Source organism: Nothobranchius furzeri, chromosome 6 (genome assembly GCF_043380555.1).
Source record: "Nothobranchius furzeri strain GRZ-AD chromosome 6, NfurGRZ-RIMD1, whole genome shotgun sequence".
In the NCBI taxonomy this organism is placed as follows: domain Eukaryota; kingdom Metazoa; phylum Chordata; class Actinopteri; order Cyprinodontiformes; family Nothobranchiidae; genus Nothobranchius; species Nothobranchius furzeri.
In genome coordinates this window covers 72,179,250-72,295,153 of record NC_091746.1, presented here as the reverse complement: position 1 = coordinate 72,295,153, position 115,904 = coordinate 72,179,250, and the positions used below count along the sequence as shown (strand labels likewise).

Below are 115,904 nucleotides of genomic sequence, written 5' to 3'. Positions count from 1 at the left end.
TCTCTCACCTGGCTGGGGAACATCTTGGGACTCCCTGGAGGAGCTGGCCCAAACCATGTTAAGGCGAGCTGTGCTCAGTGGGGACAATGGAGTTGAAGCTTAAATTGTCAATGTGAGTGTATGACTGTGTCCCTGTGATGGACCAGAGGCCAGTCCAGGGTGTACCCCGACTCCAGGGGTGTACTGGGACAATTTTTCAGGCTGGAAATTTGTTACCTAGACTATGAAGTTGCTTCGGTAGTAAATGTAAAATCAAGAATTTTATTGAGTTTATGTCTTAAATAATTTTTAGTTTAGTGCCAAGCAGAGACTCGCTGCCAACGGGAGACACGGATACGTAGGGGCAGTACCAAACTCCATAGTCCAAACGTGGATCCTGATGCCTTCCTGTAGATTCAGAGGAAAGGAGCACAGTCCCATCTGTAACTCTTCTTACTGCTCTCAGATCAGCCAGTGTTTGCTTTGTAGCCAATAAAGTCCTTACCTGAATCTATAAACATACTTCCTGTTTAGCTTCGACGTCCAGGTGTGTTCAGCAGATTCATGAGTTTATAAGACGTTATTGACTCCACCAGACAACCGTGCTTCAGTATGTTGAACTTGGCCCTCAGGTGTTCTGAATGCTTTAGATGAATTTTCACACCTGGTTCAGTCTGGTAAGCGTTACCAGGTTCCTGTAGAACGTTACGAATCAGACGTTCGGCTCAGGTGTGTTGGAGCTGGGAAATAACGACAACATGTAAGATCAATGATGGATGAGTCCCCCGTAAGTTTTTATTTCCATGTTTATCTCGGTTCTGAGCAGAGAGTCCTGAACGGTCTCAACTGCATGTTTTTCTCCTGGAAAGTTATGAGTCGTCCCATCACACAAAAATAAATCCGTATTTAATTCCTGGTGTAGTTTTCTGATTATGGAACAGATTCTGTTTTTTGTTTCCTCAAACTTATTTTCTCTGAAAATGACATTTTTGACAAGAAGAATCCACATATATGATGGAAAACTGAAAATTCACACAACACCTGAAGTTACTGTGGGAAAAGGCACCTGGGTCTTAATGTCCACCTGTTTCATCCTCGCCCACCCTACCTGTTCAACAGGTGGAAACACGCAATCTTTCTTCTGATTCTTTATCAAAGAAAAAAAGAATAAATGACAAAAGCCAGTTTTTCTCAACGAGGTGCTTTCAAAACAGCCATCGACCAGAGTGCTGACCGCACAGGCAGAAAATGATTAAACAGGATAAAAAATAAAACCATTAAAGGAGATAAAACATAAAATCATTAGATAAAACAAAACCATAAATGATGTTACAAAACATAATAAAACTAAGTTACCAAGGAGGGCCGTATCCCCTCTGGGGTTGAGTCGAGACCTCAGCAGGTCCAGGACCAGCGAGTCACATGACCTGAGGTAGGGGGGGGCGAGACAGCTAATAATTTTAAAATATTATTAAAAATGTTCTGTAGTGCAGCTCAAGGCCTGTATTTCACCAACATGACCGGAGGTTCATTTCCTTCGTAAAGGGCAGGCCAGTCTGACGCCGATATGAGAATCTATGAACTTGAACTGAATCTTTAACTTATCCACAAGATATCAAGACACCTGTGGAGACACAAGACTCGTTGTCAATTCTTTTTAATAAAGTTATCTTTTTCTGGCTCATAAAATGACTTTCCTAACCTTACAAGTTGTCACAGTCATAACCTACAATATGCTGTTAAATCTAAAGTGTTTAATAATGAGAATGCTCTACAGTAATGAATGATTGGTTACCAGGAATGTTTAATCCTATAATGATTGCTAAACAATAGTTAATAAAAGCTAGTTCACTTCCTGAACATTTCAGGTCTAGCCAGCTACCTGGTTCGGCCGACTGGGTAAGTCTAGCTTCCTGGGGGTCGACCAAGATGGCGCTCTGAGTGGACGTGCTTCGCTGAGCTCCGCAAACCGAACTGTTCTCTATATAGTTAGTGAACAAACTGAACTTTCGCCTTTAGTTATCTGCCGCGTCTGTTTGGCTGCACTATGGCTACGTCTGCTGGTAAGCTGAAACCTCAGGAGAAGAGGAAGAGCGATGTAAAAAAGGTGCTGATCAGCACGTGCTCTACCAACAAGGCTGCTATGCTAGCTCCCGCTGAGCTGCCGGAGACCAACAACATGATAATTGACAATATGCACGACTATCTCGAGTCAGATGCGGATCCACCGAAGGTCTCGTTACTGGAAGCTAGTTTTCCGCCTCTCCCTGTCACCCCGGTCAACTCACCTGCACCTAAATGGAGACGAATGGAAGACTTGACAGCTGATGCAATCCTCTCCCAGCTTTCCTCCCTCGCACAGCTGATAAACAACAGGTCAGATGCATTGGAAAAGTTGGTGAGTGACAACTCTGCAGTGATTGCAGAGGTGAAGCTGGCAGTCACAGAAAACACCAAGCAAATTGTGGATGTTAAAGAATCCTTTAATGCTGTTTGTGTTGAAGTAAAAGAAGTAAAAGGGAGAGTTGACCGCTGCGAAACTCTGTTTAAAGATTGCAAAGTTAATTCTGATAAGACAGAGCAGCGTGTCTCTCAGCTCGAGGCTTACTCCCGACGCTGGAATCTCAAGCTCCATGGCTTAGAAGAGAAGGATCAGCAGGATCTACGACGAGAGATTATTCACATATGCCAGGGTCTGCTCCCTAAGGCCAAAACCAAGCTTCCGGATGCCATCGATGTCGTTCACCGCCTTGGCCCTAGGAAGCCCGGTGCTAATCAACCAAGAGGAGTCGTCATACGTTTTATCTCCAGGTACTGCCGTGATGCTGTGTGGCGCTCCGCCAAAAACTCCACTTTCCTGAAGAACAAGAGCTTGAAACTGGCGGAGGACTTGTCAGAAGAGGACAGAGAGAAAAGGAGGAAGCTGTGGCCCCTTGTTGACCAGGCGCGGAAAGATGGCAAGCTGGCTTTCTATGTTGGTGGTCGCACCTTTGTGGGCGGAAAGGAAGTTCTTCCTCCCTGAGACGCTGAATAGACTTTCCTAGCTAAGCGACATTTTTGTAATGTTTACAGCCTGTTTGAATTTGGTAGCACATGTTCACAATCTTTTATAAGGTTTGCTGTTCTCAGACCCATGTTGGTGCTTTGTTGAGACCTTTATCTATTTTCGCATACGTGCTAGTTTTTCTGGTCTTGTTATTGTACTTTGTTTATTTTCCTTATGTCTTTGTCTATTATCTCTTTAAACACAAGAGGTTTGAGAAACCATCTAAAACGAAAAGCTATATTCTTATACTGCAAACAACTTAATACTGACTTTTGTTTTGTACAGGAAACACATTCAATTGAACAGGACACCAACTTCTGGAAATCACAGTGGGGGGGCGACCTGTGGCTGTCTCATGGGTCAGAGCGTTCAGCCGGTGTTTGTATTTTGAAAAATTGCTTCAGTGGAAAAGTTTTAAATTCTGAATGTGACGAAACCGGTCGTTACATATTGCTAGTCCTAGAGGTTGCCGGTGTACGTTATATTATAGTTAATGCTTATGGCTTCAATTCTCAAGCAGAGAACATTGTTGTTGTTTTTTTGTTGTTGTTTTTTTTTGATAATTTGGAAGAATGTCTCCTTTACTGGTTACCTAAATACCCAAAAGCTTCTATGGTTTTAGGCGAGGATTTTAATTCTGTACTAAGTAATCGCCTGGATAGGCTGCCTTCAAGGAATGAAGACTCCTATAATATGTATGTGAAGACGTTCTTACAATGCTTTAACTGATACATGGAGAGATACTCACCCGCTACAGAAGTCATATACATGGAGCAACAAAACTTTATCAAAGCAGTCTCGCATTGATCTCTGGCTTATATCCAAGGATTTGAAAAATGTGATTACAAATATTTTACCAGCACCCCTATCTGATCATAAGACTATTCAAATTATCATTCCTTCTCTTTCTCCTGGTCCTCCTAAAACCTCTTATTGAAAATTAAACAGTACAGTCCTTAAACACAAGGAAGTGACCTCTAAGATTGAGAGTTTCATTCGACTATATTGGGACAAAGCTCAAAATGAAAATCTCTTTAGCACTAACTGGGAGTTATTGAAGTACGAAATTGCGAAATTTCTTAGAAAATATAGTAGTGATTTAGCTAAAAAAAAGGAGATTAGAGGAAAATGACACTATACTTAAAATTGCATTCCTAACTTCTAAGTCATTAGATGCACTCACTGAGTCACAACAGTTGGAGCTTACCCATCAGCAGCTCAAGTTAGATGAGATATATAAACGAAAAGCGCAAGGTGCCTTTGTTAGATCTCGCCGCAAATAGCTCGAAGAGGGCGAGCAGAACTCTACATAGTTCTTTAGCCTAGAAAAGCAGCAATCTAGAATTAACTCCATTCAGCAATTAAGAATTGATGGAACAATCATTGATGACCCAAAGAAAATTTCTCAGTATTGCGCCAAGTTTTATAGTGATCTTTACAGCTCAAGATATTGCTCTCAGGAAGCTTCTACCTTTTTTAATTCTATCCCTAATATTAATCAGATTTCTGAAGCTGACTCCGACTTGTGTGATGCCTCTATTTCACTGAAGGAAATTACTAATGCTATTAACCAGCTAAAAACAAACAAATCACCTGGAACGGATGGCTTTACTGCAGAATTTTACAAGCAATTTTCTCAGAGCCTAGCTCCGTTTTTAAAGGAAGTTTTTGTTGAGAGTGTTTTCAAAGGCTCCTTACCTCCTGCATCAACTCAAGGATGAATTGCTCTCATTCCTAAACCAAAGAAAGACTGCCTCCTACTGGACAACTGGCGACCTATTTCTTTACTGAACAATGACTATAAGATCTTTGCAACGATACTTGCTAAGACGCTGAAATCAGTGCTTGACTATTATTGATGAAAGTCAGTCTGGGTTTATGCGTAATAGACATACGTATTTCAAATAATGTTAGATTGATATTAGATTTATTAGATTATTCTGAGTTAGTTCATGATGATAGCTTTGTCCTTTTCTTGGACTTCTATAAGGCCTTTGACTCCCTGGAGCATGATTTTATAATGGAAGCCCTAAAAAAGTTTGGTTTTGGTCAGTTCTTTTGTAAATCTGTCCAAACTTTGTACAATAATGGAAATAGTTCTATCAAATTAAGCAATGGCACATCCCCAATGTTTGATTTAAAGCGGGGAGTACGGCAAGGGTGCCCCCTCTCTGTTTATCTGTTTCTTCTTGCTGCCCAACTCCTTAATCTGCACATTAAAAACAGTAACATTAAAGGCATTAGTATCTCTAATAATCATATTTTAATTAGTCAGTTGGCGGATGACACAGCTCTGTTTCTGGCAGATGCCTCACAGGTTTCAGTTGCACTTAACCTTATTTGTTGTTTTTCCAAAGCTTCTGGCCTCATCCTTAATCTGAACAAATGTGAACTGCTGCCAGTGCATAATTGCTCTGCTCCTGTAATCTGTAATATTCCTGTAAAAGTCTCAGTCATTTATCTCGGCTTTCATATCACTAAAGATAGAGAAGCCAGAGGGAAGTTAAACTTTCTTCCCCTCATTGAAAAAACTCAGAAGGTTTTCGACCGGCCGGTGGACGCAAAGAGATCTTTCTCTAAAAGGCAGAGTTCTGATCACCAAAGCGGACGGCATTTCTCTTTAACTTATGCTGCTCAATCATTACACGTAGATAACTCCTTCTGTAAATCTTTTGACAAGATGTTATTTAATTTTCTCTGGAAAAAAAAACTCATTACATCCGTAAGTCTGTAGTTTTAAATTCATATAACAAAGGAGGCTTAAATTTTATAGACTTTAGCTCCCTCAATAATACATTTAAAATAAATTGGATCAAGCAATATCTCAAAAACCCTACTTCTATATGGAATTTCATCCCTCATCATGTCTTTTCACAATTAGGTGGCCTAAAATTTATTCTGCTCTGTAATTACAAAATACAGAAAATTCCAATTAAACTCTCCAACTTTCACCAACAGGTTTTTTTTAGCGTGGGCATTGCTTTACAAGCACAACTTCTCTCCACAGAGATGTTGTATCTGGAACAACTATAATATTGTCTATAAGAACAAGTCTCTTTTTTATGAAAAATGGTTAAACAAAGGTATTATACTAGTCAGTCAGCTCTTTAATGAGAATGGACTGCTATACAGTTATTCAGAATTTTTTGCCAAATATAAAATTCCAAAAAGCCCAAAATAATTTTCTATAATATTTGATGCTGTGCCCTCAGGTCTTCGTATGTTATTTAAGACGGCTCGTCTCTGTCCTCCGTTATCAGCATCACCTTCGGATCTAACTCTGCTTCCACTAGGCAAAGTCTGTTTTTCTACCTATAAAACATCGAACTCCAAAATTAGATCTTTATTTCAGGTTGACTTGGTCTCTATTTCATCTGCAACTGTCTATTGGGACAAGTTTGGACATAACGTAGACTGGGGAAAAGTCTGGTCCCTACCACAGAAGTTTCTTTTAACCAATCAAATTAAAGAAATCTCTTTTAAGATTCTACACAGGTTTTACCCCACGAAGGTATGTTTGAGTAGGTTTAAGAAGGATATTGATGTAAAGTGTTCATTTTGCAACTTACACCCTGAAACTACTTCACATTTATTCTGGACGTGCGAATTTACTTACAAGTTTTGGAAAGACATCAATTCATTCTTAACTCACAACATTCTTCCTGATTTCTCCCTGTACTATAAAAACTTCATTTTTGGTTGTTTTGGAGGCAGTGGTAAAGATAATGATGCACTCTTTCTGATAAACTTGATTTTATTTGTTGCTAAGTTCCATATCCATAAATCTAAATTCTGTAATAAAAAACCCTTTTTTCCTGTGCTAAGAGCAGAACTGGAACAGTATATATCCACCATTTCTTGTGTACAGAACAAAAAAAGCAGTTAAAACTCTGAATACTTGTAAGCTGTTTAATGTACTTGTTTAATTACTCTTGTGTTTACTTCATTTCTGTTTATTTATTTTCTTTTTACTCTCTTGAGTATGTATTACATCTTTTTTTATTTTATTTTCCATATTTGTATGTCTTTGACTGTTTGAATAATAGATTTAAATAAATAAAAAAAGTCTAGCTTCCTCTCTTTTCCAGTCCACATCTCCACCTCTCTAGCTTTACCTCTGCTGATCCTTGATGTAGTCCCACCACCTCCACCCTCTGAACAGAAATGTTTCAGTGCAGGAAGCTGATTGGAGCATTTCAGCGGGTCTCTGTAATCACTAGACAATAATCAAACATGCATTTATGAGATAAAATGAAAAGTAAAAATATATTTTCAAACACAAAAGTTTATAGAACATGTAAACAAAAGAAAATGACCGTTTTCAGGCAAACATGACTTCCGGGGCCGCAGTGGACACACAGACCAGCAGGGGGCGGCGGTGCTACACCTCCGCTTAGAACCACAGAAGAAGCAGGAGGAACACGGAAGTGAAGCTGTGTTGTTTGTTTCCGTCTTCTCCGGAGTCAGAACTTGATCTCGGGTCGGAACCATGGCCGTGAGCGCAGTCCACCTGGAGTCCGACGCCTTCCTGGTGTGCATGAACCACGCGCTGAGCACGGAGAAGGAGGAGGTGATGGGGTTGTGCATCGGGGAGGTGGAGGTGTCCCGGATCGTCCACATCTACTCCGTCATCATCCTCCGCCGCTCGGACAAGAGGAAGGACCGGGTGGAGATCTCCCCGGAGCAGCTGTCCGCCGCCTCCACCGAGGCGGAGCGGCTGGCGGACACCACCGGAAAGCCGATGCGGGTGGTTGGCTGGTACCACTCCCACCCGCACATCACCGTGTGGCCGTCCCACGTGGACGTGCGGACCCAGGCCATGTACCAGATGCTGGACCAGTGCTTCGTGGGCCTCATCTTCTCCTGCTTCATCGAGGACAAGAACACCAAGACGGGTCGGGTTCTGTACACCTGCTTCCAGTCCGCGCAGGCGCAGAAGGGCTCCGAGTACGAGCGGGTGGAGATCCCGGTGCACGTCGTTCCTCGGGACGCCATCGGGAAGGTGTGCCTGGAGTCCGCCGTGGAGCTGCCGCGGATCCTGTGTCAGGAGGAGCAGGACACGTACCGCAAGATCCACAGCCTGTCCCACCTGGACCCGGTCACCAAGATCCACAACGGCTCGGTGTTCACCAAGAACCTGTGCAGCCAGATGTCTGCGGTGAGCGGCCCGCTGCTGCAGTGGCTGGAGGACCGGCTGGACCAGAACCGGCAGAGCGTGGAGGAGCTGCAGAGAGAGAAGGAGCGGCTGCTGCTGGAGCTGGCTGCTCTCTGAGCCGGTTCTGGTCCTGGTCTTACTCCTCACACACAGCTGGACCTCAGAGCTAAACCCCAGACCCCGGCCTCTTCTCTTCCTGTAGTCCTTTATCTGGTTCTGGATTATCGGGTCTCCAGAACCCTTTTCTGTGTGGTTTTGGACCTTTTTGGTCCTGGTTCTAAAACATTTAAGCTCTTGAACATTTCTGACATGGAGAAAGGCCTCTAACTCAAGGGATGAGCCAGATTTGTCCACAGCCCTGTTCATGGTTCTGAACTGATCCGGACCTTTATAGGAGTTTTGCTGCTGGAGTGAAGGCGGTTCTGAGTGGACCCAGACAGCTCCTACATCAGTGAGCAGTTCTTTTGAAGACGTACTGGATACAGAGTTGTTTTATTCTGGTTCCGGTCCAGGTCGGTCTTTAGAATACGGGTGCTTCAGCCGGGTACCTGCGGTGTGTGAAACAGAAAAACTGGATTCATGAACACTGGTGCCAAAGGAAAGTCTGGTCTTGTGTTCTCAGATGTTCTCGTCCCACGCAGCAGAACCAGAACCTTTGAAACCTTTTGAGCTGCTGAGGTTTTTCTAACCAAACCTAAGTTTATGTTTTTGTCTTTTCCCATTAAAGGTTTCCACTCTGATGGACACTGGTCTTCATTTTATGTAAATAAAATGTTTAGATAAACAGATAAAATCTTGTTTGTTTTGAAATGTGAAATGAAAGCTGCTCGTTTACATTAAAGCTCTTCTCATGCAGCGTATTTGTCGGTCTCCCAGTCGTCTCCACCCGCCGAGGCAGCTGAGATCCTTGAGGAGGAACGGCTCTTCTCCTTCACCTGGTGGATCAACCGGAAGCTAAGCAGACCAGACAGGAGGACCAGCTCTGTCCTCTGATGTCCCACAAGCAGGTTGGAGAAGATGTAGTCCATCCATCACGGACAGCCCCTCCCACCTCCTGCATGAGACGGGGCAGCCCTGCAGGACATGACCAGTTTGACCTGGTGGAGCTCATTACAACTGTGGAAAGGAGCGCTGAAGTCTGTCAGATCCAAATGCCAGGAGATCAAACCAACACCATGTTGGAATATTTAATCGTCACTCAGAAGCACAAAAAACTGCTCAGTTGCACAATTTTTAAACGTTTGCCACAAAATTCTGATGATTTTAGGCTCATTTAGTGGTTTGACTCATGAGTTAAATGATGGGTCAAAATATCTCCACCGGATGAACATGTAGGAGTCCAACTCGTCATTTTTACAGATACTGAGCTCAGACTTCCTGTTTTACACCAAAAAGAACATTTGACCAAAAGGACAAAACTCCTAGATTTAATATTATAAATGTCTCATTCACATATTTCTTTACTAAATCTGCTGCAGTCTCTGTGAATGAGCATATCCGGGTTTTTGGCGGTGTTTACAAGGACCTGCGGAACCGGGTTATTGTGAATATTCGGGTTTTAAAAGGGTTACTGGCTGCATGTAAACGCACTGAATGAGTCGTTTTCTCAGCAGTAATAGTTCTGGTGTGTGTGTGTGTGCCTTATTTATATTCATGAGATGCAAACGCCTCACCTCTGATTGGCTATGAGATTCATGACTCCTCTGCTGCCTTCTTCCACAAAACTCAGAATGATGTTTAGGTCAGCGTGTCTTTAACAGTCTCGTTTATTGATTCCGAGTCAGAGGATCCACTTCCTGGTTGTTAGTCCATGAGCGCTTCAGATCGGTGACATCAGCATCCTGCAGGCTTCAGATCGGTGACATCAGCATCCTGCAGGCTTCAGATCGGTGACATCAGCATCCTGTTGGTTTCAGATCGGTGACATCAGCATCCTGTAGGTTTCAGATCGGTGACATCAGCATCCTGTAGGCTTCAGATCGGTGACATCAGCATCCTGTAGGCTTCAGATCGGTGACATCAGCATCCTGTAGGTTTCAGATCGGTGACATCAGCATCCTGTAGGCTTCAGATCGGTGACATCAGCATCCTGTAGGCTTCAGATCGGTGACATCAGCATCCTGTAGGTTTCAGATCGGTGACATCAGCATCCTGTAGGCTTCAGATCGGTGACATCAGCATCCTGTAGGCTTCAGATCGGTGACATCAGCATCCATCAGGCTTCAGATCGGTGACATCAGCATCCATCAGGCTTCAGATCGGTGACATCAGCATCCTGTAGGTTTCAGATCGGTGACATCAGCATCCTGCAGGTTTCAGATCGGTGACATCAGCATCCTGCAGGTTTCAGATCGGTGACATCAGCATCCTGTAGGCTTCGGATCGGTGACATCAGCATCCTGCAGGTTTCGGATCGGTGACATCAGCATCCTGTAGGTTTCAGATCGGTGACATCAGCAACCTGCAGGCTTCAGATCGGTGACATCAGCATCCTGTAGGCTTCAGATCGGTGACATCAGCATCCTGTAGGCTTCAGATCGGTGACATCAGCATCCTGCAGGCTTCAGATCGGTGACATCAGCATCCTGTCTTCAGATCAGTGACATCAGCATCCTGTAGGTTTCAGATCTGTGACATCAGCATCCTGTAGGCTTCAGATCGGTGACATCAGCATCCTGTAGGCTTCAGATCGGTGACATCAGCATCCTGCAGGCTTCAGATCGGTGACATCAGCATCCTGTAGGTTTCAGATCGGTGACATCAGCATCCTGCAGGTTTCAGATCGGTGACATCAGCATCCTGCAGGTTTCAGATCGGTGACATCAGCATCCTGCAGGTTTCAGATCGGTGACATCAGCATCCTGTAGGCTTCAGATCTGTGACATCAGCATCCTGCAGGTTTCAGATCGGTAACATCAGCATCCTGCAGGTTTCAGATCGGTGACATCAGCATCCTGCAGGCTTCAGATCGGTGACATCAGCATCCTGTAGGCTTCAGATCGGTGACATCAGCATCCTGTAGGCTCCGGATCGGTGACATCAGCATCCTGCAGGTTTTGGATCGGTGACATCAGCATCCTGTAGGTTTCAGATCGGTGACATCAGCAACCTGCAGGCTTCAGATCGGTGACATCAGCATCCTGTAGGCTTCAGATCGGTGACATCAGCATCCTGTAGGCTTCAGATCGGTGACATCAGCATCCTGTAGGCTTCAGATCGGTGACATCAGCATCCTGCAGGCTTCAGATCGGTGACATCAGCATCCTGTAGGTTTCGGATCGGTGACATCAGCATCCTGTAGGTTTCGGATCGGTGACATCAGCATCCTGCAGGTTTCGGATCGGTGAAATCAGCATCTTGTAGGCTTCGGATCGGTGACATCAGCATCCTGTAGGCTTCAGATCGGTGACATCAGCATCCTGCAGGTTTCAGATCGGTGACATCAGCATCCTGTAGGCTTCAGATCGGTGACATCAGCGTCCTGCAGGCTTCAGATCGGTGACATCAGCATCCTGTAGGCTTCAGATTGGTGACATCAGCGTTCTGCAGGTTTCAGATCGGTGACATCAGCATCCTGTAGGCTTCAGATCGGTGACATCAGCATCCCGTAGGCTTCAGATCGGTGACATCAGCATTCCGTAGGCTTCAGATCGGTGACATCAGCATCCCGTAGGCTTCAGATCGGTGACATCAGCATCCCGTAGGCTTCAGATCGGTGACATCAGCATCCCGCAGGCTTCAGATCGGTGACATCAGCATCCCGCAGGCTTCAGATCGGTGACATCAGCATTCCGTAGGCTTCAGATCGGTGGCATCAGCATCCCGTAGGCTTCAGATCGGTGACATCAGCATCCTGTAGGTTTCAGATCGGTGACATCAGCGTCCTGCAGGCTTCAGATCGGTGACATCAGCATCCTGTAAGCTAACATTGTCTCCCAAAGCACCAGAACCTTAGTGGAGATCTTCATGATTCTTGGCTTTGCAATAACCTGCTAATGGTTAGCTTCTACTAGCTGAGGTGCACTCTGCCGTCTCCTTACTGTGGGACGTCCCAAGTCAAGGTGGGCAGGGTCATTAATGGGGTCCTGTCTGAAGCTAAAGCAGGAGATGGGGGTGGAGAGCGTTCTCATGTTCAGCATGCACGAGTCACATGGTTACTATGGGAACCAGGGGCCTCATTTATAAAGCTTGCTTACGCACAAAACAGGGTCGGAAAACTGCGTAAGCAACTTTCCACGCAAACTTTGGGATTTATGAAAGAAAACTTAGAGAAAAATGTGCGCAACTTTAAGTTGACTAAGGACCTGGCTTACGCACATGTTGGACATGGAGAGCACCTGCAGTGCTGCTGCTGAGAAGATACAATTATGAAATCCTGCAGCATTATCACTTGTACCACTTCGTTTTCACACAGAACAAGACCTGGCTACTTGGCCAAGGCAGATCTCTGGGTGACTGGTTAGCGTGTGTGATTTTCACCTGGGGGTCTGGGGATCGAATCCTGATCAGACATTTTTTTACATCCGCCACAGATCTCTCTGAAGAACTCAGCATTGACGGCTTCAGCAACGCTGTGCCACTCCGTGGATTTTCTCTTATTTGTTTTGCAAAAGCACTTCCTTTCATTTCTCCACCTCACCCACAGGTACCTCAACTTCTGCTTGTGTGAAGTAGCGCTTCCTTGATCTGCCTTGATCTACGGTCGCCATGTCATTGGCTGAGCACTGCAACAGCCGGCTTATGTATATGCATGAGATCCACAAGGCACTTTGCATTGACCATTTATGGCAGTAAGTGGGCGTGGTGAGGGCGGGATGTGACTAAAAAGCAGCTGAGAAACATTCTCGTTAGTCTCCGATTTATGAAGCGGAGATTGTGTGGAGCTGTGCATCCTCCATGTTTGATAGATCACAAACCTGCTTGGCGTTAGTACCTTTTTTTTGCTGAGCTGAAGTACAGTTTTAGTAAGGATTCTATGCCATGTTTGATAAATGAGACCCCGGAGCTTTAAGCGTTAGGCTCTAGAACTGTGTTCTATTCCAGGACACAGAACATGGCCGTAGACTCCGAGCAGAGGGAGTGATGGACTCTGAGCCCAGCGTGTAGCGGCTAAGTGAATGTGGTCTGGACTCTGTGGAGTAGACTCATGATGCTGTAGAAGGACAGGAACCCTGCTCTGTGATCCAGGTACACTCCTACTCTTTTGGACCGGAGCCCAGAGATGGACGTTCTGGTGCTGTTGTGTCTGAATCCACACTGACTGTCTGAACACAGCAACGCCCAGGATTCCTTATTGTTGCCAAACTCACTACTTTCTCCTGCTCGGGGAACACGTTTGTAAGCGACTGCTAGGTGGGCTCCCAACCCCACCCACTCCACCTCCCAGTAGTGCTGACCTGTCAGAGCTTCTCTACTCAGGACCTGAGACCTGCCGAACCTCTCCGAGTGGCTCGGGTACGCCTGTTTGACACTTCTGTAGGTAGCTTTTCTGTTGCCGTGGGACAAAACCAGTTGCATGTTTACGGTGTTTGGATCCAGTGTGACTTGCTGGTGGTGACGTAGGAATTCTGCTCTGGTTTGGGGTTCTGGTTGTGGCAGAAGCACATCCACTCTAGTTACTGTGGTGGAGACTTTGGGCCAGTCGTCAGAAAGAACCTTCTCTAGTTTCTTCTCAACTGCTGCCGCCGTCACGCCACTAAAGTACTGCAGACGGCGCGGTTCGGTGCAGGCTGGTTCTGAGGTTCTGCTGAGTTCTGAAACCAAAGGGCACATGTGTAGAAACTCAGCAGGATTCTTTGTTTGAGAAGGCCGGTCCAGGTCAGCATCCTTACTAGAGAGCTCACTGATCTTGCTGCAGGTTCTGGATCAGCTCGTTGACCCGATTCACCTCCTTTTTCTGCTGATCAGTTTGTTAAGAGAAGAACGTTTCTTTTCCGCCAGCAGAACCAGCTCAGTAAAGATCTTCCCCGCGTCCACCACAGCTTCATCAGGGGAGCATTCGATGGCCTCCACCTCCTTCTGAAGCACCTTCACCTCTTTCTCTCTCTCTCCTGGAGTTTCTGCTGAATTTTCTGGCGACTCGGTACGAGCTGTTTCTCCCCCTCGCGCCTTTCTGTTTCCGCTGAAACTGTTTCGTGGCTTTTATGTTCAGAGCAGATGCACCTCTGACCAGCATGACAGAAAATCTTCTTCACTTCGCCGTGCTGGGAGCAGATGTTCTCCTTGAGATTCTTTGATGGGTTGACCAGTGTGTGCTTCCCAAAGGCAGGAGACTGGTAGTGTGGCTGGAGGTGTTGCTGGCAGAAGGAGACCAGACGCTGCAGACAGGACTGGACAGCTCTCAGCTTCCTGTCTGTGCAGGAGTCACAGGCCACATCCTCGGGTTCGGCCACAACACACTGGTGTTCTGCCATCTTCAGTTCATCCAGCAGCTCTGCTAGCACGGTGTTCCTCCCCAGGACGGGCCTTGGGCTGAGCGTTTGTCTGCACTGAGGACAGCTGTAAGACGTGCTGGCATCCTCCACATTCCAGTGGTTTTCAATACAGCTCTTGCAGTAGCTGTTAGTGATGTGTCGGTCGCGAACGAACCGGCTCTAAGAGCCGGCTCTTTGAAGTGAACGACAGGAGCCGGCTCGTCATTGGGAGCCGTCCCCTCCCCTCCCCCTCCCCCCCTACCTTGGTGAAAGCTACAGGCGATTGGTCAACATGTGTAACTGCGTGTCCAGATTGTCCACACACAGAGCAGTAGGGGCGGGGAAGAGGGAGGATCGGACTCAGACACACAGCAGAGCACCTGCGGGCGGAGGGAGACGAGAGGGAATGAGGAGGAGGAAAAAGGCGAGAGAGCGAGAGAGAGAAGAGTTCGACGAAGACGGTGAGAAAATGAGCGCCAGCAGTAGGGAAGTGGAGATTTCTTAAAGTGTTCAGTTATTAAATCCATAGAAATGATAAATATTTGATATATTGCTTTTTTTTACATTAGTAAATCATTTTACATATAGTTTAGCATTATTTTGGTTATAAATGTACCCTACGCAACAGAAAATCTGAGGAGCCACTTGGGAGCCAAAAGAACCGGCTCTCTAAAAAGAGCCGGAATTCCCATCGCTAATAGCTGTGTCCGCAGGGAATGGTCAGCGGATATTCCATAGGACGCAAACAGATGGAGCAGAGGACTTTTTCCGAGTCAAACCTAAATCCAGCTGGAGCCATTTTACACACAACACCTTGGTGAATGATCAGCTTCACAAGGGGGGGGGGGGGTTAGACTCCACCCGAGTAAGGTCACTTCCTGTTTCTTTGTTTAGAGCAGGCATGGGGAACCCTGGTCCTCGAGGGCCGGTGTCCTGCACGTCTTTGCTCCAACACTTCTGATTCAGTAGTTGATTCACCTGTTCTGCAGCTCATCAGGCTCTACAGAAGCCCGTTAATCACCTGCTGATTGAAATCAGGTGTGATGATGCAGGGTTGAAACTAAAATATGCTGGATGGCAGCCCTCGATGGACCAGGGTTCCCCACCCCTGGTTTAGAGCAAGAGAAGCGTGGTCTGGTAGGAGATGAGCGTATCGAGTCCTTGTTGATACGCAGTCCCCAAACCAAAAGGATCAAGAAGAACAAGGCTAACTAGCTTCCTGTCACTTCCAGTCTGAGGACATTTCTTTCCTTTTAAAGAAGCTGCTAAACCAGTTCCACCGCAGAAGGAACAGCTTGTTTACGTTGAATTAAAACTTCCCATAAAGACCCAAAGCTGGAATCATTCTTTCTCTTTTCTAACTGATGTATAAAATCATCCAGAGGACGGTGGTGAAAGACTCCAGCTGTGGGACACAGTGGTGGACTCTTCAGGGGTGTGAATGGAGTCAAAAAAGGGGTAGATTCATGTTTTATGTTTAGAACATCAAAGATTAAAGTGTGTGGTGAAAACTGTCCTCCACATCCGACCCATCCCTGTAGGGAGCGGAGAGCTGCAGACATGGCACTCTCCCTCCTGTGTTGTACGGCCTTAGCTAATGCTCGTTGCTCCATCTTAATGCGTTTTGTATCGTGTGATCGCAGACTGGAGCTGCATATGCTGTTAGTGTCAAACTGCACCCAGGTACATCAGATCTCGGCCCGTGTGTGTGTGTGGCAGCCGTGTTCAGGCTGATCTGACTCAGCCTCGCTACGACCGTAAGTCTTTGCCTCTGATTGGGGAGGGTCGTACTGATCCAGGGGGACCATGCCACTCTGTTTGTTTGCAGTGTGGCTGCCTGTCTGGTGTGCCCGAGAGCCGCTATTCCATCCGACTTTGCCCGCAGTGGTGCCACATAGAGTGGCACTAATAGAGTGGCACTAATTCACTAATAGAGTGGCACTAATTCACTAATATTAAACCAGCAGAACCAGCCTTAATCCTCTGACGAACTTTTGTTTAACAGAAACGTGTGAAGAAAGAAAGAACATCAACATTTAAACTGTATTCTCTTCTTTTTCATCTTTGCAGAGTAAACCAACTGTCTCAAAGGTGACCTTTGACCCTTAAGGAGTTTGTTTACTTGTATTTTCCCTTATGGCGTGGGCAGAGGGTATGGGTGAGTTAGGTGTTTTAAGGGGGGGTAAGACCGGACCTCCTGCAGAAGACAGGAGGCAGATCTCCTGCTTGAGAGCGTCCACCTGCTGCCGTTGTCTCTTTACCAGCACCTGGAGCTCCTGGATCCTCTCTTGGTTCTGACGCCTCCTGTGGTCCAGGTACGGCTGTTTGTCCTGGAGAAGAAGAAGACGAAGAAGAAAATATCATTTCTATAGCGCCTCTGAAGATAAAAATCACGAGGTACTTTACAAAAACAAAAAAAATGTTAAAATATAAAAAAGCATTTAGAAAATGTTTAAAAATATATTCAAAATGAGCAAAAATAGGCAATTGGGATTTAAAAGAAAAAATGTTAAGAAAGAGAGAGAGTGAACAGGAAAGAGGGAAATCAGTGGATCCTGAGGAAGGTGGAATAGGTGGGGAGAGCAGAATAAAGAGAGAGAGGTGAAGAAGGTCATACAAAAGCCAGCTTGAACAAGTGAGTCTTCAGCTGCTTTTTAAAGGAGACCACTGAGTCCACTGATCTCATACACAATTGCAATTACAGGGTGGAGAAATGACAGGAACACCTGGAATCCAGTTTAAACGAGTAGGACCTGGCTGCAGGCATCAGCTGGCGTGTCACCGGAAGAACTTTGTAGCGAGAACAAGATGGCGTGTCATTACTTTTACCGGAAGATCGACGAGCGAAAGACCTCGGCAGGAAGTTGGTCCTTTTTGGCGGCCGCTTCTGTTTCAACCATACTCGGCGGGTTTCAAAGAGGAAAGGTGAGGATGAAATGAACTAATTGTTGCAACCGTTCTTAAATGTGGGCACTAAAGCATTTAAAGCTTTACCAGAGAATTATTGCAAAGGCACCGTGCTTCATAGCTAACCGTATCATCATTAACATGCAGTCTTAAAACTAATGCAGGGAGTTCACAAGCTAACACAAAAGCTACATCAATAAAGCAATCAGCGATTGTAGCTTAGCTTTAACTTAGCTATTTGATTTTTCTGGTCTCCCTGTTTGTTAAACAGTTAAAGTAATAATGTTAACTTTATATATCATTTAGATATGATATAAAGACCACGATTCTAATACTGACTTGACTGAAACGTTATTAATACCCTTTTTTAATCAAAAAGCGTAGATTTTCAGAAATTTGTAACACTAGTTTTCATACGAGTGTGACAGTGTGAGCGTCCTGTCACAATGTCCCGATTGATCATGCGCCCTGGCTACTTGGCCAAGGGGATGTCCCTTTGGCTGACTGGTTAGAGCGTATGACTCTCACCCGGGAGTCTGGGGATCAAATCCCGCCCGGGCCCTCGTTTATCCACCTTGCCACACGAGGCTAAAGTTAGCTTCTGATTCGGGAAATGGCTAAAGGGCTAATACACCCAATTTTTCTCTACTCTGACCATTTTTAATCTGCTCTAGCTCAAACACTACAACACATACACTCTTTAAACCAGTTCTAGAATATTCTAGGCTCGTAGCAGAATGCATAAAACATAGTTTGTGATTTGTGAACTTCTCTAATTTTTGAAACTTCAAACAAAGACAGATTTATGCATTTATTTTTCAGCAGCTGGTCCACACTGAAACTGGTCCTGTGCACCCTAAAATAGATTTTTTTTTCTGGACAAGCTTGGCTTTCAATATCTCTAAATATTTTTAAGTTAATGTGTTTAAATGACTGAAAAAAGTACATAATAACAAATAAAAACTAAAAAACTTGTTCTTATCACAGATGCACATTTCCGTGATTGATGTGGGCAAGGAGCTGACTGCATGTGCCGTTGGCACACATTTTGGTTGTCCGTTGTGTCCTAAAGTAAAGACAACATCTCTGAAGAAGATAAAGTTGCACTTTGAAGGGCATATAAACACTGCATTGCATTTTGGAGGTACATTTCTGATTATGATAATTGTGTTTTGTAGTTAAGAGTTTTTACATATGCCTCACAAATGTGGGCATCTATAAAAAAATGTCTTTGCATGTTGTAAAATAGAGGTATTGAAATACATTTGCAATTTTAATCTGTTTTCATTTACACCAGCTCAGTGGTCTAGTGGTAGAGTGCCTGCCCTGGGACTGGGAAATCGGGATTCAATTCCTGGTCGGGTCATACCAACGACCTAAAAATGGGACCCAATGTCTCCCTGCTTGACACTCAGCTTTAAGGGGTTGGATTGGGGGGGTTATGGCGCGTACACATTAGCGTCGGTACGGCTCCTTAAGGAACTGTAAGGTACCGGAGTTTGGTTTCCGACACAGGTCCAATATACGTTCCGAGGCGACTAATTTTTTTTTCAGACCTCGTCCCCAGTGTTCAGACTGGGACCGAGGTGATACTACGGACTGATTGGCCAGCTGAAATTATGCCTATCGCCTCCGATTAGCGAGTAGAATCAGCCAGTGGGGGTTCCCGCATGCGCCGTTCATTTTCATGCTGGATTCTGTTGAGTAAACCTTTCTGTTTGTGGCACGGAGCTGCCGCTCAGTGGGGACAGGAGGAGAGGGAGAGCTGTGTGTGTGTGTGTGTGTGTGTGTGTGTGTGTGTGTGTGTGTGTGTGTGTGTGTGTGTGTGTGTGTGGCCCGCGTCAGTGACGGAAGAGAGGACACACAGCAAATAAATAAAATAACGTTGTTCAGAGTCTCCAAAAGCAACACAGCTCAAGCCCGCCTCTGTTTATCTTATTAAGGACACTTCGGACTTTCCCGTGCGTATTAAACACCACCCACCAGCTCAGGGATTTCCGCATTCCTGAGAAGTCCTTCGGATTTATATGTGAACACTACACCGCCCGTTCATGCCATTCAGCCCCACCAAGCCCCGGCTGTGCCGACGCTAATGTGTAGGCGGCTTTAAACTACCAAATAGTTCCCGAGCGTGGCCACAGCTGCAGCTCACTGCTCCCCTCCATGGGGATTTTCGCTACTGTGTGATGATGATGACTTTCTTTCTTTTTCTTTCTTTCTTTCTTTCTCTTTCTTTTTCTCTTTCATTCTTTTTCTTTCTTTCTTTCTCTTTCTTTTTCTTTCTTTCTTTCTTTCTTTCTTTGTTTTTCTCTTTCTTTCTTTCTTTCTTTCTTGTTTTTCTCTTTCTTTCTTTCTTTTTCTCTCTTTCATTCTTTTTCTTTCTTTCTTTCTTTCTTTCTTTCTTTCTTTCTTTCTTTCTCTTTTTCTCTCTTTCATTCTTTTTTTCTTTCTTTCTTTCTTCCTTTCTTTGTTTTTCTCTTTCTTTCTCTCTTTCCTTCTTGTTTTTCTCTTTCTTTCTTTCTTTTTCTCGCTTTCATTCTTTTTCTCTCTATCTTTCTCTCTTTCTTTCTCTCTTTCTCTCTTTCTTTCTTTCTTTCTTTCTTTCTTTCTTTCTTTCTTTCTTTCTTTCTTTTTCCCACCAGGTGGATGGTCTGTTGTGTTATGTCCACATGGCATTGTGTACAGTTTAAAATGTAATCTGAGAGCTGAAAGCCCCAGAGACTCTGCAGATATCCTTCTCTCATGGAAGCATTTCCCAATTGTGTGTCTGTATGACTTTGCACATGGCCTGGCATCACACACCTGAAAACCCTCGCTTTCATCCAAATGGGGTAAACTAGCTGACCCAACAAAGGAAAACTTGACTGATGTAGCGAGAGAGAAACTGGAGGTGTGCCTGCCATGGTTGACTGAAAAATCAAGGAACCCAGACAAACAAGGACAACCCATAACTGGATCGAACCATCACTATGCACTTTATGACAAGTTCCTTGAGGCTAATTCTAAAGATCCACATGACATCTTAAGAAAGATCGGCCTTGTGCCTGAGTTGCAGGGTTCTGTGAACAGCCAGGTTGCAGAGCAGCTATTTGCTGAGATGAGGAAAAACAATTATTTCCTCAACAGAATGGCACCATCAACACACATCTTGTTGATGAGAAACTTGATTGAACACAGAAACAATGAATGCAACAGTAAGCTATTACTTCGTCAACTGATGCGCGGTCACCAACTTCAAAATCTTGAGCATTTCAGAGTCACAGACCAGGGCCAAGCTGTCATAGGAGACCCAGGTGAGTCCATTGTCTTTTTGAACTTTGAAATAAGTTTCATACATACATTATGTACGTAACAGCTCCTAATGACTTACTTTCATGTTAAGTAAGTAGTCGTAATGTCTGAAATTGCACCGATATTACGCCTCCCTGTCATATAACTTTTTAGATAACGTGGCAAAGACAGATTGCCTAACAGTCCTGGTTAATAGTGATGATTAGAAGAGGAAGCATGAAGATGTGTGTGGAACCCAAGAGGAACATACACAACCAATGCAGTGAGGGAGTCACTGTGAACACCTGACAAAAGCCACGTTTGTCCATCCAAATCGTGGATGCTGGGCATTTCCAATCCATCCTTCTCAAAAGGAAGTGGTAAGATAAGTTGTACTTTTACTGTTTTTGTTTGTTTAATTAACATTTATGTTTAGGGCTTGCAGTGTTTTTACGTCTTTTTATTTATTATTTCAGCTTCAGTATGTCCTTGACCACAACACACCAGGGGAGGAGCTGTTTGTTCGTACCCCAAAGGCATGTCTGACTCGCATTAATTTTTTAGGCTTGGGCTTGCAAAGGGACATGGAAGCCACTGTGAGTTACTTTTAAATTGCCTTGTGTCTGTTCATATGAAGATTGTGTGTGTGCATGCGTGCGTGTGTGTGTGTGTGCACGCACTTTCTCAATTTCAAACCCCCTGCATGTGTTTCTTTGACCTGCCCAGATTGGAAATGGCTGTTAATGGCTAATTGAAGAAGTGGCAAAATACAAGGTAAAGCTCTTTAGACATTCAGCATTATGTTTGATGTGGTTGTGCTTTTAGCATGGTTTTGTCTGCTTTATAGGGTCAGAACATCTTTATCTGTGATCTGTATGTTACTCCAACGTGGTTGTCACCAGATATGGATCCCATGACAAGTCTACCTGTAAGTATTCATATGTCACCTCTACAAATGTTATAGACCATGGAGTTGATGTTTATTTTGTGGTCATCTAAAAGATGCAGTGTTTATCCCACTATGGACAGCTGGTCATTTTCTGTTGTGTGTGAGTATCTTATTATTCTTTATGTAAAAATCATATTCTTACTTTAATTGTTTAACTAATTAAACAATACACTCACTAAACATGATTTTAGTTTCCATTATACATTTTTTTCAGATGTCAATTTATGTGCTGAAATTGAAGTATGTGTGTGTTTTCTATAGGTGATAAAGCCGTTGCAAAGAGAAATTCTCTTTCTGGACTCTTATATATATATATATATATATATATATATATATATATATATATATATATATATATATATATATATATATAGAGAGAGAGAGAGAGAGAGAGAGAGAGAGAGAGAGAGAGATAATCCTCAGTCTCAGGCTTTTCCACAAGCCCTATGCAGAACTGAATGAACGCTTTCATTTCTGGGACAGTTACATCGTACCAGTCATATCTGGAGCTAGATTTCAGTTCCTCCCTCTCTAAATACTGGTGAGCACATCGGTTAGTTTCAGTTGTGATGAGGGTCCAGAATTCCTCGTCCAAAAAAACGGACAGAAAATCAATGTGTTCTGAATTTGACAGATCCCTGTCTCCACAGTATCCAGCTGGCTCATCAAAATGCCTGATCCACTTGGAATACTGTTCCTCTTCTCCCAAACTAACCCAGCCATCATCATTATTATTGTCACTGAGGCTGTGTTGGGCCACCCCCCTGCTAGCAGTGATTTTTTTCCCCGCGGTTCCTCCCCCTCCTGCTCCATTTCCCGCGGTTTCCACCCCCGGGGCTGAATCGATCACCAGCGGAGTTTTCACCGGCCCGATCACCGCCACCACATCCCTTTTAAATAATAAAATGTTTAGAAATTTTCACACAAAAAAGATGTGTTTAATAAAACCTTCATAGGTAAGCCAACAAGCACTGTTGTTGTTGTTAATATCATGGTTAGGTGTTTGCAGGAAGGACATTTGATGATCTGATCATACCTACAACAGCTGTTACCTTTGTCTTCTCCCTGGAGCTGATTTTAGCCTTCAGATCTTTAGTCTGCTCTAGCAGGTCGATCGTGGTGTGGAGAAGGTTGCTGTTTCTCCTCGTCTCCTTCATCAAAGCCGTCTGCGCCTCATCTACCTGTGTCTGATTGTACAACTCAACATGAATACATTAATGATGGGTCTCCCTAATTTCACAAGCATATAAACAAAACAGCTCAAACTTCCAGAGGAGCCAATAAACAAACCTCCAAGTGTTTCATCTTGTCAGAATGAGCTGCAAGGAGGCGGATCTTTTCCTGCTCCAGCTCCTCCAACCTGGTGCTGTCCGGCATCGTCAGCAGAGCCTCTAGATCCACTTTCCTCCCAAACCTTCTCATCATCAACTCATCGCACCGATTCTCTAGCTCTGCAGCAACAGATCCATAAAACTGACTGGATCTGACAGCTGTGACACTTTAATTTACCCAGTAATGATAGTTAAACATGTACACTTAACCTGTTTTGCCCTGAACCATGACTGTATTACCCTGAACCTTGACTGTTTATTACCCTGAACCTTGACTGTTTTGTCCTGAACCTAGCCTGGCAAGCCAGACTAAATAAATGTATTATTTAGTCTGGCCACGCTCCATTGATGGCTCTCGGTTGTGGGGCGGGTTCTACCGTTGTCTTTCAAATGATCTCTGCATTCCACTGGACAATGAATGTGACATACTCTTGTTTCACTCTGTTGCATCATCCCACCCACCAGGCATATAGAGTGCCCTGATTGGCCCACAAAGTGGATAAAGCTCTGTGATTTGTTCACTAAGCAGATAGAGCACTATGATTGGCCCACCATTATGGACCAATCACAGCTCTTTGTGTGTTTGAAACCCCTCTAGAGAGCTGTGATTGGCTAGCCAGAGTCCTGGTAGGAGCTGTGGAGGTTCCAATGGAGCATGCCTAGACCAAACTTTGCAAAGCAAGAATTTGGTCTAGTTCACTAGGCTACCCTGAACCTTGACTGTTTTGCCCTGAACCTTGACTGTTTTGCCCTGACCCTTGACTGTTTTGCCCTGAACCTTGACTGTTTTGCCCTGAACATTGACTGTTTTGCCCTGACCCTTGACTGTTTTGCCCTGAACCTTGACTGTTTTGCCCTGACCCTTGACTGTTTTACCCTGACCCTTGACTGTTTTGCCCTGAACCTTGACTGTTTTGCCCTGAACCTTGACTGTTTTGACCTGAACCTTGACTGTTTTGCCCTGACCCTTGACTGTTTTGCCCTGAACCTTGACTGTTTTGCCCTGACCCTTGACTGTTTTGCCCTGACCCTTGACTGTTTTGCCCTGAACCTTGACTGTTTTGCCCTGAACCTTGACTGTTTTGCCCTGAACCTTGACTGTTTTGCCCTGACCCTTGACTGTTTTGCCCTGACCCTTGACTGTTTTGCCCTGAACATTGACTGTTTTGCCCTGACCCTTGACTGTTTTACCCTGACCCTTGACTGTTTTGCCCTGAACCTTGACTGTTTTGCCCTGAACCTTGACTGTTTTGACCTGAACCTTGACTGTTTTGCCCTGAACCTTGACTGTTTTGCCCTGAACCTTGACTGTTTTGCCCTGACCCTTGACTGTTTTGCCCTGACCCTTGACTGTTTTGCCCTGAACCTTGACTGTTTTGCCCTGACCCTTGACTGTTTTACCCTGACCCTTGACTGTTTTGCCCTGACCCTTGACTGTTTTACCCTGAAACTTGACTGTTTTGCCCTGACCCTTGACTGTTTTACCCTGACCCTTGACTGTTTTACCCTGACCCTTGACTGTTTTGCCCTGAACCTTGACTGTTTTGCCCTGAACCTTGACTGTTTTGCCCTGAACCTTGACTGTTTTGCCCTGAACCTTGACTGTTTTGCCCTGACCCTTGACTGTTTTACCCTGAACCTTGACTGTTTTGCCCTGAACCTTGACTGTTTTGCCCTGAACCTTGACTGTTTTACCCTGAACCTTGACTGTTTTGCCCTGACCCTTGACTGTTTTACCCTGAACCTTGACTGTTTTGCCCTGAACCTTGACTGTTTTGCCCTGAACCTTGACTGTTTTGCCCTGAACCTTGACTGTTTTGCCCTGAACCTTGACTGTTTTACCCTGAAACTTGACTGTTTTGCCCTGACCCTTGACTGTTTTACCCTGACCCTTGACTGTTTTGCCCTGAACCTTGACTGTTTTGCCCTGAACCTTGACTGTTTTGCCCTGAACCTTGACTGTTTTGCCATGACCCTTGACTGTTTTGCCCTGACCCTTGACTGTTTTACCCTGACCCTTGACTGTTTTGCCCTGAACCTTGACTGTTTTGCCCTGAACCTTGACTGTTTTGACCTGAACCTTGACTGTTTTGCCCTGAACCTTGACTGTTTTGCCCTGAACCTTGACTGTTTTGCCCTGAACCTTGACTGTTTTGCCCTGAACCTTGACTGTTTTGCCCTGACCCTTGACTGTTTTGCCCTGAACCTTGACTGTTTTGCCCTGAACCTTGACTGTTTTGCCCTGACCCTTGACTGTTTTACCCTGACCCTTGACTGTTTTGCCCTGACCCTTGACTGTTTTACCCTGAAACTTGACTGTTTTGCCCTGACCCTTGACTGTTTTACCCTGACCCTTGACTGTTTTACCCTGACCCTTGACTGTTTTGCCCTGAACCTTGACTGTTTTGCCCTGAACCTTGACTGTTTTGCCCTGAACCTTGACTGTTTTGCCCTGAACCTTGACTGTTTTGCCCTGACCCTTGACTGTTTTACCCTGAACCTTGACTGTTTTGCCCTGAACCTTGACTGTTTTGCCCTGAACCTTGACTGTTTTACCCTGAAACTTGACTGTTTTGCCCTGACCCTTGACTGTTTTACCCTGAACCTTGACTGTTTTGCCCTGAACCTTGACTGTTTTGCCCTGAACCTTGACTGTTTTGCCCTGAACCTTGACTGTTTTGCCATGACCCTTGACTGTTTTGCCCTGACCCTTGACTGTTTTGCTCTGAACCTTGACTGTTTTGCTCTGAACCTTGACTGTTTTGCCCTGAACCTTGACTGTTTTGCCCTGAACCTTGACTGTTTTGCCCTGAACCTTGACTGTTTTACCCTGAACCTTGACTGTTTTGCCCTGAACCTTGACTGTTTTGCCCTGAACCTTGACTGTTTTACCCTGACCCTTGACTGTTTTGCCATGACCCTTGACTGTTTTGCCATGACCCTTGACTGTTTTGCCATGACCCTTGACTGTTTTGCCCTGAACCTTGACTGTTTTGCCATGACCCTTGACTGTTTTGCCCTGACCCTTGACTGTTTTGCCCTGACCCTTGACTGTTTTGCCCTGACCCTTGACTGTTTTACCCTGACCCTTGACTGTTTTGCCCTGACCCTTGACTGTTTTGCCCTGACCCTTGACTGTTTTGCCCTGACCCTTGACTGTTTTGCCCTGACCCTTGACTGTTTTACCCTGAAACTTGACTGTTTTACCCTGAACCTTGACTGTTTTGCCCTGACCCTTGACTGTTTTACCCTGAAACTTGACTGTTTTACCCTGAACCTTGACTGTTTTGCCCTGAACCTTGACTGTTTTGGCCTGAACCTTGACTGTTTTGCCCTGACCCTTGACTGTTTTGCCCTGACCCTTGACTGTTTTACCCTGACCCTTGACTGTTTTGCCCTGACCCTTGACTGTTTTACCCTGAAACTTGACTGTTTTACCCTGAACCTTGACTGTTTTACCCTGAACCTTGACTGTTTTACCCTGAAACTTGACTGTTTTACCCTGATCCTTGACTGTTTTACCCTGAAACTTGACTGTTTTGCCCTGAACCTTGACTGTTTTACCCTGAACCTTGACTGTTTTGGCCTGAACCTTGACTGTTTTACCCTAATCCTTGGCTATATTAAAACATAAATCCTGGGTGTTTTACCGTGAACCTTTATGGACTTTTCTTTCTTTTCCCGAATGAGTCTCTCACGCTTTTTCAGATCTCGATGGAACTGGTCATTCAGCTTCTTATTATCTGCTTGTAGCTGTTGGATTTGCTCATCCATCCTGAACAGCTCCATCTTGTCCAATAACAGGAATTCACTCAGATCTGACGGCACCGGCCCCTTGCTGGCCAACTGAATCTGGTAGAAATATGAAGATGGAGGAAGATGAAGCCAAGCCACTGACTGCTGTAATGAATTTGGGACTTTATTAAAGGGGTGCTAGATTGCTATTTATCTTTGAGCTTTTATAAAGCATATAAAATTGTGTTGGAGCTTAAAATGCCCAAGCCCTGATAGATGGCTAAATAAAACACGTATAAGGCACATAAAAAAACACCTCTTTTCCCCACCCACTCCACCAATGTGTGTGTGTGTGTGTGTGTGTGTGTGTGTGTGTGTGTGTGTGTGTGTGTGTGTGTGTGTGTGTGTGTTGGAGGATGTTTCAGCCAAGAGGAAAAGGGTTTGAGGAGACACGTGAAAGCAGAAACTGAAACTACGGTCAGGGTTTCTCAGTATGTCCCCACTCAAGCCTTAAATAAAACTTTTTAATGGATCCCTTAATAAAAATGCTTAAAAAACAATTAATATTTGCACTAGATACAAATGATTTGAATTTATTTGATGTTTTTGCACCCTGGCACATGTTCTGTGTTAATTTTTTACACAAGTATACAAAAAATATTAAATATGTAATGGGAACGCGGCTGTTTTCCGCTTGGTCCTAGTGCTCAACCAGTGTCTATTTAATATAGCGTAATACATTTGGAAGTGCAGGAGACAAAAAATGACTTTGGAAAAAGTGTGTGTGTGTGTGTGTGGGGGGGGGGGGATGCCATGCCTTTTTCCACTTTTTAATTGACATAAAAATAGGTCGTACATGGCCTTGACTTTTTGGTATGCTGCATTTGATGACTCAAGCTGTCTTTATTCAACAAGGAAAATGTTGGTTTAGATTCTAGGTCCTCTTTAAAATAAAACTAATATTATTATTATGACTATTGTTGTTTTAAGAGCTAATATCTCACGTATTTCTGAAGTGTAAAACAGACTAGTGTTACGTTTTTTTTAGCCTCTCAGCAGTAAAGGCTCTGATTGGTGGAAAGCTGCTGTTTACCTAAAGGAAAATAAATCTGTTGTGTGACTGAAGTTGATTTGTCTTCAGCGTTTGTTTACCTGGTTGAGTTTGAGGGGAATTATCACTTCCAGTTTGTTCATTTCCTGTTGTTTCTCCTGGTTCATCAACTCGATGTCAGCTTCCACCGCCTGCCGCTGGCTCTTCACTAACTTCTCCTGGAAATCCCGACAGAAAACGCAGAGCAGGCTGTGAAAGAAGAGCGCCGTTTCACAGACAACAGTGGAGGGGACAGAGGCTGACCTTCTCCTGGAACGAGGTGATGTCCTCCTTCAGAGCCTCAACCACCTTCCTCTCCTTCACCAGCAGCTCCTCCAGCTCCACTCGATCGTGACGGAGCTGCAGAGTGTTTTTAAACAGCTCCGGCTTGCAGCCTGAGACACAAACACACAACCCTGCTGAGATGGACTCAATCCAAACTAAATCTTGTACTGAGAATCAGAGCAGTTGTTTCTCTGTTTATGAACTTGATTTATTTAGTTGGACCATGATCGTTTTTTCTGAGGAATCAAACACCGCAGCACCAGATTCAGTCAGCTGACCTTTAGGGCGGACATTCAGAGAAGCTTCTCGTTCCTTCTTGCTGCTGTAATCATCACCGTCCAAGTCATCATCTGAGTCTTCTTCACTGTCTTCTGTTTCCAAACACAAATTCAGGTGATAAAGAAGACAGGAAGGGAATGATGACCCATGCTGACCTTCCAGCACCTTCATGTAGAGGTGATTTTTCCATCTGCACTCGTTTGATTGTCTGTGTGAAGACTTTGGTCAGAAACTCTTCAAAATGGCAGTTTTCTCCCAGCGAAGCCTGAAAGGCGTCAGTCAGAGCTCTCACTCTCTTCTTCAGATCGATCATCTCTGCTCCCTTCAGCTCCAGCTGCTGGTTGCACTCCTCCAGCTTCAGCTGTCCACACAAGGAAGAGACAGACCATTTCAAACCAGTAAACCAAAGTGAAACCAGAGCGACTGGTTTGCATTTCAGTAACACTTTAGGCGTTTTAGATCTAGTGGTGATGTTACGCATCATAAAAACTTCAAACAGAAATGTTGTCAGATCAGAACTTGGAGTGTGTTGAGAACAACTCTCGGCTAAAACATTAGGTTAGGATATTTAGGTTTTTGGATTTGGAGCTAGCGATGCATGAAGTTACGTTATTGTTTTTTTTTTTTTTACCGCGTCCTGTCTGGCTGTGAAGCAAACAGAACTGATGTCTGAATGCTGGTAACTCTGCACTGCATTTGAATTTAAATCTGCCGTCGCTATTGGCTAAGAGGTACCCTAGAACGTTAGCTGGCACCATTTGATGTCACAATGTCGTTGTGAGTCTGTGTGTGTGTGTGTGTGTGTGTGTGTGTGTATTTGTTAGCGGCTCTGCCCTCTCTGTCTGCTAGGCAACAGCATTTGTTGCATTTTTCTAACAGGAAGTGGAAGTTGAGCAATACTCTGGTAGGGGGTGACTTGCTCTTTAAAAACAGCTTAAGACTCACCTGTACAAAGCTGCCTATGTTTAAATTTTTGCTCGTTTATACCGTTTGTTGATGTATTTGATCCTTTTCTTGATCTGACTATGTTATATTTCTTAAATGTTCTTTTATGTGACGTGCTTTGTGCCTTTTACCTTGACAGGCACTACACAAATAAAGTTTTTTTCTTACTTACTATAAAAAACACCATGCAAGGTCCCCCCTCACACTAGGGAGCAGCCCTACTTGGGCAGTCTGCTTTGTGGTTTTAATGAAGCTGGAGTGTGATGTCATCTCATGATTAATGGCGGTGATTATGTTCTGATCAGAAGGGCCTGAACTCCACCAGCGACCGTTCTTGGTTTTATTTCCACTGAAGTATTTTTATTTTTTACCAGAACTTGGTTCTCCTCCTGGAGGCACTTGGACAGCTTCTCCTGCAGCTTCTCCTCCCTCGTCTCAAAGCGTTTGAGCACCAGCACCTCCTGCTGGACCTTCAGCATCTGCAGCTCCATCAGCTTCAGCTGAATGTTCAGATGTAGTTTTTGTTCATACAGTTGATGGAGCTCAGCATCAAACTGAGTCACAGAAGAGCTTTCCAGCTGAAGATTACAGAAGAGGTCCTTGTTAGTCAAAGCTCCTACTCAATCAGCGATGAACTATTAACGCATGATGATGACCTGCTCCACCAGACAGCTCTGTTTATGACACAGTCGGATCTCCTCCTCCTTCTGCAGTTCCTTCTCCATCTTGTCCCACACCTCCTGCCCCTTCGTCCTGTTGCTTTCCCACGTTACAGCTGAAGACGACACGGTTGAGGTTTCTGCTCCTTTATCCTTTTGTTTTCCTTTCCGTTCTTCAGCCTCCATTCCTTTCTCCAAGAGCTCCAGAAAACTCACAGCCCCGCCCTGCTGCTGTGCACCCATCAGCCTGTTTGAGAAGGAAACAGGAAATAGCGAAGGTCGGTTTAAATTTGGACCCGTTTGTCAGGAAGTGGACTGGGATGACTTCAGAAATATAAGAAATAAAATTTAAAAACCAGAATTTAAAGTAAACTAATTAATTTACCACCGACACAAGTTTTACCTGCAGAGTAATTATGAATACTCCACCTAGGCTCCTCCCCTTTCTCACTTTTGGCTCCTCCATGGCCCCCCCCTCCCTTCCCTTGGCTCCCCTCCCTATCCCCCACCCCTGACACCTCTCTAGGCCCCTCCCCATCCCTCACCCATGACTCCTCCCATTGCTCACGACTCCTGAGCCCTTTTCAGACAGACATTCTGGAACATTTGCGGACAATTCAATCCGGTTTTTAACCGGAACTGTGTTTTCAGACCACTTTTGTACCAGAACTTGTCCTTTCGGCTGCCTTCACACAGCAGGGAAAAGTTCCAGATGTCTGACGGCGGCGGCGGGGGGGGGGGGGGGGGGTAGTAGAATCGTACTTATGTTAAGAAGAAGAAAATATCATTTCTATAGCGCCTCTCAAGATAAAAATCACGAGGCGCTTAAGCGTAATTCTGCGCACACGAAGACGCTTAAGAGACCTGGATGATGAAGCTCAATGGTTAAAGGAATCACTGAAGCGGTGTGAAGCGCTCCGTCGCGTGTCTAGGCGGTACCGTAGGAGGTGCGCTGCCATGGTTCGCCGCATTCTACAGCAGCGGGCTATCTAGGTGCGCACAGCGTCCCCCGGTCCCCTCCTCCTCCCCCTCCTCCTTGTCCGGAAATCTACCTCACCAGTCTGAAGCAGCCACCCTGTCCGTAACAAGTCCGGACCTGTTACTAGGGGCTTCGTCCGGTTAAATTCCGGAACACGTTATCCGGATGTTTGTATTCAGACAGAAAGGTCTTACGGACAGATTCCGGAACATTTCCATTTTTCATGGCCTGTCTGAAGGGGGCTAAATATAGGTCCCTCTTCTATCCCCACCCATGACTCCTCCCTAGGCCCCTCCCCTAGCCCCACCCTGATCCCTTCCCTGGATCCTCCCCTGCTACACACCTTTGCTCCCTCAGTTTCATGTATTTCTCCACAGCGATGCGGCCGCACTGCAGCTTCCTCTCCGGGGTTTCCGTGGGTAACAGGGTGGGAGGGGTAGGTAGCGGGAGGCAGAGATGAGGTGGTAGATGCTGCTGGATTTTCTGCAGCTGCTGGATCTGAGCATCAAACCGAGACACCAGCTGGACCTTGGAATCCCTCAAAGCTACAATCTTTCTGTTCATCTCAGTTTGCTTTGTGCGGATCTGTAAGGATGAAGGTAAACGTTACATTAGCCGTCAGCCTTTTTTTACATAATAAAAAGTGAGTCTGGTTTGTTTTTATTGTAAAGTGACCTTTGGTGTTTATAAATGAACTGTATTAGAATTAAACCACCTGATCAAAGCCACTTCAGATTATCAACAGAGAGCTGATGTGTGAGTTTATACTTTGACTTCTAAGGAAATCAGCTCTTCCTTCTTCTCCTTCAGGGTCATCACTGAGGTTTTCACTCCATCGATAGTCTCTCTGGCCTGAAGGATGCCCTGGACCAGTTCTGGATCCTCATAGTTCTTGCCCGGCTTCTCTGCATATCTGAGACACAAACATCATCCCAAAGGTTACGGCTGATCTTACTGCCCACACAGGCTGAAGCTTGTGTTTCTGCTTTAGCGGGTAGGTTGGCTCTAGACTCACAGTTGGGCCCATTCCTGCCTCCTTGCTGCAAATTTAGCTTGAGCCACTTCTGCCCTTTCTGCAGCCTTTCGACGGTTCTCTTCCTGACGATCTCCCAGCTGAAGCCTGGCTTTATGGAGCGACTTCTCCTTCTTGGATGGAGGGGAGGCTGAAGGCCCTGGTGCAGGCTCAGAGGAGTCACTGACCGCTGTTCGGGGGCAGTCTTCCTCAGCTTCTGCTGGGGATTGGTGGAGATTGTGTGTAGCTTCAGTTCCTCCATCAGGAAGGTCAGATCCGCTCTCAGCTGAGACCTGGGGTGAAGCCTCTGAGAGCGACGGCAGACGGTACGTAGAAACACAGCGGCTGCTGCCAATCGCACAAACTGTCACAACATCTCCCCCCACAAAGTCTGTGAACCTGAGAGAAGACAAGTTAGAACCAGTACCGCCCTGACCCAGTCTAACCAGTACCGCCCTGACCCAGTCTAACCAGTACCACCCTGACCCAGTCTAACCAGTACCGCCCTGACCCAGTCTAACCAGTACCGCCCTGACCCAGTCTAACCAGTACAGCCCTGACCCGGTCTAACCAGTACCGCCCTGACCCGATCTAACCAGTACCACCCTGACCCGGTCTAACCAGTACCACCCTGACCCAGTCTAACCAGTACCGCCCTGACCCAGTCTAACCAGTACCACCCTGACCCAGTCTAACCAGTACCGCCCTGACCCAGTCTAACCAGTACCGCCCTGACCCGGTCTAACCAGTACTGCCCTGACCCGATCTAACCAGTACCACCCTGACCCAGTCTAACCAGTACCACCCTGACCCAGTCTAACCAGTACCGCCCTGACCCGGTCTAACCAGTACCGCCCTGACCCGGTCTAACCAGTACCACCCTGACCCAATCTAACCAGTACCGCCCAGACCCGGTCTATCTAACCAGTACCGCCCAGACCCGGTCTATCTAACCAGTACCGCCCTGACCCGGTCTTACCAGTACCGCCCTGACCCGGTCTAACGGTACCGTCCTGACCCAGTCTAACCAGTACCACCCTGACCCAGTCTAACCAGTACCGCCCTGACCCAGTCTAACCAGTACCGCCCTGACCCGGTCTAACCAGTACCGCCCTGACCCGATCTAACCAGTACCACCCTGACCCAGTCTAACCAGTACCGCCCTGACCCAGTCTAACCAGTACCGCCCTGACCCGGTCTAACCAGTACCACCCTGACCCGGTCTAACCAGTACCACCCTGACCCAATCTAACCAGTACCACCCTGACCCGGTCTAACCAGTACCACCCTGACCCAGTCTAACCAGTACCGCCCTGACCCAGTCTAACCAGTACCGCCCTGACCCGGTCTAACCAGTACCACCCTGACCCAATCTATACCGCCCAGACCCGGTCTATCTAACCAGTACCGCCCTGACCCGGTCTAACCAGTACCGCCCTGACACGGTCTTACCAGTACCGCCCTGACCCGGTCTAACGGTACCGTCCTGACCCGGTCTAACCAGTACCACCCTGACCCGGTCTAACCAGTACTGCCCTGACCCGATCTGACCAGTACCGCCCTGACCCGGTCTAACCAGTACCGCCCTGACCCGGTCTAACCAGTACCGCCCTGACCCGATCTGACCAGTACCGCCCTGACCCGTTCTAACCAGTACCGCCCTGACCCGATCTGACCAGTACCACCCTGACCCGGTCTAACCAGTACCGCCCTGACCCGATCTGACCAGTACCGCCCTGACCCGGTCTAACCAGTACCACCCTGACCCAATCTGACCAGTACCGCCCTGACCCGGTCTAACCAGTACCACCCTGACCCGGTCTAACCAGTACCGCCCTGACCCAATCTGACCAGTACCGCCCTGACCCGGTCTAACCAGTACCACCCTGACCCGGTCTAACCAGTACCGCCCTGACCCGATCTGACCAGTACCGCCCTGACCCGGTCTAACCAGTACCGCCCTGACCCGATCTGACCAATACCGCCCTGACCCGGTCTAACCAGTACCGCCCTGACCCGATCTGACCAGTACCGCCTTTAATGTCCTATCTAATGTTGAATCTGTCCCTCACAACCTAAAACCAAAGAGACGTATCATTAATCAGTCAGCAGTGGTCGGATTTTCTAGATTATTTGACAGCAGCTCAGTTCAGGGTGAAGATCCAAGCTTGTTCATCCAGTCATTGGATAGAGCTATGCTGCATAAAGTGGCTCCTGTTAAGCAGATCGTTTTATCTAACATAAAGGAAAGTCCTTGGATTTATTAGAACATTTACAGTCTCAGACGGACACGCCGCAGAGCCAAGAGACGTCGGAAATCAACGATTAGAAAGTAACAGGCTGCACGTTAAAGAACTTTAAAGGGCCACTTTGCTCAGCTGACTGCTGTAAACAAAAAATAACTGTAAAGTCCTGTTTGACACCATAAACCAGATTGTTTCACCTCACGTCCCTCTTATGCCAGTTTACTCAAGGTCTGACTGTAACGACTTTCTAGCATTCTTTCAGAATAAAATAAGACATATCACCCCCATCTACTTCCCACCCCCCATCCAACCACCTTCCTCCCAATCATGGTCTGTCTTTACTCCCGGAGATTTCCAGGATATTTGCCTCATTCAGAAACACAAGAAACCAACCTCATGCCCAGCTGATTTCATTCCTGCTACCTTGTTAATCAGGATGTTTGACCAAACTGGCCCATGCATTGCAGATTTGATTAATTTATCTCTACAATCTGGCTCTGTACCATCTGTTATCAATCATGCAGTTATTGAACCTATCCTTAAAAAACCCATTTTGGACTCATCTCAGCCTAAAAATTACAGACCCATTTCTAAATGACCCTTTATCACTAGAATTTTGGAAAAGGTTGTGGCAGATCAGCTGATTACTTTTCTGGAACTACACAACAGTTTTGATAAATTCCAGTCTAGTTTTGGTAAAAAGCATTCAACAGAAACAGCTTTGCTTAAAGTTTCCAGTGACATCATGATGGCTGCAGACAACGGGGAGTTCACAGCGTTCTGCAGCTTCTGACACTGTTGATCACAGCACCTTAATTAACAGACTTGGTGACTCGGTGGGGATCTCTGGAACAGTTCTAGACTGGTTTAGATCATTCCTTTCTAACAGAAGGTACAGTGTCTGTGGAAACCAAATCATGTTAGGTTCTACCGATCTGTTCTGTGGGGTACCTCAAGGCTCTGTTTTGGGTCCACTGTTGTTTCTGCTGTACATACACCCTCTTGGACAGATACTTGATTCTTTTCATAATGTCTCTTATCACCTATATGCAGATGATATTCAGCTGTACTGCTCCTTTAAGGATTCTGAGTTCTACAAACTGTCTGAATTACTAGAGTGTCTTTCAGCGATCACCAGCTGGCTAGAAGATAACTTCCTCCAGTTAAACTCTGAAAAGACCGAATGTCTCATCATTGCCCCTGAGAGCATGGTTCCCCTGATTAATCTAAAACTTGGTCATTTATCTTCTGCCGTCAAGACAAACTTAAGGAATTTGGGTGTTATTTTTGACCAATCAATGTCTCTTGAAGGCCACTCAAAAACATTGGTCCAAAACTGTTTTTATCACTTAAAGAGCAGGTCACCCCCTACCAGAGTCTAAAGCCTGGGGCACACCAGAGGTTGGTGCGCTGCGGCCATGCTGCACCTGCACCAATATTTTGAATAGAAGTCAGTATAGTTACAACATACATTACGATGCAGAACGGCTTTACGGCACAAACCCAGCCGCAGTTTTATTAACTTTAAAGTACTATTGATCTTAAAATATTCCAATAGTGTACTTACCCATTTTTAACTCATTCACTGCCAGCCGTTTAGTGATCAGAAAAGCCCTTCACTGCCAGCATTTTCACAGTTTTTTTAAGAGTCACAGAATGTTGCATTCTATGATGTCGAAGCCAGAACTACCAAAACAAAGCGGAGACTCACTTCTTACATCAGGAAGAATCCGCGTGTTTCAAGCTTTATCCGTTCTTTCATAATCCGTTGTTGAATTGTGATCGGCAGAAGCTTTTCCGGTTTGCGCCTCACTTTTTTTACAGCAGCGGCCCAAAACGATCTCCTAACACATGGATGTTCTGCTTTCTGATCACGTGACGTATGCAGATGAAGATTGGCTTTAGAGCTGAGATGTTTGTTCTCACAATGCGGGGGCTCGTCCGACGCCCACACAGTAAAAAAAGGCAAACTTTTTAGTTGGATTTAAAATGATGACTTTTGTCGTCAATGGCAGTTAATGACTTCTTCCGGCTCTTGGAGAGTACAGATGCTTTTTTCCTCCTCTCCTCCCTATCTTATCCCAAGGCTCTTTGTCTGTCTTTGGGTGTATGACGCTTCTGCATTTTTTCTGGAAAACTTGAAACTGAAATTACTAAAATGGACCTGGTGAGCTGGTCTCTCAACGCGATTGACAAAATTTTTTCAACGATGAGAACGGGAGAAGGGGCTCCCGGTTGCCCCTCTGGGACAGAGCCAGCTGGGTATATCATGGACTCCTGGAAACAGTGGAACCTGATCTGCCTCTCTCAACTGTCTGTAGAGAATTCTGAAGACGTCTAGATATTCGTGGAGTTGGTGTCAGGTTTCGTACTGGTTGGCCTGAGCGGTTACCTGGCTTACCGGAAAATTAATGACTTGTCGAGTAATATTGGCTCAATCCTGGAGCTCAGGGATGGATTACACCGCGCTGTGAACGCACAGACTCATATAATTGTTGAGATGAGTCGTAAGCTTGGAACTTTGGCTGAGATTCAGACTCTGGCACAGAAGGTGGATACCATCAAGGAGCGAGTTGACGGATCAGTACGGATTGGGATAGATTAATTACGCCATTATTGGATTTAGAGGGGTTGGAGATCAACAGAACTTTAAGACAGAGAGGAAATTATCTCTGTCTGTTCCCAAAACAAGTTCTTATCTGAATCTGGTGCCCTTGAGCCTGTGAGGCTGAAGAGATTACTCCCCCTCAGAAGAAATGTGGAATGCTGCTGCCGCCATGGTAACTCTGTCTCCCTATCCCCGCCTGGGCGGGACTGCAACCGGTGAAGGCCGTTGGATCATTTCCAGGAGTCACTGTGCTCTCTAACGCAATTACCTCCCTCCCCTCTCCAAACGGAGGTGACGGGCGCTGCTTATCATGGCTGCATGCACTGATGTGAGGAGAGTCCCCAACCCTACCTCCCCACCTAGTGGACACTTATGTTGTGTGATGTCTGAAGTCTGTTGCATTTCTGTCTGAGGTGTTTTTTGCATAGCAAAGCTGCCCTCCCTGTTGGGGGTAACTGTTGAGGGTAAGTGCCTTTTTTTTCCTCCACCTGACCCAATCCTCATGTAACCCTCTGATCTCTATTGAGGTAGCGCGACTCGGGTTGCGAATGACCACAGTCACCAATTCTCGTCATGTGTCTTTGCCTGTATGTATGTCTGATCTTAGAATTGTGTGTACTGAAACTCTAATTTCCCTCTGGGATTAATAAAGTATCTTTGAATTAGAATTAGAATTTGAACTTCCCGCTTTCTGTTCTCAAGTCCCGCGTGATGTTGTGAGTATCGCGCAACTTTCCAAGAAGCGCTCAGCGGCGCCTCCTGTGTGACCTCTTGACTCCTCAAAATGTGCCCCAGGCTTAACTCCACTCCCACTTCCTGATTGAAAAATGCAACAAATGCTGTTGCCTAGCAGACCGAGAGGGCAGAGCAGCTAAAAAAATATACACACACAGGCTCACAACGACATTGTGACATCATAATGTACCAACTAATGTCATAGTGTACCTCTTAGCCAATAGCAATGGCAGATTAAAATTCAAATGCAGTGCAGAGTTTTTACCTGAAGAGGGCGCAACACTGACAGTTTTAGTTAGAAAATTTTAATTTAAACTAAGATGCACTAAAGTGCCAAATTATTAACCACACGTGTCTACAGCACGGTTTATATAGTTTATCAGCAAACAAAAGTTGATTCGGGGGTGACTTGCTCTTTAAGAAATATTTCCAAACTGTGAAGGCTGGTGTCAAAACATGAACTTGAAATGGTTATCCAGGCCTTTATCTATTCCCGTCCAGATTACTGTATCAAACTTTTCACGTTTTTTTTTTTTGTCAAATTTACTTACTTACTTACCCTGATCCAGTCAAACCAGTATCACCCTGATCCGGTCTAACCAGTACCACCCTGACCCTTACCGCCCTGATCCAGTCTAACCAGTACCACCCTGATCCGGTCTAACCAGTACCACCCTGACCCTTACCGCCCTGATCCAGTCTAACCAGTGCCATGAGCTGGTCTAACCAGTATCACCCTGACCCTTACTGCCCTGATCCGGTCTAACCAGTACCACCCTGACCCTTACCGCCCTGATCCGGTCTAACCAGTACCACCCTGACCCTTACCACCCTGATCCAGTCTAACCAGTATCACCCTGACCCTTACCGCCCTGAGCTGGTCTAACCAGTATCACCCTGACCCTTACCGCCCTGATCCGGTCTAACCAGTACCACCCTGATCCGGTCTAACCAGTACCACCCTGACCCTTACCGCCCTGATCCAGTCTAACCAGTGCCATGAGCTGGTCTAACCAGTATCACCCTGACCCTTACTGCCCTGATCCGGTCTAACCAGTACCACCCTGACCCTTACCACCCTGATCCGGTCTAACCAGTATCACCCTGACCCTTACCGCCCTGAGCTGGTCTAACCAGTATCACCCTGACCCTTACCGCCCTGATCCGGTCTAACCAGTAGCACCCTGACCCAGGTTAGGGTTAGTACCATCTCTGGACCTTCCTCAGAACGATGCTGCGACATTCCTGCTCCCAGGCCAGCTGCTTCCGGACCTCCATCGTCTTCTGCTCCTTCAGCTTCTCCAGCTGCTGATAAAACGAGTCGACCCGCAGCTCCTGAACACAAACTCAAAATCTAAAAGGTTCCTTTAACTAAAGCAGCTGAAGTCAGGAAGCTGTTTGTGTCTTAAGGGTTTAACATCTTTACCCGCAGGATTTGTAACTTCTTAGGTAAATGTTTTGGAGTTTTTAGAGACTGCTGGCTGTGTACCTCAGGTATCAGACGGACGTGCTCTGGCAGCTTTTGGTTTTCCAACAGAACCTGTTGGAACTTCATCTGGAGCTCCACAAGCTGCTTCTGTATTCCCGAGTGCTTCAGCTCAGTTTCATGATGAAGGATTTCCTTCATCAGCTTCTGTCTGGCGGTCTCGATGCTACAGGGATGAAGGTCAGTAGGGGTCACAGGAAAGGTCAAACAAGGTAAATGAATAACAGCTGCGTCATAAACACACACATTAGCTTACATCATGGGCAGAGATGGTCAGAAGAAATCCAGGCTCACCTGTCGGCTGCTGGGTCGGTGATGTCTGCAGCTGACACCAGAGGCTCCAGACCAACCTGAGATTCACACGAACAAAGTCCATTCATCAGAAAACTAAAAATACCACATAAAACATGGAGCATCCATCCTAAAACTCCAGATTTGAATCTCTCCACAGCCGGGGAACACGTGGACTGACCCGGGGAAAGGGAAGTTTGACCTCTGTTGTTTGCAGGCGTTCCTGAACCTCCTCAGCAGGGACCAGGCAGAAGGAGAAGATGTTTCCATCGTCTCCAGCCGTGAGAACAAACAGGTCATCATAGCTGAAGCGAGCGTGTTGCAGATGCCCATACTGGTTGTCGTGAACGCTTAGAGCCCAGAAGGCCCGCATGGAGGAGAGGTCGTGGTCTCCGGGCTGCAGAGGGTAAATTCTGATGGAGCCTGAGCTCATTCCACAGAGGAGCAGCTTCCTGTTGGAGCTGCAGAACACCAGGAAGGACGCTTCGGACTGATTTCAAAGCTGCGGCTTTATTTTTTGACGTTTGCTTACCTGAAAGTGATGGAGCAAACGGGGTCGTTGTCTGCGTCGGTGATGGGCACAAAGTCAAAAGGCTTGTCCTGTCGCTGGTTCGGATCTTCTTCCTGATTCTCAGAGAACTCACAGTGATACAAGAACCCTGCGTCGAAGCCTCCCTGCAGGACAGAACCTCAATCTTTAGATTAAATGAATAATCCAGATTATCACCCCTAAACTAAAGGTGGTTGTTGGGAGTTTTAACTGAAGCTGTTATTTCATAGTGAATCTGTGGTGAGTGTCGGAGTCTGTACCATGGAGAGCCAGAACTGTCCGGGCCGTGAGTAGAAACCACAGCAGAGGGGACTAGGAGGATCTGGGATGAAGAGGGGAGGGAGTTCCTCCTCCTCCTCTTTCTTCTCCTTCACTGCCTGACGTCTGGCGAGTTCCTGCTCTCTCTGAATAAACCCAAGCAGATTTAAAATCGCCTGATGATGAAACACTTTAAGCTGCAGGTCTCTGATTTAGCTAACCGAGAACTTCACACCTTGATTTGAGATTTGATGCTCTTAAACCTAAAGGATCTCCGGGGCAGGTCCGGCAGCAGGAAGGTTTGGGTTGGCACCTCAGCGTTTGGATCAGGACTCTGAAGCTCCACGACATGACCGCTCTGACACAAGACCAGCAGCCGGTTCTCGCTCTGGTGAGAAGCATTCAGCTGGAAGTGAGGTGTGCTACAAAAGCAGATGAACGATCATCTTGTCTCAGACTTACATGGGAGTGAGCGGACCACTCCAGCGCCTGAACAGGACCAGGAACGTGGACGAACCCCATGGGGCAGTACTTCCGCCCAACCAGGAAGAAAAACACGGTGCAGTCTGAACTCTGAGTGGGGGTGGAGGAAAACCAGATGGAACGTGTGAGTGTGTGAGAACTTCTGGACTGATTTTAATGAAACGTTCTGGATGCTAAGATCCTTCTTCTCACATATAAAGCTCTTAATAATCAAGCTCCATCATACATCAGTGACCTGATTGTTCCATACGTTCCTAACCGAGCACTTCGCTCTCAGACTGCAGGTCTACTGGTGGTTCCCAGAATATCTAAAATTAGGATGGGAGGCAGATCTTTTAGTTATCAGGCTCCTCTCCTGTGGAACCAGCTCCCAGCTTTAGTCCGTGAGGCAGACACCTCGTCTACTTTTGATTAAAACATTTTTATTTGATAGGGCCTATGGTTAAAATCTGATGTTAGCCTAGATCTGGACAAGTGGGGGAGTACAGGGAGGTGGAGTGTACAGTCGGTAAAGATGGCTCTCCCTTGCCCCACCTCCAACATGCCTCCATCTAAAAGGCTAGGTTATCCAGAGTTATCTCTGTAGTTATGCTGCGTGTGGGGGGTCTTGTTCTGTGTGTGCATGAAGCGGTACAAGTGACAATGCTGCAAAATTTCATAATTGTATCTTCTCAGCAGCAGCACTGCAGGTGCTATCCATGTCCAACATGTGCGTAAGCCAGGTCCTTAGTCAACTTAAAGTTGCGCAAATTTTTCTGCTACGTTTTCTTTTATAAATCCCAAAGTTTGCATGGAAAGTTGCTTACGCAGTTTTCCGACCCCGTTTTGTGCATAAGCAAGCTTGATAAATGAGGCCCCTGACCTGTACTGGGATGTTTACTCTGTGAAGGTCCTCTTGTTGTGATTTGGCGCTATATAAATAAACTTGAATTTATTTTAATTTAATTGAACCTTGGTTGTTTTATCCTTCAATAAAAAAAGGATTCTCTCTTTAAAAATGTTACACCAACATTACCTCCAAACATGTGCTGCTCTGGTTTCAGAATTGGTAAATAGCCTGTATTTGATATAGTGCCCTCTAGAGTCCTGGAACCCCCCAAAACACTTTACAACACAACCAGTCATTCACCCATTCACACACCCATTCACACACACATTCATCGATGAGCTACGATGTAGCCACAGCTGCCCTGGGGCGCACTGACAGAGGCGAGGCTGCCGAGCACTGGCGCCACCGGTCCCTCTGACCACCACCAGCAGGCAAGGTGGGCTAAGTGTCTTGCCCAAGGACACAACGACAGCTACAGACTGAGCGGGGCTCGAACCTGCAACCTTCAAATTATGGGGCGAGCACTTAGCTCCTGTGCCACCATTGCCCAGGAATATCTGGCTGCGTTCAAACGTTTGATGTCTGAAGTCTAATTCTAAACAGTCTTCCTGCGTTGATATGTAGTTAAATATTTTTCTTTGCTGATTAAATTTATTGTATTTTGTTCAGAGTGTGAACTTGTGTTTGTGTTGTTTGCTGCTCCATGCTGTTTATTGTTGACCGTAGCTGCGTGACTCACCCCTGTGGCTAGGATCTCTCCATTTCCTTTAAAAGCCACCGCAGTCACGGGGGCGCTGTGAGGTTTGAAGGCCTGCTGGAGGCGTAGCTCGGCCGTTTTCAGCCTCTCGTGGTTGAATAGCTCCAGTAAACGGATCACCCCATCCTCAAAACCTGTCACCAGTAAATCTTGACTCTGGCTTACCTGGAGGCAAACACAGCAGCTGCATAGGTCGGTGTTCTGTCCTACCCTTCACCCTTCGGTACTGCCACACTTACCGAAGATGGAGCCCAGCTGAGAGCCGTTCCACCCTGATTAAATCGGATCAGTGTCAGTTCATTTTTTGACAGGAAGTCGAAGACTCTGACGGAACCTAAACAACACAAAAACTCTGTTGTAGAACGACTTGGTGCTGCTGAGATTTACTGTCAGTAAGGTTGGGCGTCAAGCATTGATTGGAACTGGGACTGTCAGTTTTTTATTTCGACTCCTAGAGTGACCGGGTCACCGTAGTTCCCGGAAGTAGTTCTGGTTGGACGTGCAGTGCCGCCGAGCCAGGTGTTTCATTACGATGCCGCTATAATTGGGGCGGTCGGGCTCTAGCTGCAGAAAGCCGAATGCCTCTCCTTGTGTGCAGACATGGGTGCAGCTAAGACAGTGGTGAGTGACCTGGCCTCGCTTTATTTTAGTAAAATAAAGGTTATATTTTTAATTCAACGTTTCCTTTTTGTGAAGCGTGAGCAAGCTGAATGCTGATGAGGTATTTGTTTAGAGTATTTATAGCATTTTGGTGTCTTTTTAGCATTTTAACAATGTGTGTTTGTTCACAGATCTTAGCCTTAGAATTAAATAAGGCTAAGTGGCTGGGGAACAGGAAATGGAGGGAGAAACCTGAGTGAAGACTGACAGGACAGAGGACAAGGGAGAAGGCAAACCAACGTCTAAGGTATGCACCCAGCCCTTTTCATCATTCAGCAGCTCATTTTAATTAGCTTTTGGGTCATGTTAGAGTCGGCACCTCCGCAGACTCTGCTGTTTTGCTTCTCCAGATTTTTTTGATTAGTTCCTGGCTCCCACAAGTAGAGGACACGAACTCCCGGCATTGCCTGGCGTGCGGGTGTTTGGATGCGACAGTGGCCGGTCCCGCTGGCCTATACCAGATGGTATCCACGGCCGCCAACGACATCACCTCCTAGACTAGACTATAGTGGGACTCCACTCGGGTCCATGGAGGACCACCTCTCAGGCGTCTCCAGCAGCAAGAACTTTCGAGCTGCTTAGCTCTTTGCCGTGCGTGGCGCATGTCTGGCACGCATCTGAGCGAGACTGATTGCTCTTTTAAAATAAATGATTTAACTTTATTTTGATTTATTTTAGACAGCCTGCAACTCCTGGCTGGTGAACTAGCAGGCTGTCCATCTTTATATAATTTGTTTATATAAAGTCTGCTCTTTAACTGTACTATTTTCTGCAATTTCAGCTGTTAACTTTATTTTCTCTCTGTTTTTCTCCCCAGAAGAAGCTACAACGATGTTCTGCTGAGCTGTGGTGGCCTCATGGAGGGGGCCATCGTCTAGCACACTGCTGCTAACTACTTAAACATTTTCCCTCTCCTGATAATAACTTTTTACTCTCTTTGACGTTGAATGTGCTACTACTAGTTTACCCGTTTAATTATAGATCCACTAGGATAAATATAATAAAGTTTATCTTTCACCAAATAGAATATTTACTAAGAAATCACAGTATAACTATAGACACATTACTTTGTCTTTGTGAGTGTGCGTGAGTGTGCGTGCGTGCGTGTGCGCGTGTGCGTGCGTGTGTGTGTGTGTGTGTGTGTGTGTGTGTCTGCTCTGTCTTCTCCATCCCCAGTGAGTCGTGGAGGATGGCTGCTTATACTGAGCCAGGATTCTCTGGAGGTTTCTTCCTGTTAAAAGGGAGTTTTCCTCTCCACTGTCGCTTTATGCTTGCTTAGTATGAGGATTGCATCAAGTCACTGACACTAGTCAGTGACTTGATGCAATTTGCTGGGTTCCTTATATAGAAAACATTTTTTCTGATTGGCTTAATGAACTGACCTGAACTGGAATGTTTATTATGTGAAGTGCCTGAAGACGACCCTTGTCGTAATTTGGCGCTTTATAAATAAAATTGAATTGAATTTAAAGTTTAGCCAACTGTTTGTTGGTTTTGTTTTTAACAGTTTCTTTCTTTTATTGCAGGCTGTTTGCTCCCAGTGGTTACCATCGGCCTTGGTGGCGGGAGTTTTCCACGCGCGCGTGTGTGTGTGTGTGTGTGTGTGTGTGTGTGTGTGTGTGTGTGTGTGTGTTCCTTCACAGTGCACCTCCTGGACGCACGGCACTGTGACGGGTGACTTTAATTTGCTTTGGTGTGTATTTTTTGGTTGGCCGAGTTGGACCCTGGTAAGCTTCAGCCTGTTCAGGTTAATTTAGTCTCTTTTCTTTTTCTTTTTTATTTGAATAAAAGCACGTTGTTGGTCAGACCACGTCTCCTGTCTGATCTGTAGAGTGGACCTGTGTGTCTTTATTTCCTGAGGTGTAACTCCCCAGGTGAACTATTGTGACAGACGTAAACAGAACAGAAAATAACCCAGAGACATTTTTTCATGCGTGTGTGGAGGTTGTAGACTGAATAAGTTAAAAATAATAGCCTTTATTCCGTGATTAACAGGTTAAAAATACTTGATTTATTTCATGATTAAGCTGGTTAAAAACATACTTAGTTGAAATGAGTGATTTGTTGAAAATATATTTCGTAATTTAGAAGACAAGTTTATCTAAAAAGCTATTTTGCTCATGAGTGAGAGTTAAAATGCACTGCAGTTGAAGATTGAGTGATCTGTGATCGATTATTCCTGCCTTGTCAAGACGACACAAAATTTGCTTATAAAAAGTGCTTCTGATGTATTTGCCTAAGTATTACCTTTTATGTTTACAGTTTTATCTATTTTTTGGAGACCAATTGCTATTCTAGAGTTTGTTATTAAACGTTTTTAGCTGGTTTGGCATTGTCTAGTCAGGTCTGAGTTGGCGCGAGGGGAAACGCAGAGCTTCCACTCATTCATTAATACAGTGGAAACGGCTGAACTCACACCGTGTCTGCGTGGTTCCTTCTCTATTCCCCCTTTTCCAGGGGTGAAACACATGCAGCTTTCTTTCTTCTTGTTTATTATTGTGTGTGAACATCTAAAATCACGTGTGGTGTCGCAATCCTTCCATGATTTTGTGACGTCACTGGATCAGCTGTGTGAAACCCAGTTGGGAACGAGCTCGCGTGTGGAACGCCGCTATTGCGTTACGCGACCGCTTCCACGGCCAATGGAGAGCCGGGGTCAGACTCCAGGCCTCAGCGTCTCCGCAACAAGGGTTGAGGTGGAGAAACAATCCAGGACCGGAATCAAAACGAGGAATTGGAATCGGAATCAGGATCGTTCAAATTTAAACTGATGCCCAACCCTAACTGTCAATCTGAGCTTAAACTCACAGTCCAGAGAGGTGGTGACCATCAGGTGGGAGCGCTTTGACACGTCCAGGCCTTTGATCAACTCGGAGTGGAAGGAGAACAGACACTCTGGTTTAGAAGCCTGAAAACAAACACAAGTATCACAATGGCTAGAGACAAAGTTCCTCTGAACAGCACACGTGTAAAGAAGAATTAAAACCTCAGATGAAAAAGGTTTTTGGGTTTTCACGGCTGGAATTTTAAGAAAATCTGATGTTTGTGACCGGCGCGGGGAAAACAGAAACTAACTTCCAGTCTAGGCCCTGGGCAGCTGGTGACGTTTCACATGGAGCTCCGCTGAAACTGCTGTAGTAAACAACCCCGACTCCGGTGTTTCTGCGTTAGCGTTACAGCAGAACAACGTGTCATGAGTCAGATGTAGCTTCTGAAGCCTCTGCTAGTCGGTCACATTTGTGTTTTCACTGGGATACGGCAACGAGAACGGATATTGGACTACCGGTGAAGTTGAACTGAGCTCCGACCCCGCTAGCTGGATATCCCCACCGGAGGGAAATTAATGGGGAAAGGACATAATAATGCACTAAAGCAGTTGGAGATCAAAGACAAAGATACTTTATATGAGGAACTAGCTGAAATAGTGACTATTCTCAATAACCATTTTGTCAACTCTGTGAGACTGAGGCCCTGTCCACACGTAGCCGGGGATCTGCCAAAACGTAGATATTTTTCTACGTTTTGGCCTGTCATCCACATGAAAACGGAGTTTTTTCACACGAAAACGGATCTTTTTAAAAACTCCAGCCAAAGTGAAGATCTGCGTTTTCTCCATTTTGGGTGTCTGCGTGTGGACGGACAAAACCGGAGTTTTAAGGTCCGCAACGTCACTTTCCGCGACAAAAAAATGCTGACATCACGTGTGCGACCTGTGTTTACACTAGCCGACAGCATGGATGCCCTCAGAGCTGCGCTCGCTTTATCAATTGTCCAAGCGCTTTTTGCTTGTTTGTTTTTGCAAGCGGAATTACTGCTCCTTGCAGAAGACCACAGACGAAGGACGAGGTTAAAAACGGGGGAGGTACTGCCGCCTACAGGTCTGGCATGTCCTTAACAACGTATTTATCCGGGTACGTGTGGACAGAGTTTTTTTTTAAAACGAGGTGGTGTGGATGCAAGTTTTTGGAGGGGCGGATATTTGTTTTTAAAAAACCCCGGCTACGTGTGGACTAGACCTAAGTGTGCATAGTCCCATAAGTGGTCCACTACACTGTTCATCAATTGATATATCACAGCCAGTCTTTGTTCTGACTGAAATGTCTGAATTGAAGGTTAAATCTATAATCATGTCTATTAAGAACTCCAGGTCAAAAGATATATTTGGACTGGACTCCATGTTTTTAAAGAAACATGCTGACTCTCTTGCAGGGCTCATTACTACGATCATAAACACCTCTTTTAAGGAGGGTAAATTTCCAAATGACTGGAAGTCTGCAGCTGTTGTACCAGCCTATCAATCTGGAGATGTAACTGACATGAATAATTATAGACCGATTAGTATCCAGGGTTTCCCTTACATAGGCGTAGCCGTGGCCCGCCACGGCTGAAATCCCACCGCCACGCCTACAAGATCCCTCTTTCAGCAGGACAGCTTTGGTATGGCACTTCAGGTGCTGGGGTAATGACAAACCCCAAATGCAAGCAGCGATTGCAAGTACTCTCCCTCCTATGTTGCCTGTGCGGCCTTAGCTAATGCTCGTTGCTCTATCTTAATGTGTTTGGTACCATGTGATCGCAGACTGGAACTGCATCTGCTGCTAAAGCGTTAAACTGCACCCAGATACTCCTAACCAGATCTCGACCCGTGTGTGTGTGGCAGCCGTGTTAAGGCTGATCTGACTCAGCTGCGCTACGACCGTAAGTCTTTGCCTCTGATTGGGGAGGGTCGTACTGATCCAGGGGACCATGCAGCAGTGTGGCTTCCCGTCTGTGTGCCGAGAACCGCTATTCCATTCAGCTTCGCCCGCAGCGGTGCCATCCAGAGTAGCGGAGCGTTTGATGGCGTCGGCGGTGCACTGGCCCTCCTGCTGTTTCATCTCGCCATCCCGCCACGGCCAATGTCATCTCCAGCGCCGGTTGTGGGCCCAGAGGACTCCTCACTGCTGTTCTGTCCGTATGGATTTGTTTTGCATACAGGATTGATGTTAAAGAGCAAGTCACCCCCAAATAAACAATTTTTTTCTGATAAACTATATAAATGCGTGTCTAATCATGCTGCAGACACATGTAGTCAATAGTTTTGCACTTTAGTGCATTTTAGTTAAAATTTAAAATTTCTGCCTGAAACTGTCAGTGTTATACCGTTGTCAGGTAAAAACTCTTGACTGCATTTGAATTTAAATCTGCCATCGCCATTGGCTAAGAGGTATGCTATGATGTAAACTGGTAGATTATGATGTCACAATGTCGTGAGTGTGTGTATTTGTAGTGGCTCCACCCTCTCCGTCTGCTAGGCAACAGCATTTGTTGCATTTTTCAAACATGAAGTGGGAGTGAAGTACGCTTCTTGTAAGGGGTGACTTGCTCTTTAATTAGTGGTCGGGTGTTGGACTCCTGGTTGCCGGGGCAACCACCACGGAACTCTGCGCCTTTGCCTTCCACCAATATGGTTTTTAGACTACTTTTAATGAAGAAGTGTGTATTTGAATGTTACCATCTGTTCCCAGTGTGATCATTTTAACCTACGGGCCTTTTACCCTTCCCTGGGGGGAAGCTTAACCCAGGGTGGCGTTGTTTTAGCTCTTATCATTAAATTATTTATAGCACCATGTCTTACATGCCACAGATAGACAGACAGTATTTCCTTTAAAAGCTATTTTAATTGGGAAAAAAAATCATATTTTGATGGGCACAACACTGGATTTATATTTACATTTACCAGCCAGTAGAGGGCACCGTTGCAGGTTGCTAAACAGTCTACTTGGCACAGCGAGGCTGGCTCTGTGGAAAATGGCGGACTTGGTAAATCAAACAGCTGCTTCTGAGCCCAGAACATTTATTTTCTCACAAGAACAACCATAAAAGATCTAGAACCAGAGTTTAGGTGAAGCCTACAGCAGATGTTCTGTTAAATGCTCAGAGGAAGGAATGCTGCAGATCAGAGGCCATGTCACAGACTCGTGCAAACTTTCAGACTGTCTGCAGTTTGTGGTTTTCAGGAAGTTTTTATTTTGGCAATTTCGTGTCCGACTGTCTGACATGTTTTCACAAACAGTAGTTTTGAAAAGAAGAAAATATCATTTCTATAGCGCCTCTCAAGATAAAAATCACGAGGCACTTCACAAAAACAAAATGTAAAAATATAAAAGAATTTAGAAAATGGTTAAAAATATATTTAAAATGAGCAAAAAATTGATAATTGTGATAAAGAGTGAACAGGAAAGAGGGAAATCAGTGGATCCTGAGGAAGGTGGAATAGGTGGGGAGAGCAGAATAAAGAGAGAGGTGAAGAAGGTCACACAAAAGCCAGCTTGAACAAGTGAGTCTTCAGCTGCTTTTTAAAGGAGACCACTGAGTCCACTGATCTCAGGCTCAGGGGGAGAGAGTTCCAGAGTCTGGGGGCCACAGCAGCAGATGATCTGTCACCTTTGACCTTTAGCCTGGTGCTGCACAACCAGTAGGCTTTGATCACTGGACCTCAGGGACCTGCTGGGAGTGTAGGGACTAAGAAGATCACCAATGTAAGATGGTGCTTGTCCATGTAAGGCCCTGTAGACCAGAACCAGGATCTTGAAATGAACCCTGAAGTTGACTGGCAGCCAGTGAAGCTGGAGGAGAAGCGGGGTGATGTGGGTGTGTTTGGAGGACTTGGTCAGAAGCCGAGCACAGGCGTTCTGAACCACCTGTAGACGGTTCAGGGAGGTTCTGCTCAGACACGTGAAAAGAGAGTTACAGTAGTCTAAGCGTGAGGAGATGAAGGTGTGGAGAACTGTCTCAAGTTCAGAGCGGGACAGAATGGGACTCAGCTTAGCAACGTTCCTGAGATGGAAGAAGGAAGAGCGAACAAGAGAACTGACATGAGAATCCAGGGTGAGAGCTGGGTCAAAGGTCACGCCAAGATTCCTGACAGAAGGTTTGGTGTGAGAAGCAAGCTGACCAAGAGAGTCTCTGACTTTGGGAACCAGCTTGTCTGGGACACAGATGAGGATCTCAGTCTTATCTTCATTCAGCTGTACAAAGCTCCCAGCCATCCAGGCTTTGATAGAGTCTAAGCAGGTGTGTAACAGCTGCAGCTTAGACATCTCATGGGGCTTAAAGGAGATGTACAGTTGGATGTCATCTGCATAAAGATGGTAGGAGACTCCTTTGAAGGAGCTCAGGATGTGCTGAAGAGGAAGCAGATAGAGGAGGAAGAGTTGAACCTTGTGGGACACCATGGGTAAGAGAGGTGGTGGAGGACCTAAACTTGGAGACGGCCACAGAAAAGGAACACTCAGAAAGATAAGAGGAGAACCACTCCAGATCAGATCCTGATAGGTCTACCCAGTCTCTCAGCCTCTCCAGTAGCAGGTGATGGTGAACAGTGTCAAAGGCTGCAGTCAGGTCCAGCAGGACCAGAACAGAACAGTCCCCTGCATCACTGTGGGTCAGAAGGTCATTACATGAATGACCACTTATAGACTCCAAGGCGGAGAGGAAGATTATCTCTGCCTGCCCTAAACAAAGTCATGTTTATCCTTATCTGACGCCATAGCAGCCTTTCAAGGCTGCCTCAACACACCCCCACAAAAGGAGGAATGCCGACAGATGCTGTGTCCCGACCTTCACCCTCTTCCTTCAGGCTGACATGTCTGCAGGAACTTCAATGTGCTCTCTGTTCCTTATCTCTCCCTCCCACCTGTTGGTCTGCAGCTGGTCGATGTGCTGCAGTGGCAGCTCCCATTGGAGGCTTCAGGATCCCGCCCATCCCCACCTCCCCATCGGACTCTGATGTTGTATCTGTGCTGTTTGTGCTTCCATGTGAAAGGAGTTTTTTTGTATAATAGAATTACTCCCCGCTGGGGCTAACTCTGCTATGCCTTTTTTTTACCTACCCCCACTTATCCTCATGTAACACCCTTTTCATCTATCTATTAAGGTAGCGCGACTCATGTTGCGAATGACCGCAGTCACCAATTCTTGTTTTGTGTCTTACCCACGTATGTCTGATCTTTGAATTGTGTGTGCTGAAACTCAATTTCATTTCTCTGTATGTCCTGCACATGTGGTAGAAATGACAATAAATGACTTTGACTTGACTTGACTTTGACTTAGAGACCCTAAGAAGAGCTGTTTCAGTAGAATGAGCTCTACGGAAACCTGACTGGAAGCTATCATAGATGTTATGTTCATCAAGAGCAGCTGTGAGTTGTTTAGCCACAACCTCTTCCAAGATCTTGGAGATGAACGGAAGTTTAGAGATGGGTCTGAAGCTGCTATGGAGAGAGGGGTCGAGACTCGGTTTTTAAGAAGCGGGAGGATTACAGCGTTCTTAAAGTGAGCAAGGACCTGACCAGAGACCAGAGAAGCATTAATTATAGAGAGCACGCTGGGACCGATGGGCTGAAAAGCACTTTTAAACAAAGATGAGGGTAAGATGTGGAGGGGGCATGCAGAGGTCTTCATAGAGTTAACTAGTTTGGTTAACTCAGGCAAAGAAACAGGAGCAAAGCTATCTAGGATGATGGGCCTGGTTGGAGTCGGGAGAGGTGGCGATAAGACTGAAGGAGAGATGCTAGATCTAACCTTATTGACTTTGTCCACAAAGAAAGACAGAAAGTTCTCACAGTCTGTAACAGAGTGGATGGAGGCTGTAGGAGAGGCAGGAGAGACGATGCTGCTGATGGTGTTAAACAGCACCTTGGGGTTCCCTTTGCTCTGGGACACCAGGTTGGAGAAATAGGAATCCCTCGCATCTCTGACTGCAGAGTTAAAGGATGTCAGAAGATCCTTTAGGTGCAGCAGATGGACGTGGAGATGGGTTTTCTTCCACAAACGCTCAATTTTTCTGCATTGGCGCTTCAGGCTGCGAAGGCTGTCATTAAACCAGGGAGTAGGGTTCACTGCAGGAACTGATCTGGTTCTGACAGGACAGATGTTGTCCAGAATGGAGAGGCAGTGCTCGTTAAACTGAGAAGTTAAGGAATCTGGGTCGTTATCAGAAGAACAGGGAGGATCAAAAGCAGCATAAAAAATTGCTAGCTGTGCTCTCATTAAGAAAACGAGAACTAACCATACGGCGAGAGAAGTTGCGCTTCAAAGTCCACAAAGCGTTATTATGGTAAACACCGTTCTGCTGCTGGAGAAGCAGCCTCTCTCTCTCTCTCTCTCTCTCTGTCACTCACCCACAGTGCTGAGGGACAAACACAACCTTCGCGGAAGCGATGCTCACATTTAACATCGACTGCAGTAGAAGATCTATGTAAGGGAACAAAAATAAAAATGTGTAGCTCTGTCAGCTGGGCTCAGCTCCAGTACTCCCTCTGCCCCGCGCTCTCTGCTGCCTCCGTAAAACGGGAAAAACCTGGATGTCTAAGGCCTAGTCCACACGTAGCCGGGTTTTTTGAAAACGAATATCTGCCCCTCCAAAAACTTGCATCCACACCACCGCGTTTTAAAAAAAAACTCTGTCCACACGTACCCGGATAAATACGTTGTTAAGGACATGCCAGACCTGTAGGTGGCAGTACTTCCCCCGTTCTTAACCTCGTCCTTCGTCTGTGGTGTTCTGCAAGGAGCAGTAATTCCGCTTGCAAAAACAAACAAGCAGAAAGCGCTTGGACAATTGATAAAGCGAGCGCAGCTCTGAGGGCATCCATGCTGTCGGCTAGTGTAAACACAGGTCGCACACGTGATGTCAGCATTTTTTGTCGCAGAAAGTGACGTTGCGGACCTTAAAACTCCGGTTTTGTCCGTCCACACGCAGACACCCAAAACGGAGAAAACGCAGATCTTCACTTTGGCCGGAGTTTTTAAAAAGATCCGTTTTCGAGTAAAAAAACTCCGTTTTCGTGTGGATGACAGGCCAAAACGTAGAAAAATATCTACGTTTTGGCAGATCCCCGGCTACGTGTGGACAGGGCCTCAAACAACTGACAACAGATCCTGGGTCAGTCAGGTGCGAAACAAAAACCGCAGCTTTTGACAATCACGTGATGGCTTTTGCTGGAATCGCAATTTCTGTCTAAAATCGCCAGATCGTTCAGCCCTAGCAGGAGTAGTACGCGATGCAGTAATGTACTCACAGTGTTGCTGAATGACAGATCCAGTTTCCAGATCACTCCATTAGAATCCTACAGAAGCACACAGCAGAGACTCCGTTAGAAATCCCATCATGAACACACCTCTGCTGGGTTTCTGGTTTCTGACCTGAGCCAACCAGATGGAGGAGTTAGACGAGGAGCTCCGGACCACCGACAAAAGACAAGTGTTGTTTTCAACCATCATCTCGTTACTGGGCTCCAGTTCAAACCTGCTGCTGGGATCTTCAGCGGTGGTCCAGTCAATCATCTCCACGTCCCACACCTGCAGCGAGGACGGACAGATGTTTATGTCCTCATCTCTGTGGACATCCCAGAAACGGATCACGTGATAGGAGCACCAGAGCATGCTAATGTTAACGTGACCAGCTCAATGGAAATGCTGATCCTGATCTAGATGTCTCAACCTCAGACTGAGCTGCAGGACAAGCAACGAGAACGCTTTGACCCCTGTTAGTTACTGCAGCTTTGATAGAATTACTAGCATATTTTGTTGCTAACATCGGACGTTTTTGCACAGAAATATTTAACAGCGTCTTTAGGACGACATGACTGTATGACTGGAGCACATTGAAGGCTGTGTTGCATGCACCGGCAGGCGAATGCATAACAATACAGAAATGCGACAACAAATCACGGATGTGATTAATAACAACTCCAGTTTTACGGGACTAACCACACAGACCTGCATTAACCAGGTGAATCCTGTCAGAGTTTATTTATTTAGTACAGCAAACTAAAACCACCGTGCTGTCCCCTCTTCCCTGGACAGGGTAATCAGGTGTAGGTGATATGTTGAGAACATGTTTCTGCCCGGACCATTTTAGATGTGACACATACTGAGCCTCATCACTTTGGGTGTTTCTCAGTGTCGAGGCGCCTGGCCTTGCGAGGCGATGTCTTGCGAGGACACTGTCCATCCTTGGTCAAAGAAAACGTTTAAATGGAACAGACTTGCATCAGGTGACCGCGGCTTCCACGGCGGTCACCTGATGCACTTTTTAAATTGTGTTTATGTTTATTAAATTAAATATATAAGCGAGTTACTACCCGCTAGCCACCAAAGCTGCAACTGCTAAGCAACTAACCAACCATAGATAACTTCTTTGGATCTAAAAAAAATTTTTTTTAATTAGTTGACTTCTTTTTAAACTTGAAAATTGTCCCCGAAGTAGCTGCTAGCTTCTGATCCGCCATCTTTTTTAAAATACTGCTGTGTATTCTGGGTAATTTTTGACCAAAGGCTAGGCTACAAGACACCTCCCGTGTATCCTCGCTCAGCTAGCTAAACGGCTAACAAACGGAGAACACACGCCTCGGTAGAACATGAACATTGGAACACGTCTTGGCGGCTCCCGATGCGTAGGGTGTCCCAATTCTCAAGTGCAGAAGTTGACCACGCCCCCATCGCACCCTTAATCTGCACTTCACCCAAGTCCGCAGCGATGCAGACCTCGGGCAAGTGTATTACCCACAAGTCATTGCTGCAGGAGAGAAGGCTCAAGTTCTTTTTCTGAAAGTTTGTATTTTCTAATGAAATGAGTTCATTTTAGGACGACTAGTTGATGCTCTGAACGGTTTAGACAAAGCAGCAGTGAAGTTAAATGTCGTCGTCGTCGTCGTCGTCTTCCTCCGCTTATCCGGGTCCGGGTCGCGGGGGCAGCATCCCAACTAGGGAGCTCCAGGCCGTCCTCTCCCCGGCCACCTCCACCAGCTCCTCCGGCAGGACCCCAAGGCGTTCCCGGACGAGATTGGAGATGTAACCTCTCCAATGTGTCCTGGGTCGACCCGGGGGCCTTCTGCCGGCAGGACATGCCCGAAACACCTCCCCGGGGAGGCGTCCAGGAGGCATCCTGACCAGATGCCCAAACCACCTCAACTGGCTCCTTTCGATCCGGAGGAGCAGCGGTTCTACTCCGAGTCCCTCCCGAATGTCCGAGCTCCTCACCCTATCTCTAAGGCTGAGCCCGGCCACCCTACGGAGGAAACTCATTTCGGCCGCTTGTATCCGCGATCTCGTTCTTTCGGTCATTACCCAAAGCTCATGACCATAGGTGAGGATTGGGACGTAGATCGACCGGTAAATCGAGAGCCTGGCTTTCTGGCTCAGCTCCCTCTTCCCCACGACAGATCGGCTCAGCGTCCGCATCACTGCAGACGCCGAACCAATCCGCCTGTCGATCTCCCGATCCCTCCTACCCTCACTCGTGAACAAGACCCCGAGATACTTAAACTCCTCCACTTGAGGTAGGACCTCTCCCCCGACCCGGAGGTGGCAAGCCACCCTTTTCCGGTCGATAACCATGGTCTCAGATTTGGAGGTGCTGATCCTCATCCCAGCCGCTTCACATTCGGCCGCGAACCTACCCAGCAAGAGCTGAAGGTCAGAGCTGGATGAAGCTAGGAGGACCACATCATCCGCAAAAAGCAGAGACGAGATTCTCCTGCCACCAAACTCGACACACTCCACACCACGGCTGCGTCTAGAAATTCTGTCCATAAAAGTGATGAACAGAACCGGTGACAAAGGGCAGCCCTGGCGGAGTCCAACCCTCACTGGGAACAGGTCCGACTTACTACCGGCTATGCGGACCAAACTCACGCTCCTCTGGTAAAGGGACTTAATGGCCCTTAACAGAAAGCCACCCACCCCATACTCCTGGAGCGTCCCCCACAGGGTGCCCCTGGGGACACGGTCATAAGCCTTCTCCAAATCCACAAAGCACATGTGGATTGGTTGGGCAAACTCCCATGCCCCCTCCATCACCCTTGCAAGGGTATAGAGCTGGTCCACAGTTCCACGGCCAGGACGAAAACCACATTGCTCCTCCTCTATCTGAGATTCAACTATCGATCGGACCCTCCTCTCCAGTACCTTGGAGTAGACCTTTCCAGGGAGGCTGAGGAGTGTGATCCCCCTATAGTTGGAACACACCCTTAGGTCACCCTTCTTAAAGATGGGGACCACCACCCCGGTCTGCCACTCCCTAAGAACTGCCCCCGATGACCACGCAATGTTGTAGAGACGTGTCAACCATGACAGCCCTACAACATCCATAGCCTTGAGATACCCAGGACGAACCTCATCCGCCCCCGGGGCTCCGCCGCTGTGTAGTTGTTTGACTACCTCAGCAACTTCTGCCCCCGAGATCGGACAGTCCATCCCCAGGCCTCCCAGCTCTGGTTCCTCCTCGGAATGCGCATTGGTGGGATTGAGGAGCTCCTCAAAGTATTCCTTCCACCGTCCGACTATAGCCTCAGTTGACGTCAGCAGCTCCCCATCCCCACTGTAAACAGTGTGAGCGAGTTGCTGCCTTCCTCTCCTGAGGCGCCGGACAGTTTGCCAGAACCTCTTTGGAGCCGATCGATAGTCTTTCTCCATGGCCTCACCAAACTCCTCCCACGCCCGAGATTTTGCCTCGGCAACTGCCACTGCTGCACCCCGCTTGGCTATCCGGTACCTGTCTGCTGCCTCCGGAGACCCACAGACCAGCCACGCCCTGTAGGCCTCCTTCTTCAGCCTGACGGCTCCCCGAACCTCTGGTGTCCACCAGCGGGTACGGGGGTTGCCACCACGACTGGCACCGGCCACCTTACGACCACAGCTAGCAACAGCCGCCTCGACAATCGCAGAGTGGAACAAGGCCCACTCGGACTCAATGTCCCCCACTGCTCTCGGGACGTGGTCAAAGCTCTGCCGGAGGTGGGAGTTGAAGACCGTCTTGACAGGTTCTTCTGCCAGGCGTTCCCAGCAGACCCTCACTATGCGTTTGGGTCTGCCAGGTCTACGCGGCATGTTCCCTTGCCATCTGATCCAACTCACCACCAGGTGGTGATCAGTTGACAGCTCCGCCCCTCTCTTCACTCGGGTGTCCAAAACATACGGCCGCAGGTCAGATGATACGACTACAAAATCTATCATCGACCTGTGACCTAAATGTATTTCAAATAATTGCTTTGTTGTTTGTTTGAGTTGTTAATAAAGGCTTTTGAAAAAAGTTTCACAGTGACAAGCATCCTGGCATGTGTTGCAATCGATGATGCAACGCTCCCCGTCTCAGTTCGCCAATTATTGGCACACTTGTGTACGACACACTTGAACCCTACTGCGCACTTTCTCCAAGTGCACTTTGCTGAAGACCGCAGGGCACAGAGCGAGTGTTGAGATCGGGTCATACTCATAAGAACAGAGTGATGATAAAGATGTGTTTAGCTGCTGAGGCCTTTGGTCTGTAAACGTGACGTAACACCAGTGTTGGGCAAGTTACTTCTAAACTGTAATGCATTATTTATTACTTGTTACCCTCATTTTAAAGTAATTAATTACATTACAATATTACTGATTTTAAAATGTAAGGCATTACACTACTTTTGCATTACTTTAAGTTACTTTCACCAAAACAACTTCAGTATGAATCTGGTCATGTGACGCTCAGTGAGCTCATGACATATATGTGGAAGGTGATGTGGTGTCTGAGCTAGGATTGCTGTTAAAAACAGTCAGATATAATAACAGTGCTTTAAAATGATTGTTTATTAAATAAAAGCAACAACAATCTGTACTCTCAGCACGCTGCCATCTTAGATTAACTGAGCAGGGAGTGAAGTGGTGGGGGCTCCAAGCCTATATTTGCCTTGGTCCCCAAATGCCTTGATACGGCCCTGGATGTGGGACTGACTTCTGGGGTGATCTGATTCTATCACATGTATAAATGTTAAATGCTTATATATTATTGTTTTTCACTGGTAAAAATGTGTGTTGGAGATAAATCTGCCTACTTTTTTCTTTTCAAGCACTTGTTTGGTTTTCTTGATTTTATGTGAATAATTTCCGGCCCTTTCTCTCTCTAACCTTCCTGCATGCTGCATGTTTTCTCCGTCTTCCAGAAAAACTGTTTCATAGATTTCCTACTTTCTAACTAATCAGCCAAAGGGATCTACCGAATGCAAAAAAAATAAAAATAAAAAAGCTTCGCGCTGCGCTCCAGCAGCAATGAGTTGAAATCACCGGGGCACAGATTATGAACTCAGCTGAAAATTACATGAAGTACCAGAGAATATGGGCTGATATAAACGATCGCAAACGAATTACTTTGTTTTGGTGGAGCGATTTTGTGAATATAAAAGCGGCCGCGCGCAGGAGCAGCTGGAGTATGTGAGCCGTTACCGCTGCGTCCTCTCTGCTCATAGAATGCCTGCAAAGCTGAGTCCATAAATGACGTCATATATGTGGATACTGGATCTTTTTTCAGGCTTCCTGCAATTTGAATTTTTAGGAAACCCACATCTTGATTCTGGGTCTAAAAATGCATTGTAACTACCGCGTTACTGACAATTGTACCGAGTAAATATTACCATTTTCTTTCCCTGTAATGCCTTACATTACCACATTACAGCAAAAAGCTATGCGTTACAGTAATTCATTACTTTTGTACCGCGTTACTCCCAACACTACGTAACACCATGATGCGTTACTAGCACGTTAGCATGAGGAAGCTAATTATTCGTGACAACTATTCTCTTCTTTTCGGGCTGCTTTAACATCATGTTGCTGTGATGTTTTGCCCACAGCCTAAGCGTACAACAGAAAACACCATGTAGTGGCTGAGTGAATGCTTCAAACACAGCCTGTGTGCTTCTTCTCTTACCCGAACAAATCCATCGGCACCGACTGTCATCAGATTTCCCTCTTCCAGAGCGAACGGAAGGACGGTCCCGGCGTGGCAGTTTCTGCCATTTTTACGACAAATCTCCACCTGGACGGTGTTTCTGCTCCAAAGCAGCAAGTTGCCCCACTCAGTGCCTGACACCACCTGACAGGAAGAGATGTTGGCAGCAGTGTTCAGGTAAAACACAACCTGGAGACTGAACTTCCTCAGGTCTGACTCTCTTCCATTCCTCTAAAACTCATTTTTCATGCTAGACCCGGGCTTCAGAAACAAAAACGTGTCCTGAAGACAGGAAGTAGAAAACTCGTCTTGATTTTATTCAGATATTATTATTTGGACTCAGTGAGTTCATCACTGTCAGCTTTGACAGATATTTGTTCCTCATATAACTCTGTTCTCATCCATGGATCACTTGATTATTTACTTGTGTGGATTGGCAAAACCGACAAGTTAATGACATTCTCATGAGCTGCATTGCATGCTGGGATGGGAGCTTCGTCTGGCGAGGAAAGTTGAAGCTCTTCTTTATCCATGAAGGCATCTGGACATCTTTGGCTTCTTGAAGACGTTTGGGTTCTCATCCGAGGAGCTTTGTCGGTTCTGACTGGGATCTGGGAGGGTCTACAGCTGATGAGCTTGACCCTCCCACATTCCAACAACGAAAGCAGATCTCTACATGTTCTGGCCCTTCTGACATCTGCTGGAAGCCAACTTTTAAACATTAAACTACAAACCCGCCCATCAGGAAGCTCCATGAAGCCTTTAACATCAGTTGTGTCATATTTTCCAGACTGCCCCATGATCCCTTGTAGTTTGAGACCATTAACCTTAGATGTCATTCTCCAGAACCTGGCAGAGAAGAAGGAGAAAGTGTATTTAGTAAAGATTCAATTCACCCAAATTTTGGGCGGAGCTTTCTCAGCCTGTTTTCCACCTCCTCAGCCTTCTTTTCTCTCTGTTCGTTTACTAAAACATCGTGACTAACTGAAGCCTCCGCAGCCGTTTACCGGATGTGTCCAGCTCCGGATGATGTGAGCCGGTTCGGGTGGTACGGGGAGAAGCTGACTCTGTAGACTTCCTGTGAGGCGGCCGGGCAGCTTTGCATCAACTCCTCCTGTCTCCAGTTCCACAGGGTGAGCGTGTAGCTGAGGTCGAGGCTGACGCTGACCAGCAGGCTCCCGTCATGGTTAAAGTTCACATAGCTGTACTCGCGCTCCGTGCCTCCTAGAACATCAGCGCGAGCATCAGAAATGTAGACCCAATGAGAAAAAGGAACAGCCTGCTGGATCTTGTACCTCTCAGGATGCGGTACGGTCGTAGAGAGGGATACTCGTAAACGATGATGTGGGGGTTGTTTCCCTTTTCTGCCACAGCAAAATACTCCATGCTGGGGCAAACCTTTCAACACAAACAAAAGAATGAAAAATACACATTTTAGGTTTTCCGATAAAGTAGCAGCAGTCTCCTGACCGCGACGGCTCCGATTCCTCCTCCGCTGCAGGAGCGCAGGAATCGCTGCTCCTTGGTGAGAATGTCCAACAGGATGAGGATGTTTCCTGCGATGAAGATCAGAGTTCTGTCATCCAGCAGCTGCAGGTTAGCTCCGCGTCTGATGTCGTAGCCGAATGAGTAACTGAATACGTGAAGAATTAAGGATGAGCATCATGTTTACTGAGGCTTTCTTCGGATTTGAAGGGGGGGGGGGCAAGTATACAAAAAATATGTATAAAACTACAGCCTAGAGCAGGGGTCGGCAGCCCGCGGCTCTTCCATCCATCTGATGCTGCTCTGCTTGTAAAATAATGAATGGATATTTAAATAAAATGCTTTATATTTTACTGCATTAATTTTATATCTGTAAGCTAATTCTAAATGTAAAGATTGTCTGTAAACCTGAACAGGTCCAACCCGGTCTTACTGTGAGACCGGGCTGACGGGTCAAGATTGTGCGTAATCATAGGCGCTTTCTGAGCTGAACAGGATGTGAGATTCTGGACTTCTCCTCAGACGGCTCCTGGATGTGTCGCCATGTTGGAGACAGGAACAAGCGCTATTCAGCCAAAGCTTCATAATCAGGGACATTTTCTAAGTGACAAGTCTCTCTGAGAGACCGGGTCTGGAAAACACTCGCTTCAGTGGGAGGAACCTTCCTGCACGGCTCTGGTTCTGCGACGCGCTCCAAGCCCCTCTCCACATCTTCAGCTCGCCCAGCACCTCACGTGCGCGCTGACAGCGAGCTGCGCTGAGCAGTGTCCAGCTCAGATGTTCAGATGGGAACTTTTCTTGGGTGATTTAGCTACATCTGCGATGTGCGTAACGAATAAAATGTCAGTTCGTCTGCGTGCGTCGGGGTAATTCTTTCTCCGTCAAAATAAACGGCCAGTGTGAACCCTGCCTTTTAACTGTTCTGTTTTCTTGTGAAAATTGTTGGAAAGAGATCAAATTAAACTTGATTAACACCAGAGCCAGGCGCACCGCGCCGTTATCTCCGTCGCTGTAAATGAGGGAAAAACAAATTGATCGGATGCTTTTCTGACCTTCCCCACCTACAAAGTTTAATTACAACAATCAAACGTGACAGAGCCTGGATTTGTATTCTGAACAGTCTAAACATGTTTTAAAAAAGTGGCACCTGCTCAGTAAAACCACCAACAGGGTGAAAAATATCAAAATATTGTAGGCAGAGACGGGCTACAACTTCTGGATCCACTTTATATAAATCGTTTTATTGATTATCTTCTGTTGACGTACACGAGCGACCGGTACTGACTGCTGTCACCTGCTGTGATTGGTTAAAGCAGCTCTCGGCTGTGGCTCCGTGTTTTCTTTACTGTGGGAAACAGGTAGTAATGGCTCTTTGATGAACAGGTTGCCGACCCCTGGCCTAGAGGCTCTTCTATGTAATGTCAAGAACGCAGAGCTGTCAAGTTCACAGGTGGCAGTAAAATAAAAGCTCTAACACTTTCAATTCAGCTCGTTAGATATGTAAAAGTACGTGCATTTACTATGGTTGCACGTGTCAAACACACTAATGTTTGATTTAAATGACACACGTGATGTTTTTTCATCCTCCGTGTGTAATATATGTGCTAAATGTGTATTTGTGACAAACGGTTTCCAGAGTTAACTTCAGGGTCACATGACCACCACCAACGTATGTTCTTAAAACTCACAGCTGCTCAGCAGAAACAAAGTCTAAACATCCAGACTCTGGGGCAGAACATGAAAACCACACATAGATGATGAAAACTTTATTAAAACATGTGGAGAAACAAGCGCTGACTTCCGGCGTTACCATGGAAACGTGTAAATGCTGAGCATTCTAACTAAACAGCTCCAGCTACACTGCTTTATTCAAACAGCTGGTGGTCTCTGTTGTAGTTCTGATATCTTTGCGGTCGTCGTAGGCATGAGTGAATAATTACTGCTCCGTCTGGATGAAGAACACAGCTGTGTCCTTTACTTCCATTGTCTTTTATCTAGCATCGATTAACAGGGTCTGCCTATGGACGCGAGTGAGCCTTGGTTGCCGATAGGGGACTGAATCCACATGAGAATCGTTCGTGGAGCCGATAAAACCGGGAAGGGAGGGGAGCGCTTTGTCAAGCAGGGATTTTTCAGGAGATCCCTGATCTTCTAAGCTTGCTTTCTGGAATACCCCCTGACAGCTGGCAAACTAGAAAAAATAGTAAGCGCGTCCTGTTTACTACGTAGAGTGACAGCAGGAACAGCCAATCACACGTTAGCAAGAATCAGCAGAGCCAATAGATGAGCTTATGGGCGGTTCTTATGGGGAACAGGCTTCAACACAAGTGGTTGTTTTCCCCTTGGTCCTAGTGCTCCACCAGTGTCCATCTAATCAAGCGTAATATTGTTGGATGGTGAACGTGCAGGGGGAGAGAAGTGACTTTGGAAAAACTACGCTGATGTTGGAACCCAGGGAGAGCTGGGATGTTCTAAAGATGAGTGCTAATATGGAACAACAAAACGTTGAACGTGTGATGTAAATATCCACAGAACGGCTCCACAGACAAGTAGGGATGTAAGAAAATATCGATATGGCAATATATCGTGATATTTTTTCCAGCAATATTATATCGATATTCAAAAGCTGTGTATCGGAAATATCAATATGGCAATATATCAAGATTTTTTTCCTGCGATTATTACATTGATATTCAAAAGCCGTGTATCTAATCTTTGAAAGAATTTACATGCAAACATTTGTGTATTTTCTTTTCGTTTTGTGCAATTCAATCGCCACCCGCTAGTTGGCAGCAGTGTGCAACAGGTTTTGTTTCCACCATTTAAAATGTAAATCCCTCCATCATGGGTCAGATACCTCATGTTAAACATGTTACGTATCAGTTTGGACAGTTTATTGAACATTCTTACAATAAATTCAGTAAAAAAAATTGCTTGTAACGTCTGACTGAATGTATTGCAATATATCGTGATATATCGTATCGTCTCCCCTGTATCGTGATATGTATCGTATTGCCAGAATTTCAACAATACACATCCCTGCAGACAAGGATACTGGAGGTGCAGCAGGTCTTCTGGGATCTCAGACTCAGGTAAGACAAACGGCCTCGAGTGAAGCTTCTCGTACTCGTAGAACTTATCAGCAGGAATCTCCTGCGACTGTCTCTCAGCCTCCTGACGCATCACTGGGGGTTTGGTCTCACATCCTGTCACAAGAAGAAAGGTTTCAGTCACCTGTGACGACCAATAAGATTCTATCATTAGAAAATAAACTCTATGGCGAGAGTTAAAGACCGGACCAACCCCTTAAACGCTCCGTAACATCAGATCCTCAAACGGTGGTGGATTTTGCCTCTGAGAGCAGTTCACCATTCACACAGCTGACGGCACATCTCTTGGTATAGAGCGCCATGTGGACTTGTTTATTTTTTAAGGATAGATGATATATCTGCTTCAATGTTGATACTGGCCCATGTTGGTCACTTTTTAATAAATTGGTATCAGTCTGAGAAGTAAAACTGGACTGATATCAACAACTGATGTTCTTGTTTCCATTTATGTGCGTGTTTCAGGGTGTGTTTGATATTTGTTTAGGCGTGGTGGTGATGCAGTGAAGATGGTGAGGGTGTTTAACTGAAGCAGAGATGAAATGTCAGTGCTGTGGTCCATTTCACCTGGAGTCAAAAATATAGGGTGATGTAAATAATATAATGTTGGTTATCGGCCATAAACAAATTTCTACATCAGCCCAAGTCAACATTATTTAACCTAACATTATTTAAGGAAAGTGGATGAGTGGAGAATAAAAGACCAAGTCTCAGGCCTAAAACTGTTCCAACGATGAGCAGAACCAGAACGACTAGGCAACAGGAACAAATTCAGCAAAGGTATAGAAGAAAAGTCTACAAGACAAATGAACATCGATCGGACGTCAAATGATTTCAACAGATTTGTTGAGTTTGTCTCTATTACCAAGATTTAGGTGATTTATTGACTGACGGCTCATGGAAAGGTGAAGGCCATCGTGTCAGTGGTACAAAAGGTGCAGTGAGAACGTGTTTGCTTCAGACCTGAAAAAGCTTCTGTGATAGAGAAATCTGGTAACAGATGATGTGAACTGAAGTTTGGAAAATTTAGATTTTTGTGAAATTTCCATGAAGATCATAATTGTGATTTGATTTTACAAAAATGGTAAAACATTTTTAAAAAATGGAAAAAGCTGAAGGTCTTGTGGGTCGATTAAAACTCTAAACCTGGTCTGTAGGTTGATAAAAGCTTTAATGAATTTTAAAAAGGTTTGGAGATTTTTCAGTGAATTTCAGATGTAGCCTGGCCAGCCAGCCCCACACTTCCTTATGGGAGGCATTTGGTTCTCTGTGCAGAATTATGATGACTTGCTTGAAGCAAGAAGCAAGTTGCTTCTTGATCAGAATAAATGGAAAACAATAACAGTATTCAAACTAACTAAATTAGAAAGCATTAAGGGCCCAGTTTTCATTTATTTTTTGACCGCGGTGAAGTTAGCTTGAAGTTGGACGTTGGATATTCGACCCCCGGTCAGAGATTAGTCTTTATGCCGTGCGCTGCGGCACAGACGGCGGTTAGCTGAGTTCCGATGACTGCCAATGGGAACGGTGGTTCGCTTAGGGACTATCAACGAATTTGTAGTCCTTTGTAAATGAGAACAAAAAAATCAAAACCTTCCAGAAAAATTGCCTAAATGACTCAAAATTACTTCTGAGTTGCGTTGCTAAACTACATTTACAAGACACACCAGTTTTAATAACATTTCACAAAACCTGATCTTTTTTATTACAATTTTTATCCAAAAAGATGAGATTTTTTTCAATAGCTCCTAGGAAATCAGCCTGAATACCTAAAACCATTTTTCAATGGTGTTACTTAGTCAAACCAATAACACACAGGTGTTTGTTTTCACATTTTTCAAGATCTGATCTTTTTTATTAGGATTTTTATCAAAAATTCAGTCTTCTAATAGCTACTAGGTTCATTGATTATAATACTCAAAACCATTTCTCGGTGGTTTTACTAAGCTAGATGATGGAGAAATTATTTTGGGTGTTTACATCAATTAACCTAGGATGTATTGAAAGAAATTGTTTATTTTTAGATCAAATTCCTAATAAAAAAGGTCAGATCTTGTGAAATAATTTAAAAAACTGCCGTGTCTCATTGGTCTACATTATTGACATTATTGAGAGATGGTTTTGGATATTAAAATAAATTAACCTATGAGGTATTGAAAAACAGCCCCTTCATTTTGGATAAAACATTTATTAAAAAAGATCAGATTTTGTGAATTATTATAAAACTGCTGTGTCTTGTAAATGTAGTTTAGTAACACAACTCAGAAGTAATGTTGAGTAATTTAGGCAATTATTCTGGAAGCTTTTGATTATTCATGGTACTCGTTTACAAAAGACTACAAATTTGTTGATGGTCCCTAAGCGAACCACCGTTTCCATTAGAGCTCAGCTAACCGCCGTCTGTGACGCAGCGCACGGCGTGAAGACTTTATCGTTGACTGTGGGAACCATCGTCTGTCGAATATCCGACGTCCAACTTCAAGCGAACTTCACCGCGGTTATTTAGCTTTTCAAAAAGCGTTAGCTTAGCACCAGCAGCAAACTTCCTGCTAGCGCAGTCTCTAAATTGTTGCTTCAACTTTTGACTAAAACTGACAGGAAAACGCGTATTTGTGACTTGTAAAATGCAGTCTACATTACCTTCCAGTTGGGAAGCAGGTTTCTCAACTTTTCCTCTGAGGAAACCTTCAACTGACATCATTTCATTGACTTTCCGCAATTTTTATCTGTAGAAAAAAAAAGTATTTTCAGTTCATCACTTCTCTCTCATTACACGTCAGTCACTCATGAACAAAGACTAAGCTGTAATCCTCCCCGCTGCGCTCTTCTCGATAAAGTTAAGTTAGGGTTAATAAGGTTATCGATAAGGTGAACTTGGGCTCAGACCAACTGTCCCGTGATGAACATGTTGCCAGGCAACGATGTAACACGAGCAGTGACGGGTTCTCGTTGTGAAGGATTCTGGGTAATGTAGTTATTTTTTTATTTCAGCGCTGCTGTTTCTTCAACTGGAGCAAAACCAGCAGGCGAGAAGCTAAACGGATAAAATCAAAATAACAAATATTACAGACAAACGCGAAGGAAACATTTAAAGCTAAAAATGTTTATTTCATGCTCACTGTAACGACATGTTTACTAATTATTAATTATTTTTATTATGTATTCTTTTATTGACTGTGATTGTACTGCTTTGTTGTGTACTTTTATTATTGATTGTGTTTTTGTTTTTATGTTTTTATCTGTACAGCACTTTGGTCGGCTGCCATGCCGTTTTTAAATAAATGTGCTTTATATATAAATAAAGTTGGCATGGTATTTGTAAAAATAGGGCAACAGCATCATACTTTGATTATATTTAAATTATCATTAAAATATTAATGATATTAATATTATATCAATGATAAAATATTAATAGTATTTCTGATTTTATAAATCTATCAAAAACGTTACAGATACATTTGTTGGATCCATACGGCTGGTACTTGGGAACTTGGGATAAACCAGTTTGCGACAGCCAAGGTTCACTTACGGCTTTGTGCCGTAAACTGTGCCGGGAGCAGAACACATGGGAGAGCGTGTTTAGTGTTCGTCTGGACTGTGAGTATTTTTGTCTAAATCTCCTTTACTTGTTATGTTATAGTAGAACACTAATAACGGGTTAAACGTAATAACGGTTGTGGTGGAACAAGCCGAACGAATAACAGGAAGTTATTCACTTTCAAGTGTTTACAGATGGGTTCATTTACTCGATTACATTCTCCAGTAATACATGTCAGAGTTTCTGATGTAAACAACGTCACTAAAGTAAAGGTTTCTATGATAAATATGCACCAAAACACGAGAGATGCGGTATTCTTACATCTACTTTTGGGTTTTATTTCAGGACAAACACCAGGAGTAAAAGTTAATAAAGATTTAGTCGCTTTTTAAGTGAAGTACCACATCCGTTTATTCATGTTGAGAGGAGGGATGTGGTGTTAGAGCAAATGAAGCAAATTAAACCAAACCATCTGTAAAATAAACAGCTAACAAGTCAAAGCTAGTTTAGAAACAACCCTAGCTTACTTAGGAGCTGTAAAAGGGTGGGACAACTAAAACACCTCCTTACATCTTTGTCCAAGTCAATACAAACACTTTCAGCGGAGTTTCCAGGTTTTCCAGCACCTTACTGTGTGTGTGTGTGTGTGTGTGTGTGTGTGTGTGTGTGTGTGTGTGTGTGTGTGTGTGTGTGTGTGTGTGTGTGTGTGTGAATGATACACTGTAGTGTCAAGCACTTTGGATTCCCCTGACTCTGAAAGGCGCTAGGGATGCACCGATGGATCGGCATTTGATCGTAATCGGCCGATAGCGCCCCTATCGGTTTTGATCGGAATTTTCAAAATAGATCAGAGCAAACCGATCAGGTAGGGTTGTCACGGTAACCAGTGTAGCGCTAAACCCCGGTAAAAAAAATAAAAAGAAAAAAAGTTGACAATAATAACCGTCTTGTTTTTAAAAAAACTATATTATCTTGGTGGGTTTACCGTGGCTGCGGTGTAGGCGTGGTGACCCTTACCATCCACCGTATCAACGGCTGAAGTTGCCGGCGGCACATGCGCACTTTGTTTACAACAAAACTTTCTTGAAGCTAAAGCTGAAATAATGGTCAAAGGAGGAGACGGAAGCGCTCAGGAGGACATTTATTATCCCTCAAAGAAGACAAAGTCGGAAGTACAGGCATCTTTTAGATATCTGAAGAATGCCGAGGGAGTTTATGGAAGACGGACGGCTATCCTGTTTGCATCACGTGCAGAAAAAGTGTCTGTGAAAGGCAGCAACGCTTCAAATCTCATGACACATCTGCGTGACCATCACCCACAACTCTACAGTCAACGCAAGGCAAGTTAACGTTAGCGTTTTAGCTAAAATGCGTGATCCGAGGATTTGGGTTGAGGGAGAATGCAACGAGTCGCTATATAAAGCAGCCGCAGCGCCGCTACCTGCATATAAACCGTGTCGCGGACACCCCCATGTTGAAATGACGCTATGCATTACGGGGCTCCCAGGGGCAGATAAGAGTTGGTCTCTCTCCGAGAATAATTATGAATTTAACAATGATTACTGCCTGATGACATTTTCCCACATCTGCAAAGCTCACTGGAAGGACACAAACCGAGGACAATATTTTCCTGATATAGGGGTTATTACTCAAGTAAGGCTAAAAAAGTATCTGATTAGAAGGCTACTTGAGTACTGAGTATCATCTGATCTAATATTTTTAAAATGATGACATCAAACAGACATAAAATAAGAAGTTATGGGCAAATATTGGTATTTTAAAGACTGAAGGGGAAAATGTAAACAAATAAACAACTTAATTACAAAATAACACATTTTAGGCAAAATTTAGACACAAACTGAGGACAATATTTTCCTGATATACAGGGTTTATTTAATTGTGTGAAAATGTAGCATGTTTAAAAAAAAACGCGATAATACCGAAAACCGTGGTAATTTTGGTCACAATAACCGTGAGGTTAAATTTTCACACCGTGACAACCCTAACCCCCAAATTCCACTACCTCTGCTCCGCTGCGCTCCGCTCCGACACGAACGCCGGAGCAAAATCGGTCCCGTTGTAGTCAATCAGAGCAATTCCACTACTGCGGCCGTGCTCTGGCAGTGCGGCGCCGTGCGCCGCCCTCTGTTCCGGCATCCGGCAAAAATAGAATCGATCCTATTTTCGCCGGACGCCGGAGCACCTCCGCAGTAAATGGACAGAAATCACAACGGCCCAACAGGAAAGGGAGCAAGCACAGCTTCCGTTATTTCACAATAAATCGATAAACAAAAGGCGTTTTGTGTTTCATATGCACAGGTTTAACAACTTTTAACAACTATCAATGGCGGCTGAAGTTTAAATGCACAAAAATAAGCCATAAATACAGTTTCTACTATCAAAGTAGTCACACTTTGTTGATCCAAACACTGCTGATCTGTCAACACAAATGATGGGCAGATTAAACAGCTCATGCCGATGCTTCTCCCACACAACGGGTGTTTGGATCTAACTTCCACGTTTATTGCTCGGACTGTATCGCAAGATCTCGAAAATCCCGCGCATGCTTGTTTGCCCCCCTCAGGTCTCCGCACCGGAGCGGAGCCTTTGTAGAGCGGGTACCAGTAAAAATTGAGTTCGTAAGCGAGTGGCTGCGGAAGGCGGGGGCGGACCAGAGCGGAGCGGAGGTAGTGGAATTTGGGGGTCATACAGACCATTTTAGATTAGGTTACATTTCCTTTATTCCCAGATTATGTAGTTTGTAGCACTCATTATAATGTTGTAGAAAATTTCTGGCCAATGAACGTGATCGGTATCGGTGATCGGTATCGGTGATCAGCATTCTATGATATCGGTATCGGTGATCGGCAGCAAAAAACCTGATCGGTGCATCCCTAAAAGGCGCTACACAAGTGCGGGTCATTTATCATTTACTATTTCACTATCAGTAGCAGCACCTTTTTATCCAGCCGTCATAACATTAATAAAAACATTTGACAGAAACAGACTTTATCGGACACCAGAGCAAATGTAAAACCTGCCTTCTGGCGCTTTTCTGTTACCCACGTAACGACATGGGTCAAATTAAACATAATTTACTCTAAAATCCTTTAAACATATTTACTGACTAGTGTTATGAAAACTAAAATCAACGTTGTTATTTTACGTTTTGTATTTGCGTCAGAAAGTTTTATCCCGTCAGAAACTAAGCGTGGTTTAGTTTTTTCTTCAGGAAACCCAAAACCTCTCACATCAGATTTTATTTGACTCCAATCAATCAATCAATCAATCAATCAAAGCTTTATTTATAAAGCGCCTTCCACAACCCTGTCAGGAAGCCCAAAGCGCTGAACATTGTACAGTTGTATGTAAATATATTGAATAAATCAACAATAAAAGAAATTCAAATTACAAAATACAAATTACAAAATACAAAATGGAAATTACAAGATAGATGAAACATTCTGGTAAAGGACAAATGTGTGAAACACATTTGGATTGAGTGGATGGATTGAGTGTACCAATGAAAACTGTGGAATGGATTCAACATAAAAGAGGGCCAAAATCAAACATGTTCTGGAAACGCCAAGCGGAGGAGGTGTGTTTTTAGGTGATTCTTAAAGACTGGCAGAGAAGGGGACAGCCTAACTGAGGGTGGCAACTGGTTCCAGAGTAACGGTGCTAGGACTGAGAAAGCCCGGTCCCCACGAGTACGACACCTAGACCGAGGGACAGCGAGCAGGCCCTGGTCAGAGGAGCGCAGGGGACCACCACCCTGGAAGAAATGATAAACAAAGACGAGGATTTTGAATTGTGAGCGATAGCAAATCGGAAGCCAGTGCAGAGAGGCCAGAACCGGACTGATGTGGTCCCGTTTCCTGGTCCCAGTCAGGAACCTGGCTCCAAAACAGGTTTAAACTGCGGAAGTGAGAAAACTTTAACCTTCAGTGTTGTTTTATTATATTTAAAAGCAAGTCTCTCCAAATCAACATATTTTTGCTGATAAACTATATAAATGAGTGTCTGATCGTGCTGTTGGCAAATGTAGTCAATAATTCGGCATTTTAGTTCTTCTTAGTTCAAATTAAAATTTTCTGCCTAAAACTGTCAGTGTTGTGCCGTTGTCAGGTAAAAACTCTGCACTGCATTTGAATTTAAATCTGCCATCGCTATTGGCTAAGAGGTACACTATGATGTTAGATGGTACATTATGATGTCACAATGTCGTGAGTGTGTGTATTTGTTAGTGGCTCCGCCCTCTTGGTCTGCCAGGCAACAGCATTTGTTGCACTTTTCAAACAGGAAGTGGGAGTTGAGTAAGAATCTGGTAGGGGGTGACTTGCTCTTTAATGACACGGGAACTAGAACCCTGCATCAGTGATCTCAGCGGTCAGCTTTGTTACATCTTAAATAGTTTTAAAGGTTGATCTCTGCACAGCGACACACAGAAGGTAGAATTAGCCAACTATAATACATGTATTTATTTTATTATCTGTAGATTTGTGCAGGATTGCTGCAGATTTTTAAACCATCCCTTTAGTTCCACACTAACCCTGAAACTCTTTTTGTATTTGAACATTTTTAAATCACCATCTTTAGCTTTTTGATTTCCAAAGAGAATAAAAGCCATTTCCTTAATAATCAGTATGTTTATTTACTAACACCAGTGTGAGATTTCGGGGCATCAGCTGCCTCTCAGCTGCTTATTTCCTGCTCTTCCACAGACGGGACACTCGGTGATTTAGGTTTGTTCGCTCTGCTGATGATGTTTGTGTTTCAGCGCCTCTCTGAATCACGATGGAAGCCAAACCCAAAAAAGCGTTCTCCCCTAAAGGAGGGAAAAAGCTCCTTCAGAAAAGAAAAGGTGGGTCCCATCAGTCAGAGTCACACTCAGAAACCAGTGAGCCCATTTTAACGTTGGCGCTCTTTCCAGATTCCCTCGGTACCAAACTGGGAGGAAAGCCCGGAGGGAAGAAGCCCTTCAAACCATTTAAAAACACAGAGAAGAAGAACAGACCAGGGAACACGCGGGAAGGAGGAAGGAAGGAACACAAATCCGGGTTCTCTAAAGGAAGGCAAAGGAAGAGAAGCGTGTCGGAGGAAGGTGAAGGTGAGGAAACGAGTGTTTGAGGAGTTTTATAGATTTATTAAAAGCATCAGACTACTTAAGCTGCTCTTGTGCCGATTCTTTATCTTTGATGATGGTGTTTGACTTGCATCCTGTCATGTTGGTATCTGTCATCAGGTCCAGAGCCAAAGAGGACGAGGAAAGGCGATTTCAAGGGCGGGAAGAAGCCAACAAAGGAAGAGCTGAAGAAGAACCGACAGCAGAAGAAGAAAGATCTGAAGAAGAGCCGACAGCAGGCAGAGAGGAAGGACATGTTTGAAATCATCTGCTTGTGCAAAAAAGTCTGGGGAAATCTCAGGAGGTACGAACATCTGAAAACTTTCATTTGTACTAAATATGAACAGCTGACGACGGGGAAAGCAGGACAACGTTCCCTCATTAGATCAGCGCCGGTCCCTTAGTCTTCTGCAGATTAAAAGTAAACAATTATGTGGGACGCACTTTTATAAGTTTATGATTTATGGGAACCAGTTAATTGCTGATCTGGTCCAGTTTAAACCCACAATCCGGTCCAGTTGAAACCCTCGATCCGGTCCAGTTGAAACACTCGATTGTGGTCCAGTTGAAACCCTTGATTCGGTCCAGTTCATATCCTCGATCCGGTGCAGTTTAAACCCTCGATCCGGTCTAGTTTAAAACTGATTAGGTTTAAACCTACGTCGATGGTTTAAACCCTCAATCCGGTCCAATTGAAACCCTCGGTCCGGTCCAGTTGAAACCCTCAATCTGGTCCAATTGAAACCCTCGGTCCGGTCCAGTTGAAACCCTCGGTCCGGTCCAGTTGAAACCCTCAATCCGGTCCAGTTGAAACCCTCGATCCGGTCTAGTTTAAACTCTGATTAGGTGTAAACCCTCGATCTGGTCCAGTTTAAAACTGATTAGGTTTAAACTTATGTCGATGGTTTAAACCCTCAATCCGGTCCAGTTGAAACCCTCGGTCCGGTCCAGTTGAAACCCTCAATCCGGTCCAGTTGAAACCCTCGATCCGGTCTAGTTTAAACTCTGATTAGGTGTAAACCCTCGATCTGGTCCAGTTTAAAACTGATTAGGTTTAAACTTATGTCGATGGTTTAAACCCTCGATCCAGTCCAGTTTAAACCCTCGATCCGGTCCAGTTGAAACACTCGATTGTGGTCCAGTTGAAACCCTCGATCCGGTCCAGTTCATATCCTTGATCCGGTCCAGTTGAAACACTCGATTGTGGTCCAGTTTAAACCCTCGATCCAGTCCAATTGAAACCCTCGGTCCGGTCCAGTTGAAACCCTCAATCCGGTCCAATTGAAACCCTCGGTCCGGTCCAGTTGAAACCCTCAATCTGGTCCAATTGAAACCCTCGGTCCGGTCCAGTTGAAACCCTCGGTCCGGTCCAGTTGAAACCCTCAATCCGGTCCAGTTGAAACCCTCGATCCGGTCTAGTTTAAACTCTGATTAGGTGTAAACCCTCGATCTGGTCCAGTTTAAAACTGATTAGGTTTAAACTTATGTCGATGGTTTAAACCCTCAATCCGGTCCAGTTGAAACCCTCGGTCCGGTCCAGTTGAAACCCTCAATCCGGTCCAGTTGAAACCCTCGATCCGGTCTAGTTTAAACTCTGATTAGGTGTAAACCCTCGATCTGGTCCATTTTAAAACTGATTAGGTTTAAACTTATGTCGATGGTTTAAACCCTCGATCCAGTCCAGTTTAAACCCTCGATCCGGTCCAGTTGAAACACTCGATTGTGGTCCAGTTGAAACCCTCGATCCGGTCCAGTTCATATCCTTGATCCGGTCCAGTTGAAACACTCGATTGTGGTCCAGTTTAAACCCTCGATCCAGTCCAATTGAAACCCTCGGTCCGGTCCAGTTGAAACCCTCAATCCGGTCCAATTGAAACCCTCGGTCCGGTCCAGTTGAAACCCTTGATCCGGTCTAGTTTAAACTCTGATTAGGTTTAAACCTATGTCGATGGTTTAAACCCTCGATCCAGTCCAGTTTAAACCCTCTGTCCTGTCCAGTTGAAACCCTCGATCCGGTCTAGTTTAAACTCTGATTAGGTGTAAACCCTCGATCTGGTCCAGTTTAAAACTGATTAGGTTTGAACTTATGTCGATGGTTTAAACCCTCGATCCAGTCCAGTTTAAACCCTCGGTCCGGTCCATTTGAAACCCTCGATCCGGTCTAGTTTAAACTCTGATTAGGTGTAAACCCTCGATCTGGTCCAGTTTAAAACTGATTAGGTTTAAACTTATGTCGATGGTTTAAACCCTCGATCCAGTCCAGTTTAAACCCTCGGTCCGGTCCAGTTGAAACCCTCGATCCGGTCTAGTTTAAACTCTGATTAGGTGTAAACCCTCGATCTGGTCCAGTTTAAAACTGATTAGGTTTAAACTTATGTCGATGGTTTAAACCCTCGATCCAGTCCAGTTTAAACCTTCGGTCCGGTACAATTGAAACCCTCGGTCCGGTCCAGTTGAAACCCTCGATCCGGTCCAGTTGAAACACTCGATTGTGGTCCAGTTGAAACCCTCGATCCGGTCCAGTTCATATCCTCGATCCGGTCCAGTTGAAACACTCGATTGTGGTCCAGTTGAAACCCTCGATCCGGTCCAATTGAAACCCTCGGTCCGGTCCAGTTGAAACCCTCAATCCGGTCCAATTGAAACCCTCGGTCCGGTCCAGTTGAATCCCTCAATTCCGGTCCAGTTGAAACTCTTGATCCGGTCTAGTTTAAACTCTGATTAGGTTTAAACCTATGTCGATGGTTTAAACCCTCGATCCAGTCCAGTTTAAACCCTCGGTCCGGTCCAATTGAAACCCTTGGTCCGGTCCAGTTGAAACCCTCAATCCGGTCCAGTTGAAACCCTTGATCCGGTCCAGTTGAAACACTGGATTGTGGTCCAGTTGAAACCCTTGATCCGGTCCAGTTCATATCCTCGATCCGGTCCAGTTTAAACTCTAATTAGGTTAAACCTTGTTTTATTTTGTTCTGCTGCTGATTGGTGATCTTCGTGTCAACAGGAAGGACTGTAAAGCAGAGGTGAAGAACAAACTGATGAAGGAGCTTCACAATCTGATCTGTGGGAAAGTCAAGCAGGTGTGTTGTTGTTTGTGTTTGTTATTAAAGAGGCGGCTTTAAGCCACGAACAAGAGCTCTCAGTCCCGATGAGGTCACCTGTTCTGTAGGGATGTCCTGACCCCAGCTCAGAGAGGACCAGCCTCATGGAGTTCTGATGGAAGAAGCCTTCTGGATGAGACGGAGGCGAAGACAACGAGAGAAGTCCGGTTGTTCGGTGCTGCGTTCAGGGTCGTTACGGGAAAACCACCTAGCTGATTTCAGTCTCATAAGAAGTTGTTTTTTTAATATTTTGGAGAATTAAACGTTTATAGAAAAACGTTTGCATTTTGTGAAAGTGAAAAAGAAAAAAGCACTTTTTACTGATTTAGGAATAAAAATAAAAAGAGGATAAATGAAGCTGCTGCTGAGTTTTTAATCCGGGTCAGATCTGAAGAACTTAAAGTGTAACGCTCAAGTCAGAGTCTGACTCTACGGCTGCTGCAGATTTAATCTCCCCGACACACCGGCCCAACTCCGGTCCTCCATGTTCAGCAGCACTAACCCATGTAAGCAACTGTTGTCTGTGATGAAGATGAACTCCTTCCTCAGCCCAGAGCCCAACCCCACCTGGCTGGAGCAGGTGAGCCGAGTGGAGCAAGCTGAGCTTGGATTGTTTTTCTGCTACAAAGCATGGAAGTTAATAGAAGAGGTACTTTTAAATGAGAATAGCTATTTTTTGGGTTTAGTTGGCCGGTAAAAAGGATGAAAGCTATTCTAAAATGGGCACTAGAAAGGCTACAGATAGAAATGAACAGAAAACCCCGTTGTTGTCCTTCAGTGGGGAAAGTTTGATGTCACAGCAGCAATAACATTCATTACAGGAGCAGAAAAGAGAGTAAAAGAATAAAGAGTAAACCAGAAAAACTTAAGATTCAACAGGTTAAAAATTCTAAAATGCTGAATATTTACACATTTTAAGGAATAAAAAGAATTAAAAGAAAATCGAGACATAGGTAACGACCGATGTGTTTGATTTAAAACTGACTTGCTCGTGTGTAATTTGGTCACGCCAGATTCGGTGTTAAAAAGGTTCAACAACAGTTCATATCTGATAAAGGGGATAAATATAAAGTGTATTTTATTGATAGATGAAGGAAAATTTGCACATTTTCCTAGCCTGGCAAGCCAGACTAAATAAATGTATTATGTAGTCTGGCAACGCTCCGCTGACGGCTCTCGGTTGTGGGGCGGGTTCTACCGTTGTTTTTCAAATGATCTCCGCATGCTACTGGACAATGAATGTGACATACTCACCGCAACAGCCATCGGTAAATGAGGCGGTCCGCAGTTGAAGAAGGAGAAAACGCATAATTGTTTCTAAAAAAAGCTCTTAAATACATCTATCTGCTCCTGATTCTAATGAAGCCCAAGTTCTAAAAATCCAACATGGATGTAAAAGCCGTTTCAAACAAACTGTCGCCATCTTGTTTCACTCTGTTGCATCATCCCACCCACCAGGCATATAGAGTGCCCTGATTGGCCCACAAAGCGGATAAAGCTCTGCGATTTGTTCACTAAGCAGATAGAGCACTATGATTGGCCCACCATTATGGACCAATCACAGCTCTTTATGTGTTTGAAACCCCTCTAGAGAGCTGTGATTGGCCAGCCAGAATGCTGTTGGGGCTGCTGAGGTTCCAGTGAAGCGTTCCTAGACCAAACTTAGCAAAGCAAGAATGTGGTCTAGTTCGCTAGGCTAACATTTTCCATCACTTTTCAATAAATATGGAGTTTGGCTCGCGACTTCGTCCCAGTTTGTCATTTCGGCCCAGTGGGACTGACACCCGGTCTCAGCCAATAGCAATGGCAGATTTAAATTCAAATGTAGTGCTGAGTTTTTACCTGAAGAGGGCACAACACTGACAGTCATAGGCAGAATATTTAATATTTTTGTCTGCAGCACGATTAGACTCTTGTTTATCAGCAAATAAAGTTGATTTGCTCTAAAGTTTGTAAGTCTGGACCAGATGTTGTTCCGTCGGATCGTACCAGATCCGGACCTGGATCCTGAACGTGCCTCGGTAACTGATAAAACCCAAACCAGCATGTGTTTAACGCTCTGATGCTTTTCCTCCAGATGGCGTTTGCTCACGATTCTGTTCGGGTCCTGCAGTGCTTCATCCAGTTCGCCAGCGATGAGCAGAGACAGGAAGTGTTTTTGGAGCTCCAAGGTGAGACCCGGTTTAACCCTTTAAGGTTTGTGCTTGAGAGGCTCACCTGTACTCACCTGCTGTCCGTCTCCTGTAGACAGCATCCTCCCTCTGAGCAAGTCTCAGTACGGCAAACATGTGGTGAAGAAGCTGCTCATGTACGGGTGAGTCGGGTCAGACCGTGTCCTTTAACGGATTCTGATGAGTAAAACGCCTGAAACCTTGCGTCGTTCCATTTCCTCCACAGGGACAAGAAGCTGGTGGCGGCCGTGATCCAGTTGTTTAAGGGTCAGGTTCGCCAGATGCTCCGCCATTCAGCCGCCTCCTCCATCATCGAGTACGCCTACAACGACAAGGCCGTGCTTTCCCAGAGGCTGATGCTCGCCGACGAGCTGTACGGGAACACCTACGCCGTCTGCAGGGTGCGCACACACACACACACACACACACAATCATCTAACATTCGTTGTGAGCAGGGGTGCCGTAAACGGGGGAAAGGTTAGGACAATTCTAAGGGCCCTCGGCTGTCAGGGGGCCCAAAAAAGTTTCAAACTTCAATTAAAAAAAAGTTTCAAATCACGTACTTTATTTTGCAATGTTTTTTCTAATGTAAGGCATTAAAAAACATCTTTTTGTCCTAATGAAGTGTATATTTATTCAGAGGTCTCTACTTTATTTTGACAAATTCATTTGATTGGGTTTTGTTTCACCGTTAAAATGTAAATCCCTCCGTTATGGTTCAGATACCTCATGTTAAAGGGGCATTATGTAAGTGTGACGGCCAAAACATGTGTAGAAATAATAAATGTCTTCTTCATACATTCTCCTGCAATGCCCTGGTCCTGTAGAATGAGCCCTGGCATTTTTACTGTGATTGCCTGTTTTTCTGTAAAATCACAGAAAAAGAGAGATGCTCGGGTCGAGCAGGCGTTCACGCTCAGGCATCGCCCGTAGCATTTGCTATCCGTAGCTTTAGCAGCAGAGAGAGAGGCAGTGCCACTTTGTCGCTGTTCCTAACGCCTAGTGACAAAGCTAGCTACATTTCTGAGGACCCTTAGCTACTTTCTGTAGAACTTTCTTCTAGATATTTCCTGCAAATTAGCAACAAAATAGCCATTTTCACTCCGAACCGTTCTTTGAACGTTGTTTCAGCTGTCATCAAGGATATAAATGTTACAGGTACAGAAGATGTCTAGTAAGACTTCAGGCTTTCGTGCAGAAGATCTGGGTTTGATTCTGGATGTGAACATAGTTCATTTAGAGTTTCTTTTTTACATTAATGGTATATTTTTTACAGTAAGATGCCCAAATTTTTATTTGAGACTCGCCGAACGGCATTGAATTCACAGATAAAAAAGATGTGGGTTCAACTTTCATTTTGGAACAATTTTTCAAGCAAGGGAAGGGAATGATCTGAGCATGCAGGAGGACTGACCCATCATAAACCTTTGTCGGCTGTGCTGAAGAGAAAGATACAGAACCACATTATTTAATTAATTAGCTGCACGTTCTCCTGTCCTCTGGGCCACACACACACACACACACACACACACACACACACACACACACACACACACACACACACACACACACACACACACAGAGGACCGTCTCAGCTGTTATTTTCGTTAAGGAGTGTGCACGTACAGCATGCGCGCCTCGTGCACGAGCCTACTATTGAAGATGCCGTTACGCTTTTGGCCTGAGGGGGCGATCGCGATTATAAACATTCAAAACTCCGTAAAGTCCCATTAATCCTGTTATGCATCAATTGGACTGTTGACTGAATTTTCCTACAGTATATTCAGTCTAAAAAAAAGCACTAATATTGTCTGGCTGAATGTCGCAATACATTGTACCATCTTCCGGTATCGTGATACATATCGTATCGCCGGAATTCCATCAACACATGTCCCTATAAATAAGTAAGAATGCATGTAGACGTACATAATTAAGCAAAACTGAAACACAAATATAAAGTATATATATGTGTGTGTGTGTGTGTGTGTATATATATATATATATATATATATATATATATATATATATATATTTTTTTTTTTTTTTTTCCTAAAAAAAATTTCTCCCTTCGCATTTGGGAGGGCGGACCCCCAGCTCCCTCTATGGATGAGCCGCCAAGGGGGCCCAGCGTGATTTATTTTCATGGGGCCCAAAATCTCTGGCAGCCCCCTGGTTGTGAGGGTCGTTATTGACTTCCATTCGTTGTAGTGACTGGATTGTGGCTAACCCTAACCCGATAACCAGTCTGTTCCTAACCCAACCCTCTAAACTCCATCAGAACCACAGAGGCGTTACAGGAAGTTGACTGGAGGTCCGTCTGTCTGCTTGTTTCCAGTCTTCGGAGCTGAACACCCTGGAAAAGGTGGTGAAGGCCAACCCGGACAAGCGGGAGAGCATCATGGATGAGATGAAGCAGATCCTCGTTCCGATGGCTCAGAAGTAGGAGCACCAAACATTTGTTCTGATGTTTTATTTAGTAACAGCGTGTAACACGATGACCGCGGTGTTACCGTGGTAACGGTGAGTGGGCGGAGCCTGCCAGGCTAACAGGAGGTCGACATTCTGTCCTTCAGCTCATTTAGGTTTTCAGTGACTTTAACCAAACCATCATGGGTCTGATATCTGGGTCAGCACCACCCATCAGTGGTCCAAGGAACCAGAACCAGACAATGGAAGGCAGAGGGAGTGAAGGGTAGAAGCTGCTGGAGCGGGTTCAGCCCTGTTTGGGTCTGAGGCGGCTCAGGTCCACCACCCAGACTTCCCAACAGACACCTCGGAACTGAACTTTCGAATTCAGGACTTACAGGATCTTAAAGGATCCACATACCAAACCAGAACTTTACAGATCCAGAAGAGTATGGGACAAGTTGGGTCCGAATCAGGATGTTTGGGTGGTCGTAATGTTATGGCTGACTGATATTTTGTGATGGGATGGGTCCACCTGCTGTTGTCTAACGTGGTTCTGGTTCTGTTCCAGAGAGCAGGTCCTCAAACATTCTCTGGTCCATAAAGTCTTCCTGGATTACTTCCTGTTTGCTCCTGACAAACTGAGATCGGTGAGCAGCCGGGTTCTTTGGGTCAGCTGGTGGCTCCAGCAGGTTCTGCCTCTGACCCGCTTCTTCTCTGTGTTTCTGACCCGAGCAGGAGATGATCGAGTCCATCAGGGAGGCGGTGGTCTACATGGCTCACACACATGACGGCGCTCGGGTGGCGATGAACTGCCTGTGGCACGGCACGGCCAAGGTGAGTCCGCTAGCGGTTCTGATCCGCCTCCGACCTCTTCATGTTCCAGTTCCAGAGTTTCCTAAAACTCAAAAACATTTTCCAGATGTTCAGAACAGAACAAACATCTGGATCCAATAATATAAAACACTGTTGTTTAAGGTGTGTGTGTGCGTGAGAGAGAGAGAGAGAGAGAGAGAGAGAGAGAGAGAGAGAGAGAGAGAGAGAGAGAGAGAGAGAGAGAGAGAGAGAGAGAGAGAGAGAGAGAGAGAGAGAGAGAGAGAGAGAGAGAGAGAGAGAGAGAGAGAGAGAGAGAGAGAGAGAGAGAGAGAGAGAGAGAGAGAGAGAGAGAGAGAGAGAGAGAGAGAGAGAGAGAGAGTGTGTGTGTGTCGTGGTGGATGGCTGCTTATACTGAGCCAGGATCCTCTGGAGGTTTCTTCCTGTTAAACGGGAGTTTTCCTCTCTACTGTCGCTGCATGCTTGCTTAGTATGAGGATTGCTGTAAAGACTCTGACACTAGTCAGTGACTCGATGCGACCTGCTGGGTTCCTTATATAGGAAACTTGTTACTGATTGACTTAATGAACTGGGGTCTCATTTATCAAACATTGCGTAGAATCCTTACTAAAACCGTACTTAAGCTCAGCAAAAAAACGCACTTACGCCAAGCAGGTTTGAGATCTATCAAAGATGGAGTTCAGTTCAATTGAAGTTTATTTCTAAAGCGCCAAATCACGACAAGAGTCGTCTCAGTACACTTCACATAGTAAACATTCCAGTACAGGTCATTAAGCTCCTTTTTACTGCATCACGCAATCTCCGCTTTATGAATCACAAACCATCTAGAAATGTTCTCAGTTGTTTCTGGATCACATCCCGCCCTCACCACGCCCACTTACTGCCATAAATGGTCAATGCAAAGTGCCTTGTGGATCTCATGCATATATATAAGCCGGCTGTTGCAGCGCTCCGCCAATGACATGGCGACCGTAGATCAAGGCAGATCAAGGAAGCGCTATTTCACACAAGCAGAAGTTGAGGTACCTGTGGGTGAGGTGGAGAAATGAAAGGAAGTGCTGCTGGTGCAGCAGTAGCTCAGGTGGTAGAGTGGGTTGCCTCATGATCGGAGGGTCATGGGTTTGATTCCAGCTCCCGCCAGGGGTATCCTGCTGTTGTGTCCTCGGGCAAGACACTTCACCCAACTTGCCTGTGTTAGTGGTGGTCAGAGGGGCCGACGGCACCAAACGGCAGCCTCGCCTCTGTCAGACCTCCCCAGGGCGGCTGTGGCTACAAGTAGCTTACCATCACTAGCAGTGTGTGAATGTGAGCGCGTGTGAAAGCGTCTTTGGATGTCTAGAAAAGCGCTATATAAGTTCAATGCATTATTATTATTATTATTATTTTGCTAAATAAATAAGAGAAAATCCACGAAGTGGCACAGCGTTGCTGAAGCCGTCAATGCTGAGTTCTTCAGAGAGATCTGTGGCGGATATAAAAAAAAAAGGTCTGACCGGGATTCAACTCCCGGGTGAGTCACGCACGCTAACCCATCAGCCAAACGGAGATCTGCCTTGGCCAAGTAGCCAGGGCGCGTGATGAATCGGGTCACAGTGACAGGACACACACTGTCACAGATGCATGACGTCCTGTCTCAATCTGTCCCCCTGCTGATATTCAGCATTCCGTATTCTGGCTTCAGGCTTCCGGGGGGGGGGTGTCTTGTTCTGTGTGAACATGAAGCGGTACAAGTGATAATGCTGCAGGATTTCATAATTGTATCTTCTCAGCAGCAGCACTGCAGGTGCTCTCCATGTCCAACATGTGCGTAAGCCAGGTCCTTAGTCAACTTAAGGTTGCGCACATTTGTCCGCCAAGTTTTCTTTCATAAATCCCAAAGTTTGCGTGGAAAATTGCTTACGCAGTTTTCCGACCCCGTTTTATGCGTAAGCAAGCTTGATAAACGAGGCCCCTGACCTGTACTGGGATGTTTACCGTGTGAAGGTCCTCGAGACGACTCTGGTCCTGATTTGGCGCATCAGAAATAAACGTGACGGTGGATCTTTTCGCTCCAAATGCTTTTTTTCTGCCTAAATTTGAAACATTTTCAGTAAAATTCGGGTTTTGCTTCATTTAACAGTTATTATTTTCAGGACAGGAAAGTCATCATCAAGACGATGAAGACCTACATGATGAAGTTCGCCACGGTGAGTCCCGCCGCCGCTTCCTTTGAATAACGATTTTTATCTCGGCACGTTTGGACTCACCGTCTTCTCCTCAGGGGGAGTTCGGCCACCTGGTTCTTCTGGCCATTTTCGACTGTGTGGACGACACCAAGCTGGTGCGGCAGACTGTCCTCTCTGTGAGTGGCTTTGGGATTATAATCCAAAATAAAGAGACGGGATTAAGTCTGACCTGGTCTCCGTCTCTCCTGTCCAGGAGATCCTGTCTTCTCTGGACGAAGTCATCGGTAATAAGTATGGTAAGAAGGTCCTGTTGTACCTGCTGAGTCCCAGAGATCCGGCTCACCTGCTGCCAGAGATCATCAAGCTGATGGAGCAAGGAGACGGAAACCCAAACAGGTAACAGCCGGTTCGTCCAGCAGCTCCAACGGGATCAGAACCAGCAACCCTGGTTCAGAACCACCTATTCCTCCAAACGAAACTCAACGGTTTGATCTGGTTTTAAGTTGTTTTCTGGTGTCTGGTGTGACCTTTAACACTCGGGAGCAAGAGGAATGGGAAGGTTGCTGGTTCGACTCCTGCTCATTTCTGGTCATTTTGCTGTTGTGTCGTTGGGCAAGACTGTTGACCTGCATTGCTGCGTAGGTGGAGGTCAGAGGAGCTGAGGGAGCTGCAGCTACCATGTAGTTTACCCTCAGCGTGAATGATTCATGATGGATTCTCTGGGTGGTGCCGACGGGAATGCTGACGGGAATGCTGCCGGAACACCAGTATTCAAAGGAGCTGCTGCACACTCATCGTTTTTTTCTGCACCGCTTATTTGCCCTCCGGATTTTACTAGAACTCCTGTTGCCCCAAAAGTGGTTAAAGGGCTGAGATCTTTTAGCACTTTCTGTAGTCCGCGTCGAGAGGAGACAGCTGAGGCGGCTTCGGCATCCAGCGGGGACGCCTCCCTGTTGAGGTTTTCCGGGCACATCCAACCAGGAGACCTAAAGGAAGACCCAGGACGCGCTGGAGGGACTACTGGCACTTACACACTAGCATCGGCTCCGCCTGCCAAAGCCTGGCCGTGCGCTTCCATCCGTCCGTCCTCACTAGGGCTTCAGTTCAAATCACAGCCATCGATAATAACAGAGCCATTATTTTTGGCTCTAGAAAAGAAAACGGGGAAACTGGTAACCAAACTGTGCAGCTCTGTCAGCTGAACAGTTAGGCTCAGCTCCGGTACACCCCCACGCTGGCTGCTGCCGCGGTAACACGAGAAAATCCCAGATGTCTACAAAATGTAACAAAACAGATCCTGGATCAGTCATGAGTGCTTTAAAAACCGCAGCTTTGACGATCATGTGATCACATTATTTAAAATTCCAACTTTGGTCCCAAAAATGATTAATGGTTCGGCCGCGCTCTTCGCAGCAGTGAGAGACGGAGAAAAACTGCCTCAGCCAGAAGCTCAACTCCACGGCATCCAGAAGCGCGCATGCGGGAAGCCCCCGCTGCGTGGTTCTATCGGCCAATCAGAGGCTCCGCTAATGGTACGCGTGATTTTGAGCCGGCCAGTAAGTCAGCAGTAGGCGTTGGACCAGTTCGGCTCCGGCTAGACCGCCTCGGGAAGACGGCTGAAAAGACGTCCGGTTGCGCTCGGGAAGAGAGAACACTCCCAACCTGGTCCAGGCGGAGTGGAGCTGCTGCTAGTGTCTAATGGGCCATTCCCATCTGTACCGGGTCGGCCCGGGCCGGGTAGCGTAGGTTGTGTACATATCTGGGTGGCCTGGTATTTTTCCGGGCCACCCAAGGCTCATTCTCAGCCCTCTTCTCGAGGGGGTCTGCTTCAGGCCGACCAGGGCCAACACACCCACTGCTGACAGCAAATTCACACCTTCCATTAGAGCAAGCCTCTGATTGGTGGGTAGAATCAGCCCACATGGGCTTAAGGCAAGGATGTGTGAAATCAACCGGGCCAGGCTGGGGCCGACTGGGGCTACCCGGCCCGGACCGACCCGGTACAGATGGGAATGGCCCACAAGAGCCTTGTGTCTGTCGGCCGGCCAGGGAACGCTTTGGGATTCCCCGGAAGAGCGTGTTACGGGAAGGCCTCTCTGCTTACGCTGCTGCCTCTGTGACCCAACCCTGATTAAGCAGAGGAAAATGAATGGATGTAGTCGTAGAACCCCCCAAGGTGCCTTACAGCACAAGTCATTCACCTGTACACACACTGTTGGTGGTGAGCTACACACAGCTGCCCTGGGGCAGGAGCCACTAGCCCCTTTGACCTCCAGCAGCAGGCAAGGAAAGGGGAAATGCCTTGCCCAAAGACACAGGGACAGATCCTGTGTTCAAACCTGCAACCCTCCTTTTAGCGCTGAGCCACCGACGTGCCATTCAGGGTTTGATGTTGTGCTCGTTTGTTTGTCATCAGTAAAAAAGACGCTGCGACACGGAGGCAGGAGCTGCTGGAGGCCGTCTCCCCGGCACTGCTCCAGTACCTCTGTGACCACGCTGGTACCATGGCAACGGACAAGGCAGCCAGCGTCACCATCAGCGACATCCTGGCGTCTGCCTGTGGGGACCTGCGGCCCGCCATGACAGCTGTGGCTCAGCTGGCCAATCACGCATTGGTACCAGGAGGGGTCAACGGGCAGGTGAGCGGGTTTCCTTCCTCAGCAGCCAGGCTTGGTCTGGTCTTCCTCAGTGGTTCTGGTCCAGCTTACAGAAAGCTCCATAGAACCGGGTCACCTGAGGTTGTCGTAGGAACCTCCTGAACCAGACTGAAGTGTGTTTCTGCTGCAGCTTCACCTGGCCGAGCATCCCGCTGGACACCTGGTTCTGAAGTGGCTCATAGAGCAGGACGTGATGCTAGCTGAAGCCGGGAGGGAAGGTGAGAACACACACACACACACACACTGTGCAAACTCACTGTGGTTCCTGCTCCCGGCTGACCGTCCCCTCTCCGGTCCTCACAGAGCGCTTCGGACGGATTCTGGTGGACACGGTTACAACAGAGCTGATGAAGACCTGGGTGAAGGCGAACCGAGGAGCCATGGTGCTGTGCAGGTCGGTGCGGTCCAATCTAAACGCACCTGAGCTACAATCACATTAAACTCATTAAACTCACCTGTGTTTTTTCTCTTATCTGAAATATTTCCTTTTATGGTCTTGTTTACGCATATTCTTGTGGTTTTTCCACCTGAGCCGCAAATAAACATGATTGTTTTCCTTTTCTTTCTTAAAAGTAAACTAAAAACCACCTGTTTGTGTTTCCTGCAGCCTTCTGAACAGCTGTGATAGATCTGTGGCGGCGGAGGTGAAGGAGGCGCTCCAATCCATCCGGACTCAGCTCAGCAGAATTACAGACATCAAAGGAGTCGAAGTTCTGCTGGAGAACCTGAACAAGTAGAAATCCTTTAAAGGAACCGTTGTCTGCCTAACCGGAAACATCTGGGACACTTGGTCTCATTTCAACACCTAAATGAGTTTCTGGTATTTCAGGACATTTAAAAGACACGTTGTGTGTTTGCATGGCTCCCCCTGGTGGTCACGTGATGAAATCGCACAAGGAAAACCGATAAAAGCAGAACTTTTAAGTTTCTTCTGGTGACCCGAGATTCTTTGTTTTCTGGTTCAGATTCTTCTTTGTAAGATTTTGTATCTTGTATTAAATTCTGTCAGATTTGTGGAAAATAAAAAATATTCTGATATGATCAAATTTTTTGTTGGAAAGATACAGAGGTGTGACCAAGTCACTGCTTTGCAAGTCACAAGTAAGTCTTTCCAGTCAAGTCCAAGTCAAAGACAATCAAGTCCAAGTCGAGTCCAAAGTCAATGATGTGGAAGTCCAAGTCATACTCAAGTCATCTGTCCAACTTAATGATAATAAATTCCAGAAATAGCTTCATTTATTTGCTCAAACAAGCAGAAAGAAAGTGAAACTGATTATAAATGTGGGCGACGGTGGCACAGGAGTTAAGTACTCGCCCCGTAATCGGAAAGTTGCTGGTTCGAGCCCCACTCAGTCTGTCGCTGTTGTGTCCTTGGGCAAGACACTTAACCCACGTTGCCTGCTGGTGGTGGTCGGAGGGACCGGTGGCGCCTGTGCCTCGCCTCCGTCAGAGCGCCCCAGGGCAGCTGTGGCTACATTGTAGCTCATCCACACCTGTGTGTGAATGGGTGAATGACTGGTTGTTGTAAAGCGCCTTGGGGGGTTCCAGGACTCTGAAGGTGCTATATCACATACAGGCCATTTACCATAAACAAAGAGCTGCTGCATTCAGCAGAAAGAGATCAAATCCAGACCGAAGACTCCTTTATGATTTTTGTCCATGTCGTGCCACTTTTGTGCTGAAATATCAAATACGGTATGCTCAAGTCATCGTCAAGTCAACAGATGCAAGTTGATTCAAGTTGCAAGTCATTGGCATTCAAGTCCGAGTCAAGTCGTAAGTCTTTATAGATTTTATCAAGTCACGTCAGAAGTAATTAAAATAATGACTCGGGTCCAAGTCACGCGACTCGAGTCCACACCTCTGGAAAGATACATGACCTGTCTAAATAACAGTGCTGGTGTGTGTTTTCAGTCACGACACGCCAGTAATGTAAAGTTTTATTATTTCAAGCAGCAAGTGATGCTAACATCGTGTTTGCTTGGTGATAATTTTACAATTAGTCTGTTAACATCATCAGTAGTGATTAATCCGATTAGTTAGCAGCAGTGGCTAAAGGTTAGCATTACGATCACATGTTAGCATAAAGACTGGTTGCTACATCAGACTCATTTATATTCTCAGAGTCATCTTCCTTTGTGTCTAAGTTTAATCCATGCTTGGCTGGAAGCGCTAAAGGTTAGCATTACTAGCACATGTTAGCATAAAGACTGCGGCTACATCAGATGTTCTCAGAGTCATCTTCCTTTGTGTCTACTCTAAGTTTAATCCATGCTTGGCTGGAAGCGGTGCGCCGCGACTCAAACGCACCTCCAGATCAAACTGGACCACCAACAGGCTGCTGAGTCAGCCATGTTGGTGTCCAGCCAAAGCCATCTGGTTTCATCCGCACAGACTCTCAGTTCTGAAACGGTTTGAGGTTTTTAAAAGTGTGCCATCAACACCCAGGCAGCTCAGACCTTGGTCTCTCAGAGAAGATCTCTACAAACCCATCTCCTTCTTCAGGCTTCAGGTCTACGGCCTCGTCGCAGTACTCTGCAAACTTCTTGGCGGCCCTCTTGATGAAGCGCACCTTGCCGCGGGCCTTAGACACCATGGCGTACTCGTGGGACTTGAGCTTGGTGTAGTAGTCGGAGAACTTGTTGTAGAGGATGGAGATGGGCATCCCGTTCAGGATTACGCCGAAGGAGATGCAGGCAAAGGCGAAGATACGACCCAGGTTGGTTTCCGGGAACATGTCGCCGTAACCCACCGTGGAAATACTCACCTGAGACCAAAGAAACAAACGGATAAGGAATCAGAACGCTGGACTGTTGAATCTGTGGATCAGCTCTCGTCACAAAGTGTTTGATTATTTTTTACACCTCGAATGTGAGATTCTGGTTTTCATCCAATGAGTCAAATCTAAAGTCTCACTGGTGGTAACAAACGAGGTTCACAAGGAGCTTCCAGAATGTCTCGGAGGAGCTTCGCCGTCACGTCTGGAACTTTTCAACAAGTTGCGAGACCGTTTTTTTTAGCGAGTGAGAAAGTCAAAGTTTGAAAAGGGTTGGAGAACTTTAGTGAGGAGCTGGAGACTAAATCAGGAACAAACCGAGACCCTTTGTGATTAAGTTGCAACGATAAAATTAGCACGACTATTACAGCGGTTCGTATCTCCCGCTCAGATAAAAAACCTGTCCTCTGCACCAATTCAGTGCGATTCCAACGAAAACCTGTCTCCAACTCCTCCCAAAGTCGTCTTGTTTCCCAACCGAGACGGGTCCTGGAGGCCCGCTACGACCGGGTCGACTTGAACCTCCAGGGACCCAGACTTGTATTTGGTTTGATTTAAAAGAAAAAGAAAATCTAGCCATTACAGATTAGTCGACCGTCCATCCATCTATTTTCATCTGCTTATCCGGAGTCGGGTCACGGGGGCAGTAGTCTAAGCAGAGAGGCCCAGACTTCCCTCTCCCCAGCCACTTGGGCCAGCTCCTCCAGGGGAATCCCAAGGCGTTCCCTGGCCAGGTGAGAGACATAGTCCCTCCACCGTGTCCTGGGTCCACCTTTAGGTCTCCTCCCGGTTGGACGTGCCCGGAAAACCTCACCAGGGAGGCATCCAGGAGGCATCCTGACCAGATGCCTGAGCCACCTCAACTGGCTCCTCTCAATGTGGAGGAGCAGCGGGTCTACTCTAAGCCCCTCCCGAATGACCGAGCTTCTCACCCTATCTCTAAGGGAGAGCCCAGCCGCTCTTCGGAGAAAATTCATTTCGGCCGCTTGTATCCGCGATCTCCTTCTTTCGGTCACTACCCAAAGCTCATGACCATAGGTGAGGGTAGGAACGTAGATCGACCGGTAAATCGAGAGCTTCACCTTCTGACTCAGCTCTCTCTTCACCACGACAGACCGGTACAACGCCCGCATCACTGCAGATGCAGCACCAATCCGCCTATCGATCTCACGCTCCAGTTTTCCCTCACTCGTGAACAAGACCCCGAGATACTTAAACTCCTCCACTTGGGGCAGGACCTCGTCCCTGACCCGGAGCAGGCATTCTACCCTTTTCCGAATCAAGACCATGGTCTCAGATTTAGAGGAGCTGATTCTCATCCCATCTGCTTCACACTCGGCTGCGAACTACTCCAGCGAAAGCTGAAGGTCACGTTCTGATGAAGCCAACAGGACAATTAGTCGACCGTAATAAACAAACTCAAATAAATGAAAAGATAACAAAAAAAAAATCATTAAAAAAAGAAAGACAAAAAAATTATAGCATTAAAGAGCAAGTCACCCCCTACCAGAGTATTACTCCGCTCCCACTTCCTGTTTGAAAAATGCAACAAATGCTGTTGCCTAGCAGACCGAGAGGGCGGAGCCGCTAACAAATACACACACACACAACACTGTGACATCATAACCTACCATCTAACATCACAGTGTACCCCTTAGCCAATAGCGATGGCAGATTTAAATCCAAATGCGGTGCTGAGTTTTTACCTGACAACGGTGCATCACTGACAGTTTTAGGCAGAAAATTAAAATCTTAACTAAGATGCACTAAAGTGTCAAATTATTATCTACATTTGTCTGCAGCACGATCAGAAACTCATTTATAGTTTATCAGCAAAAAATGTTGATTTGGGGGTGACTTGCTCTTTAAAGTCAACATCAGGCGTCTCTATTGAAGGTCCAAGTAGAAGAGAATAACGTCTCCACACATGTGGACACAGGACTCCAGGAGTTAAGATGCGAGTGAGGGGGAACCTCGGCGAGTGTTTGGAGCGTTTTGTGTCGATGCTGGCGAACGCACCGCGGCCCACCACCACGCTTGTGGCATGGAGGTGAAGTTGGTGTTGTAGACGTCGTGCTCCACACTGTACACCATGGCGGAGAACATGAAGATCCCCAGGCCGATGAAGAGCAGCAAACAGCCCACCTGCACAGAGGTTCGTGTGTTTAGATGATTTTAGGTTTTTTTTTAAACGACTTCATGAACACAAGAGATTCTGGTCGGACTTTTCAGAACTTTGAGACGTTTGGACCGAAGTTCTAACAAAATCAGGCGAAAGTGATTCATGAAAACCACAAATCCTGCATCTGGACCAGGATCACAGTGGTTCTGCTTCACTGAGCTGAACAGAACCCGGTCTGGAGGCGTGGTCTCCATCAGAACCATGATGTGGTCAAATGGATCAGAATTTAAAAGTCTGTGTAATAAATGGACTCTGAATGGCAGGAAAACGAGCTACCAGGCTGGTGTCGGTACCAGGTCCACACACCTGGATCAGGTTCTGACAGTACGGGCCAGACCTCAGAAACTAAAAGGGAGACGAGGAGGACCCGATTCAGGACATCTTTAAGTTCTGGAGTTGGTTCTGGAACATTACAGGGAAGAAAACTGAACCAGGACTGGTTTGTGGTTCTGGAGAACTGGGTGGATGTTAAAAACACATGTGTGCTCAGATTGGTTCTGATCCAGTGGGACAAGAGTTCATGGACATAGACGTGGGGGGGCATATGTAACGGGAACAGGTCCTAGTGCTCCACCAGCGTTTCTTTAACAGCCATGTTGCTTTTGGACGGTTAAAAGTGCAGGGGACACATTTTTACTTTGGAGAAAAAGAAACTACGTCCGTGGTTCTGTGTGACGGGCCGAGGTCCGACCTGCTGGTAGCACTGCCTCAGGGTGAAGCCGAAGGCTCGGAGTCCCGTGGAGTGACGAGCCAGCTTCAGGATCCTGAAGATCCTCATCAGACGCATGATCCTCAGAACCTGGCCTACCTGCACACACACACACAGAACCGAAAACAACCCCCGAGTCAGGACCAGTACCGGACGGACCCGTACAGCAGCGCCTGTCCTGCTTTCACCTTTCCAACACGAGCCACCGTCTCGATGTCCCCAGAGTGCAGGTGGAAGTCCTCGTCCTCGAAGCACTCCAGGACCATCTGCAGGTAGTGTGGAAGGATGGCGATCAGGTCCACGGTGTTCAGAACGCTGCGTCCAAAACAGCGGAGGTCCGGTGTGGAGAGCAGACGCAGCAGGTACTCCAGCGTGAAGAAGGTGATGCAGAACGTCTCCACGTTCTCACCGTAGTACCGACCGCTGGGCTGGCCCGCCGGTGTCTGGAGCGGAGACAGGTGTGACCAGAGGGGTGTCTCTCTCTCTCTCTCTCCCTCTCCCCCTCCCTCTCTCTCTCTCTCCCTCTCCCCCTCCCTCTCTCTCTCTCTCCCCCTCCCCCCCCCCCCCCCCTCTCTCTCTCTGCAGAGACAGGTGTGACCAGAGGGGTCTCTCTCTCTCTCTCTCTCTCTCTCTCTCTCCCCCTCCCCCCCCCTCTCTCTCTCTCTCCCCCCCCCCTCTCTCTCTCTCTCTGCAGAGACAGGTGTGACCAGAGGGGACACTCTCTCTCCCTCTCCCCCCCCCCCCCTCTCTCTCTCTGCAGAGACAGGTGTGACCAGAGGGGTCTCTCTCTCTCTCTCTCTCTCTCTCTCTCCCCCTCCCCCCCTCTCTCTCTCTCTCTCCCCCCCCTCTCTCTCTCTCTCTCTGCAGAGACAGGTGTGACCAGAGGGGGGTCTGTCTCTCTCTCTCTCTCACACACACACACACACACACACACACACACACACACACACACACACACACACACACACACACACACACACACACACACACACACACACACACACACACACACACACACACACACACACACACACACACACACACACACACCTTGTACTGCATCTCCTCCACAGTGTTGAGCGTCATGGCAACCAGTGACACCAACACAAAGAAGGAGGAGGCCACGGCCACCAGCTTGGCGGTGATGGAGGAGAACGGCTTCTCCATCAGATTCCAGATCTTCCTCCGAGTCAGACCGCAGGTCATGTGATCGTAGACCTCCTCGTTCTCCTCCTTCTCCAGCTGGAGGCACGACAACAGCGTTGAAGACAACACAACCTATATGTACCATATTTGGTAAAAGAGGTTTTTATCTTTTACTCCTGTTTAGTTAATGCTTCGTCAGGCGAGGCGGCTTTATTTCTGAAGCACGTTTCCAGGGGCGTGTCCAGGGAGTGGCAAGGGGTAGCACATGCCACCCTTGGAATCTTATTGGCCACCCCAGGTGCCGCCACACTAATGTACCTTTAAATCGGCTTTTCATTGTCTACAAAAGGCTTAGGGGTAAAACAAAATAAAGCATAACCATTGGTGCCACCCATGCCTCACCTGGGCCACCCCATTTTAAAAGATCTGGACACGCCCCTGCACGTTTCTCACACAGAAGCAGTTCTAGTGTTTTCCAGGAGCAAGAACATAAAACAGCAGATTATAAAATCAAACTTAAATGCACAAATAAAGTTTGATGTAAGAATCAGAAGAGAAGGGTGAGCAGTTACAGTGCAGAAGGTGCAGCATAGCCCCTGCTGCACACTGGAGGCACCGGCGGCGCCGAACGGCCGCGAAAAGGCGTACTCGCCACAATCGCTGCACTCCAGTGCACACCGGGAGAGCTTCAGCCGCGAAGCAGCTTCCCGCCGTGCTCGTCGCTCGACGCACGAGATCACAACGTCCCTTGAGTTTATGCCGTCCGCCATTAAACCCAAAAGATGTTGCTCCTCATAAACACCGCTGCACTTCCGACTGATGCAGGGAGTAAGTAAGTCATTAGGTCACGCGTATTGATGTAATTTACATAGATATGAAATTGCATCGCTGTAATACTTTTATTTTGAAAATTACAGGAGCTTTTACACTGAAACCGTGTGATTTCCTGTGGAAATTGTCGCGTCCACATGACATAACCCGATCCTACCTTTGGCGGCGCGGCGCGGCGCGGCGCTTCTGGATGCACCTGAAAATCGCGGCTGGTTTGAATCACCCCGCAGACTCTGACGGATTCTATTTACAGCGGCGACTTTCCGCCGCCGCTCCGGGCCGCTGATGCTTCCGGTGTGCAGTCGGCCTAAGAAACTTTCACCCAAAGGCTGATGAAAACATTTTGATTTAAACATTTCTGGAGTTGGGGCACATTTGAGGTCATGAGGGAGCCAAATCCATCTGCGAGCAGCAGAGCAGCTAAAAGCAGCTTCACCCGGTTTGGTTCTGACCCGGTTCTACCCGCTGAAAAGACCACACAGTTCATCTTGTATGAATAAATATGACAGCTACATCATACACTATACCTATTTTTGATTAGCAAACTGCACAAAAATAGCAAAAAATGATTTTATTTCCAGGAACTGCAGTCACATTTATGTATTATTGCATTATCTGCACCAGTTATTACATTTCTAAGTATTTTTAATACTAAGCCAACAATGTAATAACTTATTACACTGTTATTGGCTCACGGGTTTGAGAACGTTATTACTTTTGGTTGCTGCATCAGGTCTGAATCAATGATGACGCCCAGATTTCTGACCCGGGTCGTCGTCTTCCTCCGCTTATCCGGGTCCGGGTCGCGGGGGCAGCATCCCAACTAGGGAGCTCCAGACAGTCCTCTCCCCGGCCTCCTCCACCAGCTCCTCCGGCAGGACCCCAAGGCGTTCCCGGACCAGATTGGAGATGTAACCTCTCCAACGTGTCCTGGGTCGACCCGGGGGCCTCCTGCTGGCAGGACATGCCCGAAACACCTCCCCAGGGAGGCGTCCAGGAGACATCCTGACCAGATGCCCAAACCTCTTCAACTGACTCCTTTCGATCAGGAGGAGCAGCGGTTCTACTCCGAGTCCCTCCCGAATGTCCGAGCTCCTCACCCTATCTCTAAGGCTGAGCCCGGCCACCCTACGGAGGAAACTCATTGCGGCCGCTTGTATCCGCGATCTTGTTCTTTCGGTCATTACCCAAAGCTCATGACCATAGGTGAGGATTGGGACGTAGATCGACCGGTAAATCGAGAGCCTGGCTTTCCAGCTCAGCTCCTCTTCACCACGACAGATCTGCTCAGCGTCCGCATCACTGCAGACACTGAACCAATCCGCCTGTCGATCTCCCGATCCCTCCTACCCTCACTCGTGAACAAGACCCCGAGATACTTAAACTCCTCCACTTGAGGTAGGACCTCTCCCCCGACCCGGAGTTGGCAAGCCGCCCTTTTCCGGTCGAGAACCATGGTCTCAGATTTGGAGGTGCTGATCCTCATCCCAGCCGCTTCACACTCGGCCGCGAACCTACCCAGCAAGAGCTGAAGGTCAGAGCTGGATGAAACTAGGAGGACCGCATCATCCGCAAAAACCAGAGACGAGATTCTCCTGCCACCAAACTCGACACACTCCACACCACGGCTGCGCCTAGAAATTCGGTCCATAAAGGTAATGAACAGAACCGGTGACAAAGGGCAGCCCTGGCGGAGTCCAACCCTCACCGGGAACAGGTCCGACTTACTACCGGCTATGCGGACCAAACTCACGCTCCTCTGGTAAAGGGACTGGATGGCCCTTAACAGAAAGCCACCCACCCCATACTCCTGGAGCGCCCCCCTGGGGACACGGTCATAAGCCTTCTCCAAATCCACAAAACACACGTGGACTGGTGGGCAAACTCCCATGCCCCCTCCATCACCCTTGCATAGATTAAACTTATATAGCGCTTTTTAGGACACTCAGAGACACTTTCATGCACTCTCACATTCACACACTGCCAGTGATGGTGAGCTACTATGTAGCCACTGCTGCCCTGGGGGCGTCATTTGGAATTCTAGGATGTCCAAGGAAGGTCCCACCTTTCTAGTCTCTGATTGGCTGGAAGGGCTCTCCTACGATTGGCTGTTTCGTGTAAGAGGAAACCGTTTCCCCTCGCTGCAGGTTTTTAAGCTTACAGCCAGATCTTGAGAAGCTTTTTTAAGAAAATGCGAACTCATCGCCGCAATAAACATCCTTTCCTGTTTAGTAACAAACTTGTTTCAGTTTCTCTCATAAAAGAACCTGAAACACGTCAAATGTAAACTTGTAATAATTCTTGTTGCATTTTATCACTGTTGGACTGACCTTTTAATCTCCATTTAGCTCTATAGGAGTTATCATATAATAGTTCATTATTAGGCTACCCTATGTCTTCGCTTTTATAGGTTGAGGCTGTTTACAAGTTAGAGCACGTCTCTCATGATCAGATTAAATGTTTATCATTTAATCAAATATTAAGGTAAAGCTGATTATGATTTAGACCCATTGTTCACCAGGTTTTATTATTCTAGAAGACAAACAGACCTGGTGCACACCGCTGGGCAGAATAGTGCAGTTTTATCATACCCAGGTAAGGCACATGTGTTTTTCCTAAGTACTCTAATGCTTCAGATCCAAGAGATATAAAGTAAGAACAACAGTTTGATAAATGCAACAAGATTTTAAATTCACGTTTTTCAGTTTCTTATGAAGCATAAAATGTTTAGCAAAACAGGACAGAATGTTTATTATAGAGCTACGTTCACATTTTCTTTACAAAACTCCCTAAAACAGCCTTCTGCTGGTGGCGAACGGACAGCCTGCGCTTAGCGAGGACAGCCGGTTTGCTGCTGAGTGAAACAGCCAATCTTAGTGAAGCCTTTCTAGCCAATCAGAGGCGAGAAAGGCGGGATCTTCCTTGGGCGTCCTAGAATTCCAAATGACGCACCCTGGGGCGGTCTGACAGGGGCGAGGCTGCCGTTTGGCAGCCGTCGGCCCCTCTGACCACCACCAACTCAGGTAAGTTGGGTGAAGTGTCTTGCCCAAGGACACAACAGCAGAATACCCCTGGCGGGAGCTGGAATCAAACCCATGACCCTCGGATCATGAGGCAACCCGCTCTACCTCCTGAGCTACTGCTGCACCAAACAGTGACAGAGTGAGTCTAGAGGACCACAGCCACTGGGTGAGAGAGCTAGGTAGATCTGGGTGTCATCTGCATAACTATGACAGGCCACGTTGTTATTATGTGTGACCTGACCCAGGGGGGCCGTGGCTGAAAGTCCCGCCCAGTTTATGAGCCTATCAAGAAGGGCATCTAAAGCTGCACTGAGATGGAGCATCTTCAGGACGGATGTTTTGCCTGAATCCGTTTTTAGACGAAGATCATTTCTGACCAGAGCTGTGGTGTTGTCTGCAGCCTGACTGAAAACCATCTGGTAGGTGGTTTGTCTCCAAATAGTTGCTCAGCTGGATCATAACAGCTTCTAGTTGATCACTCCATCGTTCCCAAATTAGATTTAGGAACTGAAACATGACAGAATGAGCTGTTTAGGACAACAACAACAACGGAGCTCTCGGTAATATTCAGTCCCACGGAATCCATAATTTCTCCAAATCTGTGCCGAGAAGCAGCTGTTCCGCTCTGCAGCTGTGAGGCGACAGGCGGATTTCTCATGTAGGTCAGATGGACCCGAGCAGCAGATTAGACGAAGCCGGATCGGTCTGAGGGACGATCCGTCCTGAGTCGGCTCTCCCCGACAGACTCAGGCCATTTGATCCAAAACGACTCATATAAACACTCACATGCATGTTTTCAGTCTGTGGAAGGAGGCCCACGCAAGCATGGGAAGCTTCACACAGGAAGGCCACAGCCAGGATTTGAACCTGCAACCTACTCACTGAGAGGCAGGAGAGCCTTCAGCTGCTCCGTCAGGCAGATGTGATTTACTCTTCCTTACATGGTTTCCCAGGAGCGCTACTCAGAGCACCTCGGACCGGTGCAGCTCGGCCCGGCGCTGTTCCCACGGGCACGGATCGGGATTCTCCCTCTGCTTTCTCTGCGTCTTTCAGTCCCTACTTTGTTGGGGTACCTGGCAAGGCTGAGTCAGGCTGGCATCGTGATTCTGGCCGCTGATTGGCTAGGGGGCGGAGTCACTGGTTGCTTGGGCATTTCTGCCTGCTGCTTCACTGCCTGCAGCCATTTCCTGGTTCAGAGTCGGACAAAAACGGAGCAGAAAGTCCAGCAGCGGCGTTTCTCAGCCGAGTCGTTTCTGTGGAGCGTACAGGCGACCTTCCACTGTTTACTGATCACCTCGTGTTATTGTTCATGCGCTGTACGGAGCGGTTTTAGGCTGAGCACTGCTCCTGGAAAAACACCTTTAGCTTCCTCTAACGAGTTTCCTCGACTGCTCCGGTTCTTCCTTCTTTTTTGATCATTTTCAATGAATTAATTTGTCTTTAAAATGATCTTTGCTGCTGTTTTAACTTCCTGTTGCAATACAGTTTAATAAATCATTAGATCAGCGTTTTTGTTTTAAACTTAGAGTAAAGTTGGACTAAAACATCAGCAGCAGCAGCAGTTAATCCTAGTCTGAGGTGGGATTAACAGGTTTCATCCTTTAACTCCTTAGATCCAATCAAATACACTTTATTCTCAACTCAAAACAGTTTTTCTGTTTTATCCTTTAAAATTCAAACTTTATGATCGAGACTTCCTTTTAGACACGTCGTTTGGGTGGTCCAGCCCGACACAGATTAAACGTTAATCGGCGGATTTTTACATTTTCTAATCCAACTCTTCAGCATCAAAACAACAAGAACAGGTTGGGCTGCTGGTGTATGTTCATTCATCACGTTAAGGACAAGATCACGAGAACAAGACTTTATAAATGAATTTTAAGGATCAAACAGATTTTCTGGTAAATTATATTGAAGGTTCCTGCTGTGTGGTGGGTTCCTGGTTCTTCTGCGTTCTGGTCAGGAACATTGAACCAACTTAACTGAATTTTGGTTTAGATTCTAATGAAATATTTTGATGCTTGCGTACAAAGTTAATTATAAATTCATAATTTCACAGATAAATGGCTGAAATGAGTTTTCTCCGAAGAGTGGCTGGACTCTCCCTTAGAGATAGGGTGAGAAGCTCGGTCATCCGGGAGGGGCTCGGAGTAGACCCGCTGCTCCTCCACATCGAGAGGAGCCAGTTGAGGTGGCTCGGGCATCTGGTCAGGATGCCTCCTGGACGCCTCCCTGGTGAGGTTTTCCGGGCACGTCCAACCGGAAGGAGACCTAAAGGTAGACCCAGGACATGGGGGAGGGACTATGTCTCTCACCTGGCCAGGGAACACCTTGGGATTCCGCCGGAGGAGCTGGTCCATGTGGCTGGGGAGAGGGAAGACTGGGCCTCTCTGCTTAGACTACTGCCCCCGCGACCCGACTCCGGATAAGTGGAAGTGGAAGGTCGAATAAGTGGAAATGGTTGGTCGGATGGATGGATGGCTTGAAGGATGGATGGATGGATTGAAGGATGGATGAATGAATGAATGGATAGATGGATGGTTGGATGGATGGATGGATGGATGGATGGAAGGATGGATTAATGGATAGATGGTTGGATGGATTGAAGGAAGGATGAATGAATGAATGGATAGTTGGATGGTTGGATGGATGGATGGATGGATGGATGGACGGATGGATGGATGGAAGGATGGATTAATGGATAGATGGTTGGATGGATGGATTGAAGGATGGATGGATGGATTGAAGGATGGATGGATGGATGGATGGCTTGAAGGATGGATGGATGGATTGAAGGATGGATGAATGAATGAATGAATGGATAGATGGATGGTTGGATGGATGGATGGATGGATGGATGGATGGATTGAAGGATGGATTAATGGATTGAAGGATGGATGAATGAATGAATGGATAGATGGATGGATGGATTGAAGGATGGATTAATGGATAGATGGTTGGATGGATGGATGGATGGATGGATTGAAGGATGGATGGATGGATTGAAGGATGAATGAATGAATGAATGAATGGATAGATGGTTGGATGGATGGATGGATTGAAGGATGGATGGATGGATTGAAGGATGAATGAATGAATGAATGAATGGATAGATGGTTGGATGGATGGATGGATGGATGGATGGATGGATGGATTGAAGGATGGATGGATGGATTGAAGGATGAATGAATGAATGAATGAATGAATGAATGAATGGATAGATGGTTGGATGGATGGAACTGTGTGAAACAGCGTGTCCAAACTGTGGCTGGAGGGCCATTTAGGGCAGTCAGAGAGACTCTGAACCCATCACCTCGATCATGTTCTACTAACACGCCTTTTTTAGCGATTAAAAAAAAGAATCAAAATAAAACGATTTACGAATCTTCTAAATGACGTGTTGACTTGTGAAGACCTGCCCCCCCCCCATCTAATCCTGATGTTTAACCTGGAAGCCCAGCTGCAGGTTTCCCTCCGTGAGAGGAACAGACAGCAGCGCTAGCGAGAAACCTTGGAGAACCCGTCAGGAACCCACCTCAGCCATCAGCTCCTTCTGGATCTTCAGCTGCTCATTCAGCTCGTCCTGCCGCTCCTCGAACGAGATGCGGCAGCAGCGCTGGCTGTATTTGATTCTGACCCCCCAGTAGTGGATCTCCTCCAGAAAGTTGTAAGGACACAGGTCGTCTTTGATGGACAACACTCCGGTTCTGTTGGACCAGACAGGGACATGAGGAGAAGGCATTCATGAATTACCCAATAAGATTAATCTGACTTCACCTGTAGAAGTTGAAGATGTTGTGGAAGATCTTTGGGTCTCGGTCAAAGAAGAATTCGTTGTTCTGGACCACGTAATCGTCACACAGGTCCAGTTTCTGGTTGTGGTCCGTGTACGTGGCCAGCCGACCGATCCGGGTCGTCGGATACTTTGCAGCTAACCTGTAGGGCAGGAAGTACACCTGGAGGAAGGAATGAGCGGAACGCTAAAACAGCAACCAAAAACAAGTCAGTTGTTCCATGTTGTCACTAAATAATCTGATTTGTAAAATAAACGTAAAATTTGCTAAACTTGGAAATGTGTCCTTAAAGAGCAAGTCACCCCCAAATCAGCAAAGATGAATAAAAAGCATAAAAAAATTATTTCTGCTCTTTAGAATCTAATCGTGAAAAATTTTGTAGTTTTGAAACTTAAAGAGTAAGTCACCCCCTACCAGAGTATTACTCCGCTCCCACTTCCTGTTTGAAAAATGCAACAAATGCTGTTGCCTAGCAGATCGAGAGGGCGGAGCCGCTAACAAATACACACGGGCTCACAACGACATTGTGACATCATATGGTACCAGCTAACGTTCTAGGGTACCTCTTAGCCAATAGCGATGGCAGATTTAAATTCAAATGCAGTGCAGAGTTTTTACCTGACAACGGCACAACACTGACAGTTTTAGGCAGAATATTAAAATTTGAACTAAAATGCACTAAAGTGCAAAACTATTGACTGCACATGTCAGCAACACAATTAGACACATTTATATAATTTATCAGAAAAAAAGTTGATTTCGGGGTGACTTGCTCTTTAAATTTAAAAGAAAAATATAAAATTAAACTTTTGTTTTGAGCCACTTGCATTTCAGCATTGTATGGAAACTTTCTTCTCATCTTAATTATTTAATCATTTTAGATTTCTAAAATTATTTCTAAATTATTGTTTTTATTTTTTCTTTCCAGGTTAGCAGAACCCCGTGCACTCAAAAAAACCCGGCTTTTTAAAAAATATTTTGTATTTAAAACAAGTTTAACAGAATACATTTTAGTGAAAGAAGATTTAACATGTTTTTTTCATACGTTATTAAATATGACTTAAAGGTCCCACAAAAAAGCAAACATTTCTCATAAACTAACAAAATAATTATTAAAGAAACTAAGAAGTAATGCAGTTTACTTATTTGAGCGAATGTCTTGTTTCAGCTTTCTGATTTTGGCCCTCTTTTAGTTCTGTATAACACCTGCCTTCCCATTTCAGCAGATTTAAAAAGCAAGTCACCCCCAAATCAACATTTTTTTCTGATAAACTATATAAATGTGTGTCTAATCGTGCTGCAGACATGTGTAGTCAACAGTTTTGCACTTTGGTGCATTTTAGTTAAAATTTTAATTTTCTGCCTAAAACTGTCAGTGTTGTGCCGTTGTCAGGTAAAAACTCTGCACTGCAGTTGAATTGAAATCTGCCATCGCTATTGGCTATTATTGGCTAAGAGGTACCCTAGAACGTTAGCTGGTACCATATGATGTCATAATGTCGTTGTGAGCCCGTGTGTGTATTTGTTAGTGGCTCCGCCCTCTCGGTCAGCAAGGCAACATCATTTGTTGCATTTATCAAACAGGAAGTGGGAGTGGAGTAATACTCTGGTAGGGGGTGACTTGTTCTTTAAATCCCAGGTGCGGTTTACCGTTCCTCCAACGTTGATGTTGAGTGTTAGATGTTTAGTTGGAGAAAGCAGAATTCGAGAGGGCGACACAGGCAGGCGATCCTCCAGCTCCTCCCGCTCGTACTCGGCGTAAAGATCGTAGATATCTCTGCTCAGGTCCTTCAAGACAGCAAATAACTATTTCAGCTTGAAATCAACAAAATGTAGCTTCAATGGAGGCAAATCTGGTAAGCTAGCAGGTGAAAGTTTTTATCTTTAGATTGTTTAATTTAGGGTTATGGGTTATTGATTTATTTGTCGGTTGGAGAACTGCGTAAAAGTCATTTCTCTGGATGAAATATCCTACATCATTTAATTTTAGCTTTTCAGCTAAATATCCACCAAAATAAAAAAATATGATTTATTAATACTTAATATGACCACAGTGGCCTTTTCAAACATGTTTAACATTTCATTTATTTAGTTACGAAAACTAAAAAATGACATTTGAAATAATATATAATTAGCTTTTCTTAAAGAGCAAGTCACCCCCAAATCAACTTTTTTTCTGATAAACTATATAAATGTGTGTCTAATCGTGCTGCAGACACGTGTAGTCAATAGTTTTGCACTTTAGTGCATTTTAGTTAAAATTTAAATTTTCTGCCTAAAACTGTCGGTGTTGTGCCGAAAACTCTGCACTGCATTTGAATTTAAATCTGCCATCGCTATTGGCTAAGAGGTACCCTAGAACGTTAGCTGGTACCATATGATGTCACAATGTCGTTGTGAGCCTGTGTGTGTATTTGTTAGCGGCTCCACCCTCTCGGTCTGCTAGGCAACAGCATTTGTTGCATTTTTCAAACAGGAAGTAATACTCTGGTAGGGGGTGACTTGCTCTTTAATAAGTTCATAAGTTTAAATGATGTAAAATCAGATAACCAAGTCAGTAATTATCCGTTTAAGAACAAATTCACGAACGGAACAAGCTGAACGTGTTTTTAATCATTATTTCTGAGAAATAATGACAGGAATGAAAGAAACTCCTTTATTTTCATCTTGATGATACAAAATCTGATTGTTTTTATCTTTTAAAAAATGAATAAAAAAGTAAATTTTAACTTAAAACTAGTGATGAAGATCAGGAAGTCTGACCTGCATGGAGTTCCATGGTTTGATGAAGGTGCTGATCAGGTCCAGATGATGGTTTGGTTCCTGGACTTCTTGAATCTGGCTGCCGGGCTTGTAGCTGGAGAACAAGCTCCTGCTCCGGGTTCTGAGGTGGGTCAGCATGGTCACCACATCCCAACGTCAGTCAGCTCAACAGAACCAAGAAGCATCCCAATAGTGTTCATCAGTCAGAATCATCCTCACACCGACCCGGTTCTGCAGCGGTCCGCTGGCAGAGATAATCTCGTGCTTAAAGGTTTAACTTGTATTATCCTCCTGCGTTCATCCCCTCATCTCTCCCACTCATCCCACCGTCTCATAGCATCCCTAATCCTCCAAACGGGATTTGCAGCCAGATCATGTGTTAAACACGTTAAACACATTTAGAGACGGCCCAGAAAATTCTGAAGGAGTAAAAACCTGTCTCAAACTATCCCACCCATAATTTTATGATCCTCGGCAGGATTTCTTTTGGCCCCGCCCATCAGGAACTGGGCGGGGCCATTCATAGAGAAATTAGAATCCAAATATGGGCACTCCCTTATGAACCACTAAAAATTACATGCAACAAAAAATGTCATGGATAAAAAATGGATCCAAACACCTTATTCACCAAAATCTCCTGATCAACAACAACTAGGAGAAATGTATGAACACACAGCTAGAAGGTCCGTCTTCGGGGGTCATTTTTCCGTATCTGGAAAATGTCCCTTTACTTAAGCGAAGGGGGCAGAGCTTAAGGTGTGGTACACTGAGAAAATAATTTTTAATAATGTCTGATTGTAATCGGACATCGAGTGATTCAAGCAGGCTTAACATGAAAATAGTCTCCTACACCCATCTCCTGCATTAGCTTCTGAGAAAACAGTCGCACTGTCGCTCAACATTCATGAACTCACCCATCGTGAGTCACGACAGGGAAGGCTGCTGTTGGTTTAGCGTTCAGGAAACAGATCATCTCTGCTAGAAGCTAACAGTTAGCATTAGCAACTCCACCACACTGCCAAACTCTTCCAGCAACATTGAGGTCAGTGATAGAGCCATGTTGCCATTAGCCAATCAGAGTCGAGATGTCCACATATCAGGAAAACTCCAAATCCTGTGATCTGAAGCTCTACTCTGATCTGGCGATCTCCTAGATACTGAAACAGGCGCGCCAGGGTTTTTGTACCCAGAGTACGACTTGCAAGGCATTCACTCCTCCTCAGAGACCACTGCAGGTGCACCACACCTTTAAAACCCATCCTGGAACCTGCATCTAGTCGGTCTCATCCAAATGGTTAAATCAGCTTTTAATCCGTGTTAGATTGCAGCAGTAGGTCCTCGTTTACTTTTAGAGGAAAAACCTGTAAAGACTTGACTACCATAGTCCTTAAACTGGCTCCTCCCACACACCTAACCATGAAGATGTGCAGCTTCCCATCATGTTAAATATATTTTTTGTCCCTTAAACAGAAATAGGGAAGTGTTTAATGCCACAGAGATGTGGAGGTAAACTACACACCACAGCGGTGTTCTGTAAGAGATCCTGCCACGTCTCCCTGCCTTAATCCAAGTTTGTGACATTTTGTCCTGAAGCAGAATAATGGAGATTAATCCTAGCTGCAGTTAAACTGGGATAATGAACGGATGGAACTCGGCGAGTTCTGGAAAAAACACATCCTCAACAACCCATCAGCTCTCCGTGTTCCCGCTCATGCTGGAGAGGTTTCTGCATCGGAGGTTTTCACTTCATTTGGCTTTAGAGGTGCGATTCGGTGTTTTCCTGGAGCCGTTAGTGGCTCCGCCCCCTCACAGCAAGAAAAACTTTTAATTTTACTATCGTTACCAATTTGTTTTGATCTAATCTGAAAATCTTAAGAGTAAAGAGTAGATATGAGGATGTTTGTAGTGAAACTAAACATCCAGACGGACGAATCGAACATTTGTCACAAACCAGCAGAGGCGTTCGTTTTTAACACCAATTCAGATTTTATTCATTTCCTTCACAGACACGGACCGAGTGGTCCCCTCCGCCGTACGAGGCTATAAAAAGTTCACAGCAACAGCACAAACATACAAAATAGTGTTTACCAAAGGCTGGCGCTTCCTTCTTAAATACATCTGATCTGAGGTCCCAGCTAGCAAAAAGGTGACCCGGGTCCCAGAATACAATCTTATTTACATGAAACGTGGATCAAAGTGCATCGAAGAGTCCTGATCTCGCCACGTCTCTGAGGAGGACAAATTCATATTTACACTCTACAAACACTGTAGCCATGGCGACGCCCCAGTGCAGGAAAACAGAACATATTCACATTGGAGGAGCCGGGCGGGAATGAAGGAAAGCTTCTGACCTCATCCCTCTTCGGCTAACATGAGCTTCGTCAAGTCCTGAGAACGGTGACCGGTCCAAGTCCGGTCCGGGAGACCGTAATTCATGTCGTCCGGTTTTCCATCAACTCATGAAAGGCAACCAGAGCGAGGAATTCCCCACTGATCGGATGGAAAGAGGATTCCGACCGCCTTCAAAGGACAGGATGAGAAAAACGACTCCAAAACAAAAAACATCTTAAACACTCGAGTGAAAAACAAATCAAAGCATCCACATAATAAATAACGTTGTGTTCACCACAGATCATGATTTAATGCACTTCTGAAGGCATGTGGTTGTACTGTAAGGGCTGTTGCTACAGCAACCGTTGGCATGGTTACCAAGGAGGCGCCGCAGCCGGTTTCCGTGAGGAAAGACCCGATCGGGATCAGGATAAGTCGTCTTCTGTGCTCACTATGGAGATCTGCAGAGAGGAGGAGGAGGAGCAGGGGTTTAGTTTGGTCAGGAGTTCGACGCTTCCAACACAACGACCGTCTGAACCTTCAGCGGCGAAAACTGAACAGAAATAAAATAACTGAAACATCTTAAATCCCGGCAAAGACTCACCATTTCTGCTTAGGCTGAATTAGAAGTTGGTTTGGGTTTTAAATCCTTTAAGTTTCGTAATTTAGTGAAAAACGAGATTTCCGTAAGAGGTTCCCTCAAACTGGAGCCGTGTTGGTTCCCAAAGAGAACCAGGAAGTTGGTCCTAAAGTTGGAAGTCTAGGGTTGCAGGGATTAACCGGGTTGACCATTACCAGCTTTAACTTTAGACCTTTGATCGTCGAGGACGTTTCGGCCAACATTAAGTTGGTCTGTGAAAGTTCTGAACGATTCCCAACGTTCCCATCAAATAACAGCTCAGGAGTCTCCAGGCTGAATCACCTGCTGATTAAGACCAGGTGTGTTAGAACCAGCTGGATGGAGGTCCTGGAGGACCAAGGTTGGACCCTTAATGACTGATAAGCTAACAGCTAGTCTGAGTGAAGGTCAGCTCATGTGATATCTAAACTTTAAACTGCCATTTTTATTTCATGGCTGCAGAAACAAGAACTTTCTGCTGGACCAGGTTCATCTGCTGCTGAGATGTGTCCCCCCCTTGTCCCCCCCCTGTTCAGCAGGTCGTCTACAGCTGGTGTGAAAACACTTTCAGAGTTGTGATCTGGGCAGAGCCGCTCTGCTTTGGCGCCACCTGGTGTTCATTTACGAGAAGATCCTAAAGGTGAGTTAAAGCGGTGCATCTGCAGGGTTCTGGGACCGGTTCCGAGTCAAGCTGTGGCTGAGGCTTGTGTCCTCGGGGCAGGCTTTAATCTGTTTAATCTGAGATTGTCACTGCCAACACTAGCAGGGATTAAAATGGGCCACAAGGTGAGGGAGGCAACAGTCTGATCCTGGGTCAGTACTCACTGCCGGGTAGGTGTGTCCCACGTTGGCGCCGTGTCGAGTGATGTCGATGTTGAGGTCTTCTTCTGTGGTTTTCAGGTAGACGGGGTTATCAAAGTTCATGCTTTTCTGGTTCCTGAGCTGCCAGTTTCTCCACATCAGGTATCCTCCTGCTCCTGCCATCGCCAGCAGCACTGCAGTCGGAGCACAACTGATCAGAGCTGCAGCTTCTGAAGCCCTTACCCCTTCTTTCGACCGGAGCCGTCGGCAGCACGTTACTGCAGCAGCAGCACGTCATAGCTGCTGCTGCAGTAACCGGAGCCGTCAGCAGCGCGAGTCGGCCGCGTCTCAGGAGCAGCATGTCGCAGCCCTTATGCACCGGTTCTATTGTCTACGCGCAACGCCTCTGAAACGGGTCAAGTTCGACATTTGTGGGGAAAGAAAGACAGGAAATCGGACGCGGAAATTAAGAGAAGCTCCCGAGATTTTCAGAATAAAGAACGTACTGCCTTCCAGTTACTTTACTTAAAAAAAAAAGGTTACCAACTGTGCGGCCCCGTGAGAAGTTATCACCTAGCTAGCGGTCTCCTTTGTATTTCAGGTCCGTATTGGCGATTATAAAACGGACAGAACATAAAAACACTCGTGTGACTTCGTGCTCGGTCGGTGACAGCTGCTCCCCTGCTGCTTCGCGTCTCGTGGGAAGGGCCAAGCAGTGGCTTAGGCGAGCAAGACGTGCTGCTGCAGTAACGTGTCTAATGGCTCCGGTGGAAAGAAGGGGTGAGTCTAAACAGAAAGAAAAGACTCACAGACGGGCAGGATGGCCCAGGCGGCAGCAGACCCTCTAGCTGTGGAGTTCACCTGGATGGACGTGCTCACGTTCTCCTCTGAAACACAGAAACCAGTCATTCAAATCAGAGCAAACCTGATGTCCAACGGCCAGAAGGTCTGGCGCTGGAAAACCAAAAAACACGCCGACTCATCTGAAATAAAAATACCACCCTGGCTTTGTTTTAAAGGCTTGAACAGAAAAGCAGTCCCACACGAGATCAGACGCTGTTCCTGAAGTCGGATGGAGGTTTCTAGTTTGTACCTCAGCAGATGTAAAACTTTCCCATCGATACAGAAGTCTCTGATGAACGGTGTGGAAGTCGACCTGCAGCTCAGACTCCTCTCAGTCAGGTCAGGAGAAGGAGTGAAAACGGGCCGAGTCATTGCATCATCAGTGTCGACAAACATTATATTCTTAGATTTTAGAGCCATTCGTTTTAAATCGGAGCTTCCGGGTTAACCGTTGGAATGGTGTGTTGCTGGGCAGCTTGGATTAAGGGATTTAACTTGTGTAGTCTGACCAAATACTCGGTAAATCACTTCAGATACAAACAGGAAGCTGAACCACAACCGGCTTCCTGTTTCTACCACTAGGTGGTGCAGCAGAGCTGCTCTCGTGTGTTCTGATGCTCATGACACCTTCCGCTTCACATGACCTAAACACGCGGTCAAAGGTCAAGCAGGTCTGAGCTCCTTGAAGTTCTGATCCATAGGATTAGATTCGGATCAGAACATCTAGGTGGTTACACCTCAGCGTGTTTCTAAATGTGTAAAAAATATAAATAAAATAAATAAATAGCAGCAGCAGAAAAATTAAGTTTGCCGTTTGAAACTCGATTAAACCCCAAATCATCCCAAGATATTTTACACCAGATGAATCAACGAGTTCTGCTTGTGTAATAAAACATTACAGCAGACGTGATCAGCGGAGCCCGACGACGTTAGACAGGAAACAGGAAAAGGGTTAGAAGATCTCAGAACCAGAGGAGACACGAGTAAAAAGGACAGTTTGACCGCAGGACGGTCCAACATGCGTCCGACGGTTTTACCTGCAGGAGGCTGAACCAGCGCCTTACTACCGTCCTCTAACGGACCTTTGGATTCTGTCAGAGAGAACCGAGAGCGGAGCTTCAGAAACAAGCGTCCGAGATTTCATCTGCAAATAGAAAAAGGCTTCCCTCCGAACGTGGACCAGATCTCGGGAGGAGCAACTAAACGTCTGCGGCGTTTAGAGGTGGGTCAGGCTGCAGCACCCCCCACTGGGGGACACTTCTGCACACCAGGCAGGCTGGAAAAGATGCAATTAAGTAACTGCTGAGTTCCCCTGCTGCAGCATCAGGATGCAGGTTTCTACTGGCAGCAGCAGCAGCTGGTCTTGATGTCAACACAGAACAGCTGATCAGGATTAAACCCATTCATGTTCAGGTTCCCCCATTTCATCCTTAACCAGAGTTAATCACCCGTTTGTCTCAGACTGACCTGGAACATTCATCCTGATGCAGACAGAAGCAAACGAACCAGAACGAGCAGCAGTTTGACGTTTCTACCAGTTAGAGGGCCAAAGTGGGAGTGTGTGTGTGTGTGAGGCTTCTCAGCATGTCGATGGCGATCGATCCAAGCGCACAGCATCTGCCTCAGTTTTGGCATCACCCAATTAAATCTTTAATTTTAAATAACTTAAACAAGCTGCAGCGCCTCAGCCCTACATACGTGATGTAAATAACTAAAAGATGTAAGAGATCACCAAATTAAAAACAGATGAGGTCTGCAGAGAACTTCAGAGTTAACACGGAGAGAGACTAGTGAGGCACTGAGACTCGAGGACGATGCAGCAGTCAGGATGACGCTCCAGTAATGTGAAAGTGAGTCTCGGTCTGCAGTTTCAGTCCAATTAGTCGGGTAGGAGAGAATTCAGCCATCGGTTTCTGGCCAACACCGCTCTAGTTCTAAAAGGCTAACCTATGGGAACGCAGAAATGAGCTGGACCGGAGCCGCCATGCAACAAAGGCAGAGGACGGCATTCCTAAGCAACCTTTTACCAGCTCAGAGAAAAGGAGGCAGGAGGGGGGCAGAGCTGCCACTTCCATCAGACCTACACACACACACACACACGCGCACACACACCAATTAGACCCAAACACAACTCAACGTCTGAAACGTGTTAAAATCAACCCAAACGCTAGAACTCCAGATTCATTTACAGAAACAGCTGAAATCCTTAACAGATGTTAACCCCGCCAAACACAAAGCTTCCTTTAGAAGATTAAATGTAATAATCTAAAGCAATAAAATAAGCCATGAAGTTAAACGTCGACGCTTTACGCCACCGGGTCTGAACCGAATTCATCGTGTAAGGGATGGACGCTGCAACCCCACGAGTCACCAAGGCTCTTGTTCTGATGTAGCTCGTCCTGTATACGCTGTAACAGATGAGCCTGCAGAACGCTACCGTAATGATCAGAATACAAGAGCCGATGAATACCGAAGACATTGAAAATAAATAAAAGCCTGGAGTTTAAACTCCAGAAACCTCTCGACTGTTTGGTGTCAGGCAGACCCGACTGCAGCAGAAGGTTCAGGTCCTGACCCGTTGCTCCACATCTGGACTCACCGGGTCTGCAGCGAAGCCGGTCAGCAGCCAGCTCCTGGCCCTCTGGACACACACAGGTGTACTTGGGCGAGTGTTTGTTGATCTGTGGAGCCGGCAGACACAGGAAGCTGCAGCCGCCGTTTTCACCTTTTTCACGGCACCAGTTGGTTCCTGCAGGAAAAACCCAGATTAAGATTAGGAGTAAGACGTTCTGGCTGAATTAACCGTTCTGGAGCTTTTAAAACGTTACTGAAAACCCACAAGGACCAAAAGATTCCCCCAGAACCGCATCAACGATCCCGTCCTCCGCTCGACTCACCTGACAGCTGAATCAGCTCGTGGTAAACTATGACGTCCTGCGGGTCGTTCAGGTTGCTGGCCAGCGTCACCACATCAGAACCGGAGAACTTGTTGGCGCCGTAGATGGCCTGATTCTCCCCGTCGGTCCAGAAGACCCGGTCCTGGAGAGGAAAAAGGCAAAGCTTCAGGAAAACCCAACAGGTCGATGAACAAAGTTACTGGTGGCGAATGTTTAACGGCTGCTACGTTAATCCTGGTCCGCCACCCCCACGCCCCCACCCAAGTGTCAGGAACACGAAGAGCTGACCGACTTTAAGACTCGTCTTTTTAAATTAGCTTTTGGATTTTTAAAGAGCAAGTCACCCCCTACCAGAGTATTACTTCCTGTTTGAAAAATGCAACAAATGCTGTTGCCTAGCAGACCGAGAGGGCGTAGCCGCTAACAAATACACAGGCTCATGACATTGTGACATCATATGGTACGATAAGATTTTTCAACAATGAGAACGGAGCAGGGGGCTTCCACATGCCCACAGGGGACACACCTGGTGGGGTATATGCTAGATTCCTGGAGGGAATGGAAGATCGTATGTCTCTCCCAGCTGTCCACTGAGGATGATGAAGACGTGTGGATATTTGGTCTGACGATCACTGGATTTCTCCTGATTGGAGTGGGAGGATATCTGGTTTTCTGGAAATTTGGGAAGACTGGAGCGATTGGAGGGCGACCTGCACCCACGGAAAGCACCGTCCCTGTGGAGACTTCACAGACTGGGATGTTACTCGAGGTGAATCGTAAGCTGGACAATGTTCTAGCTGCGATACCGGTGTTAGTGCGCAAAATGGGTGTCATCTCGGAGAGGGTCACTGGACGGTATGGACAAATTAAAAAACCCAAAATTGGCTTCACTGAAGGACTGGAAATGATCAGTTTAAAGACTGAAGGCAGAGAAGAAAATTATCTCAGCCTGACCCAAACAAATCTGACGCCCTGGTAGCCTAAAACCCCCACGAAGGAATGCATACAGATGCTGTGAAAACCCGACCTACCCCCCGCCTTCGGATTGATGGGCTTCAGCCTGGCGAGGTCATCAATCTGTAGGAGTCATTGTGCTCTTCGCTTCTCCCAAGATCTCCCTCCCACCTGTGACTGTTCAGTAGGTGAGTGCCGTAGATGGCTGCTCTCGTTGGGGTAAACACGATCCCAGCCCAGCCCCCCCGCCTTCCTATTGGAGTCTCATGTTATGTTGTGTTGACTGAAGTCTGTTGCATATCTGTCTGAGGTGTTTTTTTGCAGAGCAAAGCTGCCCTCCTGGTGGAGGGTAACTCTGAAGTGCCATTTTTTCCCTCCACCTGAACCAATCCTCATGTTACCCTCTTATATCTCTATTAAGGTAGTGCGACTCAGGGTTGTGAATGACCACAGTCACCAATTCTTGTCATGTGTCTTGCCCACGTATGTCTGATCTCTGAATTGTGTGTACTGAAACTCTAATTTCCCTCTGGGATTAATAAAGTATCTTTGATTGGTACCAGCTAACGTTCTAGGGTACCTCTTAGCCAATAGCGATGGCAGATTTAAATTCAAATGCAGTGCAGAGTTTTTACCCGACGACGGCACAAAACTGACAGTTTTAGGCAGAATATTAATTTTAACTAAAATGCACTAAAGTGCAAAACTACTCACTTCACGTGTCTGCAGCACGACTAGACACACATTTATATAGTTTCAGGAAATGGGGGTGACTTGCTCTTTAAGAGTTTCTTTTCTTCCTGAGCTTTTTTTTACACCCAAGGTTAAAGTTTAACCGTTTTTAACGCCGCTCATGTTATTTTACTTTTCTGAGGAACACTCCGGTCGCTGTCATCTACACGTTCTTTATAAAGTTTGATCGAATCCACTGAAGACATTTTTTTAATTAACCATTTCACCTCGTCTCATAAGAAAGTCGTCGTGCCAAGAATCTGTTTCCAACAGAATCAAACCGGTTTGGCCTCTGGGGGCCGATAACAAAGACTCGTCCCGGGAGGAAATAACCTTTCCAGATGTAAAACCGTCCACGTGAAACGTCTGCTGCACTAGACGGTTTGGTGGTCTGGGGTTAAATTCCAACATCCTTTCAGAACCCAACGCATCTATTTCCCTCTGGAATTGATAAAGTATTTTTGAATTTGAACCAGAACCCCGCGAGGCCTTCACAGGAACCAGAAAACAAAGCTTCTGAACCTCAAAGACTGTGAGAGCGAAGGGGTGGGCCAGGTAGTCTGCAGACTGGAGAACCCGCTTCCTGTTGTCTCCGTTCAGGTCCACGCTACTGAGCATGTGCAGCTTCGAGTCCACCCAGTACAGCCGGCCTTTGATCAGATCTGCAGAGACAAGAAGCGTCTTCAGACCCGTCTGAAACTCCTGTAGGGCCGTGGTTCTGATCGGGTCCATACCCAGCGTGATGCCATTGGGCCACTGGATGTCCGTCGCCACCAGAACCTGTCGGTCCACTCCGTTCATCCCAGACTTCTCGATCTTAGCGGGCTCTCCCCAGTCAGACCAGTACAGAAACCTGCAGAACCAACACAAACAACTGTTCACTCATCCAGTCGGATCAGAACCAGCTTTAAATGAATACCGGGTCTTCCACCCACCCAGAGAGTGGATCCACGGCGATAGAAGCGGGTTCCTTCAGGTCTCTGCTGAACAGAACCTTCTGCTTGGTTCCATTAAAGTTGGCGACTGAAATGGTTTTGGTGCCGAGGTCCGACCAGTACAAGTTCTTATAGATCCAGTCCACGGCGATCCCCACAGGCGTCTGGACCTCCATCACCTTCTTGTTGCTGCTGACGTCTCCTCGTTTATCCAGAACCGAGCTGAAAATGGAACCAAACCCTCAACATGATGCGAGGCTGCCTCAGAACCACTAAAGGTGATCTACCTGGTGGGCGCCGTGTCAACAGGGTCAGAACCTCATACTCCACACTGGAGGTGACCCTAACCCTACATTAATCCTGAGCCACGGCAGACCAGCAGCAGGCGCTTTACCTGAAGATGGCCTTCTGACCGAGGTCGGCCCAGAAGATGGTCTGCTGATTAAAGTCTGCGTCCAGAGCCACGGCGTTCCTCTGCTGCTCCACGAGCTGCGTGTACTCCTTCCTCTCCAGACCCAGGCGGCGGATATCACGACGGTTTGTGAAGATCAGGCACGGCTCCTTCCCTAGAGATCACAACAGGTTCTCAGATAAGGTAGCTGAGCGAGTGCGGCGGCCCGGGTTTGGGCGGAAACACGACTACAGCGGCGGAAACGTCTGCCGCATTTTAAGGGTTAAACCGACTCGAGTGCCGGTCAGTCTACAACGTCTCATCAGATCGCTCAGGATCGGAACAAAAAGTCTTCCTGGATTTACATCTAGTAGCCCCGCCCCCAGGCAATCTGACCAATCAGCACACTGAACCTGAGGAAGCAAGGCTACGATGAAGAGGACTGATCCTAAAACAGAAAAGGATCAACTTTCCTCTGGAGTTTTCTTCAGGAGCTAATGCAGGGGTGTTAAACTCAAACTCACACGGGGCCGAAATGAAACTCTGGGACGGAGTCGAGGGCCAAACTTAATATTTTTTTAAAAAGTGACGGCAAATTTGCACATTTTCTTTAACATAATCAATTTTGAACCTTTAAATTTTGAAACAAACTTATTTCTGCATTAACACTGAATGTGGAATAACCAAATTACACACGAGCAAGTCAGTTTTAAATAAAACACATCAGTGGTGTTCATTACTTGTGGTATATTCAGCATTTTTAAAATCTATTCAGGATTTATGTTTTCTTGTTTATTCATTTTTCTTATTTTTTATTCTCCTTTTTTTCTCCTGTAATACGCGTCATCGCTGCTGTGACGTCTAGCTTTCCCCACTGAGGAACAATAAAGGGATTTTCTATTCTAGTCATTTATCTGCAGCCTTTCCACTTCCTGTTTACTGTAGGTTAAATATTTTCTCACGGGCCAACAACAAAATAAAATATCATTTTATCTTAAATGAAAATGCAACATCTCACCTGTTAACTTTCATGTTTTGGAGCAGAAAAAGAGCATAAAACCAACATATTTAAAGCTCAGTTTGCTCCACTGGTTTACTGTGATGCTCACCTGTTCCAGCCAGATACCTGCATCATGGGGTTGATCTGAGCTGAGGAGGAGACTCCTGTTGTTTTGTTCATCTTCATCATAATAATGACAACATTAGATAACAGGAGCTCACATAGGTTTGTGCTGATGAACATGTCTGAGCAGCTTGACCGCGTTGTTGTGTGTCGGGGAGAAAACACAATGGCAGCAACCACAGAGTCATGCTGGTTTGAGCGTGTCGCTGTTCACTGGAGCTATATCAGCTCTGTCTGGACGTTAGTTGGAAAACCCTTTCAGTCTTGAACACATTACTGAGCGGCTAGAATCTCCGTTTCTGGGCTTGAACGTCAGAAAATAGCTGAGTGAACTCGGCGCTGAGTGAGAGGAGTGTTTAGTTTGCCCGAGACAGCGGAGCTGCACACCGGCAGCAGACGCTGGAAAAAACAGAGTGGGCGTGTCAGCTCCGCGGTAACGCCGCAAAGCATCATGGGAGTTCCAAGTTTTTGCGGTAAAATCGGCCAGCGGGCCAGTTTTAATATATTTTTGACATTTATCTCGCGGGCCTTGTGTCTGACATATGTGAGCTAATGTGTCTCATCTTCTGCATCCTCTACACCAGAGGAACCTATATCGGCCGTTGGAGCTACTTATGGGTTCAGAGGTTTAAAGTAAACAACAACAACAACAACTTAGAACTACGCGAGTGCCTGTTGTGTTCCAGACTCACCGACAGCCTTGCAGACGCCGGTAGCCGGGTCCATCTGGTATCCGTTGTGACATTCACACTTGTAGCCTCCCTTCAGGTTGATGCAGATCTGACTGCAGATGCCAGGATTCATGCATTCATTTATATCTAGAGGAGAGGAGAAACAAAGATGATCTGATGCATTTCCACAAGAAACCGACGTTCTTAAACCTCTGAGAAGACTCCTGGACAGGATTCCTGTTGAATATCGGACGCTAAAGCTTTAACTGGTATTGATCTTCTGTTGGAACGTTAGGACAGCGGTTTGGACCAGATTCAGAAAGCCAACTAGGAGTTAACGAAGTGCTGCTGCGTTGCGGGTGGGATTAAACCGTTTCTCCATCGGATCAGGACCTGGAGCTTTTCCCTCCTGAGGCCTGTCCGGCTGAACCCGAGGATGAATCTTTGAGCTCGACCGTGAACCTCGCGGTCTCCCGTCAGACTCCTCCCGCTGGTGCAGACGGAGGAGAAAAGTGTGGCAGCGTTTGGCTCTCCTCCGCCTGTGCCGACCGGGACGGATGGGGGTTTGAGGGTAGACCAGAGTCAGCTAGGTACAGAGCGACGCAGGAAAAGGTAAACATTTGCTTTTATTCTGAAAGCGTCCCAGAAGCAGAAGCTAAATCCACCCTGCTGGTGGACGTTTTTAAGCTAGCATCTTAAGGACAAGAGTCCCAGAGGACAGAAGGTCCGTTTCTCAGGGTAAAAATAGGATTCATCACAAAAATGTGAAAAATATTTAAACTCGGCACATCGAGTTCAGGGTGAACTTACAAAAGGTTCGCCATACAAGTTCCCAAGTGGACATTATACAACCCAAGTGCTTCGGCGGAGTCGGTTAGTCACAGTTCACGTGTGGCATCACGACCGTTCAGCGCTAATGTCTAAATGTCTCGTAAACCCACTTCAAGTCATCGTTCATGTCCAGCATCAAGAAGGTTCAGCTGATGGTTTCAGGCGCCAGACTTCTGCTCTCGTTGGGAAAAGCAGCTCGATGTGAAGCTTTCATCAGGAGCTAATCCCAACGATCCTTCCTGTTCAGTCACCGAGTGACCAGAGTGATTCCAATCTGATCC

The 115,904-nt window shown here is 46.1% G+C and overlaps 5 protein-coding genes and 1 pseudogene across 10 annotated transcripts in view; 2 read left to right on the top strand and 4 right to left on the bottom strand.

Moving 5' to 3' along the window:
• Nucleotides 1-7,317: 7,317 nt before the first annotated feature.
• brcc3 (BRCA1/BRCA2-containing complex, subunit 3) lies at nt 7,318-8,920 on the top strand. Its single transcript, XM_015977066.3, has one exon. The coding sequence runs from the start codon at nt 7,515-7,517 to the stop codon at nt 8,295-8,297; it is 783 nt and encodes a 260-aa protein (XP_015832552.1). The 5' UTR covers nt 7,318-7,514; the 3' UTR covers nt 8,298-8,920.
• Nucleotides 8,921-9,061: 141 nt separating this feature from the next.
• LOC107397150 (E3 ubiquitin/ISG15 ligase TRIM25-like) lies at nt 9,062-15,948 on the bottom strand (annotated as a pseudogene).
• Nucleotides 15,949-16,053: 105 nt separating this feature from the next.
• LOC107372875 (cilia- and flagella-associated protein 44) lies at nt 16,054-66,185 on the bottom strand. Of its 4 annotated transcripts, none has more exons than XM_070552545.1 (33): nt 65,918-66,185; nt 63,226-63,376; nt 60,156-60,318; nt 59,981-60,083; nt 59,693-59,909; nt 59,420-59,534; nt 58,665-58,829; nt 53,126-53,281; nt 53,002-53,049; nt 45,746-45,845; nt 42,517-42,611; nt 42,260-42,442; nt 40,671-40,781; nt 40,444-40,596; nt 40,211-40,354; nt 39,933-40,075; nt 39,582-39,861; nt 39,404-39,459; nt 39,113-39,275; nt 38,831-38,958; nt 32,038-32,433; nt 31,791-31,935; nt 31,366-31,607; nt 30,041-30,290; nt 29,756-29,962; nt 28,605-28,800; nt 28,439-28,531; nt 28,140-28,270; nt 27,938-28,054; nt 26,701-26,902; nt 23,010-23,170; nt 22,756-22,906; nt 16,054-16,923 (listed from the first exon to the last, which is right to left on the bottom strand). In XM_070552545.1, exons 1-33 carry the CDS (start codon nt 65,976-65,978, stop codon nt 16,766-16,768), a joined length of 5,184 nt encoding a protein of 1,727 aa, XP_070408646.1. In that variant the 5' UTR covers nt 65,979-66,185; the 3' UTR covers nt 16,054-16,765. The 4 variants fall into 4 exon arrangements, with proteins under 4 accessions (XP_070408646.1, XP_070408642.1, XP_070408644.1 ...); XM_070552541.1 differs by having other exon boundaries at nt 22,760-22,906; XM_070552543.1 differs by having other exon boundaries at nt 22,772-22,906.
• A 594-nt stretch (nt 66,186-66,779) lies between these two features.
• Nucleotides 66,780-86,312, top strand: pum3 (pumilio RNA-binding family member 3). Its single transcript, XM_070552817.1, has 18 exons — nt 66,780-66,874; nt 71,596-71,679; nt 71,749-71,925; nt 72,061-72,244; nt 74,942-75,017; nt 77,116-77,209; nt 77,286-77,352; nt 77,436-77,610; nt 79,545-79,648; nt 80,187-80,265; nt 80,354-80,452; nt 82,582-82,635; nt 82,710-82,790; nt 82,868-83,010; nt 85,031-85,253; nt 85,402-85,489; nt 85,575-85,665; nt 85,879-86,312. Exons 2-18 carry the CDS (start codon nt 71,613-71,615, stop codon nt 86,006-86,008), a joined length of 1,932 nt encoding a protein of 643 aa, XP_070408918.1. The 5' UTR covers nt 66,780-66,874; nt 71,596-71,612; the 3' UTR covers nt 86,009-86,312.
• A 1,218-nt stretch (nt 86,313-87,530) lies between these two features.
• On the bottom strand, nt 87,531-102,718 carry kcnv2a (potassium channel, subfamily V, member 2a). The gene is made up of 9 exons (XM_054744672.2): nt 102,496-102,718; nt 101,383-101,520; nt 99,716-99,894; nt 99,474-99,645; nt 91,989-92,180; nt 91,127-91,381; nt 90,921-91,037; nt 90,067-90,192; nt 87,531-88,038 (listed from the first exon to the last, which is right to left on the bottom strand). Exons 1-9 carry the CDS (start codon nt 102,631-102,633, stop codon nt 87,709-87,711), a joined length of 1,647 nt encoding a protein of 548 aa, XP_054600647.1. The 5' UTR covers nt 102,634-102,718; the 3' UTR covers nt 87,531-87,708.
• A 1,968-nt stretch (nt 102,719-104,686) lies between these two features.
• Nucleotides 104,687-115,904, bottom strand: part of vldlr (very low density lipoprotein receptor) — a 24,502-nt gene continuing 13,284 nt past the window's right edge. Inside the window, exons 10-20 of one of the 3 annotated variants that reach the window (XM_015943424.3) lie at nt 114,814-114,939; nt 113,002-113,173; nt 112,608-112,829; nt 112,407-112,525; nt 112,195-112,334; nt 109,987-110,128; nt 109,689-109,838; nt 108,127-108,180; nt 107,056-107,133; nt 106,271-106,440; nt 104,687-105,287 (exon numbers count right to left, since the gene is read on the bottom strand). In XM_015943424.3, the coding sequence (XP_015798910.3) occupies nt 105,252-105,287; nt 106,271-106,440; nt 107,056-107,133; nt 108,127-108,180; nt 109,689-109,838; nt 109,987-110,128; nt 112,195-112,334; nt 112,407-112,525; nt 112,608-112,829; nt 113,002-113,173; nt 114,814-114,939 (1,409 nt within the window). In that variant the 3' untranslated portion in view covers nt 104,687-105,251. Of the gene's footprint in view, nt 105,288-106,270; nt 106,441-107,055; nt 107,134-108,126; nt 108,181-108,230; nt 108,366-109,688; nt 109,839-109,986; nt 110,129-112,194; nt 112,335-112,406; nt 112,526-112,607; nt 112,830-113,001; nt 113,174-114,813; nt 114,940-115,904 lie in introns of those variants that run through there. The other 2 variants (XM_015943425.3, XM_070552816.1) reach the window with 2 other exon arrangements.

What these genes read in the sequence shown, in the direction of transcription:
- brcc3 (XM_015977066.3), top strand. Translation starts at nt 7,515, where the DNA reads ATGGCCGTGAGCGCAGTCCACCTGGAGTCCGACGCCTTCCTGGTGTGC.
- LOC107372875 (XM_070552541.1), bottom strand. Translation starts at nt 65,978, where the DNA reads ATGATGTCAGTTGAAGGTTTCCTCAGAGGAAAAGTTGAGAAACCTGCT. An exon ending in ATGAAACTGAGGGAGCAAAG is followed by an intron (nt 30,291 to 31,365) that starts GTGTGTAGCAGG and finishes CTTCTCAAACAG; the next exon opens with GCTGATGGGTGCACAGCAGC. An exon ending in TCTGAATGTCCGCCCTAAAG is followed by an intron (nt 28,271 to 28,438) that starts GTCAGCTGACTG and finishes TTTGTGTCTCAG; the next exon opens with GCTGCAAGCCGGAGCTGTTT.
- pum3 (XM_070552817.1), top strand. Translation starts at nt 71,613, where the DNA reads ATGGAAGCCAAACCCAAAAAAGCGTTCTCCCCTAAAGGAGGGAAAAAG. An exon ending in CTCGTTCCGATGGCTCAGAA is followed by an intron (nt 79,649 to 80,186) that starts GTAGGAGCACCA and finishes GTTCTGTTCCAG; the next exon opens with AGAGCAGGTCCTCAAACATT. An exon ending in ACATGATGAAGTTCGCCACG is followed by an intron (nt 82,636 to 82,709) that starts GTGAGTCCCGCC and finishes TCTTCTCCTCAG; the next exon opens with GGGGAGTTCGGCCACCTGGT.
- kcnv2a (XM_054744672.2), bottom strand. Translation starts at nt 102,633, where the DNA reads ATGCTGACCCACCTCAGAACCCGGAGCAGGAGCTTGTTCTCCAGCTAC. An exon ending in AACCATGGAACTCCATGCAG is followed by an intron (nt 101,521 to 102,495) that starts GTCAGACTTCCT and finishes GCTGTCTTGAAG; the next exon opens with GACCTGAGCAGAGATATCTA. An exon ending in ACATCAACGTTGGAGGAACG is followed by an intron (nt 99,895 to 101,382) that starts GTAAACCGCACC and finishes TCCTTCCTCCAG; the next exon opens with GTGTACTTCCTGCCCTACAG.